This window comes from Macrobrachium rosenbergii, chromosome 48 (assembly GCF_040412425.1).
Source record: "Macrobrachium rosenbergii isolate ZJJX-2024 chromosome 48, ASM4041242v1, whole genome shotgun sequence".
Taxonomy (NCBI): Eukaryota; Metazoa; Arthropoda; class Malacostraca; order Decapoda; family Palaemonidae; genus Macrobrachium; species Macrobrachium rosenbergii.
In genome coordinates this window covers 4471297-4615475 of record NC_089788.1, presented here as the reverse complement: position 1 = coordinate 4615475, position 144179 = coordinate 4471297, and the positions used below count along the sequence as shown (strand labels likewise).

At 36.5% G+C, this 144179-nt stretch overlaps 10 protein-coding genes and 1 non-coding gene across 23 annotated transcripts in view; 8 read left to right on the top strand and 3 right to left on the bottom strand.

Annotated features, from left to right (window-relative positions):
- Positions 1–1450, top strand: part of DNApol-epsilon58 (DNA polymerase epsilon subunit 2) — a 78745-nt gene extending 77295 nt beyond the window's left edge. For all 3 annotated transcript variants that reach the window (XM_067091196.1, XM_067091197.1, XM_067091195.1), the window contains exons 11-12: positions 779–955; positions 1268–1450. In XM_067091196.1, the coding sequence (XP_066947297.1) occupies positions 779–955; positions 1268–1360 (270 nt within the window). In that variant the 3' untranslated portion in view covers positions 1361–1450. The remainder of the gene's footprint in view (positions 1–778; positions 956–1267) is intronic.
- A 3998-nt stretch (positions 1451–5448) lies between these two features.
- On the top strand, positions 5449–27998 carry unc-45 (unc-45 myosin chaperone). Of its 3 annotated transcripts, none has more exons than XM_067091190.1 (18): positions 5449–5589; positions 9483–9587; positions 10567–10678; positions 11147–11322; positions 11604–11733; positions 13104–13231; positions 14857–15025; positions 15839–15997; positions 18525–18702; positions 18972–19137; positions 19511–19737; positions 20456–20597; positions 21320–21576; positions 22067–22247; positions 22895–23098; positions 23358–23537; positions 23694–23834; positions 25861–27998. In XM_067091190.1, the coding sequence occupies exons 2-18, from the start codon at positions 9483–9485 to the stop codon at positions 25996–25998; spliced, it is 2793 nt and encodes a 930-aa protein (XP_066947291.1). In that variant the 5' UTR covers positions 5449–5589; the 3' UTR covers positions 25999–27998. The 3 variants fall into 3 exon arrangements, with proteins under 3 accessions (XP_066947291.1, XP_066947292.1, XP_066947293.1); XM_067091191.1 differs by having other exon boundaries at positions 5476–5706; XM_067091192.1 differs by lacking the exon at positions 5449–5589 and adding an exon at positions 5629–5804.
- Positions 27999–29881: 1883 nt separating this feature from the next.
- Positions 29882–42454, bottom strand: eIF3m (eukaryotic translation initiation factor 3 subunit m). Its single transcript, XM_067091193.1, is given in 9 exon segments — positions 29882–30260; positions 30400–30543; positions 31303–31420; positions 32570–32717; positions 35888–36112; positions 36394–36409; positions 36412–36490; positions 37445–37627; positions 42298–42454. Coding segments are annotated over 9 exon segments (1218 nt in total). The 5' UTR covers positions 42403–42454; the 3' UTR covers positions 29882–30060.
- An 896-nt stretch (positions 42455–43350) lies between these two features.
- Nup35 (Nucleoporin 35kDa) lies at positions 43351–55209 on the top strand. Its single transcript, XM_067091189.1, has 9 exons — positions 43351–43534; positions 46394–46528; positions 47277–47401; positions 49002–49126; positions 49814–49958; positions 51179–51329; positions 53361–53450; positions 53676–53807; positions 54868–55209. The coding sequence occupies exons 2-9, from the start codon at positions 46394–46396 to the stop codon at positions 54943–54945; spliced, it is 981 nt and encodes a 326-aa protein (XP_066947290.1). The 5' UTR covers positions 43351–43534; the 3' UTR covers positions 54946–55209.
- A 664-nt stretch (positions 55210–55873) lies between these two features.
- LOC136831194 (transmembrane protein 135-like) lies at positions 55874–77851 on the bottom strand. Of its 6 annotated transcripts, XM_067091185.1 has the most exons (12): positions 77633–77743; positions 72945–73028; positions 72250–72459; positions 71431–71561; positions 70214–70340; positions 67048–67202; positions 65023–65161; positions 61488–61568; positions 60293–60460; positions 60053–60193; positions 58776–58942; positions 55874–56241 (listed from the first exon to the last, which is right to left on the bottom strand). In XM_067091185.1, the coding sequence occupies exons 3-12, from the start codon at positions 72388–72390 to the stop codon at positions 56115–56117; spliced, it is 1377 nt and encodes a 458-aa protein (XP_066947286.1). In that variant the 5' UTR covers positions 72391–72459; positions 72945–73028; positions 77633–77743; the 3' UTR covers positions 55874–56114. The 6 variants fall into 6 exon arrangements, with proteins under 6 accessions (XP_066947286.1, XP_066947288.1, XP_066947283.1 ...); XM_067091187.1 differs by lacking the exon at positions 72945–73028 and having other exon boundaries at positions 65023–65122; positions 77633–77851; XM_067091182.1 differs by lacking the exon at positions 72945–73028 and having other exon boundaries at positions 77633–77826.
- A 3191-nt stretch (positions 77852–81042) lies between these two features.
- Positions 81043–81114, bottom strand: TRNAQ-UUG (transfer RNA glutamine (anticodon UUG)). The gene has a single exon. It is a non-coding gene; the product is annotated as a tRNA-Gln (tRNA).
- Positions 81115–82984: 1870 nt separating this feature from the next.
- On the top strand, positions 82985–98542 carry LOC136831193 (disks large-associated protein 5-like). 2 transcript variants are annotated; one of them, XM_067091180.1, is made up of 8 exons: positions 82985–83071; positions 84801–84972; positions 86639–86772; positions 87170–87262; positions 87896–88009; positions 89648–89774; positions 90935–91042; positions 92471–98542. In XM_067091180.1, exons 2-8 carry the CDS (start codon positions 84816–84818, stop codon positions 92617–92619), a joined length of 882 nt encoding a protein of 293 aa, XP_066947281.1. In that variant the 5' UTR covers positions 82985–83071; positions 84801–84815; the 3' UTR covers positions 92620–98542. The 2 variants fall into 2 exon arrangements, with proteins under 2 accessions (XP_066947281.1, XP_066947282.1); XM_067091181.1 differs by having other exon boundaries at positions 83002–83067.
- A 2093-nt stretch (positions 98543–100635) lies between these two features.
- Positions 100636–123353, top strand: LOC136831192 (facilitated trehalose transporter Tret1-like). 3 transcript variants are annotated; one of them, XM_067091179.1, is made up of 6 exons: positions 100636–101097; positions 118873–118961; positions 119216–119348; positions 120007–120401; positions 120582–120725; positions 120911–122828. In XM_067091179.1, the coding sequence occupies exons 2-6, from the start codon at positions 118902–118904 to the stop codon at positions 121598–121600; spliced, it is 1422 nt and encodes a 473-aa protein (XP_066947280.1). In that variant the 5' UTR covers positions 100636–101097; positions 118873–118901; the 3' UTR covers positions 121601–122828. The 3 variants fall into 3 exon arrangements, with proteins under 3 accessions (XP_066947280.1, XP_066947279.1, XP_066947278.1); XM_067091178.1 differs by lacking the exon at positions 100636–101097 and adding an exon at positions 111169–111339 and having other exon boundaries at positions 120911–123353; XM_067091177.1 differs by lacking the exon at positions 100636–101097 and adding an exon at positions 116003–116295 and having other exon boundaries at positions 120911–123353.
- Positions 123354–126873: 3520 nt separating this feature from the next.
- LOC136831191 (facilitated trehalose transporter Tret1-like) lies at positions 126874–137750 on the top strand. Its single transcript, XM_067091176.1, has 6 exons — positions 126874–127196; positions 132786–132933; positions 134213–134345; positions 134686–135080; positions 137009–137151; positions 137596–137750. Exons 2-6 carry the CDS (start codon positions 132805–132807, stop codon positions 137606–137608), a joined length of 813 nt encoding a protein of 270 aa, XP_066947277.1. The 5' UTR covers positions 126874–127196; positions 132786–132804; the 3' UTR covers positions 137609–137750.
- On the top strand, positions 137707–138300 carry LOC136831664 (facilitated trehalose transporter Tret1-2 homolog). Its single transcript, XM_067092293.1, has one exon. The coding sequence runs from the start codon at positions 137707–137709 to the stop codon at positions 138298–138300; it is 594 nt and encodes a 197-aa protein (XP_066948394.1).
- Positions 138301–139422: 1122 nt separating this feature from the next.
- LOC136831189 (uncharacterized) overlaps positions 139423–144179 on the top strand; it is a 159644-nt gene continuing 154887 nt past the window's right edge. Inside the window, exon 1 of the mRNA XM_067091173.1 lies at positions 139423–139740. The gene's annotated coding sequence lies outside the window, so the exon portion shown is untranslated. The remainder of the gene's footprint in view (positions 139741–144179) is intronic.

The following is a 144179-nucleotide window of genomic DNA, read 5'->3' as shown; positions in this document are numbered from 1 at the left end:
GGGACCTTGTAGAATGATCCAACCACTGAAATGGGACCTTCTTTAGTCTTCTGACAACTTACCAAGGCCTTTTGTGAACCTTCCATCAGATCTGTGCTAAGTATGGGACTTGCAGCATCTTGACTATCACTTATATGTGATTTGAGTTGTGATAATTTTTTTTTTTTTTTTTTTTTTTTTTTTTTTTTTTTTTTTTTGTACAACCAACATTGATACTGTATGTAGTTTTCATCTCCTGTCCCATCCCCTCCCTCACTCTCTGTGTTACAATCAGCCTTTGCAAAACCATTAAATGGATAGTTACTACACACTGATGATCTGGTGAACAGCCTCTTTTAGCAATTCTGCTTCTGTCAACAAGGCATGAGAATACGTCTCTGGGGACATTTGGACTGCAAAAGTGCTCTGTATGAATGTTCAGTTTGTTTTATTTCTCTTGTGTGGTTTTATATTTTACTGTAAAATGTTGCTGTGTGCTGAAGGTAATCAAATACATAAATATATACATATATGTGCACACCTCTTATTATAAAGTAGCTTAAGATCACAGAATTGTATTGCCAGACATACAGATTGCCCAAAAGTTTCTGTCTTGGAATTGAAGGGACTCTGCAAAGGCACACTCTACAGGGTATATAATTCCTTACGTACCCTTCCTGTAAGGTTTAAAGGTTTTAGTCATGGTTTGTGCTTCTGTGGTAATGATGGTTGATGCCATTGATACCATATTTCAATGTCCTGTTGGGAACTGTGATGAAAAGTTATTTGTACATTTCAGTTTGCTAAGACACTTGTTTGCCAAGGACATCTGTCTGCTCTGCCGTTACATGTACTACCTGTCTACTGGGGGATGGATCATTGCCTGTCACTTCATCCTAGCCCTGACCTTATAATTACTGCTGATAAAGGAGATGCCTTCACAACAACATACAATCACACAATTGTGACTAACCCTGTGAGTATTTATATTTGTTTTATTTTGAATAAAACTTATTATTTATACCAGTTAGGCTTTTGAGCATTTCTTTTTTGATTGTTTGAGATGTAAGCTTTTTATGTAGAATCATTAATTGAAATGAAGGATAATAATCTAGGAACTAAGGTGAAGCCAAGTTGAGATTGCAGTATCATTAATATTATTGAGGAGTTTTAACTAGACCATTAACGTGAGGTGTAAATAACTGCCAGCATATTTTGCTGAAGAGTAATATTTGGCTGATCCTTCGTGATTGTTTTATCAAGCATTAAAATCAGTTTCGATTTACAGGGCTCCTTCTCAAAGACTGATTTCTCCTTTAAAGTTTATTTGCCTGCAGCTAAGCAGATTGAAGACAGTCAGATTGGAGATGAAGAGGATTAACATAACCAAAATTATGAGCAGTTTATCATCTATTTCTAGGTAATAAGTATTATAATTGTACATATATTTTAATAAAATTTTTTAATGATTGGTTTGTGTGTAGTTACCTGTTGTTATTATCATAATCTTCACATTTACAGTGAGTTTTTCCCAAATAGGATTGTATAGTGGATTCTCATACTCACCTTTGTAGTTTCTACCTAAACACTGACCTTGTCCTGATCATTGAATATCTGTATTCCCTTTCTTGGTGTTCCCATTGGTATTCTTCATGCGACTTTCATACTTGCTACCCTGACTTGACTGCTTCCCACCCTTTCTCATCATATAGCTTCTTGACATGAGTGAACCCTAGTGATTGAAACTCCAGTTAGTCAAAATGTCTGGCCTATGGACCCTGTTTTTCACCTCGTATGTAATTTTTCTGTTTTTCATCACAATGTTCTACTCATGCAAAGCCTTATTTGTTGTAGAACTCATCCAAGTCATATCAGTTTGATCCTAAAAAGAATGCACCCTTTCCAGCCAGCCTAAGGCCTCTTACCACTCCCCATTCCCTCACATGTGAGTTTTTTCTGGTAACTTCTCCTTAACGTTTACTCCTGCTTTTACATATTAATTTTTGAAAGTGTGTACATTGTGAATGGTACTAACAAGGGTCTCTCTCCTTTTATAGGATTTAAGCAAGTACCCCCACCTTTGTAGCTTTTTGGGAATGATTTTTGGAATCATTCAGGTAAGGTCCTTTTGATCCCTTTGTGAGTGAATGCCTTGGATTGTGGCAATTTTCATCTCATTTTGTAACTGGTAAAAGAATTTTTATTCTTAGTATGTCACTGCCCTTGTTCACTGGGATAAACTGGGTAATGTCGTGTATTATGAGTGTTGTTGAGAGTAGTGTATGCACTTCTGCCTTGAGGCCGTCATGAGTAATTGGTATATTTATCCCACACTTCAGCACACTTGGAAGAGGATGTTAGGCATAGTTTGCAGCTTTCCTATTCCTCCCTGTGCAGATACTTTCATTTTTTTTTTTGCTTGTCTTGCCAGAAGTAGCATTTTTCACAGCAGAAGGCTTGTAGTATGTGCGAGTGGTTTAATTGTGCACAATCATTTTCATTTTTCCCGGTGATGCAAAGTCGTAACTGGTTACAGAATATGTTTCATAGGTCTAAAATGACAAAGCCATAACGGAGGCGGAGGATGTGAGGCGCTTGATGGAAAAGATATTGAAATTCAGTGAGAAAAATACTGACTTTTTACCAATATTGTCAAAAACCAACCTTGAAATAAGACATGAAAACAGTATGAATACCATCTCTTTTAAAGTAAAGGCGGTAAAGGTTAAAGAATGGAAAGGCATCAGCTGATGGGATTACAAGTGAGATGCTGTGGCATAGTGGTGAAAGTGAGATTGAGGAGCAGACTAGGGTTTGTAAGCTGTGACTGGTGAGAGAAATATTCGAAAGAAAGGGATAAAGGTGACAGGAGTCTGTAAGATTTTTAGGGTTGTAACAGTATTTAACATACCAGTGAATGTGTATGGTGGAACAGATCAAGAAAGTAGGACAAAAGACTGAGGAACTGATATGGAAGACTCTTCGAGGGTTCAGCCATGGAAGAGGATGTGTGGGTCAAGAGTTTGGTAAGACATTTGAAAGAAAAGGACAAAAGTTGTGTGTGGCATATTGGGACCTAGAAAAAACTTAGGAAGCAGTATTTTGAGGATGTATGGTATATAAAATAGTTTCTCATGATAGAAGTAAAGTGCATAACAGGATATGTAGCTGGTTTAGTTTACGAGAGTACATATTTGAGAAAAGGGTGTGTTATGAGTTTATGTCTTTGGGGAAGTAATATAAGAAGTAGGAGACAGGACTTCAAATGCAAGTGCAAAGTTTTAGGATAATAAAATGGGCTGTAAATTTCTTGTAAAATGACAAATGTGCTGATGCCACAGTGCTTATTAGCGATGTTGACAAGAAACTATAAAGATCTTGAGTGACTGGGTTGATGGAGAAAGTTGAAAGTAAGTGTGAGCAAGGGTAATGAGGGTAAATGGACACCAGAAACACGGTACAGTGAATGTTATTATGGATGATTGAGGAGCGGCAGTGGTGTCTGAGAGTGGATGCAGCAGTTAATGGCAGGATAAGAGAAGAGGTTAACCATGAAATAGATCATGTATAACAGGTACCAACGTGGGCAGATGTATAGGAAGAGAACTGAAGTATCAGTGGTAATATTGACTACCATTTATACTAAAGTTCTCGATGTAAACTTCAGCCCACATTTGGGTACCTTTTCCTTTTTTTGACATCATCTATTTGGTGGCTAATCTCTTTGACAAGGGAAACGTGAATGTTGAATTCCAATGAAACATAAAAATATAAGCTACTGAGGAGTGTCTGCACAGTATGTGGAACAAGAATCAAAGGTTAAAGGAATTTGGAACAAACACTTTTTGAAATGACCCAGTCATGTGGAAAGACTGAAGGACAATATATTTGTGAAAGTGTTTAGTTCGAAAGTGTTGAGGAGCAGGAAAACCCAGAATGTACTTGATATATGTAGTTGAAAATACAGTGGAAAGGAAGAGCGTTGATATCCAGGAAGCATGAAAAAAATGTCTATAAGAAGATGCAAATGTGCTGCTTGTGCAGAGTGGGTTTCAATCCATTGTTGATGGGCCTACTTTGCTAGTCCGTGAAGTGACTAACACTGCACAAGTTTTTCCCAAAGATGGTTTATCCACGATTAAGCAAACGAAGCTTGAATGTAACATTGACACTGCCATTTTTATTTTACTCGGGCCATTGAACCACATATATCCATTAGTATCGAATTTATTATACTATGTGAAAACTCACACCCAAAGGTAACACGTAAAGCGTGCTTTCCCTGACCAGGATTCAAACCCGTGCCTTTCTAGTATAACATGGGTTGACAGTGGATTTTTTTTTTCATTCAGTCATCACTTTGGATTTGTTATTCCCAAGGTATCGTGAGTTTGATATCGACTGGTTATTTGTGGACTAATATTGGAAGGTGTTAAATTTTGTGCATATGTAAAAAAAAAATGGTCATATATACTGTATATATATATATATATATATATATATATATATATATATATATATATATATATATATATATATATATATATATATATATATATATATTATATAAACCGCATATATATATATATAATATTCATATATTAATATTATATATATATATATATATATATATATATATATGATATATATATATATATATTATTTGAACAAATAGGACATCAACAGCAAGCACGGCGTCCCGCTGTGTTTCAAGCATTCTCACGCTTCCTGACTGATGTTAGGCCCTTCCTCTCGATTTCCTCTCTCAGACCATCTGCCCAAACATTTTCAGGTTTTTCCTTTTCCCCTTGAGGACTTTGAATTATACATAATTCACCATGTTATCATTGTCCATCTTCCAAAAAGATCAAATATTTTAAAAATCCTCTGATCTATCCCTTCATATTTAATTACTATGTGTAAGCATATGATTGTATACGTAATTTTGTTTTACATTTGCATGTTTTTCAGTTGTATGTTATTTATTTATCCATTTTTAAACAACTGGACGTTTCAGGTATTTTACCAAACTACCAACCATACATCGTCAGATGTTTTTCATTTGTATTTTGTTTCTTTTTCCATTTTTAAACTAATGGATGTTTCAGGTATTTTACCAAACTACTAAGCACACAACTTCAAAAGTTATGGACAGAAGAGTCACAGAGGACGGTATTTTCATCCCTTGCCAAATTATTATGCAATTTAAATAGGTAATCGAATCCTTCTCGAGCGCCCGTGAAGCGACTCTGCAGCCGAGCTGTTTCCTTATGTTTGGTTTCGCCGTTTATACTTTGCTTTCAGTCGATGTTGACAGAACCCGTTACTTAAGGACACTATTAATTTCGTAAATTTCTGTGAAGACATAGGCATTATATATAATAAATCTAGTTTAAAGTCGAGTAAACAAAGCATACAAGATTATTAATGGGGAATTTTAGGTTTAAACACGTTCTCTATTCTAAAAGTGTCGTATCGTAGTGACGTAGGTAACCCGAACTTTCCGTCAAACCCATGGCAGAAGAGAAAGCTAAAAATACACACACACCCTTTTTGAACCTTAGCCAGACTTGGAGAACGTGTTAGAACGTTCTCGTGGAAAAGAAAAAGGTAATTTTAGTTCCGCGAGGATTCATGCAGCATTGCTTCGCGGTCGGAGGTGTTATTCAGTAGAGACGGAGAACGAGAACTGAACGTGATTGACGTCTATTGTTACCTGTCTCGAAGGTGAAGTTTATTTCGCCGACATCATTTCGTATTAAAAAAATACCAAAGAGGATTATCAGTTTGCCATTTAGTGTTATAAGTCATTCGTCTTCGTAATGGTGAGAGTTGTTACTCAGTTCTAATGTACTTCGTGCACTCACGAGTGAATGTAACTTATTATAGATATCCAGGTGGTGTTATGGCATTGTTGCCCGACTAACCCATTTACGACACATGTTTAGACTACATTTTTCCTATGGTTTTATTCAATGTCTAACTTTGTAAAAGAACATTAATTATAGATCTTGGTGATGTTTTCTGTATAATAATAGGCTGAATTTGCTTTGAATGCTATTTAGGATAGGTATGGTAGTTGGGTGGTAGTTAGTAATAATAGCCTAGGCTTACTGTGACTCAATTTATCGAAATATGTGGTGTATATATATGAGATTAAACTTAAGAGCAAGATAATTTTGTGTAATTTGTTAATTTCTGACCAGATAAGTCCGTAGGCTTGTAAGCATTTTAGACGTGTTTTAGTGACTGCTCATCTTCCCCCTACCTATACATCAAATAATTAAGAGGGCACCTGATTGAGAAATGGGTTTTTCGTCAGAGAAAAACTAAAAAGGAGTAGCCTAAATGATACCAACATGAATGGTCTAAAGGACAAAACACAAGATTAGCAGCCAGAAAAATATTTGATAACTCTGACTTTGGTTATCTTTTCTATACTTAAATTCAAGTACCTTTATCTAGGTCAGACTTTTTCCTTGATACTGAAGTACATCTCCCAGAAATGCTGGGTGCATTTAGCATGTTTTTTAATTCCATAAAGTATTAGTTAAACAAATTAGTACATTGCCATGATTATAACTTATATTTTTCCAACCTCTTGTTGTGTATTCCTTCTGTAGATACTTTTTAACAATTAGGGGTTTCCTTCTGTAGATACCTTTTAACAATTATGGGTGATTACAGTGGAGTCCAGTTTTTGGGTGTGGGGACATATGGATCAATCCTAACCTAACCGTACTTTGGCTAGTATGCAATATCTCAGACTCATTATACTTATTCTCACTGGACCCCCATAATTTTCACAACTGAAAAAGGTAGAAACTTGCAGGATATTCCCTTGATAGCCTAACCTTCCTTAGGTTGCTGTGTCCAACCTGCCCTATGGAGGTTACTCCTACCCCCCCACCCATACCCAGACCCTCACTCTTTACTTTCTTTAACTTTACTTCATATCATACATTTTTAGAGATAGAAGGCTCAGATTCCCTCATACAAAGCAGTTCCATGGGTGAATTAGCCAGTGTTTTGAAGAAACTTTTTTTCACATGAAGTTCACATATTCATAAACCAACTATAGGCTAACTATAAAAACCTGTCAGATACATACAGATGTTTTCCCTCACAAGTTCAAAAACTATTTCTCCTTGCCTCCTGATAAAACACCACCAGGCAATATATCCTTTGAGCATCATATCTTATTGTTCAAAACGGTTAAAAGAAATTGGTTGTTCTTTTTGATTAAAAGTAGTTTTTCCCCTTCTGTTAGCATGGTTAAAATTGCTAAAACAGTGATTTGGTGTTTAGTTTAGACATCCTAAGTTCTTTCATCCCAGATGTTAAAGTTTTATGTTAGCCTTTCCAGTCCTCCCTCCTCTTCTGGCATTCCCTGCCTTGGATTGTATGGTTTAACAACTTTGTATTCGATTGCACTGATGACGACCTTTATGATCAGCCTCCTGTGATTTTTCTCTTGGTGCTATAACCTTTTACCCAAGCCAGTCACATCCATCACAGTTGACCCCATTCTATGTTATCTCCATTTCATATGTTGTTTTCTTAAGGCCTGGGATTGATATGTATTGAAAGATTGTACTTTGAAATTGAAAAGAATTTTGTTGACCTGGATAAATTATAGTTGAGTGTTTATTACTCAGATTTTATCAATCTTTTATTAATTTTTAGTTTAACTGTTAAGGTAATTCTGAAGATAGGGTTATACAGAATTTGGCTGTGAAGTGGTGTAAAAGTGTGCAGCACTTATTTGTAGAGGGTTGCATATTATAATGGTCTTGAACATAATGAGTGTACATTACAATATGAGAAAATACTAATTACAAGGGTTTTGTTTCTTGATAACTCTCTCACTCATTAATGACCATTGGTGTTGTGACACCAGTTATTTGTCTTAATCCATCAGTAATTCATTGTACTACATTAGCAACTTGCAAAAGGAAAATCTGGTGCTGTTATAACTATGATCCCTTCAACCCTGCCCTTGTAATTTGTTTCATGTATTTTACCAAGTTTCATTGAACAGTTTTAGTGATGTGTGTTTGATTCAAGTGGTTTTTGCCACAATGTTAACAACAGTAAACACAAGTAACAAACATGGAGTCTGTATTTCTTTCTTCAAAGTTGGGAGAATTTTTGGGTACACTATCCCATGAGCAAGCATGGTAATTTATTATGTATGTCTGGGGCCTTACAGGTACTACTCTGTGCAATAGTCCAGTAGTAACAAGGGCACTTATAAAAAACTAAGGATACTTTAAAAAGCTTGAGTGCTGTGGGAAGATCATATTGCAAATAAAGTTGTGGAAACATGTGGTGTCCAGGGACTAGAAAACAGATTGAGATTTCAACAATTGGGATGATTTAGACATGGGACGGGAAGCAGTAGACAGAAAAGTAGTAGATATGGAAGTGGCAAGATGAAGATGAGTTGGAAGGTTCAGAAAAGGGCACACAGTAAACCCCTGTATTCACGGTCTCACTGTTCATGGACTTACGTATTCGGGATATCTCTGTGGAATGTATCTACCCATTATTCACGGAAAATTCGCCCATTCGCGGTATTTTTCACCGAGAAATATTCACTAATTATTGTATTTTCATATTGTCATGACTAAATGTACTCATGATAAAACTATTAAAATACTGAGGTATAAGCATTTTTAGAGGGTTTTTTGTGTTTAAACTATTAAAATAGGCAGTTCTAAGTATTTTTAGAGGGGTTTTAAGTATTCGTGGATTTTAGCTATTCATGGAGGGGAGTGCGGTACACATCCCCTGCGAATAGGGGGGGGTTTACTTTACAGGCAGTCCCCGGTAATCGGCAGGCTTGGTTATTGGCGATCCGGTTTTTCGGCGCTTGTTTAGTGACGAAAATCAGCGATTTTTGGCACTGATATACACTGATAATTGCATATTGGCGCCAATATGTGCCTAACAGAGGTGCCGATAACCAAAATTCAAAGATTTTCAGTGCTTTTTGGTGCAGATAACTGAAAATCGGCATTTTTGGTTATCTGCTATTTTTGCTTATCGTCACGCCGTTGGAACGGAACCTCCGCTGATAACCGGGGACTGCCTGTAAATGATGATCTGGACCAGTTTAAATTTGATTTATAGTAAGTCATCTGGTGTCAAAACTACCAGGGTCACTGATACTCAGACCAAGTTAGAATTTAGGCAGAAAAGTATGAGAAAAAGTATGAGACGTGTCTAGCCTCTTAAAAGGGAGATTCAGTTTATGTAAGAGTATTGTAAGCTCGTTAGTGTGCTACAGAGTCTACAAAGGAAATGAAGAGTTAGTTTTGTGTTCTGAGGGCAATTTAGGATTAAATTCTTGGCCTTTAAAATAGTGACAGAGAAATGTGATCATGTGTTGTTATAGGAGTCTGTAATCATGTAACGGTAACAGTAAAGTTTGTGTATGACTTCCAGTCTTTTTTGCACAGTTTTAAAGTAATTTTTATTTTGTCTCTTTCTTTCTTTAGATGACTCAGACAGATGGTTCCCCAACTCCTCAGCAGTTAAAGGAAGAAGGGAATGAGGCATATAAGAATGGCGATTTTGATACAGCGATTGAAAAATACACAGCGGTAAGTTGAAAAATACAGTATAATATTGATAACTTCATTCCATAACTTATAGTTATTGTAGGTATTTTACTAATTTTTCTCAGACTGTTATGACACTAGATATGAATAAAGTATTAGAAATTTATCATACTTTTAATTACAATTGTTTATTTTTAAAAAGATCTCCCTAAAATGTTACTCAGGATATTACATCGTACACGCACACTTTGGTCAGTACGGTATAGAATTACAAGGTTAAATAGTTTTGGGTGAGGTTAAAAGTATTCTCAAAACTAAATTAGTGTTATATTACATATGAAAAGATTGTTTTAAAGTTAACTCAAACAGACAAAATGGAATTTTTTAAAAAGTATCTCAAGCAAGTGCTGAGTTTTGTATGACCAAACAGATACCATTTTATTCCATTTGTATGAAGGATAGCATGTGAAAGATAAATTTCTGTCATTTCAGCACTGTATAATACAGGACTTGTGTTTGAGAAAGTTGTAGATGATCCATAATAGCATTTAGTTATGAGCTAAAGTGGATTGAGAAAATTGTAGATGATTCATAATAGTATTTAGTTATGGGCAAATGTATCCACTTTCACTTTGATAGCCCTTTAAAATTCTTCATTGTCTTGTTAGATACTCTGTTATCTTATCACCATGTATTTATTGTTGGATATGCAATTATAGGTGGCTAACAAAATGCATTTTTTATGCGATCATTGTACACAGATCTACAAGTAAGAATTACCGCTTGAGCATGTTCAATGGCTAAATGAAAATTTTTTTTACCATAATTCTTAATTAGGAACTTACTCCTTTTGATTTTTCCTGTAAACCAAATAATTATAGCTTAGTTGTTAAATGAGTGGTTTTTTAAGGAAATACATAACGTATATTGTTGTGTGTGCATTTTGAACCAAAATGCCATACTGTATGTTTATTCCCATTCTGATAAAACTCCTTGATGTTTCCTACCGTTATTCTCACAGGCTTTAAAAATCAGCCAAGAGGAGAAGGATCGATCGGTATTATTTAAAAACAGAGCTGCTGTTTACCTCAAAACTGAAGACTATTCATGTGTTGTCAAGGACTGCAATGAATGTAAGTACTACACTGTTGCTGTCTTGCCGTTGCTTCTCACTTCTAAGCGCTTGCAAAATTTTTTACAGAGTTATCTGTTCAGTTTTTATAATATTGGTTTGAAATATACTGATTGAGATTGTACTGTACTGGCAGTCCCCGGTTAACTGCGGGCTTGGTTAACAGCAATTCGGTTTTATGGGGCTTGTCTAGCAACAAAAATCTGCAATTTTTGGCACCGAAAATCGCCGATTTCCGCTTATCGACGCCGATAATTGGGTATTGGCGCCGATACATACCTAACAGAGGTGCCGATAACCGAAAATCGGTGCCGAAAATCACCGAAATCACCGATTTTCGGTTATCAACACACCCTCAGAAACGGAACCCCGCCGATAACCGGGGACTGCCTGTATATTAGTAGTTGTACTAAGAGAAAATTATTTTGAACATCCAACAATAAACTGAATACTTTCTTTACTTTCCCAGGCTTGGAAATTTCTCCAAAAGATCCAAAGGCCCTATTCCGAAGGGCACAAGCATATGAGGCCCTTGATCAGAAAGAGAAAGCTTATGCTGATGCAAGAGCTTTACAGGGAATAGATCCCAAGAATAAGGAAGTTCAAGCCATGCTTGCTAGACTCCATAAAGTAGTACAAGATTTGGTAAGATCTATAAAGAATTACTTTTGTTCCTACACAAATACAAACCCTCGGTCTTTACATATGGGAGTTAATCACTATGTAAAGACCTTAGATTTGTATGGCTTTACATATGGGAGTTAATCACATATGTAAAGACTGTAGGTTTATTTGTTAGGAAAAATACAGATTACTTTTAAAATTTGTCATATTTCTATGTTTTTATGTTAGGTTGATTGTTTCTTAATCACTTGATAAGAATCATTACAATGACAGTTCATTGATGCTTTTGTCATTTTTCACAGCTTGATAAAAAGACCAAAACAGCTGGTAAAGTTCAACAGTTATTTGAAATCTTGTTTGACACAGCAGCACCAAAGGACAAGAGGGAAACATGTGCCAACAACCTTGTAGCTCTAGCAAGAGAACGTGCAGGTAAGGACATAGGAAAAATATTGTCATAAAGAAATTTTGTGTCAACATGGTTTATAAACCTATTCATGTATGCTTTGACTCTTAATGATGTGAAGGAGAACTGTTAGCCTAGAATGGCATATCCACTAGACATGAAAATTTGAGTTGTTCTGAGATGAGCATCCCATCTGTTATAGGGAGTGTAATTATTACCTACAAACATCATTAACTGTGATATGATGAGAATCATCCAGGAATCTTAAGACTCAGAATACCTTATTGTTGAATGGTATAGAGATTACAGGTACTAAATACAATACTAATTTTATCACTCTACAGTCAAACAGCTGAAGAGCTGTGATATACCCTTCTATATATGATATGTAGTAAGTAAAATGTTTTGTATATTTATATTAGCACTTCGAAAGTTTCAAATAGTGCTTGTTCCATAGAGCCCCACATTTACCACCAAATGACATTCTTACGTCCCTAGTTTGCTACGTTACTAAAGGTGGCCAGGGTGCAAATAAGGTCAGTGATATAGCAAAAAGGCCCACCACTAAATTTTGGATACTCACTTGAATGAATGATTGGGAATTCATTTGTCTAATAATTAACTCAGCTCTCAACTTACTATGCTGTTTCATGTCATTAAAGGATAAATAAAGATGTTTATTAATATGGAATATTGCAAGAACTGTACAGTACATGTATTTGGAATTTTGTATTTTTATGGTAGTAGATACAAAAATTATGGTTCCTGAAATAAATTAACTGCATATCTAGACATTTATTTGTGGCTACAATGGAAGCTAAGTACTGTAACTGTTTACACTCCGTATTTCTCATTTTATGTTGAAAACCAATTATATGGTGCTTCTTTACCAACCCATACGTTTAAGCTTGGTATTGCGGCAAAGGACATTTGTATCTAGCATGTTATCAGTAAGACTGATAACATACTGCATAATATTGCAGTATTAGAAATTTGACGAGAAGTGTAAGTTATAGAAGAAAAAGGTGCAGGTTATTTGTCATCTAATGGTAAATAACCTTTGCTAATTTGAAAAAGTTTACTGAATTATCATTGATGCTGAATATATTAGAACCTTTGCTTTTTGCTAGATTGCAGAGAGATAAAGGAAACCTGTCTGGATTAAGTTAACACTGTACTGTATTAACAAAATGTGAAGTCCATGATGTCATTAATGTTTCTGACAAAATGAATGATCACAAAGATGTTTTTTGTGCTTGAAAGCATACTGTGAAAATTTAGAATTATTATACTTGGTTGTTGAACATTGAAATGCAGAATCTTAAATAAAAAAGGCAACTTATGGCTGGTTAAATGTAAAGAACATGATTATGTTACATAATTTTTTCTGTAACAGGTGCAGAGTTGCTAATGAGCCAAGGTGTAATAAGTCGTATCGTTCACATGATGAAAACTGAGAGAAATACAGAGATTCGTGTTGCATGTACAAGAGCCTTCTCACAGTTCTGTTCTGAAGAAGAAAGGGTAAGTATCAGGTCAAAGAGGTGTAACAAAAAATTGTGAATAAAGATTTCATTTGTTTTGGTTTTGTAAAATTAATGATTTATGCAAGAGAATGCAAGGAACCTTTCACATAAATCTAGTATGGTCATGATGCATACTTATGCTGCAAATATCCAGATAATTAGAAATCCAGAATCAGTACTAAGAAAATTACAATATGTTACAGTCATAACTTTGTTCTGTATAATGGATAGATATTTCTCTGTATCCTGTTTGGTGATACTGGTAAAATTTGAGTATACACCAGCTTCATAAGCAGTATTTTACTTGGGTACATTTAAGTGTCTTGTTTTACCAAAGTATGGATATGGATTATATTGCCTTGATCATCTCAAAGTAAGCCCATAAAACTTTTAAAAATGTTCTGGTTCTTGGTTTTTGGACAATTGTGGTTATGTTAGACGTTTATCTGTGGTTGATGCGTGACTTGTTTGTGAATTTCTTTTATCATCTCTATTCAACTTATGGACACGTAGCCACATATTGTGGTTGAAGGGCATGTGCAGCTTTGTTACACTATTTTTTCCATATCGAAGCCCTGAGGAGGGAACTAAGAAACATGAATGTTGTAACGGGGCACTTTGAAGTCACATTTCTTCAAAAAGTAGTGTTCATTTTATGTGGGCATGGTATTGCTGCATATAGTTTTGCCTAGTTTACTGATGTGATACTCTTAATTTACCAGTAGTTATCAGTATCATCTGTTCATGAGAGCCACTAGTCTATGTGCGCTTGAAGGAAATAATTAGCAAAGCCTGTTTCGCAATGGAACGCAATGGCTTCTCAAGTTGGATAGCCAAGATATTGAGAATACCAATCTTGACCTACTTATATTTCCTGTTGGTCACCCACTTATTTTCTTAACCTTTTTACATTGGACAGATGAAATTTGTGATGTCTTTGGTGTGTTTGAGATCAAGATTAACATAAACTGTTTAATTGATTTATTTTTTATTTGTACTTTATTTGTAGCAGATTTATTTTTTATTTGTACTTTATTTGTAGCATTAGTTTTATGAAAATATCGTTTTTACTTACCTCAAGCTGTTGGGTGACCGCACTAGCTAACAGACGAGTCTGGACCCTCATTCTGGATATACTTTTGGTTACTATATATTTTCATTACATTTAATCAATCAGCACATGGTGATTTACTAACCTCAGTATGCTAAACTTGGGTTTGTTTAGGAACATATGAGAGATTTTATAACATTATTGTAACATATAGACTATTGTATAAAATTCAATCCACCTATCCTGTAGATTGTTTTTTAATCAGAAAATAAGCCCTTCCCTCTTGATGTCAACATATTTAGTGTCAAAATGCTACATCATTTATGAGTAATTGTGTTGCAATATATTTGTCTGTCCTAAATGCACTTATGAACATTTGTAAAACAGCATTTTGTGTGCTAGAATATATGAATATGGTTTTAAAGATTTCATATTATTGAAATATATTTATACTGTTACAAGGAGAGTATTCTAAGCTTTCCTGTAAGCAATTCTCATGGAATTTATAAAACACTTGCAGTTATGTACTTTGAAAATTACTGATTCATCCTAAAGCTCTATGTTTCTTACAGGCAAAGTCAATATTACTAGAAGTAGGTATTCCATGGTTGATGGACCTTATGAACAGCACCAACAAAGATCAGGTCAATGCCACTCAGTATGTGTTCCAGACTATACTGAATGCTCTTGCCGGAATGGATGTTAAGAAAGGTGTGAAACCTAATAATAAACTGATTGCAGGTAAGTACAGTACTTCTTGAAATATGTTCTCAAAAATTGTGTAGAACTCAAAATTATAGTTCACAGTGGACCCCACTTTTTCACGCTTTACTTTATCACGGATTTTTGTGGACCATATCTGTCACTTTTACGTGGGAGCTTTCACCAGTTCGTGAATTTTTCTGTAGACCTTGTCTCTAAAATTATGACTAATTCAGTTTTTTTTTTTTTTTTATTATGCAGTGAACTGTTAAAATAGGCAGTTAAAAGCATTTTAGTTTAAGGGGTACAGGGTATTTGGCAGTTATAAGTGTTTTTAGAGGGGATTTTGCATTTCCGCAGTGTGGGTTCTGGAATCTATCCCCGTGAAAAAGTGGGGGAGCACTGTACCATATCAGTCAGTCTATGTCTTTCTAGGTGAGAAGGTGATTAATTAACTTGTAAAGTCCAAGGCCACAAGGTACTATTATGCAAATAATGAACATATATTGTTAATAATGACTTCAACTGGAAATGAATCAGTTGTTGAAAATATGCATAATGTACACTACTCTTTGGATTAGGTATTCTTAGATATGCAAATAATGGACACACCAAGTTTGTGATAAAAATATTTGTTGGTATGAAATTCAAGGTTTGTTTATTGAAATATTGCCATGTTAGTAATATTGATTTGCAGTAAAATCAAAATATGTATATTCTAAAGCAATAGAATATAGAGTTTACATTGTTTTTTCTTGAATGTGGTTGGTGGTAATATACTTCATATGTACAAGTCATGCTTCTTCATATTCTATGTTGTTTGTGTTTTTCTTCATATCATTTTCTTTTCAGATAATCAGAGGGAGATAGATAGTTTGCTCGTGGTGTTTACCAAAAGTGTCACCAATGCCACCATGTCAGGAGAGTGCCGTGATGCTGTGATTGAGCTCTTGCTTAAAAATATTGATCATCAGTATTTAGCATGGGGAAACAAGTTTGTTAAAGCAGGAGGTATGTATGACAGAACGTATATATATATCTCTCTCTCGTAGCTTGTGGATTGCATTTCCTAGAAAATGGCATGCATAGGGGAACTGGTGTTTTCTAAAGGAATATTCCAGTTTTCTTGAACATTTCCTCTGCTAGTAACTGATGGCTCAGCTACTGCCAAATGTACTGTAATATAATTGACCTTTATACGTAGAATTCTACCTTAGTGTATGGAAAAGAATATTGAAAGGATTAATGTTGTTTGTAAAACAATTTTGTTTAATTACTTTTAACATTGGAAATGAAGGCAGAATTACTTATAATTATTACAAGGGTATGGTTAACTCACTTTTCATAGGGGTGTGATCCCAGGCTTTCACACCACCAAGTTCTGTCAGTGAATCCCACCTTATAACCACTCAGAAGCACTTTAAGCCCCCTTTTTAGATCAAGTAAGCTAATGTAATGCTGTTCTTGTACTTCATACATTCTCAGGCCTTGTTTATGCACTGATACTGTTCTTCAGCCCTGTAAAAGAGCATTGATCATAAATTTAATCTCCCTATCATGTAAAAACCAAGATTCACTGAAAGCTTCAGTAAACCTTAACAGTCTAGTGTGAGTGCATTAGGTCACAATAGTGTCCTTAAACCAGTCAAGTTTGAGTTTTTCAAGTTTTCTTATGGAATTACTCTGCTTACTCCCATTTTATATTTTAAAATTGTTTAAGGATTTTCAAATGTAGGAAAATGAAGAGAAAGATTTTCATACTGAAACCAAAGGTACTCGACCCTACGGGATGGAATCCACAATTGTGTGTGGTGATTGCATTTTTCTTTGTCATTTTAGTATCAGTTTAGTAATACCAAGGTATAATGAACAATCCAAATGCCATTTATATGTCAGTGCAGTTCTAAGTTTTACATTTCCTTGCCAGTGATACTTGTGAAAGCAGTCTGTGATGCATAATGAAAATTCAAATGGTCTTAGTCATGTTCATATGATCACTGTGCCCATACTTTTATATAGTGTGCCATGCAAGGCACTATGTAAATGATAATTCCCCCCCCTCCATCTCTACCAGGCCAAGTACATTAAGCATGCTGGTACTTCCACAAGAGTTTTGTCTTTCAATTTTCTACCATAAAAAAGAGCCTGGTAGGGAACCCCTGACATTCCCTACCCACAGGTAATGGTTTTGTTGGGTATAAGAGTGGCCAAAATCCTGGATTTGTCCCATCTAAAGCCAAGAGAAAGAATCCTTCCATTAGCAGAGGTGACAGCAGGTGAAACCTGACTAAAAGTGTTCTTCAGTATCTCATCATCTATTAAAAGCTAAGCTTCAGTCACTAATTAAAAGATTAAATGAAGGTTGTCAGGAAAGTTCCCATTAAGGCATTGAAACTTTTTTCACAGCGTGTTTTATACTCGTCATAGGCCAACACTGTAGAAACTTCAAGATAAATCTTAACCAGCAGGCTTTGTCTAGCAATAAAAGCGTAACCTCCTTGAAGAGTTCAACTTTTCCATGCTGGTTAAAGAGGTTGTCAAAGCAGTGCTACAGTTAATGATTGCAGCAGGTTCATAGAAACTAGGAGTTGACATGGCTTAGAACATTGAGGAGAATTGTGGACAAGGAGTGCTGGAATGCCCTAAGGAAAATGGCACAGGACCAAATTAGAGGGCCATAGAAATTGACTTGGTTAATTGATTGAGGGACTGCTCTTGCAAAGTATGCAGTTTCTGGTTTGTTTCAGGATGGTAGCAAGACTGTACAATGAGTATAGCATTATAATTGGGAATGATGATGTATGCATAAATGGTTTTACTGGGGCTTAACATACATTTGTGGATGTTTCTGCAGCTGGTATAGATTTCCTCAAGAAGGTTCTTGCGTGTCTTGTGATTATGTTCGAACATGGCCTGGTTTAGTCTTTGCTTGGCATATTGCATTAAGATAATGAAAATTTTGAAGGCCCAAGGAACATGTACATTGACTAGTTAATAAGGAGTTACCCCTGTAGGAGGAAAGTGCCATCAGTGGTCCTCGTGCAGTGCAATGTAAGCATTACTGAAGGGTATTTACAGCATCCATTCAGCCCTTGGCTGCGGGGCTTTCTCCCAGTTGCACCTTTGGACCATTGTATTAAATCTCATTCATTTTCTTGGTCTATTATCTTGCTGTCTAACCTCTCCAACAACAATTTTTCATTACTGATCCAACTGATTAATTACCAGTTACTATTTCACCATCAGAATGAGGGCACTTTTCCCCATAGTTATGTTTTCCATACCTGTGGATATGATTTGGTAACTGGAATAAGTTGAATGAACTTATTTTGAATTGCTGTTTTTAAGTTTTTAGCATCATTCCAACAAGTGTCAGCTTTAAAGATGCAAATGAGGTTGTGGTTTGTGTACTGTGAATATTTGAAAGTTTTTTTTTTTTTTGCAGTGTTGCATTGTGTAAAGGCCTCAGGTTTGTATGTTAGGAAAAATACAAATTACTTAAGAAATTTTCATATTTAATTGCACCTATAATTAACAGGAGTTGAACAGTTGCTGCACGTGTGCTCAGAATTGAAAGAGTTCTGTTATGAGAGTTCAATTGCCGTGACAGACAACACTCGAATGACCACTGCCATCTGTTTAGCAAAGGTTTATGAAAACATGTATGATGACAAGCAGAAGAAGGTCTTTAATGATATTGTTGATGAATATGTGAGGTGAGCATTAAATCAGTTCAAAGTCATTAGGTCCAGTTGTTTGAATTACGAGCAGTAAACTATTTAACTGAATGAATATATTTAGAAATACCAATGCAGCCAAAAAGTTGGAGAATAGCTAATGAATGAATACTGAATAGAGACCTTTTGTGTAAAATGAGATTGATTTTTCTGATTGTAAAACTTAATTTTCTTTGTGGCAACACTTATTCAACCAGTTTCACCCAATTTTCAACACTTATTCAACCAGTTTCACCCAATACCCACAGGTTACGCTTATTAACTCCGGAGATCGAGCAAACTGTCCGTATAACTGTATGTATCACTACATTGCTTCTTGGATCAGTTGACTGTGGTAATCATCTAATAGCTAGAGAAGGTATATTGGAAATGATGCTGGTAATGGCCAACACTGACGATGAACTTCAGCAAAAGGTATTGCGACATATAATCATAGAATTCTTAGTTTCGTGTGCTGTCCTTTAGTGCACTGAGCTGTTTGTGTAATTTTTTCTGTTAATAATTCAGTTAGATTTAAACTCCATATTCATATTGTAAGTTGCTCAACAGTATTTGATTGAGATGACTATTTCAGAAGGTTGTATCTGGGTAAACATATAATTATATTTAAGGTGTTAGAAGATAGAAGACTGTTTGAAATATGATAGACTATAGAAAAATGTTTGAAATATGATGGCCCTACAACCTCTGCCAGTGTCGAGATGAAATTTTCTATGAAATGCATTACTTAACTACTTTCCAGCATAGGAAATTAATTACATGCCTTATAATTTTTGCTTTACAACAGGTTGCTTGTGAGGCTTTGATTGCAGCTGCATCAAAGAAGGATAAGTGTAGGGTAATAGTTACCCAGGGCATTGGAATTCTGAAGAAACTTTACCAGAGCAAGAATGATTCTGTGAAAGTCAGAGCTTTGGTTGGACTTTGTAAGTTAGGATCTCTGGGTGGCACAGATGCCTCCATGAAGCCTTTTGCTGATGGTGCATCAATGAAGTTAGCAGAGGCTTGCAGAAGGTGAGCCTAAGTTTAAACCATCCTGTAATGCTGTATATATTTGCTCTTGTATCATTGTTAAGTAATTTGAATACATCTCTACATCATTTGTAGATTCATAGGTGGTGGGCCAAAAAATTTGTTTATGAATAATAGGTGAAAATTGTAGGAAGACAGAATTACAGAAGTTGGACAATGTAGAAAGAGGTCAGAGAGAATAGATGAAGAGTAAATGGCAGAAAGCAGTATTGTAGAGAACCATAAGTAATGCACACAGTGTTCCACATAAGGTACATTGTGGGCTATACTCTACCCCAGAAGATGGGAAACTTGTAACTTATGATTATTCTGATTTCATTAAATTCCTGTGTCAGTCACCAGAAAGATGTCACAGCTTCTTGCCTCTCAAGAACATAATAGATGTGATACAAGTGATAAAGGACATTGGAATGCAATTGGCTTTGTTCTGAGTTTGTAATCAGAGTGTTAAACTCTTATTGGGAGAATATAAATAATTAAATTGCTTGTTTTTTATGAAGTAAATTGAAAGTTATCAGAGATGGGTATTAAGTTAGTAAAAAGGAATACAGTTGTAGATCTTCAGTTATAGTGAACATACAAATTTTCGTCTCAAAATTTATTACTTTTCATATACTGTGGTATTTCAACTTTGGACTGCCTTGTATATATAGCGTTGTGGATATTTTTCTAGACATGCTGAAACTACTTACCCTTTCAGGTTCCTCATTAATCCTTCTAAAGATGTTGAAATGAGAAGATGGGCATGTGAAGGCTTGGCATATTTGACTCTTGATGCTGAAGTCAAAGAGAAGCTCATTTCTGACATAGATGCCCTTCGTTCTATGATTGAACTGGCAAAGGTTTGTCTTACCTGTATTTCCTGTTAATGTAATTTTCTTGTTACGGTAATGCTTTTGGAATTCACATACTGTAAAGTCAAATAGTACAGTAGCCATACTTTCAGTTTTGAAACTTAAAACAGTGCTTACACTTCATCATTTGAGCCAGAATGTTTTCAATTAGGAGGGCATTACATCTTATACTTTGTATGCATTATGTGGTCACCAAGCTGAAATGGAGATGGCATGTATTGCAGTGAAAATAAATTTTACTACTTGAATGAAATATAACTTGTATTGAAGTACTGTAATGCTGTTTTTTTTTTTTTTTTTTTTTCTAATCTCATGTCATCCTTATGACAGGGGTCTGAAAATTATGTCGCTACCCTTTCTGTACTTACAATGATTGGTGCTACTGGTGCTACTTTGGCTTGTTACCTACACGTCCCCTACTCCGAGATACTAATACTAACACCGTATGCTAAATGTAAAGTAGATGGTCACATGAAGATACCGTTTATTAATATAGTTTTGTACCTTACAATATAGAAATTGGTGTATATACAGTAATTCTTTGACCCCCTGAGGGGCCAGTACTAAACACACCATCCCAGGGAGTTGCCCCCTGTTTAGTACTAGCACCTCAGGGTAGGTGATGCATAGATAACAAGCCAAAGTAGCACCTCATGACTTTAATTTTACTGCTTTTCCAAATATGTAATTATTTTTAACTTTCCCATCAGTCTGGTGATATGAATTGTTTATATGGTGTCGTGTCAACGTTTGTGAATCTTTGCAATGCTTATGATGAACAAGAAGCTATCCCTGAGATGGTGGAACTTGCCAAATTTGCTAAACAGCATGTCCCTGAGAAGAGTGACCTAGATGATCAAGATTTTATCGATAAACGTATAAATATTCTGGTTGAAGAAGGTGCAGGTGGTGCTCTGACAGCTTTAAGTAAAACTGAAAGTAAAAACTCCAAGGAACTTATTGGAAGGCAAGTCTCCTGTGATCTTGAAAACTTCGGGGTATTACAGTTTTCTTTCTAACAAATGCACTTATCTTCACACGAAAAAAATTAATAAATTAGTGTGCAGTGCTGAATTGCAGAAATGAAATATAATTTGTCCTATTGAGTACAGTGATATTTTAAATTTTCTTTCTTTCTTTTGAAAATTGTATTCATCTGTCTTGTTAAGACTTGGCTCTGTATTAGCACTTCTGAAAAAAAGTTTTACAGATGTTACAGTAGTTAAAAGATTAGTAGCAGTTTTATCATCAAAAAGCCTGATTGCTTTTATTAAATATACAAACAGGCAAATTCAGTTAAGCTTTTCCTTGAATAACTTATTCTCAATAACGTCACCTTTGTCATTTATGTTGAAAAAGTAGCTTATTCTTAATACAGTAATATCTTTGTAAAGTATGTTGGAAAAGTTCGAGTATGATGGAAAGGTTCATTATTCTAATTGAAGTCTGTGTTTTAGGTTATTCAATGCCATGTGCCAAATGCACGGAAATCGTGGACACATTGTGCAACAGGGTGGTGCAAAGGCCCTTTTGGGCTTGGCAGCAGATGGCACAGAAAAAGGGAAGAAAGTTGCTGCTCAGGCTTTGGCTCGCATTGCCATTACCATAAATCCTGAAGTTGCATTCCCAGGCCAGAGGGTGAGTCTCATTTTGTCACACATTCAGTGAGCTGTAATTTGTTTTGGACTTAACAGCCAACCAGTCATTTTTTTTTGCTGTATATATTTTAAAAATTTTTCATGCCCCACAAAAAATTATATAAAAACAAACTAAGGTAAATGCCTATTCAAGAAAATAACTTCCTCAATAATCTTAAGAAACTGTCTGATAGATCCTCTGAGAAAGAAATTACCCTCCTCACTCAGGCAGTAGGAGAAGAAAGGATTCTTAGGTCCCAAAGGATAGGATAGCCAAAGCATGTGTCACATGGGTAAGGGAACTCTGCATTCATTGCAGAATGGTTTGGTGTTTACCATCTTGAGGAAACTGGTTTTCTTGAAAGGCATATACAGTACAGTAATTGGTTTTTGTATGATTTTATGTAAGGTGTGAATGCATTTATAAAGCATACTGATTAGAAATTGAGTGAATGTTTCTCGGATATTTTTGTCAACATTTTTTTTTTTTTCAGTGAAAATTTTATTTCTGGTATGAGTGAATTTGTTGAATGTCAAGTAGATTTTAATTTCATTTTAAACCCTGAAGAAAATTCATGTTAGTCCATAAACAAGTATTATTGAATAGATTAGAAAGTTATGATGATCATGTTTGCAATCTCATTTCAGATGTATGAGGTTGTGAAACCATTAATGAGGTTGTTGGATCAAGATTGTTCTGGTTTGGAGAACTTTGAAGCTTTGATGGGTCTCACAAATATTGCGGGTATGTCAGAGTCAGCCCGGAAACGTATCATCAAAGAAAAGGGTTTGCCTAATATTGAACACTACATGTTTGAACATCATGACATGATAAGGAGAGCAGCATTCCAGGTTAGTTAACTCAGGAAACCATGACCTGAAAATGTACTGAATAACCACTATTGTTACTCAGATATTCAGGTGTCTGATCAATTAAAAGACATCTTTGGTATACTATAATATAGGAAAAAACAATTTTTCGTGGAAGCACAGTTATAAATATTATAGATTGAGTAAAAGCCTTTAAACAAAGAATTGCAACAGTCTTCATTGATACATTGGAGATCTCTCCTCAACAGTAAGTTGACTTTATTTACATATTGTTTTTCAGTGTATGGCCAACATGTGCATGTCACCAGATGTTATAAAAGTGTTGGAGGGGAACAATGACAAATTCAAGTATTTATTCCTAAGTTGTTCAGATGAAGATGAAGAAATTATCAAGGCATCTGCAGGTGCATTGTGCATGGTGATGCCAGAGTCACCACAGTGTGTTACAAAAATCTTTGATGTAAGTTTTTCTCGATAAAATGAAATTTTTTTTTTTATGTGCACATCAAACACCAACGCAATATCTTGAAGCTGAATCTTGCATTTAATTTGTTATAATGCCAAATTTTTATCATAATACAAGCTATTATAATTATATATACATATTTTTTTTTAGGCATTAGACTGGGAAAATATACTCAAGTTCCTGCTTTCACATTCTGACAAGGATATAATGTACCGTGGTACAATTATTGTGTACCTTATTGCAGCCCATGACAAATACAGTGCTGAGAAAGTTATTGACACTCATTGCAAGGTAAGCAAACTGTAGAATTAAGTTATTTTCTAGAGATTTACAAAGTCAAGGGACAATTTTCCTATGCAAATGCATTCTGAATAGCACTTTACCTCCATAACAAAATGAAAATTTAACTGTTAAGCTGATAGAGTTGGTAAAAGGAGCATTATTGTAATGAAGCTCGTTTACATAATAACCATAATGAATGTTTTTGTCTAGTGCAGTTTCCGTCTGAATCTCCTATTGGGTCAGGATCATCATCTGTCCCCATGTTCCATTTTTTGGGCCTTACGACAGGTTTTTGCTCAGCTAGTTCCAATCCACTATTTTTCTGACAAACTATTCCTCAACCCTTGTCCAAGTCCTCAACCCTTGTCCAAATCAGCTTAGTCTTTGAAATCTAGACACCCCATTTCTTTGTCAGTTCCCAATTCATAATGCAACTTGTACTCTAGCCATGAATATCAACACATTTTCAGAAACTCCATTTTCCTTGTCAGTGACCAGGTTTCTACAGCCAAATAATTACAGGTCTCATGCACCCATTTTTAGTCTTTGCCAAAAATATAGTTCTCTCTCTCTCTCTTTGTTTCACTTATACCAAAAATATAGTTCTCTCTCTCTCTCTCTCATTCATTCACCAATAATCTAGTTCTCTCCCTGTCTCTCTTTCATTCATTCCAGGGCTAAATAATAAATCAAGCACACCCCCAGACTGAGGCAAACTTTAAGATTGGCCAATTTAAGAAAAAACACATAATGGAAAGAGGAAGATATGCAAATGCACATGGTGTAAGAAAAAAAAAAATTCAAAAAATTTTCCCTTACCTTCCATGGGAAGTTGAAAGTGACTATTTACAACCCTGTGTGGGGCCCTCTTTTACAAGACGTTCATGAAAATATGTTGACTTTACCAAGTTATGCACACTTTTTCCAATAATTTATTTTGTAAAAATTATAATTACAGCTCACACAATATCATAACGATAAGAACTAAAATCAGTAACAAATTTTGAGTATATTTTTTGTAAAATGTAGATAAGAGATACCAACCAGTTATTGTTATCATGAAGAAGCTTCAGCAGGCCACCGTGTCAAAACACTTGCCTTTCATAGAACTGGCTAAGATGAATTCAAACATCTCAACACAACACAGTACAAGCAGTTACACTTCACTTGAATTCTACCTGTTAATTTCACTTGTGTTGAGATGTTTAATGAGTTTTTGCATAAAAAAATATTTACATGCTGTCACACTTCAGTTGAATTCTACCTGTGTTAACCCCTTGTGGATGGGTAATACATATATGATTACTTATAGCTTCGGGGTGAATTCCATGTAACGTATATGTTCAAGATTTCGTGCCATGGTTTGATCAAATTTTGCGGGAAAAATGCTCAGATCACTTCCGTGGGTCATAAATGACTCATGGCGACTTTTATTCCAACTCTAATGGCTAGTACAGGAGAGAGAATTCAGTTTGCCTTGAGATGTCATAGGGGAATGTTGTCCAAAATTCCCATCCAGTGATGTCTATTTCTTAAATATTTTTTTTTAAATATACTCAGAATTTGTTACCGATTTTATTTTAGTTCTTATCTGTAATTATAATTTTACAAAATAAAAAAATATTAGAAAAAACTTGGTAAAATTAGCATATTTTTATGATTCATTTGGAAAAGAGGCCCCGAACAGGGTTGGAAATATTAACTTTCAACTTCCCGTGGAAGGTACAGAAAATCTTTTTAGTTTTGTCTTATACCTTGTGCATATGCATATCTTCTTTCCATTGATAAATTTCTTTTTAATTGGCCATCCTTAAATTTAGCCAGGTCTAGGGGAGTGCTTAATATATATTTAGCCTGGACTGTGAGGGATAAATCATTACCAAATTTTATTTTATTTACTGGGTGTAGCCTCACTCGACTCAAATTCTACCACATGAATTAATATTAACAATAAATATTTTAACCAGTCTGTAGAGTTGGCATCCACCTCATAAAAATTCATATTTTTATATGCTTGTTTCTTCTTTGTGAACAGGATGCACTGGAAGCCATTGCAAAAATTGATAACCCTGAAGCGGTCCACCCTAAAGCCCGTGAGTATGCACATGAAACTCTAAAGCTTTGTGCAAAACAGTGGAAACTCATTAAAGACCCAGATGCAACTGATGATTAAATACGTGTGTTTACAGTGCAGTGAAGTTGTTTATGTAGTCTGCTGTTGAGCTGAGCTCACCTGTTTGTTATCATGGTGGTTTTTTTTTTTTATGTTAGACAAAATACAGTATGTATGTACTGGTACATTTTTGCAATTAAAATTCGTCTAATGTGTATTGTGAAAGGCAAGTATTTCTGAAAGGATTTTTTTTTTTTTTTTTTTTTTTCCAATACATGTAATTGTTTATTCTAGTCACTGTATTAATAGAATTGTTTTAATATTATTGTTTCTGTCAGATGAATAAATTACAAGCATGCCATGCCATGAATAAAGTTGCTTTATTGCCATTAACTAGGCTCTGACAGTTATCTTTTTAAATTAAACATAATTAAATACACTGCTTTTTTTTTAGCATAAAAATGTCACAAGTATTCCATAACCAAAATTGCAATCGTATTTTGTTTTATGAAGGTTGCAAGTCTTCCTTGTTGATAGTATTGTATTTTTTGATCAGCATGATGCATAATTTTGTATTGTATAAATAGACTTTTGTCCATTTTGTATTCAGTACCTACAACCAGCTATATTGAATGGTTGAAATCCATTTTTAACCATGTACAAATTTCAAATACCATTGAAAATAGTGCAATAGAAGGTCAATTCTAAATTTAAAGGTCTGTCCCCAAAGTCAGTCATGAATACAGTGGAATACCTATGTTTTCAAGCTAAAGTCAGGCCTACAAATCATAGGAGACTGGTATTTTCTTCATGAAAAAGTGAAGACTTTGTAACTTAATGGAGTTTTCAAGCAAAAACCATGTGCAACATGTTATTCAGAGCAAATAATATTACTAAAATATTTGAATTTCTCAAAGCAGTTACCTTTCCTAGTAAATGACTAAACTGAATCTCAGTTGAGTATTAAAGACATAAGAAACTATACCTTCCATTAAAACTGAAACACACCTACTACTAACTCACTGTAGAGTGGGTAAGCAACACACAAAAGTTGAACAAAAATTTTCACATGCAGTGACAACGTATTCTTTTAACATGAAACTTGACAATTTACATTAGAAAGTACAACACACATGAGGGTTATTTGAAAGCCTACTTAATTCAACACTGGAAAAGAAATACACAAACAAAATGCTACACAAGACTAAGTGATTCTATTTACAGTGTGCAGTAACTAACATCTGTCCAGTTAAGTTCTTATCACAGAGCTGAAGTCCAAAATACTTTTAAGTGCATCTCCAAGTGTAACCCTTAATACATTACAGATAATCTGGTGAATATTTGAAACAAACCAATATTAAAATTTTTTTAAAACAATGAGTGTCATCACTGCACTTTTGTACATTTAAGTACACTGATAAATGAACTTCTATTTCCAAGAAAATATAGTCTACCACCTCTCAAAACACGAAATTTTTAGTGGTGTATTTCCAAGGAGAAGGAAATTCTACAAAAACTGTCTTAAAATTGCAAAGTGCCAACATCTTAAAAATGTGATGTGCCCAGACAGACCCACAGGAAAGGCAACATGAATAAGATGATGGCAACTTCACCTAATTGGGGTCAAAATTTTTTGTATAATTCTCCTTAGCAGTACTCTATACAATAATGACTTGCAAATCTCGGGTGTTTTCAACTTATGAATAATCTGTTATTTGCTGTTACTGATAACCTGAATGATTCATATTTACTTTTACTAATGGTGATGTCAGAATCAATCACTATTACAGAACAGATTATCATGTATAGCTTTGAAAAGCCTTCCTATTTGCTATGTAATTTATGCTGTAGTACTTAGAACTGGTTGTGGTGTAAGGTACTGTTCATCCTGTATTTTCCGTTTTGGTTCCATGTTTCAAATATAAATAAGTTATAGCTGAATAACTTTTGAGTATAGCTAATGCAGATTACTGTTGTGAAGAAACTTGTTCTTGTGCCTTAATGTTAAAACACTGTTAGATTTTGTAATGTAATTTTATAAATAAATTATTCAACAATAATTGCTGTTCTCATTATTAACCAATAGTCAGTTCTGTGTATATAAGTTAAGGAAAGAACAACTACCCATTTGTCAAGTTTTAAGCTTATACAGAACTGAACAGAGTCTCTTTACATCAGCCTTTGCAGTATTCCTACTGCTTTTACTGCCTTTTGTTTTTTACCTGGTCTTTTGGTTTCTTTTACCTAGCTGTCTAACTCATCATGTTGAACATACAATAGCACTGTAAACTCAGGTTTTAGGGCCTCAGCATAATGCTGGTAGGCTGGTGAAACGAGGCGTACATGCAAATTGGAGGCACTGCCCCTGGAAAAGATCCTCTAATGAGTCTGATGTCCTTCACCAGCCATTTGAGCACTGGCACTGCTGAGGACCTATTCTTGCCAGTACAAGAAAGATAAGCCTTCTCTACAGAGCGCAAAGGTTGCAAGTTACTGTAAAGCTGAGAAAAATATGACAAAAACGAGAAAAACTATGCGATAACAAAGCTATCATGGAATTAAATCATAAAATTTTAGAACAGAATTCCTCCAGCCCAACAGGAAAGAGAAAATTGATGACTAAAACCAAATCAATACTATTAATCAAATTACAAAAACACGAAGTGGAAAATTAGAAATAAAGAGAATTCAGCGATGACTTGCAATAGCATTCCATGGAATGAATGAGGTGGCTCCAGATACGCACAACTAACAAGTTATCCTTCACTCAGCACAAACAAAAACGAGCACCGAGAGTAAAATAAAAAACTGACAGTGCAGTGGTGAAAACATAAAAATGGTATAACCCATTCTAAGGAACTAGACAAAACTAGTGAAGCAGAGCATCATGCACAGTGGGGGCCTCTAAATCTATGATGGTACATGTTGGTGAGACTTGGATTCAGATGCACTTAAGTTTGGCGTGATTGATGGGGTTGTAGTGAACATCTATAGTCCACAAATACAAACTAATCAATAGCTATTTACTCATTCAAGCCTTTAAATCCAGATTTTCTACCTCTACAATTATAGCTTAAATTCCCAAAAGACCATTACCATAAGGGAGCGCTCACAAAAATGATTTTGTCAGTAACAATTAAAAGCAGTACTTTAAAAGTAATTAAACAAAAGTTATCTTTTCTAAGCAACACCTGACTACTTAAGGACACCTACTTATCATAGGGTTAAATACTGTATTATCTTCCAAGATTTTCACTTATATTTTTGTAAGGTTTTGCTTTGATAGCCAAAGGACTGGAGTCCACAGAAATATATATATAATATATACATGTACTCAGGAAGTGCATGTATCATCGAAATAAATGACAAGAGTTAACAAAAAAAAAAAAATCATTAATGGAAAGCATCATATGAAACTTTCCAAGTTCGTTCCAAAATAGCAACAGGTATTTTCATATAAAAAAATTATTTGGGTTGATTAGTAGGAGGTCCTGAGTGGCTGTAATAAGAGTTGTGAATTTCAGTTGGGTGGTCTAGTTAAACTACAATGTACGTAACCAGTCAAAAGTTTGATCAGTGCTCATGGTTCCATCCAAGACTACTTTCAATCTGAAAACAGACAGCTAATATCATTTAAGCTTTAATGTAAGACATGGGTTTGTATAAGTGAAGAAACACTACAAAATTTTAAAATCCTACAAATTTCCAGGTCATAAAAGTTAAGTATACCTTAGCTTTACCAGACCACTGAGCTGATTAACAGCTCTCCTAGGGCTGGCCCGAAGGGTTAGACTACGTGGCTAAGAGCCAATTGGTTACTTAGCAATGGGACCTGGATGGTAATATCCACAATAACTGCAAAAGTACACTCCTCAGTATTACATTACTTTCAGTTTATCATTACCCCAACAAAAAATAAAAATAAAAGGAATTAAAAGGCTCATTACCTCAAGATCTGTATTCCATGTAAAACAGATTTCAAATGTCAGGGATACTCAAGACCTTACCTCCACATTCTACATAACATGAGTGTTTACACATTTATGAAGAACTGTACCAAAAAAGTGGATCCACACTATCCCTCTTGAATTTAGACCTATGGTGCCAGTGATGAACCTACAATCATTTAGCACTCGCCATGGGTGCATTGACAATGGCCTGCATTGAATCCTTAACCAGATTAAGGTTTGTCCGCCACTGAGTTAACGTATCATGAAGAGCCTGCCACTGATTACGGCCAAAAGTGCGGTGGACTCTCGAAGAAACGTACACTTTCCGTTGACTCTGGTCCATTCGAGCACTGATAAGCTTAGTTTTCAGAGCTGCAAGAAAGTGTAAGATATGAAATACTGTACATGAATACCCCATCAAATAAATCTTTTAACAAAGGATATTTTAATGAAATGGACAACTTTCAACTTTTCAAGTCATCAGTAGTAATTGAGATTCAAAAGTAAATACCTTCAATGACAAATCCTTCAACTTCTTCTGCTGGAAGCTGCAGCTCTTGCATGATGTGTTCAAATGTCATTTCTGACTGTGTTTCTGCCATCTGTATGAAAGTCAGCAGCCTCATTTTTCTTACATTAGCATCATGATCAAGTCCTGCAAAAAAAGTATAAAGGATATTATTAATGTAATACTGTAATGAGTCAGTTGAGAACCATAACTTCATACAGTAAACCCGCCGTATTCGTGGTCTCACTATTCGCGGACTCACCTATTCACAGATTTGTCTGTGGAACGTATCTACACATTATTCGCGGAAAATTCATCCATTCACGGTTTTTTCACTGAGAAATATTCACTAATTACTGTATTTTCATACCATTTTCATGTCTAAATGCACTTTTTGTGATAAAACTATTAAAATACTCAGGTATAAGCATTTTTAGAGTTTTTTTTTAAACTATACTATCAAAATAGGCAGTTCCAAGTGTTTTTAGGTATTTGCAGATTTTAGCTATTCGCGGTGGGGGGGTGCGGTATGCATTCCTCGTGAATACGTTTTGCCAAGGAAACCTCATGAAATTGTTACTAGGTATTGCCCTCAATTACATGCAACTTTTCAATGCATAGAAGATGCAGAGACTGTAATGGTCCTTCTATAAATAATTTATGAGCCCTAATCACACTCTTGAAAAATGAAAATGTTGTAAGTTGACATCAAGCATACAAAAGTAAGTAGTTTAACCAAACTACTAAGTACAAATATTGTACTTTAACTCTCATGTGGCTGGCCATATAAATTAAATAACCTAACATAAGTTTTTGAATAACAATTATTACTTGTGTTTGCTGTTACAGAGACCAGATTATATGGAACAGACTGCCAAATTCAATCTTTAAAAAATGTATACATACCTATGGATGATATAAATTCCTTGTGGTTAGTGTAAAAATGAATGTAACCTGGAAGTTTCTCAGATACAAAGATGGTCAACAAATCGTGGATCAGTTCACCTTCCAAGAACTTGACAGGCTGTAAGAAAATAAAGTATAAAATAAAGACAATATCATAAAACTTTATAAACAATACAAAACAGTATTTCCATACAACACCAATTTTTCACACAATCTCAGATTTTTATCAACGTGAAATCCCAGCCACACCAAATTGTATCCTTCAAAAATAAAAACATCTCCACTATGCATGCTAAGTTCCGCAAGACACCCACTACACCCCTACTTTCCAATATGATACTGTACCCTCAACATTACTGTGTTGTGCTGCCATTCATACCAGGATAACTGATTTGCTATTTCTAAGTGTAATTTTCACTGTTGTTCATTTCTTTTCATTTATGCATCTTCAACAGTATCTCTCTATTTTTTATCCAATAAATTTTTCTGGTAAATGCACAGACTGTCAGTGTATGGCCATCTTTCAGGGGGTTACTGTGGAAGAATAGGCTATACACATAATTGTAAGAAATTGCTTGACAATGCCCAGTACGGTACTGACGTGAAATGTTGCATCCATAAAGCTCTTTCTTTGCCTACACAGACACTGGTAAAGAAAGAGCTTTATGGATGCCAAATTTCATGTCAGTAACGTACTGGGAATCGTCAAGCAATTTCTTACAATTATGTGTATAGCCTACTCTTAGCGGTTCTTGAGGAAGCTTACCAAGTATGGAACCAAATTACAAGCAAGTCTTTGATAACAATCACTTTGCTGCCTTCATTGCTTTCTTAGACCTCTTCAGGTCTTAACCAACTTGCATCATCACTAGGTACACAGCGAGATTTAATGCCACATATCCAAGCTGTGAAATCTTGCTTTTGGAAACTTCTCAATTTAGAATTGTATGGAAGTAAGGAAAGTATGTGCCCCACGCTTTTATGTTTAGGCGTAAGTATCCATTAATATTGTGGATCACAGAAAGTTTTATTTTATACTTTTTAGTGTAATCTGAAAGAAAAGTGTGGTTTAAAAAAATTTTCAATCAGTCTTTTACCAAGTTTCAATGACTGATTCCAGCTTGCACTGAGGAATAACCCTATTCTTATCAAAATTATGTATAAAAAATAATGCATTAACTACATCAAGCATGCTAGAACTCTGACTTAATTATTTCAGATGTGCAATTTTCTACCAAAAAATTACATACTGACATCTCAAACATACCTTTAGAGTAAGGAGATGGTCCATAATGTAAGTAGAGGGATCTGCCAAGGATGCTATAATACACCGGTGGGCATCTTCTCTCGCCTGAGACGCATTCTCTGTGGTATAGGTCCCAAGCAACTCAATCATCACTTTGCTTGCCTCTTCACTGAAATAATTACAAAATGTTGGTAAATGACCATAACTAAGAAATGACACAATGAAAACAAAAGATAAAACATACAGTAAAATTCTGCCTAACATTTTAGGAGAAAAATTAATATTAAAAAGGCAATCCTGTTTAAAAACCACTGGACCTAATTTTGCCAAAAAATTCCAAACTATATGGTCAATAGGGGATATTTTGGTCAACAGGGAATATGTCTAAGACAAAACCAAGTGCTAACAGAATTTTCTCTTTCTTTTTGCATTAAAATCAATTTGTAAGAAAAGAACAAATAAAATCCATCCTTTATGAATTATGAAAGAAATCAAGAGACCAATGTTTCCTAGTTGCTGGGCAATCATCATTGACATTTTTATAGCAAGTTGTTCACAGCCCAATTAATCATATATTGCCTAACTACTGTGCAACTGAATCCCAGTCCCATCAACTTTCACCATACGCGACTGAGAGCCACAAATGCTGCTTTACTTACTCCCCAGTCTTTTGAGGCAAGTATATAGCTTGAATATCACCTCTGCATTGCTTTCCAGTGAATTTCCTAGGTCGTGCAATGGAGAAGAAATGCATGAGATCTAGGGAGTCCTCAACTCATACTGCTTCCCCTTCTGCATCAGAAGACTCTCCTTTACATTAGGCTCCCTGGATTGGCACTCTGACACTCATTCTGCTCATCCTGCCACCCCCAGGAAGGACATTACTATCTGCCTCATCTGATCTTTAGTTACCACTTCCCTTGCTACCCTAGTATCATCAACTCGCCTGCTCCCTCTTCCTGTCCTCAACCTTCTGCTGCTACTTTGTCTGAAAGTGCTGAATTTCTGCAGTCTGCAGATACCATTTTTTGGAATGCTTGAAACATTATGTCTTTTCCATAATGCATGGTGCTATTAATAATTAACATTGGTCACTCACTGCCTCTTTGGTGGATACCATGAAACCAGCTAGACCTTCTCTGCCTAGGTGTCTCCCCACGTTAACACTACCTGTGCCTCTCATTGCCTTCTCTATCTAGGTGTCCCCTGACGTTACACTACCTGTGCCTCTCATTGAGCCTGAATGGTGTAGGTTCCTCTGCTGTCTAACATTCCACCTTCTGCATTTTCAACTTCTACCAATGCAAGTACTGGTGTTGTACAATTTCTCAAGGATGTCCCCCTTTACAGATGCTCAACCTGCCCTTCCATACTTCTGGTACCTTCAACACTGTAGTGGATGCACAGTGAACAGGACACTCATATTTGATGCCTCTATTTCCTAGTTAACGATCTGTCTTACTACCTAGAATCTGGCATCGGCGCTGTGGAGCTTGACCATGCCTCCTTATTAACACCTGTGTTTTTACAGCTTTTGTCTCAAATAAGGATGTCAGTGAGTCCCATGCTGTTTCTAGTGCTATATCAATTTTTCAATCTTCCTTTTTCCAAATTTTCCAGCCAAGACTCAATCCTTGGGTGTCTATGACTTGACAGTTGCTGCATTTTCATCTTGCTTACTTTCCTATCTACCGCTTTTGTGACAAACTGCTCATAAGCCCTTATCATTATGCATCTGAACATTATCAATCTTGCTCTTCTGAGCATCATCAATCTTTGAGAATTTCTGTTATTTTTCCAGCCTCTGGACACAACATCCCTCCACCAATCCCTCACTTATAGTGCAATCTTCTGACTGTACTCTAGCCATGAATCTCAACAGTCTATGGTAACCCATTTTCAAAATCTATTCCATTTTCCCTGTCCGTGCCCACGTTTCTGCTGTATGTGGAAGCACAGACTGTGTGAACCTATTGTAAGAATTTGCTCTCACTACCAATGGGCCACTTTTTTGATCAACAGTCTAGCTATCGCTCACCATTTCATCAATGTTGCAGCTACTATCTTATTCTCTTTCAACTCTTGCTTTACAGTCCAGCATCTCCCCAAAGTAACAGAAATGTTCTACTTCTTCTAAGGCTTGTCCACCTAACACAACAGGGTTCTAAACTTCCCACTCTTCCCCACTTTTTCTTCTAATACATTGAAGGCATTGACAATCTCTTACTCCAAGTCATATCCCCATGAATACCTTGTGACACCATCTGTTACACTAAGTACAGAGCACAGAGTTCACCTCCAACACCTTTCCTACAACAAACAAATAGACACTTCTCTAATTGTATTGTTGACTTTGCCTTGTTTCCTTTGTTTCTGATCTAAATCTTTAAATTTTCTAGGACCGCCCCTCTTGTTACATCTAAATCTACTTTTTGGGGGCACTCCTCACCAATCTCATCACATGCCAAAACCATTTCTGTCTTTGGGACCTCAGTCTGTTTCTCAGCCTCTCTCAGCAGTTTCTTCATTTGTACAACAAGATTTTTCCAGTGCACTCCAGTCATGAATTTCAGAATTTCATGGTCCTCATTCTTGCAAATCCCTTCCATTTTCTTCGCAAGAAACAATCTCTTGGGTTTTCCTTTATCTGATTAAATTCCTCCCATTGCTTCATCTCCCTTGTCACATGCCTCTTGGTCTGTCTCCTCTTATCCTTATAAATCTTTTTCTCCCAACTCTCCTTTTTCCCTCTGTCAGATTAGATTTTTTTTTTTTTAATGAAAACCGATGAACATAAAGGTTTCACACAACATCTGTATCATGTTATCAAAACAATCACAATTACAAATTCTTAAATGGTTTACGTAAATATTACAAAAAATGTGAGGTAGTAACCAATGGTTTATATCTGTGCATTAACTTTACTGTGTCATGGTGCTCTTAGTGATCAAATGTACATTCACAAATTATGTAAATATACAATAAACCAATAATGCCTTGACTAAAGAATGAATCAATGTAGTGTCTTTCATTTTTTTGCAAATACCATTACTATATATATATAACTATATCATTAAATTATACGCAGTAGTGTACCATACAGTGGCCACATTTAAATTCAGATAACACCTTAAGAAGTTTAAAATAATGTACTTTTACAATTCCAGTATAAAGGGCAATCACTTGAATTAACACAAAATATTCCAACATCAATTCTCAAATACTGCAGGCAAGTGGTGACAAAATTTCATTAATGTAAAATTTACAATCCGGAAACAACAAAGTAATAATTTCTCAAAACAAAAACAAAAATATTCACAATTTAGTTTTACCACTTACCTAAGTTTGTTAGCCAGAAGTGTCTGATGCAATAAACGAAGCAACTGTTGCATCTGCTCAGTGGAAGGAGGAGGCTGCGCTGTATTCAAGGTGGTTCGCATCTTTTCCACAGACTGGTAAACTGCTTGAACCTGGTTGATCTGGCCCGACACTTGTACCATGGTATAATAGACATGGTAGCGAACACCAAGATTTTCCGGCAAAGCATGGAACAGCAAATTAAGCCTGAAATGGATATTAGGCAACATTAAAATATATACTCGGTCTTTAAAAAAAGCTAATTCAAGAGCTATGCAAGGTACTCGTGAGTTTTCAATCACAAATTTAAAAAAAAAATATCTTCAACAAGCAGTATAAACCAAAGTATACAGGAACTTTTTGGAAAAAATCACCTCTACATGCCTACAAATGAAGACTTTGTATTCGTCTCTTGTTAAAGCATAAGACTAATAAAAGGGAAAGAACGAGACTGTAATGGATGTGCCTCAGGTTAAAAAAATACTTACACTCTCAGGCATACACTCCTAATCTGTTGGAGGGGGCTTTAGCTAGCTTTTCGCAGAAGGCTAGAATCAGGCTCTCAGTCTTTTCTCCAACTGGCACCTGTTGTGGCAAAATGTTTAAGATTATAACAGGGACTCTTCCTTTAACAGTGAGAATAATTATATAAAAAATCATTAACTACTATAAAGTGAATCTCACATCTAATAAAAATATTTTAGAATCTTGTCTTTTTTAAATAAAGGCAAAGCCAAACCATGTCTAACTCGTCATGATATACATAAAATAAATGTTGTAAATCTTCCCAAAATTGATTACTAGTGACTATCTGTTGCTACCAAATTCACAATGATTTTCAGTTAAATGGTGCAGTAATTCTAACAAAATTGCAAATCAATAGAAGGCAGGCATTATCTCAAGGTTATGAGATACTTAAACATTCTCAAAATAATGATGGACAAAGTTGTACTTACATAAACTAAATCATCAATTTTGCAATTAACTGTCAGACACTAATGTAAGTTTTCAAAATTTTAAATATCGCACTGTATTAACTGCAAAGACAAAAAAACCCAATTGAGAAGATTCGTTCAGTGCAAATATTAAAACACAATAAACTGCAAAAAATCATCCATGTTGGCATAAAGATCATAAATAAATTGAATAAACCACGCAGCTAGGAAGAATAAGAAAACTACTTGCGTATCTGCCGTTATACTGACATTCATACACCCTAATTAATGAAGACTACTTAACAGCACACACAGACAAAGCAATTGAAAAATACTGATAAAATTAACACCTGAAAAAGAGGTGAAAACAACAAAATAAACAGGAAATTCATGTGTCAGGAAATCTACAATTTGACAAACCTGTAAATCTGGTGTAGTTAAATGTTTATTGGTCTCTTGAAACTTGTAACACGTACTTTGTTTCATGCAGTGGACTGTGGAAAGCCTCAGTCAGATGCCGAGGCAAATGCAAAACAAGAAATCTTAATATTTTTTTTTGTTGGACAAAACAACATGTCACAGCTAGTAGTACTACGCTACTTACAACAATCAAAACTGAGACAATAGAATTCAGAAGAGCTTCCACTTCTGATTCTGTGGCCTCAGAAGAAAAGCAGGTGTCACAGACACCAATTATTTTGTGCAAGTCATCTTCAAGACCTTTCGGGCTCCTTTCCATGGAAATCTCCGCCCCAACCTCCTTCAGATAGGCCCGAAGCTCCTCCACCTGTCAAAAACACAACTTCTTTAGGGCATTTAATGCAGGACATGAAACTTACCAACCAACTCACCAAACAGCCAAAACAAAAACATGAAACATGAAATATCAATTTAAAACTGATATCTTTTATGTCAAAAACAGATAAGCTGATCTATTGATTTATATCACTTATTTCACCTAAATACAGCTCTTCTGCATTTCATCAGGAACACACAAAATAATGTGTTCTGAGCTTTGATGGACCCATTTAACACAAGGCACTATGGTTTGGTAAAACTGCTTTCCCCCAACTGATACCAAGTTGGTGAAACACGGCGGAGGCTCAGTGAGGATCTTAAACTGTGTTTTACAAACTGGTTTCATTTCAGACCATCATTCCTAAATTGCAAATAAATAATCATATGCATGATTGGTATTTATTTAAAAAGCCTTATAATTCTGAAATAATAAAATTAATAATCTAAAACACTCTTTAGAACTGTTGCTGGTTGGTTGGCCAGCACTGTACTCTAGTAAGTATGTGCTTGTGTATAGGTCTTCTATTTAAAAAAATTTAGTGTTTTCCCCCGCCCAGAAACCCCTCTTTCACACTGTGGTCCCTGGAATGATAAGATATAAGGGTGGGGTCCTCTTTCACACTGTCCCTGGAATGATAAGATAATCATTTCTCTAATGATAATTTTCTAACGAAACAGATGTCAGTAACATTTAAAGCACACACAAAAACATAGGAGAATTGAAGCAGATGCAGACTTGGGAGCCAGGGAAGGTGTGAGAGAGCCTAACCTTTCCTAGAATCCCACATCCTACCCTAATCAGACCACACCTTCCTAACTTAACTTAGGGCACCTTGCCCTGACCTGGCCAGGGGGAATGACACTCCCAAGTAACATTGACTACAGTATCCCTGTTTCTCCCATTTCTGCATACTACCCTGGGGGTCAGTGTAAAACAATACCAGATAAGTGAAGTGAAATATTTGGCACATAGGCTAAAACTAAATAGAGTAAATGCTTTGGCCATGGCACACTGCATAATTCCTCCGCTGTTTGGACACTTTCAGAAAATGCATTTGAACGCGTCCTGATCAGGATCAGTGAGACTTGTGCCCCCTCTACACAACATGCCGAGACCTCTACGTTCCTATCAAAGTAAGTTTCCTCCTAATTTACAAAATAATGGCATATTTCCGATTAAACAGAGGTTCATTAAGATTTATCAGTGAGCAGTGCTAACTTACCGGCCATGACGCCCTCGTAACTTTTACTTAAAACACTAAAAGTTGGATGAGTGACACCATCTCGATATTTGCCGAGTCATTTGTGTAAACAAACTGCCCATTTCCTGTGTTAAATCTGCAAAATATTTGTACTCATATACACTGACACCATTTCCTTGATATCAGTGGTAAATGCTGGTGCCTATGGAGCTTGGACGGGGAACTCTAGTGAATTTTCAGGACGCCAGAGCACTAGATATTTAAATAACTAGGTAGCTAAACACCAGAATAAGGTTATAAATTGAGTAAATGTGTTACATGTTCATTATAATTCATTTGAAAATATTTGATGTTGGAGCAAACCAGATTCCTGAGACAAATTTTGACGCTTCTGCTGTGAACATTAGGATGTAGCTATTTTTAGTGTTTTCCTATCTTTTTTATTTATTTATTAATATATATTACCTACAGTATAATATATATATATCACACACACACACATACTGTAAGTTTTGTCAAATATAATGGCGTTTTAAGTAATAATTTTGGATTTAAAACCTTTATTTCAGTCCTGTATTTTGACGTCATGGCATCTTGACTCTCGTACCAATTCTAGATAAATTATCATACTCAACTTTCTTGCATTTTTGCCGAAGTGGTAACACTCATATGTACACATCACATGTCTCAGAAGTATACATAGTAATACGGACTTAAATAAATGAAAAGTCCTAACAACAAAGTACTACTTTTCTATTGTAAACAGTTCACTAATGCGTCGTCCGCTTTCAGATGTTTGTGGCAGCCAGATGTACATTAAGGCTGGAAAATTGTTCCTGCCACAGTTTCGTTACTTTGACAGAGTAAAGTACTTGAAACAAACATTCTCATGTATTTTAAGTGGTACTGTGAGTGAATTAAGAACAAAATGTGCATAATTACAATCAAATAAGCACTGTGGAGCTTCAGTTGTGATGTCAATAAGGATAAAACCATGGATTAAAGATAAAAATTCATTTCAGTTCAACCACATGATAAATGGGAATTCCATGTCTCATATTTTCACTAGTATAGGCAACAAAATCTTGTTTTATCGTGCTAATTACAACTAAAATCTTGAGTAATATCTATAAACATTTCATATATATGCAATTAGTGTTCAGTACACCGTTAAATGAGCGCTGGGAAGGAAGTGTCCAATCGCCATTCATTTTGCATCAGTATTTGGGAGGATGCCATACTGGACTCAAAATTGCCTTCAACACTTATTTTAAGAAGACTTAAAACACCAATACATTTGACAAAACTTATACTGTGTATGTGATATATATATTATGAACTATGTAATATATATTTTAATAAATAAAAAAAGATAGGAAAATGCAAAAAATAGCTACATCCTAATGTTCACAGCAAAAGTGTTGAAATTTATCTCAGGAATCTGGTTTGCTCCAACAACAACTATTTTTAAATGAATTATAATGAACACGTAATACATTTACTCACTTATTCTGGTGTTTAGCTACCTAGTTATTTAAATGTCATCTAGTGCTCTGGTGTCCCGAAAATTCACTAGGGTTCCTTGTCCAAACCTCGAAATGCACCACCGTTTACCACTGATGTCAAGGAAACGGTGTCAGCGTCTATGGGTACGTTTGTTTACAAAAGTGACTTGGCAAATATCAAGATGGAGTCACTCGTCCACTTTTAAAGTGGCCGGTAAGTTAGCACCATGCACAGCTAAATCTTAACAAATCTCTGTTTAATTGAAAATATGCCAATATTTCATAATTTAGGAGAAAACTGTTACTGTACTTTATTAGGAACATAGAGGTCTCGGCGTGTTGTATAGAGGGGGCACATGTCTCACTGATGCTGATGGGTGACCGTTCGAATGCATTTTTTAGAAGCATCCAAACAGCAGACGAATGTCGCACTGTCTCACGCTCCGAGCGTTTACCCTATAGGGATAAAACTTTGGGTAGATTTAAGCCAGCTGTCCACGGTGAGCTAGGCTATGGCAGTTGCTGTTTTTCTATAAAACTTTACCTGCTGAAAAAGAACTCAAAGTAATATTTTGGTGGCCAAATGTAATTGAGCTGTAATTTACCTTAGAAATGTAGCCGACAGTAAGGGGGCACCGTTGGGAATCGGGGTTTTGGGCGGGGGAAAACACTTTTGAGAACAGCCAACATTAAGGGGGACTCGTTGGGAATCTGGGGTTTTGGGTTGGGTAAATAACTTGGGAAATGGTTTGGGCACCTTATTGTTGTGTTCCCTGTTACAGATGTCATTTGGAACACAAAATCAAGCGTAAAAAAAAGGGCGAATAAATGGACAGCGGAAGCCGTTCCAAAGGCACTTTTCATGCAATACTAGTACTGCTGATTCCAGGCCCTATCACGCATGCACAGTCTTACAGGAGACCTAATCACCTGATGCCTCCAAAAGTCCAACTGAGAGTAGTATTCTAAGCTGGTGTTCCACGGTGAGCTAAACTGTGGCAGTTGATGTTTTCCTATGTTATTTTACCTGCTTTACAAAATTTAAAGTACATTATACCGCTTGCCAGAGAATATGTGCTTGCCAAGAATCATTCAAAATGCAGATACTGGGAGCAGCGCCATTCCGCCACTCCAAAACTGAGAGCAGAAATGGTAATATTTTGCTGTTTATGTTTCTTCACCCCGACCGAAAGCTTCGAATGGTGTCTAGTCAAGCTAGACTAGACACCATTTTTCTGTGTTATTTTATTTGTTTTACAAGAGTTTAAGATAATATTTTGCTGGCCGGCTGAAGGTACACTGTAATTTACCTCTGAACTGTATAGGTTGGTGCACAGGACCCGTTGGTACCGTCATGTAGCCTTCAAGGGTCAATTACATTTTAGTTACAGCCGACCACCAAAATGTTATCTTAAATTGCCACAGGTTAGGTCACCGCGGACGGCCGGCTTAGAATGACCAAAATTTGATAAAAAAAAAAAGGGGGGGATAAAATGCCGAGTAAGGGGTCATTCCTACTGTAAACCTAGTAAACATTTCAAAGTAAATATGAACCTAACCAGATTTACCTTTACCTAACCTAACCTAGGACGCAGTGTCCTAACCTGGCCAGGGGGCCTAGACGCCCCCCTCACGTAATTCGTGACCACTTACTCTGCACTCTACCATTTGTGGTGTGCGCGCCGGGGAACTAAGACCTTTGCAAAATTAAGCATGATTTCAGTTTACCTCCATACGTCATAAAATATTTACTGTATGAATAACAAACGAAACATCACAGAAACAGACATAAACAACTGTTACCCATAACAAGGCAATACATGCCACTTTGCATGGCAAGCCTTCCGGACAAAGATCGTGTTGACCGGCACGAAAAAACAGTAAATTACAATTTAATTGCATAGATTTACACATTAAGACTGCCATAAGATAACTTTAATCCGTATAATTACCTGGGCATTGACATCTATCTCTAAAAACGTGTAGACACTCATGTTTTCGGCGCCGTGTTGTTGACACCTGGAAACAAATGGGCAGAACCGACGTCCATATCCCATAAAGTGCGACACGTCCTCATCCCCCTGAACGATGTTATGTTTATTAAACGACACCCGTTATTCTTCATAATGCAGCATTCACTGTTTTTCCAAATGGAATTAATAATATGGAGTATATATTAAAAACAGAAAATATAAAAATTTCGCAATGTGTCTGCATTATTTTGTCTGCAATGAATGGAGTTCTTGGGTCTCAGAGCGGCCCGGTTGTTGTAGAACACTAGAAAAATAAAAACAGTAAACAATAAGGGAAATATAAATGTTTAAGCTTTATTCTGTAAAATTATTCTGTAAAAAAAACTCCTAATTCTTAAATGCGTTGAATCAGACCTAATTTGATGTTACCAATTTTGGTAGTTTAGTAAAAACCGAAAGAGTAAAGTACGTTCATCTTCTTCTCTCCAAGCACAACGTAAAACGTCAAAGAAAACTGCATTCCTATTACAACACGTTGAATTATAAAATACCAAGAGAAGCAGGCTATGGTAATTTCATATTTGTCGATTTTACAAGAGGATTTCAAACAGAATACTTTTCTTTGATGAATCTGGTCAGGGAGAATGAGCTTTAATGCGGACGTTTTGGACAATCTGCCGTTTAAGAATAGAGAACATACTTGTATATATTTCATTTTGTATCTTCATTATGGACAGTGCTAAATTCAATACGTCGTAGATTATTAAATTAAATTAGTATTCCGTGTTTGATTTGGAGGCATGGAATTTAAGATTCTTGATCATATAAGGTCAATAATTCGCTTATGTTACTGATACTACCATGCAAATTCTTAATGCTTACTCAAGACTAACAATTTAAAAAACATTTTCAGTTACATGAAAATAGAATGTTTTCGGTTTTATATTATTTTGAAGTGTAGTAAAATCTACAAAAATTATTTAACTCTATCTGTTCTTAGCATTGCAAATTTTCTTTCTGAACGCGTCTCTCTCCTCTTGGCGTGACGTATAGGAAATTGCAAATACAAATTTCAAACAGGATCCAACGTCGATGACTATTGACGTTGCAATTATCCTTATTAATTACGTATTGTGTTATTTACGTGCTGGAAAAACGTAATTGGTCGTCATAGTGCTTTCAATTCGATTTCTTCAACAAGTAACGAGAAGGAAAGGTAATTATGGCATTTTTTACGTCAATTAGGGTAGGTCAGTCCTATCATGCCCTTGTATTATACTTGTCAAGGCTAACCAGCCTCAAGTCTTTTAGCCTGTAGACTGCTATAGCCTGCTCTAGCTTTGTTATATCTGTATTTTAAACGTATTTTGTAAGGTGCCTTGAATGTTTCTGACGTCCAATTTCGAAGCAAATAAGTTTTAGAGATTCTTGACCCCCTTCCCCACCTGTATTCTATGTTTTTTGGGGACCACTTTCAAGTTCCCAAGGCAAATGAGTTAAACACTAGGATGTATTTAACCTAACCTAACCAAGGGGCACTAGGGCAGCTCCCAAAAGCTTGACCTAATTTAACCTAACCTAACCTAGGGCACAGTAAAACTAAAGACTACTAGCCTGTCCCCAGTGGGAATATCTACTGCTTTTTGTTTATGTCTTTTGTGTGTCGTTATGGTATTTGCCATCTTTTGCCTATTTTTTGTGTTAAATACACTGCCCATTTTGTATATAGGCTAAAGTGGTAATTAGCTAAACCAGAGGGGTGCGGTAGAAGTCTTCACTTTTACCCAGGGCACTATAAATTGAAATAAATTATAGAGTTGCAACCTGCCCTAACAGCACCTTAGCTGGCCAAGGACCTTTACCCTTCTTGGACCCCCCCCCCATACTGTAACCAAACCTACAGCACTGCAAATTAAAATGCTTAAGGATGAAGCCTAATCCAGCCACACCTAACTGAGGATGCTGGTTTTGATATCAAAAACGTTATCAGCTTCCTCTCCCCCAACTAACTCCTGGTTTCATGACAAAAGTACTTCCTTTTCAGCTCAAGGTAAAATTATAGGCTACCGCAGCCCTCCAGCCAGGCAACTACTGGCATATGTGTAAAATGGAGGCTATGTTTAGCACTAGCCTCTCAGGGATAAATGTGATTACAGAAACAAAAGTTAGTAAATATACTTGCAAAATGGGTGTCATGTTTAGTACCCTCCCTTGAGGATGACTGCAAAAACATTAACAGAAGACTGTAATTATCATAAACTTAAACAAAAGATATACTATATGAATAAAAGGCAATAAATAATCCAATTGGCGATTTGTGGGAACCATGCTGCTGCTGTAGTCTTCAGTTTTACCAAAAGACCTTGCTTTATTCCCTGTCAGGTCTGTGGTATTATCCAAATGAACCAATTAATACCAAATGAACCAGTTCTTTAGGAAAATGATTCCACACTTTTAGTTTTCTGTAAAAGAAAATTAGTGTTGAGATGGCTATTTATCTGTCCATCTGCACTTTTTCTGTCCGCCCTCTGATCTTAAAAACTACTAAGGCCAGAGGGCTGCTAATTGGTATGTTGATCATCCACTGTCTAAACTGCAGCCCTCTAGTGTTAGTAGATTTTATTTTATTTAAGGTTAAAGTTAGCCACAATTGTGAGTCTGGCACCACTATAGGTTCCAACAACACAGGCCACCAGTGGGCCACGGCTGAGAGTTTCATGGGCCTTGGCTTAGAGTTTCATACAGTGTTATTTACATACACAGTACAGAAAACTCGACTGCGCCGAAAAAGCTTCAGGGCTTTCTTTGGCACACTTTTTACTTGTTTTTTCTTGTATTTGCCTTGCTGCTAAGCACTAAATTTCAAAGAATACAACATCCTTGTGGCTAAGGCATGTTATCTCATATGCAAATTGTTTCTACCTGTGGGTCTTAGGCACCTACTCTTGAGGTCAAGGGTCATGAAAGAACAGCCATTTGAATATCTGTTGCTTATATTTTGAATGTTTACTTTAATACCATTATGAGTATGGCCATGTGGAGATCCCCTTTTATTTATATCAGATTTCTTTTAATGAATCTAACATATAAATCTGTGTAATTTTACTTACTTGACCCAGTATTAGCTGCTGGCCAAGTTTAGTTACTTACTTGACCCAATATTACCTGCTGGCCAAGTTTAGTTACTTGACCCAATATTAGCTGCTGGCCAAGTTTAGTTACTTGACCGAATATTACCTGCTGGCCAAGTTTAGTTACTTGACCCAATATTACCTACTGGCCAAGTTTAGTTGAAGCCTAATTAAAAAGAATGGAAGGGTGAGAGGCAGACTCATCCTCTAATTCATCATCCACATTTTCTTAACCCACCATCCTTTGACTCATAAATGTAGATCTTATGGGATATCTGTTCCTTTGCCTTACCTTTATGGTAAACATCACCCTTTTAATGTTCCTCCAAATATGTTAACCTAAAGTTTAGTACCATCTGTGACCTTACTGACAAGGTCCTTCTCTGAATATGTTAACCTAAAGTTTAGTACAAACTGTGACCTTGCTGACAATGCCCTTGTCCAATCATAACCCATGTTAGTCCCAAGACTTCTGTTATATGCACTTCTTTTAGTTAACAATGTCACTACCCCAGCCCCCTTTACACAAAATACTTTTTCGCCAAGGGAGTCTTCCGGGCACCCACCTTAACCTTAACAGGAAATATTGAAGTAGTTTTGAAATTAGTAATTTCCAGGAATGAAATTGCTTATTGCAACTGGCTAACACTATGCAGATAATGACATGTTCCACCAGTAGAGGTGGTACTGAGGGACCCAGATACATATTCAAACAGGTGGAAGCAGGACTTTTCGTCCTGTTTACGGGACTTTTCTAGACATTGTGCTATTGAGGATTTAGGCTGTCATGGGTTTGTGTGTGAAAAAATTAATTTTAATCTTAAAAACCAACATTTTCTCTCAAGTTATCGTATCATGTTACATGTTTGATGACTCTACAACTCACGATGTGTAGGTTTATCATAGAAATTCAGGTTTTAAAGATGCATCTCCTTTGTACACAGATGGAACCAATGGCACTTGGGAGCCCTGTTGGATCTCCAGCCGCACCTCAACATACTCCGCCTGTTAGTAGTACTGCTGCCAGTACATTTATTCCCTCTTATTTGATGGGAGACATTGCTTCTCCTGCTGCAACAGTAAGTATCCTCATCTTGAAGGTTTACATTGCTTATAATTTTTGCAAATTAAAAAGACACACGTTTTGTGAATTTGATGATTTTTCAACAAGCATGGGTTACATATTGATACAATTGTAATAATTTTGATTTTTATGTAGTATTTGTAAAAAATTATTTCTTCCCTTCTTCCCAAGTTTTTATTTAATTTTTCTTGGTATTTCAGGGTACTATTAACTTTTAAGTTTATTACAGAGTGATTACCTCTGTTTTTAATGTTGCAGATGATATAGGAAATGCAATATATATTTGTTTTAATTAATACAGGGACTCTCTTATTACAGTTGGACTAGGTTGCAAAAGGCTGTTCTTCATACCATTAGTTTTAAAAATCCAACATTACCCTGTCAAACAATTTCACTTAGTAACATACTGTATACTGTACAAGAGTCCATATAGGCTAACTTATGTATGAAAATTTGCTTAAGTACAGGACTGAATATAACTACATACATATATTTATGCTAAAGTTAACGACTTAACACCAAAGTATTTAAATGAACGACTGCCTATTCTGCTGGTGAGTGACCTCTTGCCTGTATTCTAACACCTATTGCCATCTCATATAACTAGTATTCTACACCATCCTCTCTTACAACTGGTATTCTACCTCCATCTGCCTACGTAAGTAATGAAGGCATAAGTAAAGTAATTGGTTGGATCTTTGAAAAATTCATAAAGGGGTTGTATTTTTCTTTCTTTCTTTCAGAGTGGAAGGGTTGTTGGCAGTGGAGGTACAAGTCCGAACAAAACTACCCGTCAATTTTCATCGTCAGCAACAGTTTCCACCCCTGGCTCTCCACAGCCCAGTAAAGATCCATTTTTCCCATCAAGGTAAAAACAGAATTTGTGTTGAATTTTTTGAAGTTAATGTTAAATTTAAATCACTTTTCATTGTCATGTCTAGACTAATGTGTCCATTAATATTATAATAATCGAGTAGTTACTGACATGGAGAGGGAAGGTCCAAATAAATGTTTGTGACCTCATGAAAACAAGTCTGTTGCAGTGCTTACCATACAGAGTACTGCATTATCAGGCTGACAGAAAGCTCAGACATTATTCTGAATTAGTGGAAGGGTTGTCTGTTGTTAATTGAAACTATTACTCTTTCTTTGCTCATTATATTGAAGAAACTTCTTTTGCCCTTAGTCTGTTATTGACAAAAGTTGTAATAATTTTTCCTTTTCGTCTTCTACATCATCAGCTTTTAGGTTAGCATTTTGTATTTTTCCTATTTGTGAAAAGGTGAATATGCATGTTAAATCATTTCATGTTTTTCATGCAGTATTCATATCCCATATCTTGCAGAAACATGTGACTATTATTCTGTATGTATGTAGCTCAGCCAGTAAGTTAATTATCTTTTAGCTTGGTTTTGTGTACAATATACAGTATATATTTGCTGTGAAAATACAAAAGATAATGGAGGAATGGATGTGAGATACAGTGAACAACAAAAATGATCTTGAAAATAAGGACAGTTTTGTTGAAGTTCAAAAGCATGACAGAAGTTAGATAAACATTACCAAAACAGAGGGTACCATGAAAGTTCACTGAGAAACTTATTACAGTATTATTATTATTATTATTATTATTATTATTATTATTATTATTATTATTATTATTCAGAAGATGAACCCTGTTCATAGGAACAAGCTTGCAGGGGCCATAGACTTGAAATTCAAGCTTCCAAAGAATATGGTGTTCATTAGGAAGAAGAGAAGTTTTACTCCAGTTTATCATAACAAAAGAGCTAGAGTAAAGACAGTGCCAGATATATCAGGAGAATTTGAATAAAATGTAGTATCCCGAGGATCAGCATTAATTCATTATTTGCCATACCAGTGGTGGAATATACAAAGAAATGCAGAAAAAAATGTCATGTGAGCAGATGATCTTTGTTAATTTTGTTAGTTTTTGATGATCCAATTGTGTTGGGAGTTATCTATTATATTAATCGTTGATTTGAAATTGTGAAGTCACTGAAATGTTAACGTACTACTTTAAAAACCTTTTGACTTTGACTCAGCTCATTGTTGTCAACCAAGATTAAAGTTGGTATGCAACTGAGAGGTACTATTGAGGTTTTTGGGAATTCAAAATTAGCTACACAGTGAGACAGAGCTAGATTTTTACATTTATTATGTAAATTACTAAGAGCAAAGAAAGATAGTGAAAACACCTTTCATTTAGAGGTAAATTTTCCTGTTTGTTATGGCAGGTATAATTAAAAAATAAGCATCTTGTGGAGCTATGGTTTAAAGAAAATGCAGTTCAGTTCTTTTAGAAATTTTATGCCTTAGCTTTTTTTTTTTTACCAGTGAATGCTGTTTGTACTGTACACTGACCTGGTGACATCAGTTATCGCTTAGTATATTTTCTATCATTATTTAGATTATTAATGTTTACATCATGTTCTCTTTTCTCTTAGACTTGGACAGGACAAGCCAGGTGGACCTCCTACACAAAGCCTAATGGGAATACGACCTCCACCAACTTTACCACAGTCTCCTATCCCATCACACATTGGTAGTCCCTTTATCGATAATACCCAAGGTATGGCTTTATTAAATAATTATATCATGCAGTTTTAGTTGACTAGTAGTGAAAGTAATAGAGGCTCACTCTTATTCCCCGTGAGTTTTAAGATAAGGTAATTATAAATATCTTGTAATAAGTAATGATTTATTTAAAATTATGGTAGTATTGAAGTGCAAACTATTCTCTGGTCTTAAGCCACATTATTGAAGTGTACTATGAAATAAATCCTTAAAGACTGTTTGGAAATTTAGATATTGTTGAAAAGGTATATCCTGTTGTCAGTTTTGTTTGATTATCAAAGCTTCTTATTGCATATGAACAAACTGGTAAATATAAACTGTTTGTGAAAAAGAACATATTTACTCCAATTGCAGTTATGTCCTGCAACCTTTCATCTGCTATCCATATCACATGTTTCTTGAATACATCTCATTGTTCTCTTAAGAATTAGAAACTAAGTTATGAATAACAGAACTTAGGCATTTTTTATAATACTGAAATTGATAACTTAGCAGCAAGGATACCTGACAGTAAAAAAAAATGTACAATTTTAGTCATCTTCAATAAGAAGTGGTTCATATGTTATGCATGAACTTCTAGATTCTCTCTCTCTCCTTTTATGCAATTGTATAAGTGTCATTCAGTTTGTAACAGTATATACTGTACAGTGATTCAGGAAGCATTCTAATACTTTATAAACAGGTACCCCTGTTATGGGATATGCAAGCCAAGGGACTCCCATTACTGGGTACAGCACCCCATTAGGTCCACCATCCCAACCTGTGTATAGTTCCACCTTCACACCTTCCAGAGATCACACGAGTTTTCTTGGCCTGGATGTCCAGCCGTGAGTAGTGACGTTACATTTGTATGATAAATATTGTACTAAAATACAAATCATTCCTTTACTAATGTTTGCAACTGCTTTAAAAAGCACACTGAATAAGATCTAAGTAGGAAGAAGGACGACTTTTATCCTTTAAGTGTACTTTTACTTTCGTGTCATTCATCACTTCAGTTATGCTTTGGTCTGAGGATAATACAATGTCTATAAGCTAACCTAATTATAATGATTAATTCATCACCATCATTCTGTGCATATCGTGCTTTATTTTCAATTCCAGCTGACAGACTCTCTAGCATAGGAGTAGCCTAATTTTCATTGTTCTAATAGATCTTTCCATTGCTAATAATATAATTAAGGGAGAGTTTGAATAAGCATTTACATAATTTTCCAGTATCTTTTCTCCAATGATATCATATCATATTAAAGAAAATAATGACGTGGCTTAGGACACTACTGTTATATTTTTATATATGTTGGATTATGTTTATTATTTGTTCAGATGTACAGCTCAGATATATACTGTTAATGCTGTTAACTTGTCATTGATGAATCTTATGAAGTGTTTATAACTCTCTTAATATATATCACAGAAAATGTCATAATCAAGTTTTCTTTTTAGTTACTGTATTCATGATGATCTTGAATTTCTTCCAGTGTAGTGGTGAGAGATCAGAATTAAAACAGAACTTTCACGTAAATTTTATACATTTAAATTTTTGAAGCATTTTATTGGAATGCTCTTCTCCAAATTTAGACCTGAAAAAACAGAATAACTCCGCTGTAAAAGTAACATGGATCAGAGATAATATCATAGAGTATACCTAGCAATCTAAGTTTTAAGCCAAAACCTTATTACTCTGATTGATGTTCACTTCTGCTCTGCAGAAATAATGTAAAATGTTGTGTACAGTTTGACCTGGTATATATCAACCTCAGGATTCTTAACCCAGCATTTTGGGATAGGCCTATGTCTGCCATATAGACTAGCCATCAAACATGTGGTAGGCTACTGGCAGACCAAAACTTGAAAGTGAATAGGCTACGTATTATGGTAACCTATAGCAAAAGCATATAAAACCAAAACATTAATCATAACACTTTTCAATAGATGACATGGCTGTTCAGTATATGACATGTTCAGCCATGTTTGAAACTCACTAGTAAAAGTTATGTTTTCTATATTTATTTTTTTAATTATTATTTTGTAATTTCTTAAACAGGGCACATGAGGCATTAGAAGATACTTGGGTTACTGTCTTTGGATTTCCAGTTCCAGCAGCATCATACATTTTGACCCAGTTTGCTCAATTTGGTACAATAACGGAACACCAGATGCCAGGCACTGGTAACTGGATGCACCTTAAGTATCAGGTATGAAAAAAAACAATTTGATGATAGTCTTAAAATTAATTACCAGATTCTTAAATGGAAGTGTTAGGATATAGATGTAGCTGTAGGAAAATATTTAGGCTCAAAGAACAGAAGTGAATCGAGTTTCATCTGTACCAGCAATACTATCCAAATCCTCAGTGATAATGTCACTCATGACTAGGAAGAAGCATCTTAAGAGACTGAGAAAGGAAGGACAATGATTTGTATAAAGTGGTCAGCTGTAAAAGAGAAAAAAAAGATAGTGTTTGAAGGTTGTTGATGAAAAAAGGAAAAGGATGGAAAAAAGAATACATCGTGGAGAGAGACCAGTACAGATAAGGAAGTGGAAAGAGGTAGTACCATGAGCTACAGCAGAAACTGGATAGTAAGCAAGCAGCTTGAAATATATTTGCACAAAGGCGTCAAGTATGGGGTTATGTCTACAGGGTATTATAAAGAACCCAGACAAAGGCCTTAGTCGTGACAGCAACATTAACCAGAGATTCCCCAGCCAGTTGATGACCAGATGTAAGTAAAGTTGGGTAGATCACGAGCTAATCTGGCTTAATGGAATATAACAGAGGGTCAAAGACAAGACTGTGAAATTACAAGAATGTAATTTTAGTATGTGATCACCAAGTAATATTTCAAAGACTGCACACAGTAGAAGTAAGAGTAGCTGGATGGTACTTGAAGGGATTAGAACTCATTGGCAAGAGGAGATTGAACTGATTCTCCCTCCAAGATAAATGATAAATACCAGTGTTGAATAATATGAAAAGAATGAAAAATTCAGGGGCAAGTTCTTCTGAAAACCTGAAGGGAAAACAAGGACAAAGATCTTCAGGCCCTTCTTTAGACTTCTCATTGGCCTCTGTATACAAAATGAAATACAGGGTGAAGGTGGAGTGTCAGTAAAATGCTCAACTGCAGTGGAACTGTCTTGAAGGGCAGGTACCATTAGTTTAGAAGAGGGGGGAAGCTGCTTTGCATAAGGTTTGAAGATGGTTTTAGCCCAAGAGTAAGGGAAACTGTATGTAGTAGACCAGTTTATAGTTTTAGCTAATGAGAAGGAAACATAGGTAATCACATTAGGTAATTGCATATTCTCTCTACCAGACAATTAAAAATGTTGACTCTTCAAACATTTTATGAGCTACTTTAAGAGAAAGAACCCATGCTAACATAAGGCTTAATCTACAAAGTTTGACATTTTACAACCTTTAAGACAGCAAAAATCAAAGGCATATTGGTTGGCATAAGGCCAGCCAATATAAATAAGGTTCCCATTAGGAAAATCTAAAATAAAATTATGCTGGTTATCACATTGAGCTCAACCAAAATGCCATATAGTGTGCAAGAAACAGGGCGTGACGAAAAGTCAAGATAATGGTCAGAAAAGCCGGATCGAGATGAAATGTAGTAGTTTTAAAACTCGAAATAAAGATCAAGAATATAAGATGCTCAGTTTTGTTCATGATTGCTGAGATTTGTAAGTTGCTAGCTTCCCTGTCACCAGGATCAGTCTTAGAAGCTTTCAGCTTGTAAACCAGAATGTATATTCATTCATTCACTCATATACTGTTCAACATATACATTACTAAAATAGATAAAATGGGGCATTGTACATTACATTGACAAAATTTGATTTCACCCAATGAGATATAAGAAATAGTGAAGTGGGTCTGATTTTAAAGCTGAACAAGAAATGTGACAAAGTACAGTACTGCATAGTGTCCTAGTAATTGAAAATAGGAGAAATTCTTTATACAGTTGCAGATTTTGATGTAATTAAAAATTATAACAAAATTTTTCATGCTCATTGAATTTGGATTAGGGAACTGGTCCACTGTAACCTTGTAAATAGATTCACAATTTTATATACACATTTTGCAGAAAAGCAAAACATAACTCTTTATTTGAAATAAATGTCAACAGACAGATCAATCTTTGTTTGTGTTTTTGTGTATGGTTGGTTACTTGCCTATCAAATGTAATTTTAGTAAACATTTTACTTATTTCCTTTTTCAGACAAAGTTGCAAGCTAGAAAGGCCCTAAGCAAAAATGGGAAAGTTTTTAGTGGAAATATTATGGTTGGTGTTGTCCCATGTAGTGACAAGGTGAGTTATTTGTTTTTTTTTTTATAGTCTAACACAATTTGATAAAGCATCAAACCTTTATGATGAGAAGCAGATTCCTCATAGTGGGTTCTTATCTTCCAAATACCACATAACATTTTAAATGACTGATTCAACTCTTTGATATGTTTGTCAGATGAGAAGTCAGGGCCTTGCCAAAATAGCTTTATATCCATGAATGTAAAATAATTTATATTATTTTTCCAGACACTAGTCGTAGACAAGGAAAATAATGTGAGTGGTATCATGTCTCCACAAACTGCGAGTTTGCCCGGAACTCCTAAAGCCAGCATGCGACCACTCACTCAAGCTTATCAAACCGCACATGCAGAGCATGAGGTATAGTATTTTCTCGTTTACTGTTGCATCTTTTAGTTTTCTTCGTGGCTGAAAAAGAGCAGACCTTTGGGTTACATTTTCCAGTTCTTACAGAACACCATAAAAATTCAGTTTTCTATATTGTTACCCCCTCTGAATCCATAAGTTAATTTGCAGTGTTGAAGTTCCGTCCAAAAACCACTTCATCAACTGGATTGAATGATGAAACCTTCATCAACTGGATTGAGTGATGAAAGTCAGCTTACTGAAATTGTTCCCTATTTAACTTTTCAAAATTTAATTTCCCTCAATACTTACAGTTTGCCCCAGGTGGCAGTTTTAGTTTGTAATGAAGTTTCTTTGAGTCATCCACTTGACTCCAGCTACATTCCTTTCCTCCTTTTACTCTTCATCCCTTCCCTTTGATCTCTTCCTTCTTGGCCAAGACATGGCCTCGGTAAACCAAGTTATAGTATAAACCCCAGTATTTTCAAGTTCTCTTGTTCTTGTTGAGTTCAACTGTAATGGGCTGCATGGATATGGTTTTAATAAAAATATTGGAAGTACAGTATCATGCTTTCTTTGACAAAGCAGTATAAAGATAGCAAAACTGCACTGACTCAAGTTATTGGTCAGTCTGTTACTATGTACGTGATTGTCATGCATGTTTTGTGTAAGGTCAGTGAGTGCCAGTTTACATAGACTGCCATGCATATTTTGTGTAAGGTCAGTGAGCATCAGTTCACATAGACTACTACCTGGTCATGAACTAAACATGAGAATAATTTTCCTTACAGCATCAGCATTTCTTTTTATCAAGTAGTATATAGTCTCAAAAAACAAATATTAAAAGAAAAATAAAAATGACTGTACGTTATTACTAAAACTTCAAAATAATCATTGAAAATTACTTTTCAAGTTAAAAGGGATTCTGATATTAAAATACTGTTTGTGAACAGAAAGCTTTCATGCAGGAAAAATCAGAACCAAGAACAATATTAAGTATATGTTAGTAAAAAAAAAAGTTTGACAGCCTTCCCTGTGTAGTCACGGTCAACCTCTGATGTCTCTCTCTTTCCAGGTTACTCCAAAGATTAATACTCCAAAGAAGAGTGATGGCTTGGTTGCTAGAGCAATGCAACATATATTAGGTTTATAATATCATCATAGTAATTAATGGTTAGTCTTCTTTTTTACTGTTTTGGGTCATGTATAAAATTTATAAGTACAGCAGTTCCATTTTTCTTATTTCAGCACTATCGAATGTTCAGTACCAACTGTATACTACTGTAATTGTTTTTGAAGTTTGATTGTAGAGATTTTGTTATTAATTTGTTCCACTCTTCACAAATTTAACCTTATTGTTTATGATGTCCTGTAGCATTTTTAAAAGATGAATGTTCCAATAAAGTTGTTTTTAATGGATGGTGTTTATCAGAGGATTTTTGCAACTTAGTACGATGTCACTTCACTTACTTATTCTTACCGAGAAGCAAAACCTAGAAAGTAAGTTAAAGTCGAGAATGTTCTATGAACTAGAAGCTTCTAGCGTTTTACTAGAAGTATTAAATTCAGGCCATTATATGTGAGTGATCTGCATCACTTTTATTTTAATGATAGAGTATTCTTTCATACTGCAATGTACTTGCTCTTGACTGTTTTATTCTGTCTGAATTAAGCATAATCATAACAGTTACTTGATAGCCACCCTTTGTGAGCCAGTTCCCATAAATACTGTTTGGCTGTCACAACACACCCATTAAATACAGCATATTTTGTTAGTCAACGATATGTTTCCAAACAGAAATTTTCAAGGAAAGGGGAGCAAAAGTGAAGTAGGTCAGTACAGTACTACACATGGATGGCAGATCCTTCTGTTCTTGTACTCCCTGAAATAAACTGCTGAACCAGTTTCAATTCATTGATTATTTAATGAGACACTACTACTGACTTCTTTGCAATGACGACATCATCTGCTGGCGCCGATTCTGTAACAAACTCAGAATTGATTTACAGCCAACCAAAAATATATGAGTTTTATTAGGGCACAACTCAAACCTTCCATGGGTTGAACAAAAAGCTACTACTATTGATCTACTGTATATTAAGTGCTGTAAAAAAAAAAACATATTGGCTAATTTTATAGGTATTCTACTTATATACTATACTATATCTAAAACAGTGACAAAAATAGACTTTAGTTGAAATATAACATTTCTTATGTAATAATTTAAAGAACTATCATACTCTAATGTAGCACCATAGGTAATAAAATAAATCACACATTTCCCTACTACCTCCACTTCCAGCTATATTCCAATTTACACACTACGGACCCATGTGTTTCACAGCATCACTTATCTTTCTCACATCATAATTTGGCCAGTAATATTCAAATCCTTTGCCACTTTCAAATCCGAACGAGTTGAGAAGATGACGGTTATACTCGAACATTCTGAAAAATATTAATGGCCTTAAATTATTTGTAAACCATCTTGCACTAACTGTTTCTGGTGTACAGTACTAAGATTAGGGAATAAAAATTAACCTTTTTATCATAATGAATAAATCAGTCCTATAGCTATCAATACGAGCAACAAAGGTTATTGCACAACATGGCCATTTTACTGATGTAGCAAACAGCCTAATCAAATCTATCTGTATACTGTGTTCAAACATTACAAACACTACTTTTACTAAGGTCATCATTTACAGACTCGGAACTCACCTACAAGATTTGTTCTTCAATGAGACGTGAAATTAGAGCAAGGCAAAATGAAATTAGTTGCTAATTTGGAAAAGACCAATGGGAACTAGCAAAAGCAACACAGTTAGGGAGTGGAAAGTGATACTTCAAATAAAATAAATTTAGTACTGCTGAATATGCTACACAAGGTATGCTGCTGGGCTTCACCCCCACACTAACCATAAAGACTGCCTAGTCAGAAGAAACCCCACTAACTGGACACGATTCAGCCAGACCAGGCAAGGACCTAGTCAGTAATGGTCAAATTAGGGATCCAATCAGATTGGAATGGCCCTGTCAAAATAATAGTTGCCATTCCAGACACGGACCTAGTCAATAATGGCCAAATTAGGGATCCAATCAGGTTGGAACGGCTTTGTCAAAATAATAGTTGCCATTCCAGACATGGACCTAGTCAATAATGGCCAAATTAGGGATCCAATCAGATTGGAATGGCTCTGTCAAAATAATAGCCACCATGCCAATGGCAACTATTACTTTGACAGAGCCATTCCAATCTGATTGGCCAAATTAGGATCAACAAAATAATAGCCATTCCAGACACGGACCTAGTCGGCAATGGCCATTATTGACTAGGTCCACCATGCCAATGGCACTTTGACAGAGCCATTCCAATCTGATGAATCTAACAACCATTATTGACTGGAGTCTGGTAAAATAATAGCCACCAAGCCAATGGCGAGAAGTTCCTCATTGGACGGGTCGATATCATACTCGGCTAGCACTCTGCTGGACCCATGTTCGACTCTCTGGCTGGCCAATGAAGAAGTAGGTGATAGAAATTCATTTCTCGGTAAAATGTGGTCTGGATTCCACAATAAGCTGTAGATCCCATTGCTAGGTAACCAATTGGTTCTTAGCCACACAAAATAAATCTAATCCTTCGGGCCAGCCCTAGGAGAGCTGTTAATCAGCTCACTGGTCTGGTTAAACTAAGGTATACTGACTTGAGGAGCAGATACCTGATTGTCTTGGTCACAACACATCTAGTCCAAATGCATGCCAATTCTTAGCTATGCATGAACTAAACTGAAGGCAGCCTCAGGTGGGAGGGAAGGTAGTTGCCAGCAGATTTGGAAAGATGCAGATAAAGTTCATTTTCATAATTTTTTATTTTTTGATGGGTGCCCTTCTCAATGCCAAATCTTATACAGTACAATATACTGCATGAGTAAGTGTGCATTAAACTGCACCAACAGCTGCAATACACTGCCAACCAACAACTACCTCCTATGGTTAATATGCAATTGACATTAACCACTAATTAACCCCATAGACCACAAGGTAAAAATTATAGATGAACACTAAATCAGTGAGAAATATGTCAAATAAAACACACTGTAAGTGGAACACTATCAGACATATAAAAATGTTTGAAATCATCCCCAAACAAGTGTAAATATCCAGCTGTGTGAATTGGAAAAGAACTCTGAGAAAAGGAGAAATAAATAAGAAATCAGCTACATAAGATGTCCAAGAAAAGGACTTCAAGACTGCCAGGGAGTCATGCAAGAATTAAGGTTCTTTCCCATGTGGAACCAAAGGACTGAGTGCGCACATGCACCTTGCTGCCTTTCAACTTACAATCTTCTAACTGTCATTCCGGAATGGAGTATCTAAGATTCCCAATGACTCTTGAATTAGGCAATTATAAATTATATGAATAATTTGTACAACAAACTTAGCTTATATGATAATGGTCACTGACAAGAGATATATAGTGCATCAACAAAATCTTAGCCTACAAGCAACTATAAAGATATTGTTGTAGGAAAAATTACGTGTCAACATCTATGGTTCTCTCATTACACCGGCAAAGCCTGTTAACCATACTGCTTTGATGGTACTCATACAACAAAAAGCAGCTTGACTTCAGTATGTACTTACATTTCTAGATTCTCACTGATGTAATGAAAAAAAAAAAAGGGTTTCCAAAAGCCTCATTTTTGTAAAATAAAAATTTCAATGTTCAATCAATGTCAAGAAAGAATAATCGGTGTTTGCAGATACTATGCATGATAAAATATGAATAAAATATGCAATCTGTCACTCCTAATGTAGATCTAATAATAAAATATGAATAGAATATACAATCTGTCACTCCTAATGTAGATCTGAGATAATCTGATCATTACTGAATCTATCAACAAAACACTTTCCGAGCTTTCCTTTTATTTGAATCGGTGAAAAATCATTCAAAATTGTCTCTTATTTACTCTTACCTATGCCAAGTTAACCGATCAAGGAAGCGCAGATACGAAGGTTTCAGGTTTCTGCAGTCAATTACACAAGTGTGGAAGAGGTACCCCGTACTTAAACAATACAAGAATTCAACGGAGCCGGGAATGCGTGGAAGATATCCTGCATTACAGCCATTCTCGTACAAACCCTACGGGGAAAAAAATTGGTAAATAGTATATAAAAACATTTTAATATTACGTTATAAAAAAAACAAATATTCTATGGACTATAAACCTAGTCAAAATTTACATGAAGAAATGTTCAAAATCTTCTGCTGCAGCTCTGACTTGTTGGAGATACTACCTAATTAAGAATAAAGCACGAGTGTGCCACCGCATGTCTCGGTAAGGATTCATATTTTCCAAACCACCAAGTTGAAGAAAGCCACTCGGCCAATGTGGGCAGGCAGACCAAGCTCTGAATTTCAAAAAGCCTTATTACAGAGTGAGATCGATCTGCTGGGATCTCTTATTTCTTACACGGCTGAAACATAATTTTTCATCAGTGGAGGAGTACAGTAAAAAATTATACCATGAATGAGGAATTGGAGAGATGTGTCAATAGGTTGGATGAAAGACTTAAAATCTCACAGATTGAGTTAGTTTGGACACGTGAAGAGAAGGGATGAGGTACAGTTGGTAAGCAAAGTAGCAGATAAGGAAAACTTGTAGAATAGAATATAGAATTTAGAACAAAGGCCTAGTGCTGGGAATTAAGAGGTCATTCAGAGCTGAAACAGAAATTGAAACTAAAAAGGTCTGAAAGGTGTAACGAGGAAAACCTTGCAGTTGCACTATGAATCAATTATTACGAGATGGTGGAAAGCAAGCAAGATGGAAGAAAGATTATGATCGGAGGCACAGTAAAAGGAATGAAAGGGGTTGCGGCTAGGGGCCAAAGGGATGCTGCAAAGAACCTTAAGTAATGCCTACAGTGTAAGAGGTGCACTGACGGCACTATCTCCTACAGAGAGGAAAACATGTAGGAAGGCCCAGCAATTAATGGAAAAAGTGGATACAAAAAATCTAGACCTAACAGGAGTTAAGACAGAAAGAGCCCGAGTCAGAAGATGATGAAAACATATTTCAGGTCACCCTCCATAAATGGCAAAGCTGATGTAAAATTATGACGATAATTTAATATTACAAAATAGCTGATAAGATTCAAAGGAATGTATAAAATAAGTCAATTACACTTCTAACATGTTTCTAGTCACTGAATAAAAACAAATTTGATAAGAGAAAGGAAAAAAACTTACCTCAAAGGTTTTCCACAACATGTACGAAGCTAAGGAGGGCGCAGAATAAAAATACATTCCCAGAGCGGATAAAGCACCTGCCAGAGCCCCATGGTATGGGTATTCTATTCCATCCCACCAGCGACCAGCGCAGCACATGCCCTGGAAAACAAAAATTAAGCAAAACAAATCAATTCATCTTATGGTACTGTACTGCGTAAACAATCAATCTACAAATTACATGCAGATACAAATACTAACCTTGAAAACACTGGTGAACCAGGCAAAAAACAATCCAGCCTCTATATTTTTGCTACTCCTAAGTATTCTCAGTAGTGTTGATGGTGTTCTAATTAGTCGAGGAATTGATGGCAACACCTTCACAGTTAATTGCAGTAAAAATCCATTCATAAATCCATTAAAGACATTCTGAAATGACAAAAATCATAAATAATATGAAAATTCTGATAATACTCTTAAGTCTACAAAGTTTCCAATTACACAACTTGGCTAGTTTCCTAGATGAAATTTTTATCATTATACTCTATTTTATTATGTGCTATCAAATTTATTTTGCTCACACTAATTAAATATGCTTTTTTCGATACTTACCGCGTTCTAACCTAATTTTGTGGAAGTCATTCTTTAAATGTCTTTTCTTAAACAAAATTAACTTACTTTCAGTGTACATACTCATCACTTATTTCAGTGCCTTATTCATGTGTCTGCAACTCCTAAATACTTCATGCCACGCTGGAATAACAATTCAGACAAAGGTCATCTGCTCGCTGACTGGCAGCAGGCCACTCAACAGTTTTGTCTAATGTTTCAAGTTATATTTGCATGTAAAAATTATCAGCACAGTACAATTAATATTCCATGGAGTTACTAATGTAATGACTAATAAAATATAATGCTGAAAGCCCTGTCAATTAGAGGGTACCATTTTTTTATGCATTTAACTACCACTTATTTTTGTATATTATCGTAAACATTACCAACATGTCTATCCCTTCACAAAACCTGCCAAAAGATTTACTGCTTAGTGAGAGGTAAAAATTGGAGCAAGGTAAAGTCAAATAAGTTATGACAGATTGGAAGGAAAGGGTACCATTTTTTTATACATTTAACTACCACTTATTTTTGTATTATCGTTAACATTACTAACATTTCTATCCCTTCACAAAACCTGCCGAGAGATTTATTGTTTAGTGGGAGGTAAAAATTGGAGCAAGGTAAAGTCAGATAAGTTATGACAGATTGGAAGGAAAGGCAAAAGGAATGGAAAAACTATAAAAGTCAAAGATTAATTCTGCTAGTGGCCAAAAGGACATAATAAGGAACCTTTTGCAGCACATATAAGGAAGATAACCGTAAATTATAAGATGTACACTGAGTTAATGTCATGCAAAAGAGCAGATCAACAACAAGACAGGAAAAAAAAACATTAACATACCTGAGCAAAGTGCAAAAGACATCCCCTTTTATGAGGGCAAGCAGTATGTTTACTCCTGGTTAGAGCTATCAACTTCTCTCTCTGAAAAAGAGTAAACATAAAAATAGAAAACAATGCTAGACTTTGAAAATCATTCTATGTTCGTAGTGGTAAACAGTGTGATTCTGTTCATCTATACCTTTTGGGATAAAAAGATAAAGACAATGCACATGAAAAGTCTATTTACACTAGCATTTAGGATGTACTGAAGTTTTTAAAGAACTAGACTGATAGGGCAAAACCAATAAGAAAACTGAACAAAGCTGTCTTAGAGATTACTGGCTCCATGGGGGGATAGTGTTGTCAGTGCACCTCATACGGTGCACTGTAGGCATAACTTATGGTTCTTTGCAGCATGCCTTCAGCCCCTAGCTGCAACCCCTTTTGTTCCTTTTACTGTACCTCCTTTCATATTCTCTTTCTTCCATCTTACTTTCCACCTTCTCCTAATAACTGATCCATAGTGCAACTGTGAAGTTTTCCTCCTGTTACATCTTTCAAACTTTTACTGTCAGTTTCCATTTTAGTGCTCAATAACCTCATTGGTCCCAGTGCTTGGTCTTTGGCTTAAATTCTATATTCAATCCAATTAAATATTACTGTAGCCATGGCTTTGTGCTCTTATGGTTATGTACCAGTATGTTGTATTTGCTAATGTTAAATTTCCACAAACCTAATCAATAAGCCAAAACAAACCAGTGAGGAACAAATAAATTAAGTACTAACCCATGGCTAACAAATTATTTTCCTACAGTAAATATAGTTAATACATGTAAATTTACACACTTTTTTATTATTTACATCTTTCCATAAAGCAAAGGACTCGGTTATAAATTTCATAAAAATTACCTTCTACTTACTATATGTGAACAGGCCTGAACATGGAACTTTGAAATATGAAGAGACTATTACAGGTGTCACTTATCTTAGCTATCAAGTATTGATCTCCTCTAAACTTACCTGCAATAAACAAAAGTATCTTTTGGCCTGCAATGCAAGCTTTTTATCATCCCTGAAAGGAAGCACTAAGATATGAATCGCAACGGATTGTAACAAACAAAAATACAATGCACATTTTTAAAAGTTTTCTGTTTCATGTACTGTATACAAACAATTTGACTAGCATCTGGAAAACGAGGGAATTATTTCTGATACGTGATTCTTACCATGCTAAGGGAAGTTCCACCTCTAACCTTTCCAATAATGTCATTCCTTAAATATGAGACCCAAGGGTTGTTTTACATACACCTACAAATGAATTAATTTTGTATGCATTCGACAAAGTTTAATACTTCTTAATCAAATAAAAAGTTAAGTGTACCTTAGTTTAACCAGACCACTGAGCTGATTAACAGCTCTCCTAGGGCTGGCCCGAAGGATTAGATTTATTTTACGTGGCTAAGAACCAACTGGTTACCTAGCAATGGGACCTACAGCTTATTTTGGAATCCGAACCACATTTTAGCGAGAAATTAATTTCTATCACCTGAAATAAATTCCTCAACTATTTATCATGCACTTGTAGCTGTTTTATATCTACAGGCTTCACATGGATTATTTACCATATAAATTAATAGCTGTTATTCAAACTATTCTTCATTTACAGCTACATAATGCCATAAAACTTCTGGATGTATACTGGCATGGCTGGTTTTGGACTGAAGCATAAGTATCAGTGTGTTCCAATTCACTTTGAGGAAGGTTGGTATTTAGCATGTAATTCATACTCCCCATTATCCACAGAAGTGACTTTGCCCAATCATCTTGTTACTAGCGAACCAACCATCTCTCTCACTACATTACTGTAAGATGACCAAGACCAGGGGAGCCCTGGTGCTCCAGGACTTCTACGGCATCATTTTTTTTCAAGTGGACTGGACTTTTTCCATCTCACTCTATTTTCCTCTTCTACAGGTTTCCCACATCATCCTCCCTCATAAATTATGACCTCAGCTATTTTATGATTACTGGACTTGTAAAAACAAATTATATTTTAACAAAAATGATTTTCTACCAAACCATTACAGTGAATCCCCGTATTCGCGGAGGATGCGTACCACACCCCCCACCCCGCAAATAGCTAAAATCCGCAAATACTTAAAACCCCTCTAAAAACACTTAGAACTGCCCATTTTGATAGTTTAAACACAAGAAAAACCCTGTAAAAATGCTTATACCTGAGTATTTTAATAGTTTTATCACAAAAAGTACATTTATGAAAATTATATGAAAATACAGTTTAGTGAATATTTCTCAGTGAAAAATACCGCGAATGGGCAAATTTTCCACGAATAATGGCTAGATATGTTCCACAGAGAAACCCGCAAATGCGTGAGTCCGCGAATCATGAGAACGTGAATACGGGGGGTTTACTGCAGTCACAGAGGTCTAGCACCTACCTTCCCCTTACTGTACTCTCTGAGATGGAGATTGAATTTGGGATGAGACTGACACAGAGGAATGACTATTCACTTTCATGCCAGTGTAGCACAAGCTGGTCATGCACAGCGGGGCTAGTCTCCTTGCAAGATCTTTGAAGCTGGTATGACTGGATCCATTCTCATTATAATTTTCCTCTCTTTTTCAAAAAATTAATCTTATCTTATTTTTACTTAATTCCTTTCATCTTGACCTTATTCTTTCACTGTAGCAAGACAAAAAGTCAAAAACTTGTTCACTGATTGATCAGTACTGCCCTAAAATGGAAGACTGCAGTATCTACAAAAACACAAAACTGAGAAAAATGGTAGATACTGCAGTTTTCCCTTGCCTTACTACTGATTTTGCAGATACTACTAATGGGACCCCACTAAATAAAGCACTGGAGAATCATTCTGAAATTGCAGTAACTTGTGTATTAGTGTTTCACGAGCCCAATAGGTGGCATTACTCAAGTTCGAAAATTTTGCAAATACCACAGTTTTCCATTTTAGGGCAGAGTACCAAAACTAAATAAAAAGAGGGCAAATTCACCAGTCATTAAAATAGGTCATGCACTATTCTTTGAATAAAACATTAAAATAGGTCATGCAATATTCTTTTAATACATCTTCAGAATGTCTGAATGCACATGGTAACTCTTCTTCCATAGAAATAAAAACAGACTAAAGAGAACAGATGAAAAGCAAAAAGCGGAGAGTAACGTGGACACGGGCTAAAGGAACCTTGCAGAGATACTGGAGTACCATTTAAATTATGACTTGCAAGACACTATGTAAGTATAATAACTTCCTACAATGAACTGAACAGTTTCTATTTAAATTTGTGCAACTTTAAGCAATAGTCTTCAACTGTGCAGCATTCCTTTAGCTAATGATAAATGACAGAGATTCTACCGTACTGAATTACTCAACTGTAATACCACATAAAAACTATATCTGCCTCAAAATAGCCATTTAATCCCCACAAAAGAAAATTGTAAAGAGGCATTTACCAGTGATGACTCTGAAAAGGCTTAGGAATAAAAAAAGTACCCCAGTTAATATTGTGGTCTTACCCACGATAACTGTTTTGTACAAGTGGTTCCAGATAATGATGCTAGGCTGGCCTGGCGTGAATGGACCATGTAACCAGACTCCCCATGACCAAGGATAAACCTGGGGAAAAAGTTTCTCTTGAAGTACCTGCAACTGTATCTTTGGAGAGAGAGAGAGAGAGAGAGAGAGAGAGAGAGAGAGAGAGAGAGAGAGAGAGAGAGAGAGAGAGAGAGAGAGAGTGTTGAAATCCACAAAGGTAATCTACACGCAACTAGGTCATCCACTTCATCAAGGGGCAGGAATCTCTGACTTAAGAAGAGGAACGTTAACAAACTATAATACTGCCTTCCATTCATTCATCAACTATATTCTAAAATGCAATACTTTATGGTATAAAATTCTGTGGTGATTCACACAGAGCATTCTGGAACTTTTTTATATTTTTCAAAAATAAATAGAAAATACACAGCTTACATAAATCATCCTATTTGGGCCAATATTTATTTATTATTAGTTTTTTTCTCACATGTAACTCATATTATTTTGCAGATAATAACAAAAATTGCATTTTGGTGAGTTTACAACCAATATGATAAAAATCTACACGGTAACAACCATGTTTCATTATTTTTTAAAATCCAAAATATGACACTATACAAGCTAGGCTATTAACAATGGAATTCTCTGGGAATTTCAGAGGTATACTTAGTGCAATTCACCTGAAGTGGGCCATAAAATATGATCAAGTTTTAATAAATAGAGAGAGAGAGAGAGAGAGAGAGAGAGAGAGAGAGAGAGAGAGAGAGAGAGAGGAAACTATTCCTGTACCAATAAAACATTTTCCAATGAATACCAAAACTCAAGTCAAAAATTATATTAGAATTAGTGCGCACAAAATGCAAAGTAATTATTGAAGGTTACCAAATCAAGAATAGCAGTGAAAAGATTATGAGCATACAGCTAATTACAAATTTTTAAAAAACGAGAGGGCCTGAGAGGCTGAACTTTTGACGAAGATCCCTAGTACATTCTCTACCTGCCTGCTGATTTCAAACGACAATTTTTCTTTGAAATTTACAAATTCAGGAAGAATGGGTAAGGTCTAATATATCACACTGCATTAGATGCTCAAAATTAACTGGTTTCATGCAATATTTCACACTATGAGAAAACTAAACTGTCAACAATGGTCATATATTAGTCAAAACATATTTATTAGATACAGAATTGAAGTTGTTTTATGGTCTAGATTTTAAATTATTAGTCATCAGAGATTTTAACAACCAGTACCCTCTTACAGAGAATAGTACAAGAGATTACCATATCCAGTATTTATAAGTTTTAATAAAACTATTAAATTAATAAGTTATGTCTCTACTTATCAATAAAAAATGGACAGAAAACATCTGGGCCAATATTTACACAACTTACATATCGATTTATAGCTGCATATCTATCATATTTATCTTTAATCGTTCTACAGAAAAATCATCAATTCTTTAACATCTGGAGCTAAATGTCAGAAAAACAATCAACAGGATATCACAGGACACATGTATTATCCAGTAACAACTCCATTTCCTATCAGTGCATTACGGAAAGGCTGCATAAAACAAGATTCCAAAACACCAACAAGTTAAAAGAGTCAATGATGCTTCAAGGGATGGTGGCATCTACAAATGAGATGGAAGGACAAATTAAGATAGTAGAGCAATTTAGAGAAGGATACAAGCCTGACGCAGTAAAGTCCTTGCTTCGACTTTTAAATTCCCTAAAGCTATACAGGATAGAGGTGGATAACTTGATGAATATGGATGTAAAACTATAGAAGTTAAGAGTCATCTGTAAATTATAAGGCGGCTCCACAATTTCCATTAAATTTTCTTCAAATTCTCTCTACACTTTCTTGCTAACATCCATTATAATCTCGTACTGATGCAAAAATCTTTAATACCTGAAGACACTTACTTATGAAGTCCCTAGTCAATTCAAGCTATATTAAAAATATAGAAACAAAAATTAACACAAAATAATATTCAACTTACTGAAGAATTGAGTGAATGATTCTACTCAAGGGTTTTTCTGTCCGAAAATAATAACCTAATATGGTCATAGCTCCAACAAACACCAAGATTTCACCACGTGGGATGGACCTCACATAACCATATTCCTTTCCTGTATTCCATAATGATTCAGAAGCCTGGAAAAGGATTACACACATGTAAAAACAGACTTCTAAATGACAAAATACTGTGCTCTTTGATCAACAGTCATGTTTAGATAATTTGTGTGTCCCTTAGTTCCCAAGTCTACAAGCTGACAAAAAATAAAATATGACAAATTTTTAAAGTAATTTGTATTTTTCCTAACATACACATCCTCAGTCTTTACATATGGGATTTACTTTCAGCGCGAGCTGGAGCTGGCCGTTTAACTTAAAACAAGGTGGATAATGGAAAATGAAGTCTGACAAGTACTTTACAAACAGATTTAAAAAAGACTTGAAAACCTTACACAGCAATGTCTCAAGAATTATTCACAAAATACCCAAAATAACATTTCAATAACATATAAATTAGTCAGAGTTCAAGCTCTGATTTTGCTTGCTAGGACAGAGAGGTAAAAGTGGAATTAAGAATATTGTTCAATCCAATCAAGGACAACTCTCACCTATGCTTACCACAAGTATTACCAAGTACACTCTTGTGCTTAGTATTTTCTTTGATTTGATCACAGAAAGTTTGTTCTTCATTCTGCCGAGTTTTCATTAGTTTTCACGAAACAGGGGATTCCTTTAACTTTGAAATGTATTTGGTGTTTCTTGTTTTCACTATAAAATCATTAATTCAGTATGCTTAGAGTTCTTCCTCTGCTTGGCATGGGACCTTACTAGAGAATGGCTTTTGTTACTAAGACTGTCTTTTGTTTATTGGTCTACAGTAATGGTTGCTATCAGTTCTTCGTTTCACACTCAGCACTTTATTTGTGTGTATTACTTTTTACTTTTAATATCATTATGATATCATTGTAATTTATATAGTCTCCCTTTCTTGTGCTTGCTTTTCCAGGGAAGTATATCTAATTCTATCATGCCTCAGCATATCTATGAGGACTCCAGGGATAAGTCCTATAGTGCTTTCATGTCAGCCTTGGATAAGGGCCAGTCACGTTCGCCTAAAAAGGCTTGTTCACTAAGTGTAGACTGGTTAGTTGATTTGTGGTTCCCTAATACTTGAGGTGGATATGAGTATATAAATATTGGAGGTTCTTTCGAAGTCCTCACCCTGTTGTGAGATGCCAAATGCCATCAAGCCTTGTTTCTTATCAGACAAGGTTTCCAATTCCTTGATGATGCCTCAATAGGTCCAAAACTTAGGCTACCTTCAGTCTTAATCCCTCCTGTCTTCTCACCTGACAAAGCCTAGCCTTTGCAGAAGTCTTCATCCACAAGCATTCCCCAGAGTGATAATATCAGTTCTGGAGCAACTACGCCTTTGAGAAAGCATGAACCTATCATCAACATAGCGTAGAAAGCATATCTCTCATGAATGGGTCCAAGCTGGCACCAAAGTGAACCCTCATGTGGACATCTTTCAGAAAGACTCCTTTCAATCACCCCCTCCACTTTACTTTTCAAAAGGAGTAGAGAGAAGCCTAAGACTGAGCCATTAAGCAAACAGACTACTCTCAACTGACAACTGTCAACACCAACAACCTTCAGAACTTTGCCCTCTCATCCGGGGATAAGACACCAGTGAAGGCAGGCTAACAAGAATGTTCAACCAAAGTTTGGGCCATAATACTACCAGGAAGGGCATAGCAACTGATTGCAAGGCTCCATGAGACCTGTCTCAAGCAAATCCTCTCTCCAAACTAGCAAGAACTGAGAAAAAAGCAAGCAGAACTACCAAAGAAGTATGAGCAAAAGAGAAGTCCAGAGCAGTCCTCATGTACTGAAAGGAGAAAGACAATTGGTCATAAGCATGCCCAAAAATACATTTTAACCCTACCTACAGTACATGTCTCACTCAGAGGAGCAAACATTGCTGTCATTCTTTGGAGAAGTTAGGTCCTCATGCAAAGTTCTATGAGGCTCTGTGTGTGAGGTCTTACACAACTCCTTCCTGCAAGAGGAAGATGGGGAAGAAGATGAGGACAAAGTGACAAACAGGAAGAAGAGTCAGAGGAGGAAGAAGAGATGCTCCTGCATTTTTTTACCTTATTTCTACAAGTCTTACTCTCCCCAACTACTACAGCAGAGGATAAGGTCAAAGCAGAAAGATGAGAAACAAGAGTACCACCTGTGTTCAATACAGTTGGCTATCTCCCGTGGGCAAAACCACAGGAACAGCAGGCATAGTGGGCCCATAGCCAAAGCTAAGAGGTCTTAAAATGTAGTGAAGATGGGGTATGCAGAAATGCTTAGAGAAGGCCACATCTTCTTAAGGAACTTCAAAGAATATGTGATGCCTTGAGCAGCCAATGGAGCAGGAGTAGGAGGTGATGAAGTATAACCATGTGCAAGATTTCACCTGGTAAGAGCTCAATGAATGTGCATAAGTCATCACTGTTGAAGACTAAGTGATAGGCCACTACACTACCTCCAAGCTCAAACCCCTCTCAGACTAAACCAGAGGAGAATGAGCAAATGAGCAGGGAGAAGGAGTGCAGTCCAACAAGAAGGAACCAAAAAAGTCTGGCAGTGGTGTCACACTTGAGGATACCAGTGAGGATCTTTTGGCCTTCCTACACTTCTTATCAAACCTAATCCACTGTGACAGGGACCAGGAAGCATACTCCTTCAGGTGGGGTCAGGTCTGTAAGTCTTAACCCCTCAAAATAAATAAAACTGGCAAGAATCGACAGTACAACAGAGAACATAAAAAGGCACCACACTTGCTCATCCAACACATTTATGTTGTGTATTCACATTCCTTTTAGCAGCAGCCATATCGTAATCACTCTATCACTTTACAGTCCAGATTCATCAACCAAATACTTAAGTTACTGCTTCTATGAGGCTGTCAGCTTATGGCAGATGAGTAGGAATACTCCCTGCTCATCCACCTAATAACCACCTTGTTATCACGCTTCAGTGACTGTTTCAAAATCGCTCTGAGAAATTCTCCTATATAAAAGCAATGGTTTGTATTTTTGTACAGACAAATAACAGCTATATTGATTTCTTAACAAAAAATCAAAATACTTTACCACATTGGTGACATATATTGCAAGCAAAGACCTGCGTTCTGGACGTTCAACAAGAACAGCGCACAGTGCACTAAGGAAACCAGGAAGGAATGACGCTGACAAGAAGTTGATATGGCGAAACAGGTGCCTGTTACAATTAATACTATATATTACTCTCGACTCTTGTGGTGGAAAAGCAATACAACATCAGTATAAATATGCAATATACCTCACAGGTATAGTAATGATATCAGACTTGTTAAAAATATTAAAATGAATAATTTTGTTCCTGTTTTAGATTATTCCTGTTTTATGCTGTCACACTCCCTTGCTCCTAGAGAGGCCCACAACTAAAGAAATACCTTACTAGAAAATTTCTCTACACAATTCATACATTTCATACCATTCTTGTTATGTAAAATGATTGGGCTAGTTGTTTTCCTGACCCGTACCTTACCTGAAATGGACAATCATTCCAAAATAATGATATCCATTCAACTAAAAGTTTCAAAATGAAATTTACTAACTAATTTGTCTTCCTTCATCAAGTTTTCATTCATGTACCAGAAAAATATCAAAGACCTCAGTCACAACTTGAAATGATTGGTTCCAAACAAAATGTTTTTGTGGCTCACTGCTGTAAGAACATGTTACAACTTTAATGTGAAGAATGGTCCAGTTAACCTACATATAGTGTATGAATCTCCTGTACATTAGCTTGAGCATACATAAAATGTAAGGACAAAAATGGAATGGCTAAGAATCAGGCATAACAAAGAATAAAAGTTTTTAAATCATGACAGACTACTGGAAAAAAGTATAAAATGGCATTTTGAATTTTGTTATTCACAGCAATCAAAGTTTATATAAATCTACCCATCCAGAGTCCTTTATAAGAGTGTGTCTAAAACTGGACAACAATGATTATTCTGAAGAAAATCAAACCTAGTGAAAGTTGTAATCCTCTCAAAGTATACAAAAATGTAGAATAATTCTGAGTAGTTCACAAATACTGTACAAGACGCTTGTTTTCCTTGTGCTATGCACCTAGAGTGTAACTAGAGAGCTGTCAAAATCCAGGAAAAAAGGGTTAATTTTAAGTTTTCAAAAATATGATCGTCAATATTGAGGAACATTTTTGCCATATAAATTTGGACGTTTTCTGCACACAAAGAACAAATATTTTATGACCTAATACACACTGAATGAAAAATACATAGTAGTTGTAAACAACTCACCTCAAAATACAAAATATCCCAATGTAGCCAAATGCATTCACGCAAAGGAAACAAGAAGATCGCAAGTAGTCCTTCAACAATTTTTTACCTCTTTCTAAGTTCATCTTCTTTAATCGTACGAGACCAGTGAGCTTAAGAATAAACAAAGATCAGAGAGAGGCATTAACAAACAAAATTTTGGACTGAAGGGCTTATTAAGAGTGTAAAACAATCTAATATTCATAAATCGTTAAAAACATGCCCTAAAACAGCCAAAAGGGGAGGAGAGTGTAACTCAGAAAAGAGTGTCATTGGACTATGTCCAGCAAATAGTGACACCCAGGCTAGCCTAAACTAAATTTGAAATTTACTTAGCCTACCCTAAGCATCAACCAAATTCACAGATTCCAAAGAAGCAATGATGTAAATAACCTAAACTACAGCTCAGATAAACAAATCCTGTACCTTACTCCTTGATAATATATACACAGCAAAAGAATAAGGCTGGAGTGATACTTTTTCACCGTCCAGTAGTTTCTACAATAACAAGAGCGCTTTATTCAATACAAATGATTGTAAATTGAACACACATTTAATAAGTTTCTTTTTGGAAATAAGAGCCTAAAAGTTTGAACTTAAGTTGCAGCTAGCACTCTTGAACAGCGTGAATGAACTGAATAGTGTATTTACAATGAAAGAGTCTTATTACAAAAAGTTGCAAAGAACTATCAAAATTTAGATACTACTGTATCGACAACACTGGGAATTTATACCAATAGTTACACAATTACCGTACAGTACATAAAAAAAAATATACAAAAACCATTTATAAAAACTCACCAGATACACCACCCCATAGATCTTGCAGCTCTCTATGAAACTGATAATACATATTTCAAAAGCTGCTTTAGAACACGCGGGCTCCCAGCAATGGCCCACTTCATAACATGTATAGGGCACGGTTTTGCTTAGCACTGTCATGGTTTTCCTGAAGCACTTTTTTCATCAATATAATGATGAACCTCAGGACATCATTTGGGACACCTGAAACTATGAAATAAAATAAATATGGTGAGGAAACAATTTTATTTCATGTTACAATACTTCCAAGACATCATTTTCTGTAAAACAGTAACAGAACAAAACCAAAAGCCCTCTGACCCCAAGATCAAACATTAGATGTTTGAGTGTAGGGTTAATGGGCAAAACTCATATAAACCAAAAATCATTGAAACTTGCAGTTTGCCTTTAGAGTCTAGTTTGAGCTGCTATGGACTGCAATGAGATATGAAAATATAATCAACAAAATAAGTACAAATGTGTTCTAACTGTTCAACAGATAAGGAATGCGGCAGGCAGTGTGCTATTTGGCCAACTTTTTTGGGGGAATAATGCAGAAACTATATCGTACAAGAATTGTGATGTGTATTGGTTGTTCAACATTTAATAACTGGCAGACAGTGAAACTGGATCACAGAGGTGTCCTGAGCATCACTTATATAGTATTTTTATAATTTTTGTCCTGAGAAACTTACCTAATCTTTGATAAGGGAATCTTTGTCCCTTGAATACCCCTAGCTCTCTCACCTATCTTACAGCACTGTAACTAATCCTGAGGACTGCAGAAGTGGATAAATTTCTAATACTGTATCACACTTTTTTGCATGTGACAATATCACCGTCTATATCAAGGATGAGCGATGCTCATTACATGTAAAATTTTCTGATTTTAGTCAAACAGAGGTGATTACTACTATAGTTATTATACTGTGATATACAGTATTTGATCTATATGCAGCTGGATGAATAAAATTGCTAGTGAAATTATTCAGTCAACCAGGTTAATAGCCAATTCATTCCCCAAACAAGACAATTATGAAATCTATGAAGACCAATCACCAATCACATTTTTTAAAGATAAAGATATATTTGACACCTTTTTGCATACTATATACTTTTCAAAATTTACTTCAAACCATTAGGTTTTCCTAAGACTGGTGTTCTTCTTGTCAGAAGAAATAAAAACAAATTAAATTATACAGATAAATCTTTTTATACCATGTTCCTGCTTAACCTCTTGATTACTTAATCATTTTGGTTTGTTGTAGTTATGTTCCACTCTGAGAATGGTGTGATCCTCCATACTTATATAGGTTGCCCTAAAAGAGATTTACCATTGGGAAAACTCTGGAATTTAGAAATTCAAAGTAACCTCTTACCTAGGGAACCAGTAAACTATAAAGTAAACCAGATTGCAAACAAAAAATTAAGAGTGTTCTTAAAATATTGACTACATAGCACGTATCTGACTACAGTAAACCCCCGTATTTGATTGGACTCACGCTTTCTCTGTGGAGCATATCTAGCCATCATTCAAAATTCGCCAATTCGCTGCAGAGAAATATTCACTAATTACTGTATTTTCATATAATTTTCATGAATAAATGCACTTTTTGTGATAAAACATTAAAATACTGATATGCATTTTTATTTTCTGTGTTTAAACTATCAAAATGGCCAGTTCTATGTTTTGGAGGGTTTTAAGTATTCCTATTTGCATCTCCATGAAAATCTCCATGAAGAAATCAGATGCCTGGCTGATATCCTCCTGAAATCCAGTCCAAAGTAACAACAACTGATAATAATGAGGACTTTCTTAAGAATGTTCAAATATAATCAGATCTTGCTTAGGTCACAGTGATTGTCTTGAAAAAGAGAAGGAAAACCACTTCAGGTTAGAGTGCCTACAATCACCAAGTGATCTGATCTGAGCATTACAGAAGAAGGAGAAATTTAATTTCTTTATTGATGACAGTATTCATACAATGCCCATCATCACAGAATGCAATCAAGACCTATACCCAACCATTATTCAAAAACTGAAATTCCTACTCATCAAAAGTTCAATAATTAACTTACAACATTGGATGACTCAAACCTCATCAGTCCAGCAATGAGTCTCATGCTATTGACAGCCAAAGTAAAACAATAGAGTTCAATATGATATGCATCACTGGATGCCTTCAACAATGGCAAACGAAGAATTTGCATTTGCCTGGTTAAGAGAACGAATTTTATTTCAGCTTCTCAAAAGAAATTCCCAAATGTTTTCAGACTCCTCCCAATTTCATCCACCCAACATATTAATTTCCACAGCATTAATAAGAAAATATGGATGTGAGACTAGGAAGTAATCTCTTCCATGGATAAATGCTTCTCAGCCACAGAATAAATTACGGAAGCCAATTGCTGGAACAATGGCAAGATACAACATGCAACTTCCAGTTGTGTACCTTCCAACCTTATGGTAAGGAATATACTTCGTGCAATGTTCTGGGGGAGGCAGGGGTTCCCCCTTCCCAATAAAAACCCAATGTGCAAGGTTGGGGTGGTATGAATTTCATTTCTATGCTTTATTGTCTTCTAAGTCAAGTTAGGATGGAGGAGGGGGGTCCAGAAGGATCAGGCAGAACCCACCATCCTATGATTAGTTATGCTAGGTTAAAGATGGTAGATTTAGGGTGTATTCCTGTATTTTACACTATCTTGTAGGCTCTGCAGGCTAGGGAAGCATAAAAACCTTGTTGGTACCAAAAACCCAAAAAATAAGTTACAAATGCATTTAATGGGAAAAAAATATATGGTTCATGTACCTAACAAAAAATTACATTACTGCAATAGCCTAACAGGCTACATATTGCATTATATTAGGGTATCAAAACTACTACCATATCCTACATAACAATAATCTCCAGCTAATTTGTTAGGATACAAGCTATAGTAAGCCATGATTATAACCTGGCTGGGTTTAACCTACTACCTTAGTAAACATGATTAACCAATGCTACATGATTAATGTAAAACTACGATGACCTGATTAATGTAAAACTACGACGACCTGATTAATGTAAAACTACGACGACCTGAAGACTCAGATTATTCCTAAGCAAACTTACAACGCAGAACAGGCCGGATGCATCGCAATATACACTAACATTTACTTCTAATATAAAAACACTAAATTATCCATGATATCTCCAACCAGGTTTATTGGGTTTATGTCATAACACAGCGTTAACCCCTGAGATTTCACAACAGCCCTGTGTCATTGACCTAAGACTGGGGTTAAATTCGGCAATCATCATCGCAAACCCTGTTAAAGGAATACAACAATTATTAGATTTAACATTTGTCGCTAGAATTATTATGTGGGCATTTTCAAACCTTATTCAAGAAGTACTCACTTAAACTGATACAAAATTAATTACCTTTAACCAGATAAGATAACACATTGAAGCACGAAGTTGGGGACGGACCCTACGATGTAAACATTGCGTTCGAATTTATGTCCTCTTTGACATTTTGAAATTACTATTTCGCCCTTACGGCTAGAATTACATTCATAATTATTATATTTCATAAAAACGAATATTAATTTTACGTTTAAAATTCCGTTTATAATGATAAAGCGATTTAATGAGGTTCGAATTATGCCTAAGTTACTATGAACTAATTCGGACACAAGCTACTCTAGCCTGCGTCCCAAGTTTGAGATAGCACTGAAGGAAACCTACAATGATTCGGCAGAATAAATGTGATTTGATTCGGCAAAACAAATGTAATGTAAGTCTAACACACCTATAGAAAGCTTTCAAATATTAGTTGTGTGTTTTCATAGTAGAAATCACCCCGTTTAACTGGAATTAAAAATTACATAATATTTAATGTATTGTCAATGTTACATTGTCCCTTTCATCTCTATATTGCACACAGTCTTGTTTTATTCTTTTTGTAGCATATCAGTCTATGTCTGCCTGTCATCCATCCTCCTGAAAGTTCCGAATTATTTTTTCTCATTCTTGTTTGCATTCCCATCTTTTCTATTATGCATATGTTAGGACAATTATTCGTCTCAACATCAACTTCATTTTCCTTTCAATCACACACACATTCAAACATCCATCTTGCATTTACTTAAAGGAAAGGAAAGTTGGCTTCACATTGCCGGCAGCGACGCTCCACCCCTACACATTATAAATATGTATAAATATATATATATATATATATATATATATATATATATATATATATATATATATATATATATATATATATATATGTGTGTGTGTGTGTGTGTGTGTGTGTGTGTGTGTGTGTGTGTGTGCTTATGGTGATTTATTATCAAAACTCTTAAGTTTCCTTTACATTCCTTCATAATTTCAAGAAGTGATCTACTTTAACAGTTTTTAGAATGGCGTTTTGCTCCTTATCTTTCAATATTGGCAAAAAAACTAGTCATCTGCTAAAAAAAATATCTTATTTCATTTGCTTATCTTTCACGTTGTAATGACCTTGTATCTAGTCATACCTCATTAATTCTTCATCTGTTATTTCCCCAATTCCCGTTCTGCATGCCTAACAATTTGGCTTTTCTATCATAACTTTACACCTCCAAGTCTCATGATAATTCATTTATGTTAATCACCAGCATCAAGTCGCAATACCTTAACGAGTTAAAATTGAAATGATGTTATTTTCTTCCTCCTTGAACTCAATTTCAGAAGGAATTAGCAGACGGAGACATGCAATTCAACAGATTTCTGGAGACTGTCCTCTTGATGAAAAGTACTTCATGGGTTTTAATATTTCACTAGATATTTATTACTCTTGATGGTATTTTCACCATTACTTTGGCGAGCGGGTCGTAGTATCTCACTAAAACCAACAAACAAATATCAAGTTCTTAGATATTTTAAAGTGATTAACGTAACAGAAAATAAGATAAGATTTTAATCTTATAAAAATATCAAATAAATACTAATGAAGGAAACACTAATTTGAAAAGTGACACACCAGGCAGGTAGGTAAAATAGCTTATTAAAAGTGTACCTCCAACCTGTTGTTTGCTCATAAGCTGGCCCCATGTCTATAGGCCCTACCATGTTATCTTTTCAGTATCGACACATTTCCAAAGAATGTGAGTACGGTATGAAATGAAATTTTTACTGTAAAAAAAAAACTGTACATTAAGCAACTTGACAAAGTTGTTTCATAGTATGTGGCACTGCTGACGATGAAAAAGTTACTGTACATAATGTTAATAAGGTAATGAGAGTGACGCTATTCCACTCAAGACGCGGTAAGAACCCAATTTCTTCTGCATTTTGGGGGGTTCTTAAAGCTTTATATAAACCTTCATAGGTTTCAAACTTAAGAAACTTACCCTTTCAATCCGGTTGCAAAGAAGAATTTGACAGAGACTAGTCCTCAATGCAGAACTTGGCGTTGATACCAAGTGTACCGCTCAGACAGAGGGCAGGAACCCAACTAGGACACTGAATGATTGAACACGTTCGTCAGCTTTGTTGAGGTACAGTTGACGGTGGTCACAGTATGCGCCAGCTAGCCTCGGGTAACAGAGGATAAAATTCGCTGTAGTTCCTTCACTGTTCTTATCTCTTAATTGTAATGATAATGGGAGGGACATACTTGGAGTTGTATCAAATGGTTATTATGACGGTTGACAAGATGGCAAGGAAACGGTTACTTCTGTAACGCTAACTTTCTCAGAGTTTTTCTGTTACTTTTTATAGGACGGGCCAGTGATGGCATTCGCTATAATCCTCATTATAATCAGGCACTCCAGTAATAAGGAAGACCATAATAGGAATTGATTTGCATTTTATTATTTCAAGTTTTAACAAAAAGTTCTTGATATTTTGTTTTCAAGTGTCACAGACTTTCCACCGTCTTAGGTAGCTAGACATTTGTATAACATGCGTAGTATTACCATCGTCAGCATCAGTAAGAACGTTCTCAAAACCTTCGTACCTTGCTACGTCTTCTTCCGTTCATTAGCTCTCCTCGTGATTCCCAATTTTTTTTTTTTTAACTGGACAAGTGCCTTGCCATTATCAAGACGCTAGGCTACACCTACACGAAGCACTTGATAGCTGATAAGAAAAAGAAGGGTAAACAAGTGACGGGGAGGTTTAGGGCGGCAAGACTGTCTCAGGAGAGGCGCAAAAAATGAAAATTATTTTTAAAAATCGGCCGCGGCAGCACGGAAGCTCCTCGACATAATGACCTCACATGACGGACACTGATCGGCCACGCGATTGATCTCTGACAGATAAGCAGCTGATAAGGCTTATCAGGGCTATTCAGAATTTGGTGGGAGCGGATGTTACTGACACCTGAAAGTAGCACTTGCTAAGTCATGTTACAGAAGCGGCAATGATAGAGTTATGATCATGTGGTGATGTAGCATTGCGGTCCTTGTGAAGGAACCTGTAGGAAAAAAAAAAAAAAAGTTATGATTTCTTCGAGTGGAAGACATTAAGAGAAACACTTCAATAACGTTAATAAAACTGTCGGTATAATATTTTAGAATTGTGTTAGCAATTAAATATGATTTGTTTTTGATACCCCACAGTCAATTGCTGTTGGCCTTATACAGACGCACACATTTATACATATCTATGAATAATAAATATAAATGTATATATATATATACATACATATGGCCATGAAAAAAGTAGAACAATGGAGCGGAAGATCTTACGGTTTTGCAGCTCTCTCAAAAGGCATTCTCCTCAGGCATTAAGTTCAGACTTTCTTTGCGGCGTTTTCTTTGACTGATAACACCTTTCATATAGAGGTATATCTTTGTTTTCCCAATAATATCTTAACCGGGTTTTATTCTTTTACTCTTTTTCATTTTTCCAGTTGTTGTACAATGTTCGTTGTTTCCTGTCGAATGGCGTGCATTCAAAATGCACATGTTAGCGTGAGTTTTTTTTTTACAATGGCATATTCGCCTCCGTCTTAGAGAGAACGGTTTTTCAAATGTCAGCTGACATTATCATCTATGTTTTTTTTTTTAATGAAAACCGGTTTTGGGTTGCTCGCGTGAGCCTCGCTGAAGTTGATAGACACCGTTAAACGAATAATGTACAGTTATTTTGGGTTATATCATTTATCTTATGATAATCGATAAAAATGACAAATTTTTTTCGTATTAAATAAATACACGCTTCGGATTGCGTGTACGCGTCGCTGAAATTGAGGATAAAGTAGTCAAACGAATAACTATGTTATTTTTTTTTTTAAATTTGCTTATCTGATTTTACAGCATCGTTAACATTGACGCCAGAATGTCGGGAACAGAGTCGGGAATGACGGATGGCTGAAGATTATACTGACTGACGATACTATACTAGCGGATCCTGAGGGGAGGGGGACCACCTGGGCACGTCGGCCCCACCCCCCAATGAAAAAAATGACAAAATAATAATATTGAAGATTTAGATAATAACATAAATGAGAAATATAAAAATGGGGAAAAATAAAGAATCTAACAGAAATAATTTATAAAATTTTGAGAAAATTTTATGTGATATTATAAACATACATATATGCATGTATGTATATTGTGTGTATATATATATATATATATATATATATATATATATATATATAATATGAAAATTGGTGCCCACTATTCTGGATCCGCTAGTGGGCGATAGTGATGAGACATTACAAAGACCACTGAGAGTTTGAAAGTGCCTGTAAGAACAGAAAGAGCTGAGAGAAACAACGAACGAGATTAAAATGCCATTGAGGGTAAATGGAATCTAGGCAGGTGGAACACTGACTCTTGTGGCTACTCGTTCTGGGGGTATTTGGGAGTAGATATAAAGGATAATTTCAAAAGGAATGAATAGGTCAAAGCAAGGAAGGTGGCGGGATGTGTGCAGTAGACTAGAGAGACTTCAGGGGTCTGTGAGAGTCAAGGGATTGCTGAGCAAAATCTCCTTTATGGGAGAGAAGTGTGGATCTTTGCTGCAAGTAAAAGTCTGAAGTTTATAAGATGTTTGGTTATCCTATGTGATGTAAGAACTAAGAAGGTGGACAAATGTGCAGTTGAATAGGATTGATAAAAAGTTTGGCAAAGGTAAAAGGATGGAATAGAATGGTAAGAGATGGTTCAGTCATGTAGGAAGAATGGTGGAAGCTAGATCTGAAAGTAAGAGAGCTTACACATCTATACATTGTCTTCAGGGGGAGTTCAACATGTTGCTGATGTGTATAGATATTTTCTGCATTGGGGCTTCATTCACAAATCAGCAGTTGAAGAATTATTTTTTCTCAGAAGTTTATAAATTATATATATATATATATATATATATATATATATATATATATATATATATATATATATATATATATATATAACAATACCTCAATTAAACAGGATGGTATTCAACAGAGCTTTTATTCACTAAAGCTACAAGCTTTCAAGGACCAATCTGTCTCCATCTTTCGGCTACCAGATGATGGGGACATAATTTCCTTGAAAGGTTGTAACTTTAGTGGATAGAATCTCCAAAAGATACCACCCTGTTTAAATGAGGCCTTGTTATTCTTTGTATATGTGCAGTGCCTAGTACAATTTGCAAGTGGTCAAGCTTAACATACATATATATTAATTTTACTATAAAACCCTTTCATTGCACTGTAATGTGAAGGATTATTGAGCTAATATCATACAGATCGAGCTTAATATCTCCAGAAGCACATCGACATCAAACTGGAATCTGATATTAATATTAGAAATAAGAACCAAAGGAGAGGTCCCACCGAGACTCGAACTCGGATCGCTGGATTCAAAGTCCAGAGTGCTAACCATTACACCATGGGACCTTGCGTGGCGAAAGTGCCTCACGGGAGAGGCACACTCGTGTACTACTTTACGTGGATCCCGTGTGACTACTGCCAACTTGCAGTCTTGCACGCCGGTCGCAGTGTCGTCGTCGCTGATGGCAAATGGCAACCAAACTGTGGAGTTGCCAAATTCACAATTAGACTCCGAAAACAACACCGTTCGGTTCTTTTAAATTAGGATGATATGAACTTAAACATTGTGAAGATTAAAGTAAGAGAAAATAGAATTTAGTGAAGTATTCACTTTCATCATTAAGAAAGAAGCACAAAAAGCAAATGGAAAAAAGAAAAGTTAAACTCTGGTAAACCTCCTACGCACACATTCACCCAAACAGTATAACCATTAACCAAGGCAGCTCCTTTGAAAAATAAAAATAAAAATGAAAAGGTACAAACGGCAGAATGTCATCTTTATAGAGGGATTGGGTTGGGTGTTAACACCCTAATGAATAGCAATTGAATTTTAGTGTTTGTTACTTTTTTAAATACAAAATCATCACTGTAGTTACAATACTCAAAAAATGTTTAAGTGCACCTGAATCAGATTTTCATTTACCAAATGGTTTAATCATAATGGCTGTTTTGTCGAAAGCTGTTGCAACATGGGAAGGTTTCGCCCAACAATGCAAATCATTATGACCTACATATATTATCTCAGCATGACTTTCTCTTCAACATATTTTCATAAGTTTTTCTTGTGCCTTTTATACCCTGTCTTTATCTACCAATGATTTTACCATCTCTCTCCCTGTAACCAAGTTAAAATCTGTAAGTGGCTGGTGTTTAGAATAATGTCTCTTTATATCCAATTTTTCCACTAGATTCCATGTTAAGATAAATATACAATTACAAGTTCTGAAAAAAATAAAATATTGTTGATAAGATTAACAAACTCTTATTGGAAACTGGGTAATACACTAGGATTGTGTCCAATTCTTGTGGTTTCCTATTACCTTGATTCCCTTGTGAGGTCAAAGAAGACAGAACTGGGTACTGATTGATTTATTACCTGGGCATAAGGTATACATGGCAGCGTGCATACGGAAACATGGTGCCCGACCCCAGGTCCCCATGACCCGCACGCTGAGTGAGGGCAATTTGTGTTTGTTAACAGTCGATCAAATAACAATAACACGAGACATAATGTACATACAGTGATAAAATATATATTGGCGAAAAGACCAGGAAATTCTTCATACAAATATATACACGAGATTCTTGCTGCGTTGATAGATGCGATACATGATCGTAATTAATGGGTAAAGAAGACGTCTTTACACCCTGAATCAACTAATTTTGTTGCTCGAAAGATTGCCCAACGTACTATTTTTAGTTTCGACGGAATCTACCATTAAATAATACCCAAAACATAAATTAAGCGTAACAGTACTGTGATTAGACCATTCAGCTAGGTTTCTTACTGCGTTGGGTTTAACATGGCAAGCTCCAAAGAAAACTAGTAAAATCATGTATTCCAAGCAAAGAAAGCATATTTATCGTGTCCATGCAACTAAGAAAGCACAGTTTTCAACATTAAGAAACAGGAGATATTTAGATTATGGTTACATGTATAATGTGGAATAATTAATTAATTTAATAATTTAACAGGCGATTTAGTATTTAGATAATTTAAACTTAATGCCTTATATTAACGAGCCCTCAAAATACATCGTCAGTGCTTTGCATGAGCACATTTCAATACTAAGAGACAGAAGATATTATGATTCTATTTAAATGAATAATCATGGAATAATGAACTATTAGTGACCTTATTCACTGATTTAGCATTTAGAGGATTTAAAAGATAATAATATATATTAACGATCCCTTCAACAGTAACCAACCTCTGTTTTGATTGGCTGCTAACGCCAACAACATTGAGTGACGTCACAAGTTTGAATTCCGTGTGTAGGCGTTTTCCCTCCCGACTAAGTTGGTAATCTATCTCATTTTCTGCAGATAAACTGCGTGTGCATGTTCATGATGACTTTGTTGAAGTTATATGTAAACTCGGGTATAATTTAAAAGCTAACGCAGTCGAGGTTATATCGCTACGAACGCTTTTTAGCGAGCGAAATATGTAGCGGAGCATCTCGTGTTGTAGGCCCGTAACCTATGATGGAGGATCCATCCTAATTATAACATTACGTTATTTGGCTGTTTTATCTGTTCCAAAGTGACATCGAGAGGATTTTGGTACAATGAGATTTGTATTTTTTACAGTCTGGGTAGAAAGTTCGGTAGAAATTGGAAATTTATATACTTTTTATGTAGGAATTTGTTGCTTACCGAGAATTTGCCGTTATTTTTGGCGTTCGACTGTAATTAACCCGTAATTAACCTCAGAACTGATATGTTATTGTATGCTGGCCATCCTGGAATGCTATCACTCATGCGCAGTGTTAATACCCTAGGGAAACTTGGTAAAATGTGGAGATTCCTTTAGGGGGCGCCCCCCCCTCTTAAGTAACATGGCCAACTAGGTTAGGGTACATTAGGTTAGTATAGTTCGTTTTCTTATAGATTTTCTTAGCCAATCCCTTCTTGAACATGTGGCTCTCTAATGACTTGCGCATGCGTGGAACCATTCCATAACACGAACTTGACAAGCGGTCTTTCTCCCCACCTAAAACCCTGCGTTCCCAAGGGGTCCCCAACGATGTTGGATAGAGTTACGAGGTTAATAATAATTGACACGAGGTTAATAATAATTGACCGATAATAAACAACATCTCCATCAGCAACACAAAGTATAAGAAAAATTAAAATCAAGGTATCATGTTTATTTTTGTAGGTATCTTTCCATCAACCATTTTGCTAGCCTATCGTAGATGTACTCTACCGTGGGTCAGCCATGACCCAATGTTTATTTTTAATTTTCTCGTAATATTCTATGATTGGAGTGTGTGTGATAAATAAATAAAAATAAATTAAAATAAATAAAAATTAATAAATTGTGTATTGTAAAGATAACATACACCCGACAGGTGACTCCTCGATGTCTTCAACACTAGGCTACCTTTCAGCAATTATATATTCACTATAAGTGCAATTGTGGCCAGTCTCATCTGTCGTGGTTTGTGATTAGGGAAATGAAGGTAAAGCCTCTCGTTACTTTCCAACGTTTGGCCACACTTTGGTAATCGTACAGTTTTAGGGGTCGAAATTCAATGCATTACGTAAAGTCAAGATCAGCACACAGATATATCAAATATTTATTGAATCATGTTAAACATTGGAAAAATGAACTGTTTATCTGTTTACAGAAGCAGAAATTTAGGAAAAGGGGGCGATTAAAGGGGGGAACGTGGATAAACAAAAACATTTCTTGGGGATACGGACTCATAGAATTTTGAGGAAATCGAACATCTCTGCTTCTCTGGTTTGTAGATAGAGTTCAGGAATGACAGTATGTTAGGTGAGATGGGAAATTCATATAATTAGTATTCATGTCAATGTTAACCATTTCTTGGCATGTGTAAACAGCTGTTCAGGTGTGAAGAGCTCAGTAAAAGTGATTGTTTCTATAGACCCTAATTTGAATTTTGAAATGGCTATGACAAGACAGTAGTACGGTAGCATAAGATGCTGCAGCAGTTTGTCAGTCAGGTTTTTTTTATGTATTTTCATTTTTCTGTTTACATTACTTTTATATGTTTTTACAGATTAAAGTCTTCAAGATGGTGCACGTTGAAAATCCGTTAAACGTTCACTACTTCAGAAATCTTTTGAAGAGTGAAAGAGAAATTCTTGAAGGGCACTGTTCTCAATGGCGAGAAATCTGCAAATTGCAGGATGTTCCTCAAAATGTAGAAGGTGATATCTTGGTGGCCATAGGTAAGCAGTTTAGTGTCTTGATCAGTCACATAAAGCATGAAATTGACAACTACAGACTATTAATAATTTTGAGTTGATCTGCTGCTATATGATATTGTTATTTGACATTAATTTTAGGACTTAAGTATCAATAAATTTGTTAGTTTTAATGCTGGATAACTGGAAAATGCTATAGAGGTAATCCCTGGTTATTGGTGATCTGGTTTTATGGGGCTTATTGGCGCCGACATGTACTTGAGAGAGGTGCCGATCTCCAGTTATCGGCGCCGAGAATCACTGATTTTTGGTTATCAGCGATTTTTGCTTGTGGTCACGCCATTAGAACGGAACCCCCGCCGATAACCTGGGACTACCTGTATAGCATTCAGATAATTAGATGCTAAATTATGTATTCTTATCACACTATAGCACTAAAGAGAAAATAGATCCAAAGGTAAGTTGGCATAAATGATATTAAAGGTTTTGATTGAGCCACGTTTTCTGATTTTGTTGTTGGTCTCAGTTTCTATTCTCCAGTGTCAGTTAATTTTTCAGCCTAATGGTGTATGCATGTATATTACAGAAACTTAAGGATTTATGTAGCATAAGGTTGTAAGAATCTATAGTGGATTTTGGTGGGAAATACAGTATAAAATGACACTCAGTGTTGAGTACATTATTGTCTTAAGCTGTTTATTGTATAGGTATAACCTTTTATCTCATGGTAGACGTACCTTTTTATTCAATTTAATATTTGAAGTCTCGAATCTAATTATATAGCTGTGGGCAGATTGGTTGTTATCCTCGTGTGTCTCCTCTCCGATCGTTTTAGATTAAGTTAGCCTTGTGCTGGCTGGGGCGCTTGCTCCTTGGCAGACTGCAACTTCTGTCCATAACCTAGTTATTGTGGAATGCTGTCATAACCTTTCCAGATCTCTGACCACAAATTCGCTTAGCAAATATATGGAGTGTTGAAGTTAATCCGCTCTCTGTGACCGTCGAAAGATTCACCTTTACTCTTCCAAATTGATTCCAAATTCCAGTTGTCTTTTGATGCTTTTCCAAACCTTTTCCAGATCGCCTTTTACAACCTTTATGCAAATATTTATTTCATTGGTGGGTTTTATGTACGAAGTTGGAATTTTCCTTCTGTGATGTTGTCTAGCTAAAATTTCTTTCAGTTTCTCTCATTCTGTTCTGTTCACCAAGTTTTATTAAAACTTTCTTCATATTCCTTTTGCCACGAGTCTCTGGTATATTCTCACCTCATGCTGCATTCATGGCTGGGACTTTCACTTTGTATTGTAATATCTTGCACCACAATCATTTATGGTAGGGATGAGAGACAATATAGGGTAACTGATTTTTATACAAAAAAAGTAACCTGAATTGTGTTCTTAGTTGTTTATAATCTTTGCACTCGAAAGTTTTCTTAGTAGGTTTTGAACTTAAGTGAAAAATTATTTGCTAAATTTTTGAATTGTAAAACATTGAATGATACAAAATTATAGTTTGGTATAAATGTGACGCATTCATTCTCAGCAGGGTGTCATTTCAGTGCAAAATATTGGTGTATTTATTTTTTTAGATACAAAGATCCCGCCACAACTATAGTACATATTGTGAGCTGGAAAACTATTAGGTTAAATATTTCTTTACTAATCATAATATTCCCAATCTGTTTCAGGCCAGGCTGAGTTATTGATGAGGGAGAGATTTGTCCAGTTTTCTGGGTTAATTGATGATTGTGAATTGAAAAGAGGTGAGAAGGAAACTACTTGCCAGGACTTACAAGGATTTTGGGATATTGTTTATTTTCAGGTAATTTTGTTAGTTTTTTTTTGTCTTGGTTTACTGTAGAGCTCAGCATTTTTGTTTATTTTAAACACACAGCCTGATAGCAATTGCATTAATTTCCAGAGTTTTTTTTTTTTTTTTATTTGCCTTATACTGTTCTTTCAGATTTGTACATTTTTTAAAAATTTAGCCTCAAGACACTGGTTCGTCAGATCTTAATTAGGTTACTTTAGCACTGTACTCCTCATTAGTGTCAGGAGAGCCATCAGCTAATATCTGTACAATGACTTGGGTAAGTTTGCTCATATAAACAAAATTTTTGTTGATTTCTGTTCTACCAGTATCAATATGAAGGCTATTTTTAGTCTTATCACTGTCAAGTAAAAGACAGTATCTTAAAAAGAGTTGCATTTCATTTCAGGTTGAAGACGTCAAGAAGAAGTTTTTCCAGCTCTCAGACCTCAAGACCAATAACTGGGAAGTCCCAAAACCAAAAACTCCAGTAGAAGTCAAGGTGAGGAATGACCGATATGTACTGTTTTATAATCATTGGCTGTGATTTTCCTTTGGTAGGAGTTGATATTTTTATGAGTTTTCCTATATTGTATTTTCTTGAGGTTTTGAGCCTGATAGCACATCTTGAGCTCCTGTTAATAAGAGTGTCACAAGTTGTCCCTACAGCAGCGTTTTAAATTTTTTATAGCAAGGAATGATAAACCTAAAACATAGTACAGCATGTACTTTCATAATACAGTAAACAGTAGCTAAGAGAAGGGTGTTCAAATACTAGAAAACAGATTAGATGATTAGGCAGTATGATGAAAAGGGTTGAGGGACAAATATTTAGTTATGAAAGTAGCAGGGTGTTGACCAGGGACTTGGCCCAAAAGATTAGGGAGAAAGGGCATAGCTGAGAACCTAGATTTGATGGTAAATGGTGTTCGAGATGAAAAGAAAATAGGAATTCATTAGAGGTTTGAATCCTCATTTTGAAATGCTATGGTACTAACCCTCAGAACTTTGCTGGTGGCACATAAGCTTGAGGAGAGGTATTTAAAACAGATTTTTGTTTTTATCTCTACTGAGTATTTAGGTTACATGTGATCAAAGCACATGACTGTTTAATTTTTTTATTCTTTTCTTATAGAAGAAAGCCCCAGTAATGAAACTGCAGAATGGACCTGCCAAGCCCAAGGTATTTAACAAAAATGCAAGCAGTGGTATGAGGGCACATATTCTTGCTGCTAGACAGAAACTCAAGGTTAGTATGTGTTAAAAACTTATTTAAATCTAAGAAGTAAGACAGTGAAAAGTTTAGCGTCATAAGTATTTTCGCAGACCATATATGTGACTTGCCAACTTGAATATCTCCAGAGGATATTGGTTTTGATTGTTTATTTAGTATCAAGTTTTATAGAAGTCATTTGGGTAGTTGCATTTTTGCACCATGTTTGAGATTGCGTGTATTCGTTTTGTATCATTGGCGCTAAGGGAAATCGTAAATTTATAATGTAATTCAGTACAGCATTAGGAGTTCGTTGCTAGGATAAAGTTAAAAATTATATGAAGAGGGAACTTATGGAATTCTCCTAAATAGATGAGGAACTTTTATCTTTGTTCCTGTTTGTGAAGTTTATAAATATACCCCCTAAAGTGCAAAAAATGGCACTGCCAGAATATCTGTCTAATCCCAGTTTCTAGTGAAAGAAGACGAGTGTTTTAGATTGCATAAAATTTTAAGCACAAAATGATGGAATAAGATCCTTTTATGGAGTAAAGTAAAAGTCTCAGAAGTAACAACCCTGGCAACTTGTTAACTGAAAAAGTTATTAGATGGAATCAGATAAATTTGATGTAACCAAAATAATATCATGATAAAGTAGTCTGAGATAAGAAAGGGTATTTTGTAGAAAAATTGGTGGTTAGCAATGAGGATTTTAACTGTGATGATAGATGTGATGTTCATGCACATAACTGTAGGGTGGCAACTTTTTCAGTTTTAGACCTTATTAATGCTTCTTTATCGCATTCCTTCAACCCAACTACACTCACGTCCTCATTTCCAATGTGATATGTTCTCTCAGGTGAAACTAAATGAAGTCATAAAAATGTGACATAGTCGTAAACTACTAATGCTTATAATCTGCTTTATGTGACTTATATTTTCAAGACAATAGTGAGGGGTTATATTATCCATTCATAGCAACAGTCTTCACAAACCTTCCTAGATCTTGTAAATGTTTGATATCTGCATATGATGTGCTAGATTCTAGACGGTTAAGGAAAGATGAAGCAGAATGTTGAAAGATTGTCTTTTATGCTTTAAGTAAAAAAGGGAGAACATCATGAGGTATTGTAGAGTTTCTTGGGTAGAATTTACTCTTGAGTGGATTTCCATAACTTCTCTTGTTGATGCATTTCTCGGCAAGCTACTGTGCTGCTTCATCATACTGTATTCAGGTGTCTGTGATTCATAGAAAAGTACTTAGAGAAGAGAAAGGAGAAAGTAAATACATAGGTAAAATAAAAAATGATGGAAGAAGCTAAAGGAAATTGTGATTGTGACAAGAACTTCAAAAGGTAGACTAAAATTGTAAAGCAGATGGAAGCCATTTTCAAAGGTTTATGCCATTATATACACTCATATCTTTTGAAATTGCTATCATGGGTGTTGGAGACACTCTCTCTCTCTCTCTCTCTCTCTCTGAGAGGCATCTTAATATGAGATGAAAGCCTCATATTAAGCTTATTTGAGGTTATATATTGTGAAATGAGTCTCAGGAAATGTAATTGTGTGGAAAAGTATTTGTATAAAGATTTAATTTTCTTGACATCACACACACTCTCACACTCTCTCCCTCTTTCTCTCTTTTGGAATTCACAATGATTTTCACCGCAGGATGCAGCTGCTCCAAAGCAGGACAGCATACAATCTGCCCCCGGAGGAGGAATTCAGGCCACAATTCGTAAGCCTTCAGATGACGAAGATAAAGAAAACAAGACTGTAACACCAAGTACACCAAAAGGTAAGGCATCTAGAAGTTAGTTGAGCTAAGTGAACGTATTTATTACATCTGTTGATTTATGTACTTGAAGGAAGTTGTTACCTTAGCCAAATTATTGTACATTGACAGTTGCTCAAGGATTCTCGCATAGTTTTGAAATTTGTTAATTACTCATGTAACCAGCCTCCATCCAATAGCTGTCCATGCCTATTATTGGGGCAGTGATTTCTTTAGATATAAAAATATCAGTGTGGCATGTCCACGGAGTGTCTGCAAATAGACCATGGTAAATGTTTCTAAAAGATTTTCCAGTTATTTGCATTTTCCTCTGAGCTTTAACCATGAGTAATGTATTCAAGATTGTCTAATAAAGGTCATTATCAATAGATCGTTATCAATAGACGTAATTGCTTGTAAATATGCATTAGAGTTCTGTATTCTGTTATTTAAACCACTGTAAACACCAAGTTGTGCTTTGATACCATCTGCACACCAGCCATTTTGTAATAGCAAAACATAGGTATCTTTTCTTTATTCTTGGAACTCTAGACAGTATGGTTGTGGAAATGAAAGCCTAAAAGCAAACTAATAAATAAAATGGCAAATGAAAAGAAATACCATGGTAGGAAATACAAAATGAAGATTAACTAGTTGACAGTGCATTAAGCAGAATGATTGGTCATGATTAAGATGACATTTGAAGTTTTTCATGTATGATTCAGTAGAAATTCTCAAATCAGTGAGGTTTGATTAAGCGTAAATCTTGCTTGGCCAGCACAAGTGTGTTCATGTATTAGTAATTGTCATTTTTAAGTAGTGAAAATGGGCTAATTACCAAAAACTCCTACTTGTTAGTTTAACTAGACCACTGAGTTAAGGTTCTTCAGTCATATGGACTGATTGATAGATGAGCCGATTTTCAATTTCTTACTTTATTTGTTCTTTGATTTTGCATCATGCTTTCAGGGTTTCAAGTTCAACTTTTATTCACTTTTGTATTAACAGAATATACTTGAACTTCCTTAAATGAAAAAATATTTGTCCAATTGCTCATGTTCCTCTTTGTACTTGAGGTTCCCAGAAATCAGTCGATAGCCAGCGTTTACAAGCACTGAAATTATTATGTAAGTTTATGAATGGATTTATGTGCATTTATATGCATTTGATTGTGTATGTTGCAGGTGTCAAAAGCCCAGATAAGGCTGTTTTTGATGCTGGTTTCTTCAAAGTTGTCACACCAGTGAAGAAGTTGGCAGAAACCATCAGACAGGATAAATTTTTTTCTCCAGGTAAGACTACTGGAAACATCAAGTGAATTTCATTGTGGTGCCTTTGGTCGCTTCCTACCTAGTTGCCCAACGACTTTCACTTTGCCTTGCTGCAATACAGTACAGTATTCACATTTCATTTTAGCTCAGATCTTATGGGTATGCCCTGTAAGAATCTAGAAGTGTGGCAGTGATATTGTTAAATTCATTTATAATGTGCAATAGCTCTGTTTATATATATATATATATATATATATATATATATATATATATATATATATATATATATATATATATATATATATATATATATATATATATATATATATATATATATATATATATATATATATATATATATATATATATATATATATATATATATATATATATATATATATATATATATATATATATATTTTTTTATCCTCTTGTGTGGCAGTGGTGCAGAATGGGAGAGGTCTGTGAATTGAAAAATTGTATGATTACTGTATTTGATTTTATCATTTGATGGATTTTTTTTTTTTTTTTTGGCTACTTTGTCTTGAGTTTCTTTGTAAATGTTTACTTTGTGTCCTCATTACCAAAAGGAGGTGTTTGTTAGATGATGAAGCATTCTCTGCAGCATTGATTTTTAAAGCATACTAGGAACAAAGTTCTGGGAAAATATAAGTGGATACTTCTAAAATATTTTTGTTGAATTATTTATGTACAACACAAAAATAGTAATGTTTGATGTAGCACATAAAAAATAAAACAACACACATTTTAGTCCCTCACTTGATGCACCGTAGGCATTACTAATGGGTGTTTGTAGCACCCCTTTAGCCCATAGCTGCACCCACTTGCTTTCTTCAGGCTTGCTGTCCAACGTCTCTAACTATTACTGCATAGTGCAACTGTCGGGTTTTTCTCCCAGTTTTACCTGTAGATCCTTGTATGTGCTTTATTTCCTTCATTTTTTCAATGTCTTTATCTAACTGACTAACCGCTCCTACTTCCTCTTTTCTCGGTCATAGTAACATAATTATTTTCATTATGTGGTCTCTATACAGGCAGTCCCCGGTTTACGACGGGGTTCCGTTTTTACGCCGCGTCATAAACCGAAAAATCGTCGAAAATTGTCAAAAATCCTGAGAACATCTTACTTTTAATGCTTTGGCTGTACTGAAAACAATGCAAACTATATTTTTATTGAGTTTTTCAATGAAAAAAACCTCCAAATTTTGATTATTCTGCCGTTTTAGAGCCATATTTCTTCCGTCGGATCGGCGTACGACGTGTCGTAACCCCGGAACATGCGTCGTAAACCGGGGAAATGATTTCTGATGAACGTATTTGAAAAGCGTCATAAGCTGGACCCGTTGTAAACCGGGGACTGCCTGTACCTGTATAATAGTAGCATTTAGTTGTGTTGGACACAAATTCTACGAATATTTTTTATTGCAGCTCGTAAGGAAAAAGTGCTTTCGTCTGCAGTGTTGCGGGAGCGTATGCAGAATACCCCTATTGTGCACAAGGATTATTCTCCATGTATGAGAATAACAAGGTCTATGAAAGCTAAAGGAACTGGCAGTAAACTAAGTTTTAATTATTAAGGCCTATACCCTTCAGATCCTAGAAGAGACAATTCAGTCTTCTGGGTATGTTTAGTATCATAAAATTTTATACATTTTCAAAGAAATTTTTCTTGATCTACAGGTGTAATTAGGTTTGTTTCAGTTATTCAATGATTGGTAATGGATGGAAGATCTTTCATATATTTTGTTACTTATATGTCTGTGCGTCCTTATGTTCAATCCGGTTTCTCTTCATGGACTCAGTGAAGAGTCAGTTTTTGAAAGGTGTTCCTTTATAAGGCTGAAATTACAAACTAATTTTGACAGTTGAGAATTGGGTGCTCTTGAAGTGCAATCTTACAGAAGTCAAGAATATACTAAAGAGTTACATATTTATGCATGGAATGAAGTATTTTTTATGGTTTATAAATGTATTCTAAACCTACATCAGTGGTCATTAATATTTGCCCTACTTTAGTTTGTTGAAAGAATTAGGAAATTTTGCCTGTGGAATTGTGTTCATGGAGAGCGTATTTGTTTCAGCCATATGCCAAATATATATATATATATATATATATTTTTTTTTTTGTCGATGTAGCAGATTACTAAAATCTGAGGCACAGTACTTGTGTGTTTATCAGAATTGATGATGGCTGGTCCATTGTGTAAATTACAGATCAGGATTACTTTTGGTATCGAATGTTACAAAATCATTCCTTCACACACTTCAGGTATTTACTTTCCTTTGCTGTTCCTCAAATTATATATTTGTCTACATCAAATCCACATGAAAATTACCCTGTGGTATTTTCGTTGTACTTAGTAAAGATATATCACTTGCCTGTGTGATGAGCATGTTTCTTTTGTAAGTTTTTCTTATATAATTTCACTTGAAACTTTGGCTTCTGATACTATACATACTATAAATAAATATCCAGTGTAGCATCAGTCTAATTTTTGGTAGCTAACTAATGTATTTATTACATACCTTAGAGCAGCCACGTTTATTATAACAGTTTGGTCAATAGCTGGTTACAGATATCAAATAGCCATGAACATGATCAAATCTTAATAACACAGTATTAGCTACTAGTGTTGTACCTGTCCTTTTTGAGTTACTGCTGCTAACTGCTGTGGGAATGAAGATCCTATTAAATGTTTAAGAGAATTTTGTAGTGCCTCTTAATATTACAAAAATATCTGAAATATCTTGTATGTGCCATCAAGTAAGGGTACTTTGAAGGCCCTTATATTTCTGTAAAGTTTCATCTTTAGTTTTTGTCCTGTGAGATTGTTAATTGTATTCTTTAGCTCTGCCACTCACTCATTAATTTTTTGCCTTTCTCAAAAGGAACAAGTCACTATACTCAAAGGACAAGATAGGTAACATCTTTGTGTGTATCAAACCATTAAGTGGGGCTGTCAAAAAACGGAAAATACTTTACATTATGTTGGTCTTGTGTGGTGCATGTCTCCAGTATAGGTTCAAACGTGTTTAAATGCAATGTCACCCCTAGGTGATTTCATTGATTGATAGGTCAACCAATGTCATTCCTTTCACAAAAAGTTTTGTAATGTCTATGAAACCAGTTCATTAGGCTTTTCATTATTTGCAAAATTTATAGTGAAATTTTTTTCTAGCATGTGGTTTTTCTTTAGTTTATTCCTCACAGACAGAGACTAAGGTTTCATGCCTTTCATTTTGGAAAGACAAAGAAACTTTACATTGCTGTGGAAGTAAGTGTAAGTTGCCTTTAAATATTCCGGAACACCTTACTTTTTTGTATCTCGTAACAGATATACAACAAGTTGGAGAACCATTTTATGATCCTATTCTGTGTGTTACTGTAAGTCAAGTGTCTGTGAAATCTGTAAGTTTTCACACTGTACAAAGTTTTCTAGTGTTGCTTTTAATATGTAATATTCTGGGCATTGTACATGAGTATTAAGTATGCTAAGAAAATAATCAAATATTACCTATTTCAGAATACTCGACAGTGACGCTTGTTTGTTTTTTCCTTGCTTCTTCCCAGGTTTTTTCTAATATATTTTAAGAACAAAGATTGTTAGGTAGTTTTACTCTGTTGTCCAGTGAAACTACATAATAATCAAGTAATTTTTGGCACTGAAATTTGTTGACAAGATTACCCATGTGGGGTTTTATGTGCATGCCTAATTGTTTTATATGGTGGAGCATTAAAGCAACACAGTTCGTTAGTACATCATTACTGTCACCATCACACAACATGATTACACTGAACTCCCTGTTGTCAGTGATAATTCTACCTTAGCACCTATTGGATAAATTGGATAACCCAAAATGACAGCCATGGATAATCTGTTCAAAGTCTGTAAAATAAAACTACAGTTTAGTCTTTCTATAGAGTTTACACATAAAGTACACTGTTAATCAAGATGATGCACATGAGGGAGAGAGAATGAATTTTTACATCGTCTTTCATCCCATACTTTCACAGAATCTCCCCGAATACCACAGAATACAATCCATACTAATTTTCATAAGTGAAAGATTAAAATTAAAGTTGATTCAGTAAGAAATATTTTTAAGGGCACGAGAGAGAGAATGGATATAAATCTTTGTTTCATTTATACCATAGTAAAAGTCTCAGCAAACTTCATGAAGTATAATTATTGTAGCCCCTACTAATGACACACAGCATAATATAGTAAGTAACAAAGAAATAGAGAAAAAAATTATCTTTAGGTGTTACAAGAGAATTATTTGCTTTCAAGTTTCTGACTTTCCTGCTATAATATTCCATTTTATTTCCCATGATCAACAGTGTGGACCAGGAACCACTTTACTTTGAATTACAGTTAGTCCCATAAGGGAAGGGTGCTATCCACACTTAGGGGTCAGGAACAACTACAGGGAAGTGTCCGATGGTGATGTAGGAGTCGTCGGTAAACTACAGTGAGAAGGGCAGGTGAAATCAGGACCTGAGGCTTTAGAGTCAGAGAGCTGAAGCTCTGCTGAATGAATTCAGGATAGTGTCTGAGGCCTGAAGAACCTTGTGATTGTTGACAGCCAGGGACTTGCACCTTGGTATTGCTACTTGATTACATGTCCTCAATCTGATTTGGAATGTAACAAATTACATCATACTGTGTAAGGGCTCACTGGCTTTGGATAAGGTTACGTGTGGCTGTTTCTCTTTTTCATTGTCTTAAGTAGTGAGCTTGATGGTTAGGTTCAGCAGTTGCAGTATCTTTTATCATCATCAGATATACATGGTCACCTTCATCAGTGTCAAGTCAGTCAATTCTAGGTGGTGATTACTAACCTTATGGTATCATAATTGTGGGCAGAGGCATTTATTGACATTACTTTATTCTTGAATTTTGTTCATTTTAGCTAAACAAAGAAATTCAGTGGCACTGAGGTGACACCTGTACAAGAAACTGCTTAAGTGAATGCTGAGGGATGTTAGGGGAAAGTGTTTCCTTCAGTTGTATAGTTATCAGTACTTACTTTGTTGGGAAGGTTGGGTAATGTTCTGTTCTTCAGCATAATTGCATCACAGTTAACAGGGACTTCATTGTATGTGCACTTGGTGATTTTTGCTTTTTCAGTGTAAGAGGCAAGACCTATTTTCTTAAATGACATTTTATGGCTTATTTTTTGTAATCTTGTAAACGTTTCATACCTAAGGTATTACAGTATGAGTTTATTTTTACTGTGCTTCAAGGATATTTCATATTGGCAACAATTTAAAGTAAAACTGATAAGTTTTGGCTACAAAGCATTCTATGCACACTGCAGAAAGTTTATCAAACTGATCCCAGAAATATTAGTTAATATTACAAAACAATGAAAACTTAGTCAGGTGTAAGTGAAAGCTATCAACTCTTACTGTAATCCTAATGTATAGTTAAAGGCATAATCTACTGATTTAATTGTCTAGTCCTTTATACTAACCCACTTCATATTCTGAGAATGATGTACAGATATTTAACTGTTCGTAGGAATCTGAACATGTAATGGTAATGTGCCATTTTTAGGCTTATACAGTATAATATTCATATGGAGTAATGAATTTCATTGATTGGGAACTTGAATAATTTGTTTTTCAAAGCCAAAATAGCTGTAATAAGTGTATTTTATAAATTTGAACTTCATCAGTTAAGGGTTTGGAATTAACATTAAGAGTATGCTCAGCGCCACGGTTAAATTTCATCAATTGGTGTCTTAACTAGACTGATATATGTGCATTCTGTTGAAGGGGCTTTCAGTGGTAGGACATTTTTAATGTGAGCGCAATACTGATTTTAATGACTTCATTGTTCCGCTTACCTCATATTCTGTTAATTCTCACGTTTAATAATGTAACGCTGGACATTAAATGATATTATAAGGTGTACTTGTCATTATAACAGACATGTAGTATTCTACAAAGTAAGAACATTAGAATGTAGAGGTGAAGTACAATACTGAATATTCAGGATAAGTAACTATTTTGTAAGTGTAAAAATGCACAGTGTTAGGGTGTAATAACTTTTGTGATAGTGGGTGCTATTTCACATGTTTACTGTGTTTATTGAATATGAACAGTAAATATATGGTAATATAAATCATCTAATGCTTGCTTTCTTCACATGTTCTGTATCATGGCTGCCATCTTAATGGTGTCCCACGTAATCTGATATTTGGAATTTCAGTGCCTTATGTTAGCATTTAAGGAAAATGTAAAACCTTGCTGCCTTGTTGGTGTAGTAAAGCTCAATTACTGTATTTAAATATCAGATGTGTTTAGAAATTGATGCCTTATTTTTTTGAAGCAGAGCCAATCTTTGATTAACAGTCCTCGACTGTAATAGTTATTTTTTTCAGCAAACTTATAATTCACTATTGCTAATAACAAAGTAATTTAATGAGGCAATCAAATTCTGAGATTCAAAGATTTGTTCACGAACAGCTATAATTAGGGTAAGAAATATAAAGTTGAATGTATAAGTGAAGGCAGAACACTGGGCATGGACGATAAGTAATGGACAGCCCTATTCATCTATTACCTCTAGCCTATAACTGTTATCAACTAACTTAACCTTTGGGTCTGCTCCAATATCCCGTCCCCCTTCACTTGAGAACAAAGCATTAGGTCAGCCATGCTGGAGTCCAGGAATATTCCTGTGTGATTTGGGAGTGGAAATGTTGCCTGCATTATGTATTGTGAGGTATACTATACTTAAATACTTACACAGTATTTACATTAGAGTAAGGGAGATCTGGTGAGAGAAATGACGTATGATGATTACCCTGTATTTTATGCAGTGCACCATTATTATTATTATTATTATAATTTGGCAGCAGACCCTCTTTTAAATAGGTTTTATTGAATATTATTGCTGTTTCAGCTGCATTTATTTTGTAGGAGACTTTTTCTATTTTCCTTATTGCGGACTTCTCTTCATTGGAGTTCTGTGCTAACAGCTTGCCTATATTTGTCACTTCACGGGGGGAAAAATATAGGCGAGCTGTTAGCAAGCACCTCCAATGAAGAGAAGTCCGCAATAAGGAAAACAGAAAAAGTCTTCTACAAAATAAATGTGGCTGAAGCAGCAATGATATTCAATAAAACCTATTATTATTATTATTATTATTATTTGTCGGAGGGCTAAGAATAGAAGTTAGAATAATGAAGCTATGTACAGTAATTGTAAAGATCTATAAAGATGATGAAAATATAGTATTAAAATTTATATCATATTCATGAATTTTTTTTGGCAGTTGTAATGGACCTGGCATACACATTCACCAATACGAGTACATCTAAGTAAAACTTGTAAGCGCATACCTGGATTCTTGCGACACAGAACTATTTTTCTACACGAGTTAGAGTATATTCTTTTCAAGTCTGTAGTTTACTCTTTCTTCAGTGAATTTTTTGTAATAAACTTTTCATGTACCTGACTATTGGTAAATACAGTTTTCTTACTTTTATTATTCATTTTATTCTGAACTCCTGTGGGCAGCTACCGAGAGAAGTCGAAAGTTAATTTTCAAAAATGAACTTCTGACTCCGTGGCTAGCTAGGCTACCTGATCAATAGTATATACTGTACAGTAAAGAGGTATCTTAGCTGAATTTAGGTTCTCAGCATTGCCGAGAAGCCAAAAATCCATAATAATGCTTTCGAGAGGTAATAAGTGAAATGCACCTAACAGCACTGTAGGCATTACTTAGGGTTCTTTGCAACTTCCTTTGACTCCTAGCTGCAATCTCTTTCATACCATTTACTATATTCATTCATATTCAAAACTATATTTATATAATATATATATATATATATATATATATATATATATATAGATATTTATATTTATATATTTTCCTCATCAACAGTAGCTTCAAAACTTTTGACTCTTGGTTATAAGTCTCTCTCTCTCTCTCACCTACAGTAACTTCAACCCCATAGGAGGGTAGTGCTGTCAATGCACCTCATGTAGTGCACTGTATGTACTACCTAAGGTTCTTTGCAGTGTGCATTCTGCCCCTAGCTGCAACCCCTTTTGTTCCTTTTATTGTACCTCCATTCATATTCTCTCTTCCATCTTACTTTCCACCTTAACAAACAATGGGTTTCATAGTGCAACTGCAAGGTTTTCCTCCTGTTACACCTTTCAAACCTCCTTACTGTCAGTTTCCCTTTCAGCACTGAATGACCTCACAGATCCCAGCGCTTGGCCTAAATCCTATACAGTATACTGTTCTACTCTGTGGAAATGGTTGGGTTGTTTTAACTCGGCAATGTTGCTGATGACTGTAGCCTTTTATTGTTTTTCATTTTTTATATAGCAGTAGTTCTGAAATATGTGCTCTGCTAAATGAAAGTGGTTCAAGTTTGATTTTATGTTACGTGGCTAAACATATAGATAGTGTTTACTTAGCGGGAAATTCCTTTATCAAACGTTTGTAATCTTGTCTTAGACATTTATAACTGGTTTGTGTTCTAGTTAAACTGGCCCCCAAAGTCTTTATCTTGCTTATTTCTGTTTGCTCATATCACCTTTTATAATTAATAATAATAAAAGAGGTTTCTTTTCATTTGTGACTTAGAATCTGAACAGTTCAGACTAAACACCTTTAAAATAGCCACCAGTTGGGCTTGAATTCCCACTTCTTGAACCCAGGTTTTGTAACTGAAAGACAAGACTGCTGCCAACCAAGACACACAAGTCGTAAAAGAAGCTGGAACCTAAGTACCACTACCTGAGGCTTTACCTGGGCAGGTTAACTGCCTTGCATATCAGCGTGTTTTCCCCCAACTTCCCGACTCGTTAGTAACCCAATTGGCAGCATTTTATTTGAATTACCTTTCTGAGTGAATATGATAGAAATAACCAACACACAATCACGTGTGAAACATATATATAATATATATATATATATATATATATATATATATATATATATTATTGTGTGTGTGTAAACAATCTTGTGTAAATGTTTTTTGATCTTTAAATTTTTTTATTTTACATTAACAATTGTATCGAGCTCCACAGGCCGATACGAACTGATATACTAAATGACTGATAGACCTATAAGCATTGTGATGGTTCAAATATACCACATATTTGCCCAAAGACATGCATTCAAGAAGCTTCTTACGACTTATATTTGCTTCATTTTAATGTATTTTTCTTTCGGATATTATACTTTTTCCATTTATCCCTGAAGCTTACAATAAATAACACCATGTGGATATCTCAAATTTTATATTTACCATTCATAATGACAGTTAAAGGTGATGATATTTAAATCATGATATTTGTATGGAGAATCTAGTAGTGTTCTCTCGTTATCTCTGTCACTGTTCAAATCATACCCATTGACTGAAAAGTAATTTTCCATTGGGTTTTAAAATCATCGTCTGATTCGAAAGATCTTAACCGTTTATCTATGTATATATATATATATATATATATATATATATATATATATATATATATATATATATATATATATATATATATATATATATAGAGAGAGAGAGAGAGAGAGAGAGAGAGAGAGAGCTTCCTCCGTTTCACATCATTCCTCTCATTCCGAAGCTATGGAGGAACTCCAAGGAAGACCTTAGTAGGTCTATCACACAATATAACTGTGACAAGATGAAATTACCTTGGCAATAAACTACTAAATTAAAATTTAATAACAAACAAGACACTGCTAATAATTAATTGAACAGTGACAGTGAAAAAATACAATCAAATGAAACTTTGCAGTAAGTAGCCAGTCAAAGTCTACAGCGCCATCTCTCGGCGGAAATCAGTGCACCGTTTTCCAGTGGATTTGTGATTACTGATTTGTTAAGGCTTGGTTCTTCATGTTCGTCTTACTTGAGCGTTACCGTTGTACCTTTTCTTCGGTGCTTTCCATAACAGTGAGGATTTCCTGTGAAAGTTTTTGGTTTCTTCTAATTTATTGGAACTGGCGATGGCTGACAACTTCAAGTTGGACTTGGCTTCTTGTGTGTGTACTTCTGCTGCCATAAAGTGAGTATATAAATTACGTCATTCTAATTGACACTTCAGTTTTAGGACATTTTATTTCATAAGTTTAGGCAGACATGGTTAATGAAGTTCAAAAGCGTTACGTATTTAAATGAGTTTCCACGGACATTATTGTACAACGAAAATGCAACTCATGCTAGGCTATTTCACGGTGCAAACTTCTGAAATTTTTTTTATTTTTACAAGAATCATGAATTCGATTTCGTGAGGAATTTTTGGACCTAGCGAACAGGGATAGTTGGAATACGTTGACCCAATCCGTTTGAAAAATGTGATATGTAACAACAGCTGCCCCCATCAACCACCTCCAAACAAATTTCGAAGATACGAGGTTACTCAGGTCCGACCTGCTTAAAGGTTGGTTTTGCTCCCTGAACCCTCAACCTTACCAGACCTAGCGTACCTTAAATTATTGTGTGAAATGTCAGGGATGCATCCATTCCTAAACTAACCCTGGATGTTTCTTTCTATCTGGTCTTAGAGGGGTGATTTGCCCCCAACCCCACCCAAAGTACTGTAAATCATAGCGAAACACAGGGATGCATCCTAAACCTTTTCCCAATCTGGCTCACTGGGTTACTCAAATCCATCCTAGCGAGTAACCTAAATCATAAAAATGAAATACATTGATGCTTCTAACCTAATCTCCCCTGAGCTAATCTGATGGTGTGTTTTAGACAAAAATGACTCGTGTGCACAGATGTGAGGTATATCCAGACAAAAATATCTTATGTACATCACTGGGAGGTGTCCTTGAACAGAAATGACTTTATGCACAGCCAGGCGTTTGTCCAGACAAAAATGGCTGTGTTCGAAGTTGGGAGGTGTGTCCGGATAAAAGATGAATGGGCTTAGCAGGGAGGTGCCTGGGCAAAAATTACCATGTGCATAACTGGAAGTGCTGTTAGAGACAAATAAGTGTGCACAGCCGGGAAGTGTAGAAAAAAAAACTACATGCACAGCGCGGTGGTGTGTACCCAGACAACGTGACAATGCACAGGCAGGTGTCTAAGAACATGACATGACTGAATGCACTGACGTTGGTTGGTGGTACATATAGTCACTGTTGACAAATGGAACAGTTCAACTGTTGTAGTTTCATCACCCGCCCTCCCTTTTTATAGCACTTGAATTGGGTACTGTTGAACACTGTTTATCAATTATTTTTACCCATTTTCTCTTTATTTTTTATTTTTGTTTCAAATTTATTCTTTATTTCATTCTGTTTACATTTATATGCTGTAGTTTTGTGCTAATTTTGTTATTCGTAACAACCCACTTGCGTTTGCATCATTTTTGGCTGAAATTTTTTTGGGGTTTACCTTCCAGATTAGGTTCTAGTTTTGCAAAAAAAAAAAAAAAAAAAAATGATATCGAATAGATGAATAGATAGGACAGTGTACTAAAACATTGCCTAGACATAAGCAGACGGCGAAGTTCGCTGTTGTGTTGTTTCACATGGCTATACGTGACTGTATATGTTGACATCTGATATGTCGACAAATCTGGAGGGCCCTGAAATGTCGACATAACGAGTCTGAACTTGTAATGTTAAAGGCCATTGCGTTTGTATTTTGAGAGATTCCAAGATCATTGTAAGATCATTGTAATTGGCTGTTGTAATCTTTGTGCCCAGGCTGTGTAATTAAAATGAAATGACCAGTATCATAAATTAACACATCGAATATGAGGAAGCTTATAAACAAATAATAAACGTAAACAACTCATTTTCAAATTCCGGGATTGAAACGGCTGAGAATTTTCATGAATTTTATGTCACAACAAACGACAATGGAGATAGGTCTAGAATCATACTCGCACCCAGGCAGTGAGAAAGTGGCACGTGTAAAACCGGTTTTGAGGAGCAGGGGAGATAAAAGGAACAGCATCTTATCTGGTAATCAGCCAGCTTTCAGAAAAAAAATCACAGACCGAAGCAGTTTCGTATTGTCTGAGAACACGATCTCTTGAATGACATTGGTGGTGGTAAATGCGAAATGCTAATGGACTCTACTGTAGTGGGGTAGTTGGTGTAGCAGTGTATGAGTCTAGAACACATTAAATTAGGCTGAGCAGTACATACATCCCGAAGTTCCCATTCCTCAAAAGTTACATTCCTCTTCCCAAGTCCAGTCACTGTTGCCAATCATGAGATCCACCTTTTATAAAGATCCACTACTAACTCTTAGCATAATTATGTTTGCAGACATTCAGACAAAAACAAACCAAAATGGTGGATATAATTAGGATTTTAAAACGTTTAGTAGTAGCATCTCAGGGTTAGTGACGGTGTTTACACAGTTCAGCAGCAGTTCAGGGATGTATGTACAAACAGTGGGTGCCACGTCACTAATTACGTTTGCGGGACTGTAGGTTTATGATGATGTTTTACCTACGAAACAGTAAAATGACCGTTTAGCAGTGCGTTTTACCATATTTACTTAATTATTTGTAATACAATAGATCTGGAATTTGGGTTTTCCTGCATACGCTGTTGTCACCCGATGGTGTAATTTTGTTTTATTGATTTTCACGTCTCACCTTCCTACACTTTTATCACTCATTTTATCATTCATTTGCGATGCTTGATGTTATCCATCACTATTGCAAAATGGAACTTTGATTCTGCCCGTTTTTATATAAATGAATATTTCACGTTACGTCTTTTCCCCCCTTGGGATTTCTCCATGGCTCCTAGAGGACACTTGGAAGGGTACAAGTTTTTGGTTTCAGCAGTTGTGTAAATGAAACTGAGGGTAGCAGGATACAAAATGGCTCTTGAGGATATGGTTCAAACTTTGGGAAAAAGAAGATGAAAAATTTTATAGGGAATGTGAAGGGTGGTCGTGCTGGTAGATTTAAACGGAAAGGTACAGTATAAGCTGACAGAGTTGGGACATTTGAAGTGAACTGAGACTAGAGTGATTCTTGTAGAATCGTGTTCTGAATTACAAGATGACCATAGTGAGGATATGGTTCAAACTTTGGGAAAAAGAGGATGAAAAAGTTTTATAGGGAATGTGGAGGGGTCGTGCTGGTAGATTTAAATGGAAAGGTACAGGAAAAGTTGACAAAGTTGGGACATTTGAAGTGAATTGAGACTAGAGTGATTCTTGTAGAATGGTGTTCTGAATTGGGATTGATTACTGGAAGTGAGTGGTTTCAAAAGAAGCACAAAGAATTGTTATATGTACGCTTTAAGCATTTTTTTTTTTTAGATTATAGTGTACTTAAGAATAGATGATAAAGTAGGTTGGGTGATGTATTGGCGAGAACAACAACAGTAGGAGGTATATGTGATCAGTACTTGGTTTAAGACAAAATTAAGAATATAATGTAGATTTAACAAAGAATTTGTTAAGACAAGTGTCAGAACTGATGGGAAATAGAAAATACTCAAGAAGCAATAACAGAAATATATAATTTGATAGTGAAAGGAGGACTTTCAAAAAGGAAAACTGGAATATTTGTAGGACATGTCCTCTGGGGAGAGGAAGTGCTTGACCAGTGTTGGTCCTTTCGTTCCTTTTGCTGTACCTCCTTTCATATTCGCTTTCTTCCGTCTTACTTTCCACCCTCTCCCAGCAATGATTCATAGTGCAAGTGCGAGGTTTTCCTCCTGTTACGCCTTTCAGACCTTTTACTGTCAGTTTCCGTTTCAGCGCTGAATGACCTCATAGGTCCCAGTGCTTGGCCTTTGGCCTAAATTCTATATTCCATTCCAAACCTAACATAAACCTTCCCTGAAAATTGTACGAGTTTTTTTTTTTTTGTGGTTGTAAGATCTTAATTTTAAAAGCTAAGGAAACAATTGAAAACCAAACAGTTGGTGAAAACAAGAATAGTAAGAGCAACGTTGATAAAAGAAGTAGCGTCAGTAGCAACCATAACAAAAGTGACGTGAAGGTTATTGTGATAAATAAACAGTTTTTTTCATTAATTATTTCTCACAACGAGTGTATGGCGATGTTTGTCATTTCTAAGCTGGGTGACTATTATCGTACACTGTCCTGTGCTCCGTGTAGAAAGTGACGCGGCGGAACAAGGTCTAGATATTATACTCCCTAGACCTTGCGATGGAATGTCATCTGAATTAATGTGTCGTATTTTTTAATCGGCAAATTTTATTATATTACCCCTCATCATGCTATTTACTTGATGTCCGTATGATAGAGCGAGTCGAAATGGTGTTTTGGAGTCTTCCTTTTTAATCTAAAAGTGTGCTCTCAGTATCGAAATGTCCTGTTGTAGTACCAGTCTAATTGATTCTTGAGTGCATTGTTATGAATTTGCGTGTGAGTAGGTAGTAGTATTAGTCAAACTAATAATTGAAATGTAAACCTATTTTGATCTTGCTTTCATTCAAAGCCAGATAAATGAATGATGAAAGTCAGAGCTGTTAAATAATGTCCACGTTCAGAAATATAAGTGAATGTCTCTTTTCTGAACTGTTAGGATATATCGGAGTAAATAAAAGGCTGTGCGTCTATAATTTCTTGTGAATTGACGTTATATGTAAACTATATATATCGAAGCAGCTTGTTAGTATATTTCTTCAGATGTTCAGGCTATTGCAGAATGGTTTTGAGAGGGAATGAAAGTGTATAAAAGAGCGTCTCTTTGTTAATTAAAATATGCAGCTATATATATATATATATATATATATATATATATATATATATATATATATATAAAATATATATATATATATATCCTTTATCTTGCCCAAACCCGTTCGAAACAAGCAAGAGAAATTCACAGAAAGTAGGAGAACTTAAATTCATAATAACCAGGAAAGCGAAAGGGCCTTAGACTTTTAAAGGGTGGAAAACGGAAGCATGGAGTGAATACCAAATCTTAGCAGAAGGGTCGTCGCAGTTACCGAGAGAGACAGTCTGAGGAATGTTGATAATCACGCAAATAACGTGCGGTTTGTAGGCCTAGCTAGAGTTGTGAGATCTTTATTGACCTATATTACATTTGTGAGTTATTCTATATTGCTGACTGACCTTTGTCTACCCGTCCGCACTTTTTTCTGTCTGCACTTTTTCTGTCCGCCCTCACATCTTAAAAACTACTGACGCTAGAGGGCTGCAGATTGGTATGTTGATCATCCCCCTCCAATCATCAAACATACCAAATTGCATCCCTCTAGCCTCAGTCGTTTTTATGTTATTTAAGGTTAAAGTTAATCGCCTTAATGAGAGTTTCATTGGCCGCGGCTCATGCATTATATCGAGACCACCTAAAGACAACGCAACAATAATCGGCCACCACAAAGCAACGGCTGCCGGCTGAGAGTTTCATGGGCCGCGGTTCATACAACATTATACCGAGACCATCTAAAGATTGACCTATTTTCGGTGGCCTTGATTATGCGTTGTACAGAAAATTCGATGGCGCCGAAGAAACTTCAGCAAACGTCAGCGCATTTTTTAATTGTTTTTTCTAACTGACAAATCTCTTGTCGTTTAGAGAGGATTTTGTTAGTCATTTCAGAATAATACGTCATCATATTAAACAGTCTCGAATCATTTTATTAGTTCCAGTCCTGTGTCAAGGCTGTAAGGTTATAATATTAATTTTCATCACATTATCATAAGGCATCTCATTGACCTTAATTTCACCATTATATAATACTCTTCTCCAACCGTCCTTCCCTCTCCTAGTAACCAGCCTAACTCATTGTTGACGTTTGTGGTTTAAAAACCCTTTCACTTTACTGGCCGCCGTTTGAGCCTTCTTTTGTTTTGGGTTCCCCTTTCTTATTCTTTACATAGTCTCTTTTGTATATTCTCTTTCTTCCATCTTATTTTCACCCTCTCTTAAGAAGCAATCGATTCATAGTGCAACTGAGAGGTTTTCATCCTGTTCAAACCTTTCAAACCTCTTTACTGTCAGTATCCGTCTCAGCGCTGAATGAGCTCATAGGTCCCAGCGCTAGGCCTTTGGCCTAAATTCTATATATTCTGTTTTATTTTATTTTATATCGGGTTTTATTCGGCGCTGCTAAAGTCACACTATACAGTTCTATATAGTTCGTCGTCATCGGTAGCACAGTCGGTTTTCGAGCGCTTCACAGTTTTTTAGATTAGGAATTCTGGCAGGTTTCTTGATGTTGATATCTAATACATTTTTATCTGTTTGTTAATTTATTAATTAATTTTATTCATTTTTTAATAAGTTGTGTCTTTTCTTTCTGTATTTCCTTTTACCGCTTACTAATTCCTAATGAACACCATAATATTTTTTGGAAGCTTGAATTTCAAGTCAGTGGTCACTGTGGTGGGCTTGTTCCATATGACTAGGTTTCATCCTAATAATAATCAGAATAATAATAATAATAATAATAATAATAATAATAATAATAATAATAATAATAATAATAATAATAATAATAATAATAATAATAATAATAATAATAATAATAATAATAATAATAATAATAATAAGCTTTAGGCCTATATCACTGTTGTCATCTTATGGTCTGCATTAGACTAGCTGACTGAACACCGTTCGTTTGAATTCGTAGCTTTGATCCTTACCAAGACGATTTTAACGTTACTTGTTTTGATAGGAATTGACGATCTGGTAGACACTAGGCACTTGAAAATCGCTGTTGTAACTTAATTCCCTGCCATTTACTTATGTATATAGATAAAAATGTGTATATATACATGTATGTATATATATATGAAATATTTTCTGTTAAAATGGAAATATATCTAATATAGAAGGAAATCCATAAAAGAAGGATCAAAAAAACACCAAAAAGTTATAGCTATATTTCGGAGACACTGTGTCTGTCTTCTTCAACGGGGAGAGAGATAGTGTCTCCGAAATATAGCTACAACTTTCTGCCCTTTCGGTTTTTTAAGGGCTCCTTATATTATGTATATATATATATATATATATATATATATATATATATATATATATATATATATCATTTAGGCGTATATATCATTACTGCTGCAGTTGTGGTCTAAAGACATGGAGGTCAAACAAAATATTCCTAGATCACGGAAAGCTTGAATTAGTAATTACAATGGATTTGAGCTGGCTCCAGGCAGTGTGGTGTACACACACAAGACACTCCACTATCAGTTATTTATCACAAACAGTTATGAAATTTGATCATTTCTTATCAGACCATAAACAGTAAAGTTGTGTGGATCATGTATACTGGCCTCAGCAGCAAAATTAATAGCATAGAGGATAATATTGTTGTAAAGGAATGAATGAAAGTAATAGATTTATGAATAAGGATAGATTGACAGAAGGAATGTAAGAAGTATGAGGACAAGCTATTGGATTATTTTTTTCGAATATCTAAACTGAGCTTGTGGTTACATTTGGGAAAATACAATTAGAAGAGTACTCTTTCTGCTATGGGATAAACTTGTTTGTCACATATAGTTTCAAAATATAAAATATTTCCAGAGTATCATCTTAATATTGGTCCGCTGGTATAAGACAGTGTCTGGCATGCCACTGAGATGTTGCGGGTTTTCTCCTGGCCGACGAAAATCACTGGCTCTGTAACGTGATCATTTTGCAGTGTCTTGGTTTGAAACCAACATTCAAAAGCTTGAACTGAAGTGACAATGGATTTGAGCTGGCTCCGGGCAGTGTGGTTTAGGCAAGGAAGAGGATTCTGAATCAGTTATTTATCAAGACCTGTTAGTTCAAAGTTATCAGAGAGTTTGGGGAATTATATGGGTTAGTGTCTTTATGATAGCACCAGTTTCATTGTAATATATATGTAATGGGTTGACAGATTCAGTGCTGTGGACTGACAGAAGAAGTTAGGCCCTTAGGACATAATGGTGTAGAAGGTAGGCTGAAAAATACATGAAGTGATGTAAGAGAAATTTATTTCATATAGACCTGAAGGGTGACAGGTTTGGTCTAAATCTTGCCTCTTGAAGACAGGCTGCGGCTTCAGGCAATTTTTTGTTTTTCCCGTGGCCATTAAGTTCAGTAACTATGGTTTTGTTCTTGTAAAATCTTAGCACCAAAATTGCACTGAAGTCTTGGCAGTTTTGGTCTATTTGAAGGCATGAAATTGAATGCTAATGAAACTGCAAATGTGCAACCTGTTATTGGTATCAGAATTTTGACCCCACTTAGTGCCGTCACCTCATGAGGTGCACTGTAGGCATTACTTAAGGTTCTTTGCAGCGTGCCTTCGGCCCCTAGCTACAACCCCTTTCGTTCCTTTTACCGTACCTCCTTTCATATTCTCTTTCATCCATCTTACTTTCCACCCTCTCCTAACAGTTGATTCATCGTGCAGCTGCGAGGTTTTCCTCCTGTTACACCTTTCAAACCTTTTACTGTCAATTTCCGTTTGAGCGCTGAATGGGCCCACAGGTCCCAGTGCTTGGCCTTTGGCCTAAATTCTGTATGCAGTTGAGAATTTTGACGCACCAAATAATCTTGAAAGGATAATGGATTAGCAAAGTGGGTGTAGCAATGAAGGTTGTTCTTGGACCTCAGTGAAGTATGAGTCTAAACGGGGTTTTAATGGTCATTATTGTCACTCCCAGACCAGTGACCATCACACTGAAGTCTTTGGTCTTGCCAAGACAAGACCCATGAAGACTGGTAGTTGCTAAGGGCTATCGAACTGTTTTAGGTGGAATCAGTTAGGCCAAAGGAAGATAGCCAAATAGGTGAGCTACCAGTGTAGTTTTTGTCAGGGCAGATTTGAGAATCTTTTAATATCACCAAACGTTTCCAAAATACTTTTGGGAAGATGATGGCTGGTTCGTTAGCCTTTGGTCTGTGTAAATAGGTCTTGCAAAGGCAGACTGGGCTGCGACTTAGCAAGGAAGGAAGCCTTGCGGTTTGCACACCTTGCCCAAGGGTGACCAGAAGCCAACTACAGTACAAAACAACCTCGTTGTGTTCAGTATCCAACCAGATAAAGTTTATTCTCACATGTAGGAGCTTTTACAAACAGTATATATTTATATATTATTCAGAAGATGAAACCTACTAATTGAAACAAGCCCACAAGAGCCACTGACGTGAAATTCAAGCTTCCAAAGAATATGGTGTTCATTAGGAAGAAGTGAGAGGAGGTAATATATATAGATGTATATATATGTGTGTGTGTGTGTATTATTTAAATTGTTCCCCAATGCCCTTAGTGGAAGCAGCCAACATCATGGGATTCTGAAATGAGGCTGCTGGTACCTTTCCCGGCCGCAAATTCCAGAGATGTATGCTAGTATTGCACCAGCCCGGTTTTTTTTTTTTTGCCATGCCCCAGGTTAGGTTAGGTTAGGTTAGGTTAGATTAATCTTTTTAGTAATTTGGGTGTGGGAAACATAGTGAGATTATTTTCAAGAAAATCTGTGTTTAGTTTTCGAGATATGGCGTCCCTCTTTTTTCAGGGAAAGGTCCCGGAACTCGGTTACATCTAGGGAAAATGCTGCCCGGCCCAGCATTGTTAAAAGCAAGGTCTTTAGACCTTGGTTAAAAGGGTTCACGTGCTGACGACATACCGTATCACCTGGTAGTCACTCATTCACGTACTGACCTGACCCAAAGTTGCTTTATGAATACATTAAAGGTGGGCGAAATTACCCAAATTCTCCAGTGCATGTCTAACTGGTCTGAGTGTCTGTCTGGAAAGCCAGGTCCTATATCAAATGGTTATCCTTGATAACAAAAGATAAAGTAATTTTGAGGGAGCTATGATTTCGTGAATACTATCGACATCATTGAGTTTTCTGCGCTGAATCGACAAATTTAAAGCTGATAGGCGTATAATAAGAAGCTGGACTGTATAGAGATATCGCGAGAAGTAATGAAAAGTAATTGGTCTTCACATCATACGAATATTTCGCAAAATAAGACGTTTTACAAAAGAGACGCTTCACAATCTGATAACGTCAGGGAAAGGTAAAACCGTATAATACCAGACAGACTAAAATTACCCAAAAGAAACGCAGGGTAAAATGAAATGTTTTGGAACGTTAAAACATGGCAACTCTTCTTCTTCCGGGATGTGATGACGATGATGATGATGCTGATAACCTCGCAGAAGGAGCTGGCAAGAGAGCTCGCTCCCAGCTCCATTAGGTGATTTACTCCTAAGTAAGCAACAGTGGAGGGAACAAGTAACTCACTCCGAGCATGAGCGCTGCTCCTGAATAGCGTCCCTCTGGGAAGGAGACACCTGTCGGCCGTGACGTCACAGCTCCCCAATCGGTAGGCAACTGAAGATATTGTAGATATCACGCCCTTGATTTCTTCCATTAGCGCACCTACAAATGTCGTGACGTTTTAATGCGTTACGATTAGACTTTGTTTATCAGCTAATTGTTCCCACGGGGTAGTATCTAGTGGGATGGATGCTCAGTAGAGAAGTTTGTTTGAATGAATTATCTTAAGAGGGCCGTAGGAATTTGTCAGAATCGAACACAATCAGCCTAAATGATGAAGAAAACATTATTCATAGTTCGTTTTGTTCTCATGCATTGTATCGTGAATGGAAGCTTCATTGTATCGCGAATGGAAGATGTTTTTGTATGATTCAAGAAGTTTTTAATTCATCGAGTTATATATCTTTAGAATATAGGTATACAACTGTGCGTTAAATACCAGATTAAACTCTAGAAAAACGGTTATTAATTCTGTAGTATTCTATGAAATTAAATGAATAAATACAAAAAATATATTCTTTAGTCATACGAAAAATTTTGCACCGACCGTTACATTGTTTCTAACTGTTTGCCAATTTAGCTAGATTGCTCCTGTCTTTTAAAGCTATTTATCAAGCAGATTTGTCAACAGTTAGAATTCATACTTTCAAGATAACTTGACACTTGATTCAGTTAAATAATGCATGACAGGGTTGGTTTGTGTATACCCAAGTTTATATATATATATATATATATATATATATATATATATATATATATATATATATATATATATATATATATATATATATATATAGTGTGTGTGTTGTGTGATTTTGCAGATGCCTGTGTGTGTTTAAACGTAAGTAAAGGGTTGCTCTAAATTTTGTGTGATGAAGTATCTGTAAAAAGTGTTAGATTTCCAGTGAGTATTGTGAAAAACATTATTATTATTATTATATATTAGCTGTTGAGCGTAACATGAAATCACATCTTTCGCTTAAAGAATCTCAACTGGAGTCAGCAAGTTTTTTAGTTATCCTTAAAAGGGACACAAGAGAAAACAGGAAGAAAATCACACGTGACAAAATGAGCAAACAGACGAAAAAGTAAATAATGAATGTATGTAAATGAACGAACAAATAAGAGGTTATTTCGGTGCCCTTGATTGCTCAAACCGAATGTCAACAGAAGACCCGCATCACGAAAACCGAAGAAGAAGAAGTTAGTCACAGTTCCGAGCCGCTTGAGTCTTGATTATGATTCTCTTGTTCCTTCTTTTCCAGAGCATCGTGTACTAAATACTTTTGTTCATTTTACGTGAATAAAGAGACCAGTACTGTCAGAGGATGCACGATGTAGCGACTATTGACTTTTTTTTTTTTATCTGTAGAGCCACTACCACATGTTAGGCCTATTGGATACACACACACACACACACACACACACACACACACACACACACACACACAGGCTATATACATGTGCGTGTATGTGTGTGTGTATTGGTCAAATTTACCAGATATTTGTATAGTAATGACCCCGATGGCTTCTCTCATCACGTGCAAAGGAGGGTCCATTTATATTTATTCGCAAGTTGATTTATCTGTGTTGTTAGTCGTTATTGGCTGTTATGACTTTTCTTTTTCACATGTGGCAATTCTAATCTTTGGAAATATTCTTGCTTTTGAAATGTGGGAAACGATAGAGCGGAAAGAGAAATAACTCCCATGTTATTAAGGTTTACGAGCGTTCTTTTAACTGCATGAGACTATAAAGACGCCCGGGATATGGACCGTGGGAGTCATGTGTTTACCTCAAGTAGACCGTGGACCACGTATATGGGGATAGTGCCGTCAGTGCACACCTCATGAGGTGCACTGTAGGCATAACTTAAGGTTCTTTGCAGCGTCCCTTCGGCCACTAGCTGCAACCCCTGTCATTCCTTTTACTATACCTCCGTTCATACTCATCCATCTTACTTTCCACCCCTCTCCTATCAATTGATTCATAGTGCAGTTGCGAGGTTTCTTCCTGTTAGGCCTAACCTTTCAGACCGTTTGCTGGTAATTTCCCTTCCAGCACTGAGTGACCTTGTAGGTCCCAGTGCTTGGCCTTTGGCCTAACGGTTATATTCCATTTCATTTCATACGTTAAGTATATAACAGCAGTGTAAACTTTAAATGATAACCCTTGCGTAACTTTTATGTCCTACTCTCATTGGTTGCCCATTGGTCTACATATGCAGTTTTTCTCGAAGAGTATGTGGCTGTGTTTGTTACAGTTTGCTATGTTGTCATTTTCCAGGATAAATTTTCAGCTGAATGAATCATGTCAGTAGACCCTCGTATCCTTTCAGTAAACTGGATGTACTTGAAAAAGATATTGGGGCATCTCGAGGACAAAATATCACATTAAGAAAATTTGACGTTTAAATACTCAGTGTTTCAACTTTGTAGTGGCTGCTATGTGTTCCTACATAATCGTTTTTCCTACATCAGTCTTCGAATTACAGACACTCACTATTTTATATACTTGGTTTAAATCCTTTAGTGTATGTTACCGGTGAACCAATGACTTTAAAGTTGCGTGAAAAATTGTTTAAACGCGCTGAAAAATAAGTCGAAGCGTTCCATTTTAGTTTTCTGTAAAAGAAGACTATTGTGCCGGCTTTGTCTGTCCGTCCGCACTTTATTCTGCCCGCACTTTTCTGTCCGCCCTCAGATCTTAAAAACTACTCAGGCTAGAGGGCTGCAAATTGGTATGTCGATCATCCATCCTCCAATCATCAAACATACCAAATTACAGTCCTCTAGCCTCAGTAGTTTTTATTTTATTTAAGGTTGAAGTTAGCCATAATCGTGCTTCTGGCAGTGAAATAGGATAGGCCACGACCGGACTGAGGTTAAAGTTTATTTGGCCGCGGCTCATAGAGCATTATACCGAGACCACCGAAAGATAGATTCATTTTCGGTGGACTTGATTGTACGCTGTATCAGCTGTACAGAAAACTATTGCGCCGAAGAAACTTCGGCGCATTTTCTACTTGTTTATTGACTAACACACTACCAGCAGAATATTTTAAATGTGCAGCCATCCCACTGTTTGTATTATTCCTTAACCTGGAATTCAATATAAAAAAACACTTTCTCTTGTGGTCATGATTCTTGTTATTTTTCTGGTCAAACTGTCTTATGAACCTCGACTGGTATAAAGTGATGATTTGCACAGTTGGGCACATAGCCATAATTGGTAACTTCCTGCCACTTGACTGGAGAAACCATTACGTCTTAGACCTAACGCAATTCTTAGTATACAAATGGAACCTTACTTGGTAAAAGATTTCTGGGGATTTTTTAAAAATGTTTTTAAACAGTTTCCTGTGAACATCTGTGCAGTTATTTGTTTAATTTGACGTTCCGTTTATTGTATTCTTCACAGGAACACCCCTTAGTGGAGTAGTGCCGTTAGTGCAACTCGTGTGGTGCACTGTAGGCATTACTTAAGGTTCTTTGCAGCGTCCCTTCGTCCCCTAGCTGCAACTGCTTTCATTCCTTTTACTGTAACCCCGTTCACATTCTCTTTCTTCCGTCTTGCTTGATTCATAGTGCAACTGCTTTGAGGTTTTCCTCCTGTTACACCTTTCAGACCTTGTACTGTCAATTTCCGTTTCAGCGCTGAATTGCCTTAGCTGTCCCAGTGCTTGGCATGTACATGTACAAGTGTGTGTGTGTGTATATAAATATAAATATATATATATATATATATATATATATATATATATATATATATATATATATATATATATATACACATAAATTGTTACCAACAGTCCTTGACAAGAATCCAGGGTTCGGTGAGAGTTTCCCCTCCACCAACAAGCAAAAACTGTATGGCATTAATGCCCAGCTGTGCGATTCTCTTCTGAGGCCCAGCAACTTTGGTTATAAATCGCTCAGAGGACATCTGTGTCAAGGTGGTGTTTCTTAGAGGCAAGGTTACAGGTTTGACCTAGAACCCTAATAATAAACCCGTTATATAAGAACGTATATCTGGTTGAGATGGTAAAGTAAGCGTCACCTAAAATGTTTCTTTGCTTATAAAGATTTCGGCTTATTTTGGTTTGTTTTTAGGCAGGGAATAGAATATTTATTTATTTATTTATCTTTTGTTTCTGTTTATTTACGTCCTTCATTTCTCTGCGCATGCGCCGGTCGCCGATGCCGTGGTAATTATTATCAATGCTAGACGTGGGTACCTCACGGTGTTTGCGAGAAATTAAGAGAAATTAAGAGAAATTGCGAGAAATTACGAAAAAACTAGACAGAAATTGAGGAAATATGAATGAAGACGATCTTGAAATTAAAGAAATAGTTGAATGCATGGCGATTCTTATACATTCTGACCGCCTGTGTGTGAAGGAGGGAACATGTATTATATATACAGTATATATATATGTGTGTGTGTGTGTATATATATATATATATATATATATATATATATATATATATATATATATATATATATTATGCAAGTAGATAGATTCAGATAAAACAAAGATAACTTTGGTATCCAGTCACTCAAGGAGATATGAAAGCAATTATTGCATCACACCACTACGAAGATCTCGGTAGTATAATGAAATAATGCTCTCGTGGATAGAGACAGTCTATTCTCGAATATTCCCACACTGATAAAATGGTGCTTTTGTATCGCTCTGTGTCTTATCAATTTTTACTGTCAAGCATCGCTCGACGACTGTCCTGTTCTGAAGCCTTCGTTCAGCCCCCGCGTTCGTGACTTCTACTGTAGCCTAGAGTGAACGAACTTTGTTAGGTCATTCGGCTCTCTCGTTTTTCCTAGTGCAGTTATTGGTGTATAAGTCTCATAAGTATTAGTTTTGTGATTTATCTGTCTTTGGCTTTTATGAGACTGATTTCCTAGAGATCCCGGTGTTCGGAAGTTCGAAGCCTGGTTGAGTAGTTCTGCAAAGCTACCTAGTCGCTTATAGGCCTACTTTGGGGTGAGTTTAAATTGGTTTTTATTTGTAGTACATCTCTTGTTTAACCCTTTTTTATTATTTTACTTTAGTTTTCTGGAGTGCGTCCAGAATTTTCTTTGGGATTTCATGGAGTAGTCATTGAGTGTGGGTTGAGTTTAAATTGACTTTTAATTGTATTTCACCTCATGTTTAACGTTTTTTATTATTGTTATTTTGGAGTGGGTCCAGAATTTTCTTTGGGATATCATGAACCATGTACTTAAAAGCTCGTTGATACTTTACTTCTGTTTTACTCATATTTTGTAGAATGTGCCCTGAATTTTCTTCTGAATTTGTTAGTTTATCTGTTTTTTTAATAACTGATCTCCTCTTTCTGCATTTCCCATTACTTTCTGTTACTTCTTTTGAATGAACACCATAATATTCTTTGGAAGCTTGAATTTCAAGTCGATGGCCCCTATGGTGGGCTTGTTCCATATGAATAGGGTTCTTCATCTTCTTAAAAATATTGAAAAAATAATTGTATGATTGTGAACCACGTACGTAAAAACTTTAACCATCCCCAGGAAAACTGTATAGGATTACACAGTCTGTAAACACCCAATAAATTATGAGTTCAAGATAAAATGATGTTCTAAGTACTGTACTGTCAGGAGCAACTGATGATTTATGTAAAATGTGATGAGAAGCAGAAGAAACCAACTTACCCCCACCTCCAAGACATGACAAACCTGGGTTTTTGCATAGCTATCGTCTGACATAGGCCATATATTTTATAAATTAGATTTTCCTCACTGGAACCAGACATTCTATGGGTGCATCCACACTGCAGTAAAACATACTTTAAACCAAGGCCAAGAGATAGAGAAGGTCTGTTCACTTCCCCCCCAAATCCCCCATGTAGGCGGAGCTTTGTCTACCTCCTTATTGCGTCAGCAGGCGAATTTGTGATGAATAGGTACCTCTAAGATACGTCATCGGCTACGTAGTTACCCTGGGTGGGGCGAGGCGACTCCTCCCAGTTGGGTAGACCTTGTCTCTCTTGGTCTTACTGTAAACAAAACTGACATGTCGAACACAAGTTTTAGAAAAAGGGAAAACTGTAAGCAGCATGCATTCACCTCGAAAAGGTTTTAATATAACTTGACAAAAATAGAAAGCAGATCATATATTAGTATTATATACCCATGACTCTTGTATATTGTTATGGATAGAGCAGAGTGAGAAGTCAGAGAAAGGACATTAAGTCTAAAAGCAAAGAAAATGGGTCGTGTTTGAATATGGAATCGTGGCAGATGGCACAATATTGATTGGTGATAATGAAGAAGAACTGCAGAAACTAGAGCAAGTTTGAATGTTTGCATGTGGAGAAAGGTGAAACCAGGACAGTGGGACAATGGATGTAAATATGGATACCAGTAGAATGAATGTAGTAGTTTCTGATATGTATTTAGGAGTACAGCATACATAATGGATTATGATAAACTGAGATAAGAGGTAAGTCACAGATTAGGAGAAGTGGGGAAGGCCTCAGGGTATGTGCAAAAGAATGTCAGAAAGATTTGGGAGTGTTTGTAGAAGCAAAGGTTAGTTTATGGAGAGATTGTTAAGCCAATTCTCCCTTATGGAAGTGAGGTGAAGATGTTGAATGTAAATGAAAGAATAATAGTTGAAATATTTACATCGTATAAGTGGCATAAGAAAAACTGAAAGGGTGAGACATGTTGAGATATTCAGAGGAAATGGTCAAAAGTTTTGAGTTTGTGATAGAATAACCCAGAGTGTTTTGAGATGGTGTGTTCTTGTGGAAAGAATGGAAGATGATAAGTCTGTGGAAAGAAGGGTGTAATTTGAAAATGACTGGAGGAAAGAGGAGAGGAAGGCCCAGAAAGTGCTGGATAGGAGTTGAGTTATTGGAAAGAAAATACCATTGTATCAAGAAAGCCTGGTTTTACGTGCATGATAGAGGAGAATGATGCAGAGAGTATGGGGGTTCTGATGCACTTCTGATGAGGATTCTGTGTAGTGTTAGTAGTTAATGCCATTGAGATTCTCTCATAGGATCTCTGGAGTTACCTGTTATTAGGAAAAAGGGCCTAATGTGGCAAAACACACACACACACACACACACAACCCCATAGGGGGTAGCGCCGTCAGTGCAATTCATGTGGTGCACTGTAGGCATTACCTAAGGGTCTTTGCAGTGTCCCTGCGGCCCCCAGCTGTAACGTCTTTCATTCCTTTTACTGTACCTCCGTTCATGTTCTCTCTCTTTCATCCGACTTTCCACCTTCTCTAACATTTGCTTCATAGTGCAACTGCAAGGTTTTCCTCTCGTTACACCTTTTGAACCCTCTTACTGTCAGTTTCCCTTTCAGCGTTGAATAACCTCTTAGGTCTCAGCATTTGGCCTTTAGCCTAAATTCTATATTCTATTCTGTTCTATTCTATTCTATTCACACACACACACACACACACACACACACACACACACACACACACATATATATATATATATATATATATATATATATATATATATATATATATATATATATATATACTATATACACACACGATTCCTTATCTTCCATTCAGGAACTGGAAGTTATCATCCTCGAAGCACCATGCCAGAAACAGAGGACAAAGATGAGGAGTTCGTCTCAACAGGAAGCGTCGTAAGACAGGTACGCACCGCCTGTTTTGAATTTGGGAAGAAATATTTTGGGTTGAAAACTGGATTTTCTTCACCAGTATTCAGTACCTTAACCAGAGACCAGGATTAATATTATTACCAATTTGCTGAAGTCCCCCCAAAAGATAGGCAGGCAATATGTTATAAATATTGATCAGATGTTTCGTCAGTGCTACACCATCTTGGCTATTGGTAAAGGGACCATATTCCTTAATAACAAACTCAATTTCATCATCTTTTTCCAAGGTACTGTTTGGGTTGGTTGTGGCTTTTTCCACACTATTGACCGGATTTACAAGTGCCTGGCCCGTGGTGCTGCCGAAACTTCAAGAGAACCCTCGAAGCTTCAACGTCACCGACCAAGATGTGGCGTGGCTTGGTAAGAGAATCCGCCAAAGTGTTAAGGAAATTTTGATCAAAAGGCTGATGGAAGCGGCAACTAAATGTCATTGTCTAGCCCCGGCTTGAATGAGGAAAGGAAGAGTCAAAAAGATGAGGGCGCACACTGCTTGAATACCAGAACTTGGCTGTAGACAGGAAATTTTCACCCAACTTCTAAAGCTGGGGATGTGATACAATGGATGATAATGAAGAAACACCTGGAATATTTTTATTTTTTAATTTTAATATCTGAATCCTACTAGACTCAGAAAGTCCCAGCCTTATGTGTTGTCAGAACTGCATGATGAAGAGATGGTTTTGATATATCCTAGGGGTCATGTTCACTGTTAGCTTTAATTTTATGGCCCAAGTTTACCATCTGGGAGTATCCAGTAATTGACCTGACTGTTCATATGTATATATGTCAGTCTTGCCCTCAGCATACTCATGTGTTATGGTTGAAGATTTTAATTTGCAGAGTGAAATCATGCTCACACATAAATGTCAAAGGTCAAATAGGAAAATGGCGCTGATGGGGTGATTGTTTCATAAACACACCTTATTTTCAGGTATAACTGACAGAAATGCCTGTCTGTGCTTCAGTAAAAAACATGTACACGCACATGCTTGTAAAATGATACAAAATTTCCTTCCAGTTTCAGTCCAAGGAATCGTAGGGATGTTCACTTCCTTGCTTTCGGGGCACATGGTGGAGTATTTTGGCCCCAAGAGACTTCTCCTCATAAACCTGTTCCCGACCTTTGGGCTGTGGCTCTTGATGGCCTTCACGTCGTTCCTGAGCATCCTCTACCTCTGTCGCATTGGCCTGTGCTTCAGCACCTACCTCATCAAGAGCTTCTTCCAGGCCTACATTGCCGAGCTGTGCCAAGCCAAAATTCGAGGAGCTGTCGCAGCGCTGCCCGAGCTCATCATCTCAGTGGGCGTCCTCATCATTTACATCTTTGCCAACTTCTTTTCGTACGAGGTTGTGACTGCTCTGTGCGCTGTGCCATTTCTTCCTCTGTTCTTCCTTGCTATCTTCATACCAGAGGTAGGTATCTGCGTTTGTGTTTGTATTCTGTGGTAACTCTGTTAATACAATTTGTGCTTCATGGTTGCAACTATATTAAACGACACATTGATGTATCTCAGTATTAAGAATAGCTTGTAAATAAATGAGAAAATGGGTTTAAACTTGAAGAGGTAGTAATGTCGTTTTTTTATTAAACAGTCACCGTACTGGCTTATGAGGAGGAATAGAATAGATGATGCTAAAGCATCCCTTCAGCGACTTCGTGGAAAAAGTGATGATGTGAACAGCGAGCTCAGACGTCTGACATGTACCAGTAAAGTTCAGGTCTCGGCATGGTCACAAGTAAGTACTGTATAGAGAGACAGAAAGAGAGACAGGGCCTTTCGGGGAGAAATTGTAATTATCTTGTCTGAAGTGCAACCACATTTTTATATTTCAGTGATGGACGAAATGTTATATGAAACCTTGCAGTATATTTATTCAGTGAAAGTAGCTCAATTGATAAAACCTTATTTTCATGCTCACAGGTCCAGGAGTTGCGCAAGAGGGAAAACATCCTTCCAGTCTTGCTGGTTCTGTCCATCCTGTCCCTGAGAGAGATCAGCGGTCAAACGGCTTTGTTCTCGTATTCTGTTTACATGTTCCGACAAGCTGGCGTCGAGATGGATGCCTTCCTCTGTACAGTCTTGCTCGGGTGTGTCCGTGTCGTCACAACCATCATCGCTGTTCCTGCCTTGGACAGGGCTGGCAGACGACCATTCCTGATTGGGAGCACCGTCATCTGTGGCACATCTCAGCTCGTCATTGGTTTTACCTTGTTGATGGAAATCCCTGGTGCTTCTTGGGTCCCTTTGGCTGGACTGCTGATATACGTGGCTGCGTTTGGCCTTGGTCAGGCTGGTATCCCTTGGATACTGATGGGGGAACTTCTGCCGACTCCAGTTCGTTCAGTAGGGTCATCGATTATTACCTTTAGTTACTGTTTACTAATGTTCATTGTCAATTACGTATTCTTCTGGCTGCTGGAGAACTTACGCTTAGGAGGGACGCTGTGTCTCTTTGCTTTTGCAAATGTCATTCTTGCGATCATTACATTCTTCTGGTTACCAGAGACGAAGGAAAGATCTCTAGAAGATTTAGAAGTTGCCTTTGCTAAACGTAAGAGAGTGGACCAAGATGATCGGGAATCTAACCAAGAGGTGACAGCTGAATTATGATCACTTTGGAGTCGTTTTGATGACGTGATATGTGACCACAAGAATGTGTAAATGGTAGATGCGTATGCATGCACAGCTTACACGTTATGCACAATAGGTCTGGATCTTATAAGCTAGTTGTGCTGTAAGCAACGAGTATGGGCAGAACTTTTTCTCTTTTCAAACAACACAACACCTCCAGCAGGCCTATGAATACATTGTTAGTAACAATGTTAGCCAGCATTTTGGTCAGATCATTGTGTATGTCATAAGCTAACTGTCTACTTTGTAGAGTGGTTTTAACTCTTTAACGACCCATGCAGTTTGTGTGGAATATGCCACTAGTTTTAAGATTTTTCCTAAGAGTGATAGCTTGGAGTTTTGTGATTTACTATATACTGGGGTAAAACTACCTTCTGTAGAGCCAGGGTGGACTGACTGAGGATATTTTAAAAAATGATACAGCTTCATAAGCCAAAGTCAATTTGGCATATATAAAAAGATTAAAGAATGTAATAACCTGAATTGCTCCTATGGTAGTTATCAGTTGAATCAGTTATTCTGATATAACTTTCCATTGTTACTGTACTGTTATATCAACTATGCTGTGTTATATCAGCTATACTGCAGTATCAACCCAGAATTCTCAAATTATAAATTTGTGAGACCAAAAGGTATTTTAGAAAGGTTTGTAGACCTTTCAAACTATGTACACACAAAATTGTGGAGACCTAAGGTAGAACAGGTTTCATACTCACCATATAAGTCCAGCAGGTCCTCCTGTAGCATCTTGAGTGGTGTATATGTGTTTTTGGGTGGGTGTGTGCTGGTACATTGTTCTGGAACAGTGGCTCTTAACTTTTTGTCAATGCCCACAGCCCTTGATATCTCAAAAAATTCTCTCGTATCCCCATCCAGTATAAATACAAACATATGAAAAGGATTAGTGATACAAACCTTGCTGGCTACCATGTCACATACACCCAGGTTTAAGGTTTCGTACCCCTTGGGGGCACAGGTACCCAAGGTTAAGAACCACTGTTCTAGAAGTAGGGTAGTAATTACTAATGGTGTCACACAGGACAGGACCATTTCTCATGGAAAAACAGCTGGCTTTTGCATCGTGGCATATTTATAATACTGTAGCTACCCAGAATGTGTGTTATTTGCTTAAGAGACTTGACAAACTACACCCAACGAACTTGAGCATATTTCCATTGAGTTTTGATGTTTTAAATTTTGTTAAGACTATGATAGTTTAAATCGCCTTGATTATCCATGGTGAATGTTGGTATGAAATATTTTTCATTCCAGACTAAATGTGTAAAAAAAAAAAACGTGTACACCAAGAAGCAGGAAAGATGGCAACACAAGTGATTTGAAAACTAGGAAGTATGATTTTTTTGCGCTGGAAAAGTGAGGGAATTTATTGGTAACTAGGAACATTAAGTACAATGAAAAGTCAAAGTACTTGATGCAGTGTAATAATTGCAAGGTATTTGCTTGTAAGAAGAACCTTGAGTACATTTCTCTAAGCAAACTTTGGCTGCTGCTCTGAGACAGAGTTCTGTGGGCTGTAGCTTTACTATGTAGAACAGCCAGCTACATTCATCCCTTAATTTCTTGGTGTACCTTGTGATAATGAAATTGTCAGTGGGTAAAAGTGACAATGAATAGAGGTCTTAACTGCAAAGGGTAAGCACTACCCTAAATTCTTCTCATTTTCAAAATGACTGTTTTCGTTTAACCCAATAAAACATCTGTAAATTGTTTAGGTAATTGTGTCAGTTATGCCACTAGGTCTTTTCACTATTCGATGCTTGTGAAGTTCTTAAGGTTCTTGCATCATCAAAGACTGGCAAGGTAATCTGTTGAGGATTGCATTCCTACCTCATTGCTTGTGGGTGTTTGTGGATGAGTTGGCCTCTGTGTTATACCATTGTTAAATCCTGCACTTGTCCTGTGCGACTTAGTGGAGTTCAGATCGCCTAGACAAAGCTGCTGCTCATTGTTTTGTCTCCTTTCCCATTAAGAACTTTTTTCTTATGTTGAAAATACATTTGAAACTCCTTCTGTTAATATTTTAGATGTCCAGGTTCCTTCAAAAATGTCATGACAAGAGTGAATGTCTTCATAGGTGACTATAGGTATTGGTGCTTGAGCAGCTTAGGTTGCAATAGAAATAACCAGCTGTTAAGCCACTGGCCATCTCAGTATAGTCTCAGCATGCAGGCTTATGCAAGTTATGTAGAGACAGGTAGTTGCCATTGACCATTCAATGCCCATTTAGGTTGAACATCCTCATTTGGTGGCAAGGTAAATCACAGTGGGTAAGGGCTGGGGGCTTTCTTGCCTATGACAAGATAGGTTTAAAATCTTGTGCCCTTTTAACATGTCCAAAACTGTGACATTTCTTTCTAGGGAAAGCCTTTTAGCTTTTGACTTATTAGCCTTCAACAAGGCACTGAACTGCACTGTAACCCCAAGGTTGTAGTTGCAAAATAGAAACTCACTCGGTGCCTCAGCTAAAACCTTGCAAAAAGAGATGTGTACTTAGTTCTACTCTGACTGTCACAGATACAGGGAGTCTGATGGTTCAGTTAAAAGAAAGCAAGCGTTATGATGATTGTATTGTGGCTGATGGTGAGGTGTGCTTTTTGCCCAGTGTTATGACTGTCTAAGTGGAAAGTTCACTTAATTCAAATGAATAAGTATGCCTCCAACATATTGTACATATGTGTTTAGATGTCAAAATTTCTTCTATATCCCATCCATTAAAATTATGTTGGCTTTATATTTCACTGTCTCGAATATTGCTCTCCCAAATTGGGGTGCTTCATCTTAAGTGTCCCTTCTCAGTAGAACTGAGTCAAAGGCAGTTAAATCTGGTCATTAATCCTGCAGTGATGTCTTTTCTTCAGTCAAAATTTCTCTGCTGCAAGGTGAATTGTATGGATCCTTTCTAGAGGTTCCATTAAGCTCATAGAAGATCCCTGTCCTCTGAAGCATCCTCATACTATTAAGAAATGCCATCTCCTCCAACATTTATACTTACAAAATAGGTAACCCTCAAACTGATAGAAAAGTAAAAAAAAGGAAAGAATGAGACCTACAGTGTCACAAGAGAAAGAGAAAATTAGAAACACATAATGGCTTATTTAAATTAGAGAAAAGCTCTGTTTATTTATAAAAGAAAAATCAAGTATCAGAGCTGACAGGTTGAGGTCGAACGCTATACTAGAGACGTAACTAGACAGTATTTGGAGCAGAGAGAATACAATTGAGAGGGACGAACCAAGAAAGTTTTTTTTTTTTTTTTTTTTTTTACTAATTAAAGAGATCATGTAAGACTGGTAAAGAGACAGAAAGCATTGCCAGTGTGAGATCTTAATGGTATCTTAATGACGTCTGAAATGAAGAAGTTATTAGAACTCTGAAATGGATAAGAATAAAGTTCTCTCGAAGGAAGATACTTTTTTTCGTAACCCACCAGAAGAAGAGCTGGCTATAGATGAGAGTGAACCATCTTTGTCTGAAATTTAAAATACTGAAAAGAACCTCAAGAACTGAAAAGACTCGTCAGTGCACTTCACATGGTGCACTGTAGACATTACTTAAGGGTCTTTGCAGCGTCCCTTCGGCCCTCAGCTGCAACCTCTTTCATTCCTTTTACTGTACCTCCGTTCATATTCTTTCTTCCATTTGACTTTCCACCCTCTCTAACAGTTGTTTCATAGTGCAGTTGCGAGGCTTTCCTCCTGCTACACCTTTCAAACCTTCTTACTGTCAATTTCCCTTTCAGCGCTGGATGACCTCATAGGCCCCAGCGCTTGGTCTTAGGTCTAAATTCTATATTCTATTCCATTCTGTTCTGAAAAGCACCCTCATGGTGGAACAGTAGCAGAAACGTTGAGAAGTAAACAAACCCATTTATACTATTTCAAGAATTAAAGTATTTCGAGATATGGGACGCTGAATATTAACCAAATGATTTGGAACTGAAAACAATTGTTAAATTTCCAAAGAAGGGAGGCTTGAGGACCTCTTTTATAAATTGGACAGGTGTCACAATTGTTTGTTCTCATGAATATAATTAGAAATCCTTTACTTGAAAACAAAAGTTTGACTAGTAAACAATGCTCCGAAGTTTCTTCGGCGCAATCGAGTTTTCTGTACAGTCGCCACAGCGTATGATCAAGGCCACCGAAAACAGATCCGTCTTTCGGTGGTCTCGGTATAATGGTGTATGAGCCGCTGCCCATGAAACTTTAACTACGGCCTGGTGGTGGCCTATCTTATATCGTTGCCAGAAGCACGACTATGGCTAACTTTAACCTTAATAAAAAAACTACTGAGGCTAGACGGCTGCAGTTTGATATGTTTGATGATTGGAGGGTGGATAATCAACATACCGATTTGCAGCTCTCTCGCCTCAGTAGTTTTTAAGACATGAGGGCGGACAGAAAAAGTGCGGACAGAATAAAGTGCGAACGGACAGACAAAGCCGGCACAATAGTTTTCTTTTACAGAAAACTCAAAAAGCAAGATTAAGGGAACGTGGAGGATAAGTTGATCCCTTTATTCATGTGCTGAGAAATATAACACGGTAAAGTATGGAACAATATCTTATATATTTTGAAAAAGCTTTTAACTGCACTGCAGCAGAGAACGGATCTGAAAGATTCCTTGATAAGAACAGAGTCAAGATAGCAAGTGTGTATGAGCAGCGATGGTGTCATCTGCCTCCCGAATTTGACGTTTAGTGGCGTATTGCAGGGAAATGTACTATCACCTCTCCCATATGCAGTACTTATAGACTTTGTTATTGGAGAAACTCGGTATGTAAATAAACGGTTTGGCGATAGATACCTGTTCCCCGTAGGAAGGTAGTGCATGAGGTGCACTGTAGGCATTACTTAAGGTTCTTTGCAGCGTCCCTTCGGCCCCTGGCTGCAACCCCTTCATTCCTTTTACTGTACCTCTGTTCATATTCTCTTTCTTCCATCTTACTTTCCACCCTCTTTTAACAACTGAAATAGTGCAACTGCGAGGTTTTTCTCCTGTTACACCTTACTCTCAATTTCCGTTTCAACGCTTAATGACCTCATAGGTCCCATCGCTTGGCCTTTGGGCAAAACTCTATATTCCACTGCATTCAGCGCTGAATGACCTTATAGGTCGCAGGTCTTGGCCTTTGGCCTACATTTTATATTCTCTTTTTTGGGCGCGTGGAAAGGAAAACGGACAAGAAAAGGAAGGACACGGACTCGAAAATACTCGGGCGCGTTGCTTATGAACGACACCACCAAAGACCGCTTGTGGAACGAGACCGGATGGCATTCATTACACGGATGAAAAGGAAAGTCCAAAAGATTCCTTGGGGACGGAAAGACGAGCGTGAAAGAGAGAGAGAGAGAGATCCAAGTTCGTTAGAGACACCGAGAGAAGAAGAAGAAGCTTCTGCTGCTTGTGGGGTATAATGGCGGTTCTCACACTCTCTTGATAGCGCAGGCGCAGATGGCGCGGTGTGCCTCTGAGTGAGTTGAGATTCTTGAGAAGCGAGTACGTAGTCATTCTCGCCTTGTTTGTGGTACTGGAAGGATATTCCACATTTCAGGTGAGTGGATATTTTTCTCTCTCTTTTTTTCCCCGTTAATGCCGTATTCGGAAGTTTGATTCTAGACAACAGGTAAAGATAATTTGTGATAATTCGCTTTATATTAGTTAAAATAACTGTGATTTAGTGTGAAACGGTAATATGTATATATATATATATATAAATTTATATATATTTAATATATATACGTTATATATATATATATATATATGTAACTATATATATATATATATTATATATATATATATATATATATATATATATATATATATATATATACATATATACATATATGCACTGTAAACATAAATCCAGTACATGTGAATATTATTAACTTAACGAATATATGTTCATATTCTGCGTCTGTTGTAATGCTACTTACCGGAACACCTACCATGGTCGCTATTAGAGTCTGCGTTGTTTATCTTAATTTTTATTAGTTTATTTTTGACAAAACGCTACAGAATCCAATTGTTATTTTCTCTTTGCAGCGTTCCTTCCAAGGCCCCTAGCTGCAAACCCTTGCGTTCCTTTTACTGTACCTCCTTTCATATTCTCTCCCTTCCATCTTACTCTCCACCCTCTCGTAACAATTTTTTTTTAGTGGAACTGCGAGGTTTTCTTCCCGTTACACCTTTCAGACCTTTTACTGTCAATTTCCGTTTCAGCGCTGAATGACCTTATAGGTCCCAGCGCTTGTCTTAAATTCTATATTCTATTCTATTCTTTTACTGTACCTCCGTTCATGTTCTCTTTCTTCCACCTCACACTCCACCCACTCATAACAATTGTTTCCTCATTATTTTCAGCGCTGAATGACCTCATAGGTTCCAGTGCTTGGCCTTTGGCCTGAATTTCATATGTTCCAAAGTTCAAGGTGGAACTTGGGGAGAACCCCCCCCACCCCCCCCGGTTGCACAGGAAAGTAACAGTTAGAGGTGTTGGACAGCAAGATTGAAGAAAGAAAGCGGTAATGGAGGTAAAGTAAAAGGCTAAAAAGTGGATGCAGCTAATGGCCGAAGGAACGCTGTAAATAGACTTTTAAGTAATGCCTACAGTGAACCGCGTGAGGCGCACTGCACCATCCTCCCGAGGGGTACTTTCGAGATGACATGGGAAAGGTCATGGGGTATTCCATCTTCCCCCGAGGGACGTCAGTGCACCTCATGCGGTGCACTGTAGGCATTACTTCGCCTCTTTGCAGCGCCCCTTCGGCCTCTAGCTTCAACCCCTTTCATTCCTTTTACTGTACCTCCGTTCATATTCTCTTTCTTCCATCTGACTTTCCACCTTCTCCAACAATTAATTCATAGTGCAAATGTGAGGTTTTCTTCCTGTTACACCTTTCAAACCTTTTTACTGTCAATTTCCATTTCAGCGCTGAATGACCTTACAGGTCTCAGCGCTTGGCCTAAATTCTACATTAATTGTAATTCAATTCAGAGGATAATCTTACCCCCTGTGATATTTTTTCTAACAACCAAAAATCCCCTAAGAGAATGTTTTGGGATTATGTTAACGATTTACAACGTAAATTAACACGATGAAGCTTTGTTACTGTAATGAGTCTATTTAGTTATGATAAGTGGAACTAATTTAAATTAGCGTATAATTAGTGCGCATGACACCAGAAGATATGCATATTGTACATGCACTGCGTCCTGTTGTAACATAAATTATCGTATTTTGGGTAATGTTGGTTCAGACTTTCGAAATCTTCCATACTTGTGAAAATTTAGATTGTTGAAAGGTTAAGAAATAAAGTTATCTCTAACTCCGAGTCAAATTACGGTAACTAAAATCAAAACGATTTTTTAGTTTTCTGTAAAAGGAAACTATTGAGATGGCTATTTGTCTGTCCGTCCGCACTTTATTCTGTCCGCACTTTTTTCTGTCCGCACTTTTTTCTGTCCGCACTTTTTTCTGTCCGCACTTTTTCTGGCCGCACTTTTTCTGTCCGCACTTTTTCTGTCCGCACTTTTTCTGTCCGCACTTTTTCTGTCCGCACTTTTTCTGTCCGCACCTTTTTCTGTCCGCACTTTTTTCTGTCCGCACTTTTTCTGTCCGCACTTTTTCTGTCCGCACTTTTTTCTGTCCGCACTTTTTCTGTCCGCACTTTTTTCTGGCCGCACTTTTTCTGTCCGCACTTTTTCTGGCCGCACTTTTTTCTGTCCGCACTTTTTTCTGTCCGCACTTTTTCTGGCCGCACTTTTTTCTGGCCGCACTTTTTCTGGCCGCACTTTTTTCTGTCCGCACTTTTTTCTGTCCGCACTTTTTCTGGCCGCCCTCAGATCTTAAAAACTACTTAGGCTAGAGGGCTGCAAATTGGAAAGTTGATCATCCACCCTCCAGTCATCAAACACACCAAATTGCAGCCTTCTAGCCTTAGTTTTTTTTTTTTTTATTTGAGGTTAAAGTTAGCCATGATCGTGCTTCTGGCAACTATATGGGATAGACCACCACCGGGCCGTGGTGAAAGTTTCATGGGCCGCTGCTCATACACCATTATACCGAGACCACCGAAAGATAGATCTATTTTCGGTGGCCTTGTTTATACCCTGTAGCGGCTGTACAGAAAACTCGATTGCGCCCGAGAAACGTCGACGCATTTTTTACTTGCTGATTTTTACACTCAGCTTGTGGTCATTTTTTTTTTGTTTTTTATTTTTAGTTATTGAAACCCGTGAATTTCTTTGCCACAAACAATCTTCTCTGAGTGTTTCCTCATTCGGGATATCCTGCCAAAGCAATATTTGATCACCATCCTCTACAGTGAACGAACATCATAAGTCAGTTTCCTCGTTAACCAGTGGGTTTCAGCTCCTGTCGACTTAGGTGCGTCTAAACCAGTGGTTCTTAACCTTTTTCAGTGTATGCACCCCTTTCAAATCGGCAGTCAGTTCTAGCACCCCCTGAATTCCTGAAATAAACAACAACAACAACAACAACAATAATAATAATAATAATAATAATAATAATAATAATAATAATAATAATAATAATAATAATAATATTTTATTTTATTTTATTTTTTGAAGAAAAAAATAACATGCGTCTCTAAACATGTATTTTGCTTTAATTATTCATAGGCATCCTCGCACCCCTCGGGAACCGGCTTCGCACCCCCTAGGGGCGCGAGCACCCCTGGTCAAGAACCACTGGTCTAAACCAAACGAGCTAAATCTCAGTGGTTTCTCAACCTGACAGCAGTTTTGTAGGGCAGCACTTCAGTGCAAGAACGCGGAGTCGAATACATTACCTCGTCACGTTTCTAAAATGGTGTCTAGGATTCAAAGCCTTCACGAACAAAGAGGTTTAAACCCCGTAGGGGAGTTAGTGCCGTCAGTGCACCTCATGCGGTGCAATGTAGGCATTACTTTAAGGTTCTTTGCGGCGTCCCTTCGGCCCTTAGCTGCAACCCCTTTCGTTACTAATTAACCCTTTCCTAACAATTGATTCGTAGTGCAACTGCTTTGAGGTTTTCCTCCTGTTACACCTTTCAAACCTTTTACTGCCAGTTTCCGTTTCAGCGCTGAATGACCTCATAGGTCCCTGTGCGCGGCCTCTGGCCTAAATTCTATATTTAATTCAATTCAGTTTAATTTACGAACAAAGAGGTTTGAGGTCACGTGGCATGATGGTCAGCTCCGGAACGCCAACGAGGTCAAACAAATGCAGGGAATCATGTTTTAAGTTTCATGCCACGGCACGGAGGAGGAACCCCCCCCCCCGCCTATGGTTTAAATTAATACCCCTGAGTCACCCATGGAACGTACAGTATATTTGAGGACATGGGTCTAGGCGTGTCTCATTCAGCGCGGCGATGACTGATGACTCTTCATCCCCGGAGGAAGGCAGTGCCGTCAGTTCACCTCGCGTGGTGCACTGTAGGCATTACTTATTAAGGGTCTTTGCTGCAACCTCTTTCATTTCTTTTACTGTGCCTCCTTTCATATTCTCTTTCTGCCATCTGACTTTCCACCCTCTCTAACGATTGATTCATAGTGTAACAGCAAGGTTTTCCTCCTGTTACACCTCTCAGACCTGTTTATTGTCAGTTTCCATTTCAGCGCTGAATGACCTCATAGGCCCCGGCGATTGGCCTTAGGCCTAAATTGTATATTCTGATGACTCTTCATTTTGCCGGAGTCGTGTGATGGCGAAGGGGAACAGCGACGGAGAAAGGAGAAAGTGAAGCGTGTTTTGGTGTTAAGAGAGAGAGAGAGAGAGAGAGAGAGGATAATAAAGGAAGGAAGAATGGAAATAGGGTAGACTAGCAAATAATCACGACTGACATACACCACAAAAATGGCGGCTCATGGAAGGAGCAGCAACGCGCCGGGGAAAGATAGGACGCGGGGGCGTGGGAACGATCACTGAAGAGAAGGTCTTTGTGGGCGCGTGATTTATGATAATTTTGTCCTAAAAGGGCGCAGAGTGCTCGCAGGAGAGAAGTGTTTTATAGAGTCCTTGTGGCTCAGACGTAAAGTTTTGTTAATATGGCCGTTAGCTACTAACCATCTCATAGGGAGATGGAGTTGGAGAGAAAACTGGTTGTTTTCTTTTGATTATATATATATATATATATATATATATATATATATATATATATATATATATATATATATATATATATATATATATATATATATATATATATATATATATATATATATATTGTGTGTGTATATATAGTTTTTGCACTTGCAGAGAGTGGATAACCTTAAGTAATGCCTACAGTGCACCGCATGAGGCGCACTGACGGCACTACTCCCCTTACGAGGACATTTATTTTCGTTTTATCGTTAAATGTAATGAGATGTACCGCATGCCTATGTTTTAAGGAGTTCATTTTTCAAAATATTCTTTTCCTTATTTGATTTGATTTGGTTTGCATCCTATCATGTGGTGTTAAGGAGTTTATTTTTTTTATCATTTTTGCTTGTTCTATTTTATTTTCTTTACATCCTATCATCTGCTATTATTGGGATTTCAAAAATCCTTCACACATATTAGTGCTCAAAGTGTCTAACTGCAACCTCTTATATTCCTTTTACTGTACCTCCTTTCATATTCTCTTTCTTCCATCTTCCATTCCACCCCTCCTAACAATTGATTCATAGTGCAGCCGCGAGGTTTTCCCCCGTTACACTTTTCAAACCTTTTACTGTCAATTTATGTTTCAGCGCTGAATGACCTCATAGGTCCCAGTGCTAGGCCTGTGGCCTAAATTCTATGTTCAGTTCAGTTCTGTATTCAAAGTGTTCTCAAGTTTTGAGTATCGTAGAAGGTTGTCAAATATCAGTTATCCAATACGGCAATTTTTTAGGAAAAAAAAAAACAATCCCTGTTGGTTAAACAGAACCCAAAGGTCTACATCAGGCCTTTTATCTCCTTCAACACCATATCAAACTCACGGGTTTACAAAGAGCAAGGACTATGTTGGAAGAAGCCGGTTTAGTCTTAAACCAACCAGCCTCTAGTACAAAGACAATACAATTTGAAGCTTGACCGAAAAGCACTGAGTATACTTTCATGATCCTAGATAGAAATAAGTTTTGAACTTCATCTTAACATTTCTTCTTGCAGGAATTAACACCAAAGGCCGATGTCTTCAAGAGTACCTCATGATGAGTCTAGGAATGAGAACATCGAAACTATCACCAAGGCTAGTGTGGTCCTGCCATCCAAAGTGGAGAATGAAGAAGTCATATCCCGGAGAGGTGTCATAAAACAAGTGAGCCAAAATGCTTATAGTCTCATCATTTTAGGTATTTGAATATTCTTTAACACTTGAGAACAAAGTTCAGCTCCGATTCTTTATAACTGATCAAGTGACTTGTCAGCTTTTAATAACTGTATTCGTTATATTATTATTATTATTTAGTAAATGAACCCTATTCATATGGAACAAGTCCACCATAGGGGCCATTGACTTGAAATTCAAGCTTCCAAAGAATATTATGGTGTTCATTAGGAAGAATTAAGCGGAAGTGAAATACAGAAAGAAGAGATCCCACTTATCAAAAAGAAAAAGAAAAAAAAATTAAATAGATAAATAAGTTAAAAATACAAGAAGAATAGTATTATGGAAGTAATGCATTGCATTTTCGCTTCAACTTCTGAAGTTCCAATTACACGACATCCTCTGAAGGGAGGCTGTTCCACAGTCCAACAATGTGAGGAATCAAGGACCTCTGGAACTGAGAATTCGACAGCGAGGCGCATTTACTGCATATTGGTGCTGCTGTTCAGCAAATCCAGTCGCTCTCGGCAGATAAAAGGAGATCAGGGATCAATTGTGAATGTGGAAGGTCCCTGTTGAAATGCAACTTATGAAAAAGTGACAGACAGGAGACCATCCGTCTATGGTCCAAGTCATAACTGCTACTATTAGGAAACAGAATCCTACCACTACGAACCACTCTATCTAAAAGTGATCAATCTCTGGCAGAAGCAGACATCCACACCGGAGAACAGTATTCCAGTAAATGGCCTAAAACTGGTTATAAATATATGAGGCCTTACCGACAATACCTAACTTTCGTGCGGCATTTGCTGAAACTTTCATTTTGAGGATGTTGTGCACTTAGAACCTCAGAGTTCAAGCAAAGATGCAATACATTACTACCCTAAAAGAATTCTCCTTGCACTTTAATAATTTATTTACGTTTTATCTGTTTATTTATTTGTTTTCTTTTATATTAAATGATCACTTTCCCTGTACTTCCTATTACTTTCTGTGATTTCTTTCAAACGAACGCCATATTCTTTAGAAGCTTGAATTCAGGTCAGTGGTCCCTGTGGGTTTGTTACATATGGATAGAGTTCATCTTTTAAATAATAATGACCACAAATGTATACCTAATGAAATAACAAGTTCTCTTATTTTCATAATTACTATATATGTCATACATTTCCACAGTTCTACATTTTCAGTAAACTTCTTTCAAAGCACAAAAAATGGCTTGTTTTTCAAAAGAGCTGGAAAATTATTCTCTGCTTATTCTCCTGAGGTGTTAGCTGGACTAGCCATTGCATCTTCAACACTGATGACAGGGTTCACAAGTGCTTGGCCAGTGGTCTTACCAAAGTTGCAGGAGAGTTCTCAGTCCTTCCAAGTAACCGATCAAGATGTAGCCTGGCTGGGTAAGCGTTTAAAAGCTTTTCAGAAATGTATCCTTTTGGAAATGGATGATAATACTATGTTCTGCAGTCAATCTCTTCTGTGGTACTAAAGCAGTCATGTTCTGCAGGCAATCTCTTCTGTGGTACTAAAGCAGTCAGAGTCTATCTGTGTTGTTGTTCATCTGGTGACTTTTATAATTCGATTTTTTCATTCTATAGTGGAAGTTTATTTTGCAAGTTGAGGGTATTGTAGGCTCACTCCATTTGATCATACGCTTATTATCATTCATAATGATAACACAAAACTCATAAATTTACAAATATCACAGTTTTTATGCAGTTTCTTTTCGTTTTCCCGCAGTTTCACTGCAAGGTATGGTGGGCATGTTCACATCCCTAGTCTCAGGCCACCTAGTAGAATATTTCGGACCCAGGAAACTGCTCCTCATGTGCCTACTCCCCACCTTTGGTCTGTGGATGCTAATGGCATTCACTCCCTACCTCAGCCTGCTCTACATCAGCCGCGTGGGGCTGTCCATCAGCACCTACTTGATCAAGAGCTTCTTCCAGGCCTACATCGCCGAGTTATGCCAGCCGAGGATAAGGGGAGCCATTGCTGCTTTGCCGGAGATCATCATAGCCATTGGCGTCTTGGCGACCTACACTCTGGCGAATTTCTTCTCGTACGAGTTTGTGACTGCGGTTTTGTCGGCGCCGTTTCTTCCACTTTTCATCATTGTTATCTTCATTCCTGAGGTGAGAATAGTCGAGATTCTTTAATGTGCTCACACAAACGCACAATTCATGATTATGAACCCTCTGGTACATGATTTACGTATGTCACTCCTTGCCACTGGCAAAAACTAAAACGCTGGGTGTAAGTCCTGACCGGTTTTGGCTTTATTTCTAAGCCAATGACGAAAGACTGATACATGGTGGTAGAAATTCACAATACATAATGCTAGGGGGACAATACAAAACAAACATACAAATTTGATCACAGTTTTTCCCTACGTCTGTTAGCTTCCTTGAAATTTAAACATTTTACATATTTCTTTTGACATTATAGTATCTTTTATACATGCCTTGAATGATATTCATATCTTCTTTTATAAAACTAGACTAAGTGATATTTCTTTCTATTGAAATTTTAGAATGAAATGTCTTTTATGCCCTTGCATAGTTGACTTATGATTGTTTTCACTATCGTAAAAAAATTCCACAGTTCACCTGTGCAGATCTCACACATTGAACAGCGGAATTTTTGTGCGCTGAGAAGAAACACCATTGAGACTAGTTTTATAAAAGAAAGCTTTTCTAATGACATGAATATCAGCCAAGGCATGCATGAACTTCACCCATTAATTTCAAAAGGAATATGTAAAAGGTTTAATTTTAGGAAGGTAGTAGATTTGGATGGAAAAAGGATAATCAGATTTGTAAACAGTACCTGACCCAAGCACAAATGAGTGGCTTCACCCAATAGCCCCTGTCAGGTGTGGATTTTTAGTTTTCAGCGGTTGGTATGTTTATTTGTACTGTCCTCCTAGCATATATATTGTGGATTTCTTCCACTTTGTAACAGCCCTTGGTCAGTGGCTCAGAAATAAAGTCGAAACCGGTCAGGACCTACACCCAGTCTCATTTATCCTAGTGGTAATGAGTTCATATATATATCCACACTTGAATCATGGTATGACAATGAAGATGTATCTGATAGATTTTGTCGATTCAAGAATAAAGCTTTAAGAGTAATATCAGGTGTCCAGTAGCAGGATAGAGTTGGATATGAAATTATAAACAGGGAAACTGCAGGAGTTCCTTAAGTGAATGCAACAGTAATGAAAGGGAGACAGAGATTGTTTGGACATGTCCCTTGCACTACCCTTGGGAGGATAGTACTTGATAGTGTCAGCTGGGCTCCTGTGTGTACTGGGAGTGCACTACCCTTGGAAGGATAGTGCTTGATGAGTGTCAGCTAGGCTCCTGTCGGCACTGGAAGTGCACTACCCTTGAGAGGATAGTACTTGATAGTGTCAACTGGGCTCCTGTGGGCACTGGAAGTGCACTACCCTTGGGAGGATATTACTTGATAGTGTCAGCTGGGCTCCTGTGGGCACTGGAAATGCACTACCCTTGAGAGGACAGTACTTGATAGTGTCAGCTGGGCTCCTGTGGACTGGAAGTGTAGGCTACTACCCTTGAGAGGATAGTACTTGATAGTGTCAACTGGGCTCCTGTGGGCACTGGAAATGCACTAGCCTTGGGAGGATAGTACTTGATAGTGTCAATTGAGCTCCTGTGGGCACTGGAAATGCACTACCCTTGGGAGGATAGTACTTGATAGTGTCAGCTGGGCCCCTGTGGGCACTGGAAGAGTTGGGAGACTCAGACCTACTCGGCAGAGAACCATGGGCTGGGAGACTGGAGACGAGTGGATATTTGTGAAAGATAAAGCACAGGAACAACGTGAGTGTCTGGATTTCTCAGAAGCAGTTTAGATCTCAGTTCGCTGGAGGCGATAATAATGATTCTTGACATCGCTTTTCTTTAAATTCATTACTTAATTATCACTCCAAGCCATTTCACTTAAAATGTCTCATGTCCCTGAAGCAGTAAGATCAGTAACTTTGAGATCAAAGTTTTGAAAAATTCACTCATATATTTTTGCAACTGATTTTCAGTCTCCATATTGGCTTGCCAGAAGAAACAGGATGGAGGAAGCCAAATCTTCTCTGAAAAAACTTCGGGGGAAAAGGACACGGTGGAGAGAGAGCTACACATACTCACTAATACCAACAAAGCTCAGTCATCAGCATGGACACAGGTAAATAAAAAAAGAAACTTGTCTTGTGGGTGTTTCCTATGATGCTGCATGTTTCTCTGTAGGAGGGAAGTGCCGTCTTTGCACCTCACACATTGCACTGTAGGCATTACTCAAGGTTCCTTGCAGCATCCCATCGGCCCCTAGCTGCAGCCACTTTCATTCCTTGTACTGTACCTCTGTTCATATTCTTTCTCTTTCCATCTGACTTTCCACCCTCTCCTAACAATTGTTTCTTAGTGCTCAACTGCGAGGTTTTCCTCCTGTTACACCTTTAAAACCTTTTTACTCAGTTTCCCTTTCAGTGCTGAATGACCTCATAGGTTCCAGAGCGTGACCATTGGCCTAAATTTTATATTCCATTCCATAATACTGCACATTAAGCTAAAAAAAGCAAGCATTGGCTGAGAAAATGGTAACTTAATCATTTCCATTTCCCGGCCGCAGGTCCGCGAGTTGAAAAAGGGGGAAAACATCCGTCCAGTCTTGTTCGTCCTGACCATCCTAGCTCTGAGAGAAATCAGCGGGCAGACAGCCGTCTTCTCCTATTCGGTTTACATGTTCCGCCAGGCTGGCATCGAGCTAGACGCCTTCCTCTGCACTGTCTTCATCGGCTGCGTCCGGCTGATCTGCTCGTTTGTGGCAGCCGGTGCTCTGGACTGCGCGGGCCGACGGCCATTCCTTATCGGCAGCTCAGTCATCTGCGGCCTGGCCGAGCTGATAAGTGGAGTGGCCATTTTGCTGAATTACCCCGGCACTTCGTGGATTCCCCTGTCAGGACTCCTGATTTACGTCGCCGCTTACGGCCTCGGCCAGGGATCGATACCGTGGATACTCATGGGAGAACTGTTGCCTACCCCTGTCAGATCCGTAGGGTCCTCCGTCATCACCTTCAGCTACTGCACGTTGCTCTTCATCGTCAATCTCCTGTTTTTCAAAATGACCGAGTCGCTGAGTTTGGGAGGTGCACTCTGCCTGTTTTCCCTGGCGAATTTAGTCTTGGCAGTGGTGACGTTCGTCTGGTTGCCGGAAACGCGCGGGAAGTCGTTGGATGAACTTGAGACAGCTTTCACAAGGTCACACAGAACCAGAGGGCAGCGGTTTAGTCAAAAAGTAAGAATTCACAGTGCCCAAGATGCAAATGTAAGATAGGGTAAATAGCATCTATTCTATACTGTAGAGTTCTGATACTATTCTTCCATAGCGTTAGCTTTTGTACTGAAAAGTTGAATAAAAAATAAACACTAATTATGTACAAGAAATAAAAGAAAAAAATAGATAAAATACAAATAGTATAATTACATTTTAGGACTTATTTAACTAGTTATTGTTTTTGTCATCCCCTTTTCATTAATTGCTTTATAATATTCTTACTGAAGATAAAACTTGCCTGAGAGTACCTGAAAATATCCAGTAGTTTTAGCATATAGATCACTAACAGATTATCTTGTTGAATCCTAACACTCTTTAACAGTTTCACTTTCTCAAGGTTTTTTGTTTGATCCGATCTGTCTCACATTTCCCATAAATTTGTATATATATGTTTTAACTTTTCTGTTCACTTAGAATGCATTGTTTTTTTACACTATCTGTAAGCAGTGTTGGGAACAGTATCATTTTTTCTGTCATTGGTAACTTACCAGATAGAACGCAACACAGTTATTCGTAGAAGTTTGTTCCCACGCAGATTATGATGTTTTCGTTGTAGAAAAACCACACACTGAGTGAAGATTCATGCAGGGTGCTATTACTGCTGTTACTACACATTTTAGGGACTGCAAGTCATTGTTTTTCTCAAATATTTTTCAAACTGACTATTTGATCGAAATGGTACTTTGACACAGTGTAAAAGACACCTCCCACTAATTTTTGGTAATATAGTGGGGATTACCCTACAAACATAAACAAAAGACTATAAATATCATAATGATGATGACCCTCCAAGAAATATTAGTCCTAGAAAATGACCCCCAGAAACCCTTGGGGGTCATTATCTAGTAAAGATCCCAAATAGGCCATGCTGTTTAGGAAGTGTCACTGACTCTTGGGTACACCTTATGAGATGCCGGGTCATACGAAAATAGTGTAATAGCATTCTCACCTCTGTGTGTGGTGTGAAAGTCGTTAATTGGTGGCCAGGTGTAACGACTGTAGTTCCAAACGTTATATTGTAAAGTTTGAAAAAGACAGAAAAAATATTTAGCACAGAAAATCGTTGTACAGCAATGGTTTATTAATTGGAACTACTGCATCCTTTAGGGGAAACGGTTCCTGTTGTAGATGAATCTCTACAGCATTTTGTAGTTTTTTCATTCTTTTGTCATTAAATCTCATTTTAGATTCAATGGTATAATTGTTTATCCGTTGTCACCGTTTTTCATTATGCCGTTTTCTTTATCATTGGATGGCAAGGATGATGGAGCACTATTCTATATTAGGTGGCGGGCTGAATGGGGGAAGTGGTATTTTTGTGGAGAACTTTTACGTTAGTATTTCGCGTTATTTAACCTTCATTTGTGGTCCCGGCGGGACATCTTTAAAGGAAGTGTTGGCGAAATCCCGTGATTGCACGCATTGTCCTTGATTATACAGGTAAGTGGATATTCTTGAACTTTGAGTCAGGACTTTGGTTAGGTTATTGTGTTTAGTAACCATTCCGGTTGATCCTCAGAGTTTAGGCCCAATTTTTATTAATTTTACCGACATTGAAACATCACCAGGTAGAACTATTACCTTGGAAATTGACCTCTGTAGTATTTTGGTTGCTTATTAACAATTTACTGTTATTTTTGGCTGTCGACTGTAATTAACATCAGAGCTGATATGTTTTTTTTTAATGTTGGGCACCCTGGAATGCTATCGCGCATGCGTAGTGTTGCAGGGGAGGTTTTAGTATAAAAATATGGAGTTTCCTTCCCCACCCCGACCAAGTAACTCGGCCTGCCAGTTTAGGTTAGGTTAAGGTACATTAGGTTAATATGGTTCCTTTTATAATAGGTTTCTGTAGCCAATCCCTTCTTGAACACATGGCTCCCAAATGACTTGCGCATGCGCAGAACCATTCATTAACAACATGGCAGGCCGTGCTGTGTTACCTGAAGTTTTACTGTGAAATTTATTGTCCATTTTAAAGTTATTTTGTTTATATACCTATTCCTAAGGATTGTTCCCCTTGGTTGGGTAGCTGTTGGCCCACACTGGACCTCCTACGAAATTAATGCATAAGTTAATTTCTTGCCAGAAAGCTTGAGGCATTATGGTATTTGATTGTTTTATCCATTTAAACATTACTGTAGCCAAAACACACGTTGTTGCGTACCCAACCCTTTATTATCGAAAAATGATTGGGCACTAGAGTAGGGAACCATGTTTTTTGGGTGGGGAAAAGCAAAAGAAAGTACATGGTGCCAGTTGTACCGGTCAGTTATACCCAGAGCACAAGGAATGCAATGGGAAAATGTACATTATATGCTCAGTGAGTGGTACAGAAGTTTTTCAAAAGAAAACCATATATTCTGATATAATCTACCTTAACCTGACCTAACCTTGGGCATATCATTCTGCCTAACCAATATCCTTCCTTCTAACTTACATGAAACTTGGTGGTTACCCAAAGTTTGGCAGGATGGATACCTGTCCCTTAAAAAGTTCTAGTGGTTCACAGGGTATTTCTCATACCTCAAGTTTTGTGGGATGGATTTCTGTCATGAAAAAGTTCTAGTGGTTCACAGAGTATTTTTCTGATCCCAAAAAGTTTTGTAGGATGGATTTCTGTCATTAAAAAGTGCAGTTGATTGAAGGGTTATTTTCAAATCCCACAAGTTTTCCAGGGTGGATTTCTGTTCTTGGGAAGTTGAAGAGGTTTCATTGGGTATTTCTCGTATCCCTTACTAACCAGTTGTCTACAGCAGACCCACTTACCACTATCACCTGCCCACATTCATTAATGATTTTGCCAGCAATCGTAAGTCACTGATAACTTTTAAATTGCTGATTTATTTGCGTGGTGTATCAGAACAAGAAAAGGGTTTTACCTTCCAGTGAAGGTTGTAGCTCAGACAAAAATGTTATTTTAAGGAAAATGTTCATGACTAGGTTGTAATTATAACATTTCTTTATTCTTGATATTTCAACACTCTTCAGCATAAGCAATTTAGCTAATGAAACACAAGTGAAAAGTGCTGGGAGTCATTTGTTAACAATGACATTTGAGACAACATTGTCTTATGTAATTCATAAGAAATTAATTTGATTGGAACAAGAAAGGGCTCAAAATACCTAACACCTGCAAATATTTGCATGAAAGGCTACCTGGAAGCCTTGAAATATATACTGGTTCATCATTGTTGATCTGTAATTGTTACTTTCATCAGTACACACTATTATTTAACAGGGAACAAGCACTGCAATTGTAAACTACTTCCAGCAACACTATTTCACTCTCTTACAATAAATTTGGCATAAATTAATTCAGAGGTAATTTTTAAACAGCAATCTGTCATCGATGCTATAACTTCAAGTTTGGTCTAGGCCACCACATAGCTTATTGGTTTGGCTGAATTTGATGTTTCTTGTTGCGTAATTATTTATCTTACGACTTTATAACTTCATGTTAGGTTAAGTCACATCTTCAGGTTAAGCTACTGGGGGAGAGATATTTAAACCAAACTCATAGCATTTAGTTACCATCCTCAGATTTGGCTTAGTAATATATACCACATGCTGTAAGGTTAGGTGGAACAGTGTCACTACCACCACTTGATTGGGATTGTAAAGTGACTAGATTGTCTTTTACTTTTTATTATGTTGTTTGGTTGGTGGACATAAAGCTGTACCTTTTATTGTATTGTGTGGTTGGTTTACATTAAGCTAGCCTTATGCCAGTGTAGGCTCTTACCCGAAGAGTAGTTAGCTGTTTAAGGGAATAAGAGGCTGAATGCTGACCTTGGCATTCATGCCAGCCAATTGAAGCGATGGTCGTGGGTTCGGAAGAGAGACCATAACAACCATTTTACTCGCCTAGATGAAAGAAAGACGACTGGTATTCTTTCCCTCTTTATATCTTCTTTCTCCAGCTGCCAGTGACCTTATTCTCAGTCTCTGTCTTTTGTTAGTCAGTAGATGTGACTTCCTCCATCCATCTTTGAACACAAGGGTTGGTTGAGTTTGGAGTAAGCATATTTACCTGCGATTCTGTGATATATTACCTCCTGAGGTGGTCTTCCCCTTTACACAGGTAACCAAAGTTGTCTTTTCCCCTAGAGTGGGTTAATAAACCATAGTTTGGCAAAGGGCCCTGTTACCCTTGACATATACGCTAAGAAAATGTGACTGGTAAACTGAGATTTCCTGGTTGGAGATCATCTCTGCACACTATCTCTTGCAAAGGAGCGAGTCTCCATTTCAGAAATGATCGATTTACTTAGATTACCATTGTGCAACAATTTGTCCTATGAGTTCACAGTTGTTAGACAGCAGGAGCCATCAGCTTCTTGTCCTAGAATGATCTTTAGACTTAGCAGTCTGCATGGCATTATGGAGCACATTAACACATTGAAAGATAGACTACCACTGTGCTATTCTCCACGGTTGAACCAATCAGCAATGCTGTGGTTCTAGGGATGGCCTTGATGCCTGTGCTTTTTCCCCCTGTCTTCCCTCATGCATCAAGTATAAGTGAAATTTTTAACAGTGGCCATAGCAGGAGTAGTTTCCAGACCACCTGGATTTTGTGTTGGACCATTCCATGGTACTTCTTGAAACCCTTCTTGCTTCTTCCTTCATACTGGCCATTAAAATCCCTGTCTAAAAAAAAATGGTACGAGTATTTCTTACTGGCCTGACTAGGCTATCTCCCTGACTTATTTGAAGACAGGATGACCTCTCCCCAATCAAGATCAAGGCCCATAAGTTAATGCTCTAGATCTTCATAAGCTTATAAGTTTAATCTGGAGCTTCATCCTTACAGCAGGTACTTAGTACAGTATTGTCATAACATCTTTTTCTAGGTTTTATCTATAAATGTTATTCAGAAAACTTTTGATGTATACTCTTTGCAACTACAGTAATTTGTCATGGCAGGCCACGATTCGCAAGTGGAGAGGGATGTGGGCCCTCATCCTCATTTTCATGATCCTGAACCCTCATGTTTTTGGTATTCTCTAGGAGGTCTAAAATTTGAACTACCCATTGCTTATGATATTGCCCAAAATATGGTTTGGCGAGACAACTTTTGCTTGACAATTATGGCCACAAACCAGAGCCTTGGATGAGTGGATAGTTTTCCCTTTGTGCCTTCTCTTCAAGTTCCTGCCCTTATCATCGTCCTTTTTCCTAAATTTTGTTTGAGGCTATTTATTAACAATTAGCTCGTAATGAACGAATTATTTTTATTTCATACTAACCCTTTTCTCATAATTTTGTGCGAATTTCCTTACCTACACTCTTCATGGTTGAGGTTGGCACGGGAGAATGAGACCTTATGGAAAGCTAGGGCGTGGTTTGGGCATGTGCAGTGAGGTCTGTCTTCCAGGTTCTTGCAAGTTGTTGCGACTTGAGAACCATTTGCTTTATGTATTTATGATTAATGGGTTAGTATGAAACAGATTTTACTGTAAAAAATGGTACAGTATTTATCTTTTCTGGCTTTGACATTATTCCTTTCCCAAGTAGTTACAAGAAGGAAATATTTCTCCCACAATTTGGTATTGTAGATTCATTCAAATACAGTACTCTATTGTTTGTATTTGCCTTTAGGTTAGGCTTTTAATATCCCATACTATCACCATCTGTCATTGTGTAGCCCTCCATTACTGAGGGGGATAGCACAGTGTGTTGTTGTGATTTGGCAGCAATAGAATTTTTTAGCTTCCCTCCTCTGTAGTGGTATTGTAAATTGGCTATAGATTAATTACATTAATATTTGCTGTAGTAAGCAGTTTCAAGAATCATGGTCTCGCTGATCTTGGTGAATGATTGGGCTTCCGTTTTGTAAATTTGTCCTTATAAATTTGTTTCAGTTACTCTGCAAG

Coding starts and splice junctions, on each gene's coding strand:
- unc-45 (XM_067091192.1), top strand. Junction 11,323..11,603: donor ATAAAGTAGTACAAGATTTG/GTAAGATCTATA, acceptor CATTTTTCACAG/CTTGATAAAAAGACCAAAAC. Junction 22,248..22,894: donor TTGCATTCCCAGGCCAGAGG/GTGAGTCTCATT, acceptor ATCTCATTTCAG/ATGTATGAGGTTGTGAAACC.
- Nup35 (XM_067091189.1), top strand. CDS start 46,394: ATGGAACCAATGGCACTTGGGAGCCCTGTTGGATCTCCAGCCGCACCT. Junction 53,451..53,675: donor TTGTCCCATGTAGTGACAAG/GTGAGTTATTTG, acceptor TTATTTTTCCAG/ACACTAGTCGTAGACAAGGA. Junction 53,808..54,867: donor CCGCACATGCAGAGCATGAG/GTATAGTATTTT, acceptor CTCTCTTTCCAG/GTTACTCCAAAGATTAATAC.
- LOC136831194 (XM_067091182.1), bottom strand. CDS start 72,390: ATGACAGTGCTAAGCAAAACCGTGCCCTATACATGTTATGAAGTGGGC. Junction 71,562..72,249: donor TCTATGGGGTGGTGTATCTG/GTGAGTTTTTAT, acceptor TTTATTCTTAAG/CTCACTGGTCTCGTACGATT. Junction 58,943..60,052: donor TGTTGTGGAAAACCTTTGAG/GTAAGTTTTTTT, acceptor TTTTCCCCGTAG/GGTTTGTACGAGAATGGCTG.
- LOC136831193 (XM_067091180.1), top strand. CDS start 84,816: ATGGTGCACGTTGAAAATCCGTTAAACGTTCACTACTTCAGAAATCTT. Junction 86,773..87,169: donor GGGATATTGTTTATTTTCAG/GTAATTTTGTTA, acceptor ATTTCATTTCAG/GTTGAAGACGTCAAGAAGAA. Junction 91,043..92,470: donor GGATAAATTTTTTTCTCCAG/GTAAGACTACTG, acceptor TTTTTATTGCAG/CTCGTAAGGAAAAAGTGCTT.
- LOC136831192 (XM_067091178.1), top strand. CDS start 118,902: ATGCCAGAAACAGAGGACAAAGATGAGGAGTTCGTCTCAACAGGAAGC. Junction 119,349..120,006: donor CCAAGATGTGGCGTGGCTTG/GTAAGAGAATCC, acceptor ATTTCCTTCCAG/TTTCAGTCCAAGGAATCGTA. Junction 120,402..120,581: donor TTGCTATCTTCATACCAGAG/GTAGGTATCTGC, acceptor TTTATTAAACAG/TCACCGTACTGGCTTATGAG.
- LOC136831191 (XM_067091176.1), top strand. CDS start 132,805: ATGTCTTCAAGAGTACCTCATGATGAGTCTAGGAATGAGAACATCGAA. Junction 132,934..134,212: donor GGAGAGGTGTCATAAAACAA/GTGAGCCAAAAT, acceptor TATTCTCCTGAG/GTGTTAGCTGGACTAGCCAT. Junction 134,346..134,685: donor TCAAGATGTAGCCTGGCTGG/GTAAGCGTTTAA, acceptor GTTTTCCCGCAG/TTTCACTGCAAGGTATGGTG.
- LOC136831664 (XM_067092293.1), top strand. CDS start 137,707: ATGTTCCGCCAGGCTGGCATCGAGCTAGACGCCTTCCTCTGCACTGTC.